The sequence below is a fragment of the Chelonoidis abingdonii genome, chromosome 19 (assembly GCF_003597395.2).
Source record: "Chelonoidis abingdonii isolate Lonesome George chromosome 19, CheloAbing_2.0, whole genome shotgun sequence".
In the NCBI taxonomy this organism is placed as follows: Eukaryota; Metazoa; Chordata; order Testudines; family Testudinidae; genus Chelonoidis; species Chelonoidis abingdonii.
In genome coordinates this window covers 29859880-30004058 of record NC_133787.1, presented here as the reverse complement: position 1 = coordinate 30004058, position 144179 = coordinate 29859880, and the positions used below count along the sequence as shown (strand labels likewise).

The 144179-nt window shown below is 40.2% G+C and overlaps 1 protein-coding gene and 1 long non-coding RNA gene across 2 annotated transcripts; one reads left to right on the top strand and one right to left on the bottom strand.

Annotated features, from left to right (window-relative positions):
- The first annotated feature begins 41002 nt into the window (after window positions 1-41002).
- On the top strand, window positions 41003-102956 carry ADAMTS18 (ADAM metallopeptidase with thrombospondin type 1 motif 18). The gene is made up of 20 exons (XM_032768121.1): window positions 41003-41143; window positions 46597-46796; window positions 47319-47402; window positions 48270-48429; window positions 49417-49522; window positions 54196-54333; window positions 56038-56191; window positions 57433-57528; window positions 58494-58642; window positions 64926-65098; window positions 69848-69978; window positions 70111-70234; window positions 72091-72335; window positions 85423-85564; window positions 86952-87078; window positions 90992-91196; window positions 95008-95199; window positions 95804-96016; window positions 97883-98030; window positions 102022-102956. Exons 1-20 carry the CDS (start codon window positions 41071-41073, stop codon window positions 102135-102137), a joined length of 2976 nt encoding a protein of 991 aa, XP_032624012.1. The 5' UTR covers window positions 41003-41070; the 3' UTR covers window positions 102138-102956.
- On the bottom strand, window positions 99127-129268 carry LOC142047925 (uncharacterized). Its single transcript, XR_012657242.1, has 3 exons — window positions 129065-129268; window positions 105008-105117; window positions 99127-99200 (listed from the first exon to the last, which is right to left on the bottom strand). It is a non-coding gene; the product is annotated as an uncharacterized LOC142047925 (long non-coding RNA).
- Between the last annotated feature and the right edge of the window lie 14911 nt (window positions 129269-144179).

Here is a 144179-nt window from a genome sequence, read left to right as displayed (position 1 = left end):
ACTTTGGGATCATCTGGGGATCATTTGAGCTTGTCTGGTGGAAGTCAGAGCAACTTTAGTGTTAATCTGACCTTGGCTAGAGGTGTCCAAAGCCTCTGGGGATATGTCTACACTGCAGTTAAAAATCTGTGGCTGGCCTGTGCCAGCTGACTCAGGCTCGTAGGGCTCTGGCTGCGGGGCTGTTTAATTGCAGTGTAGATGTCTGGGCTTGGGCTGGAGCCCAGGCTCTGGGACCTTGCGAGGTGGGGGGGTCCCAGGGCTTGGGTTGCAACCCGAGCCAAAACGTCTGCACCGCAATTAAACAGCCCCACAACCCAAGCCAGCTGACACAGGCCAGCGGCAGGCATCTAATTGCAGTGTAGACATACCCACTAAAGACTATGGCAGCCAAGATAGCCAAAATGCAGCATGCTCCAGCCACACCCCCTTCATATCTAGTGTGTGCCCTCTATGTCTGGGGCTGAGAGGTAGGCCAGCATCTTTGTCTCTCTGCTGGTGGGGGAACCCCCTTATTCTGGGGACATTCCCCAATGGAAGATGCCCTAGGCCAGATCCTCAGTGGGTATAAATCAGCACAACAATGGAGCTATACTGATTTATATCCATTGAGCATCTGGTCTCCTGCCTTTAAAGTGTAGTATGAAATGGCCTTAGGTAACACTGACTGTATTCCTGGCACTAGCGTTACATCACTGTGTAGCTTTCCTTTCACCTCTGTGCACCTCATCTTACTCATCTGTTGCTGGAGTCGAATAATATTTACCTGCCTTGCAGCAGTTTTGTGTGAATAAACTACATAAAGTTCACAATTTGCTTGAGATTCTTGGATGAAGGGTGCTACAGAAGGGCAAAGGATTGTGATTAGCTGTAGTGTGTGTGACTGTGACTGTGTCTCTTTGGAGTTTGTGACACGTCACTACAAGGACTCCGGAGGCAGCCCAGCAGAGGTTTATTGAGGGTGGTCATCCCTGTTGGTGCGGGGCGGGGTGGGAGGAAGAGCATCGACTGCAGTAATCCCATTCAGACCAGCAGCAGGTCTCAGGTAGAAAAAATACGCCAGGTCAAAAAAGGAACACAATAGTTTTAGATAACAGAATAAATACAATAATCTCATCTTCCCTCAGGGAGGCTCTGACATCTAGCACAGCGATTCTCAATCAAGGGTCCTGGGCTATCTGGAGGGCTGCGAACAGGTTTAATGGGATCTGCCAAGCAGGGATGACATTAGACTTTCTGGGGCCCAGGACAGAAAGCTAAAGCCCAACCACATGCGGCTGAAGCCCAGGGCCCCAAGGTCCACCAACTAGTGCCGAAGCCGAAGCCTGAGCAGTTTAGCTTCATGGGGCCCCCTGTGGCATGGGACCCAGGGCAACTGCTCTGCTTGCTACCCCGTAATGCTGGCCCTGGCTTTGATTTGCAGAAAGAATGAAAAAGGTTGAGACCCTTGATCTAGCAGTATTTGGTTGGGTCCTGGCCCCAGCCAGGCCTTCTTTCAGTGAGCTACAACAAGAAATCTGCTCTCCCTCACAGCCTCCTCTTGACTGAACTGGCTTTCTTCTTTTAATGACCCCTCCAAGCCTGATAGCTCTTGCAGAGGAATCAGGTTGGGGCTAATTGAGCCCAGAGCATCTCATTAACCCTTCTCTGGCCAGTGTGGGGTTTGTACACTCTATATCACATGCTTGTCCCCTCATAAAAGTTCCCAGGGTCAGGTCTCCTCCCCGCTCTCCTGGGTGAAATTCTCTGACCTGTGTTATGCTGGAGGTCAGACCAGATTATCAGAATGGTTCCTTCTGGCCTTAAAATCTATTAATCTATGAATTGATTATAAAGAGAATACTTTTCAAAGTCTTCACTTTCCAGGATGTCTAGGAGGGTCTTGAATAGCATGTTGCTCTGTGCAAAGGGCTTGATTCTGCAAAGTCTGGAGCCAAAGAGTGCTTAGCACTTCATGAAATACCCCAAGCCCTGAAGCATCAAGCTCAAAGAGCTCTTAGAGAAACAGCTGGGAGAGCACCTCAAAAAGTTCACCACTATATTGCCCTTTTGAATACAAAGCCCACTTGCTTTCTCATTGCTCATGCCCTGGTTGTGTTTGACTACAAGGAATATTCCAGCCAATCTTTTTCCTAGTAGGGAATTATCATGGAAACAGCTGATTGTAAGTAAAATTTGCAGAAAACAAATGCTGAATTAGCAAATGCCAGTCTTTGCTCTGATTCTAATAGTTACAGTCTTCCATTCAGGAAACAGAAACAATACTATGTGACTTATGTGTTCAATCATAAGTAGCCACCACTGCACCATTTTCAAATTTCATCACATCAAACTAATCACAGACAAGAAGAACAAAAATTAATGGTAAAAGTAATCCAGACAGATTCTGAACAACAAATACACATATGAAAAAAAAATCGAACTCCTAGATAAACTGCTGAAAGAGGAAGAGGCTAAGACTGTAAAATAATGTGGTGCTGTGAATTATCACTCAGCTCCACTCAGTGGCAACAAATGTGTTGTATGATAAAGATTTTGCTCTAACAAAGAAGCCAAAGCAAACACAATGGCACTTATAGTCAGGGCATATTTGTTCTTCATGCTTGTCAGTCCTGTTCCGGTTAATGTGAGTTCTGAATGTGTTTACAGCCCGTTATCATTACCCGACTACTAGCACTCATGGATTCTTAGGGGAAGTGTTAAAAAAGAAAAAAGTCAAGAAAAGGGAATATTTAAAAATGAGGAAAAAAGAACCAATCATTTAAAACAAACCAACCAACCAGTCCAATGGACTAGATGGTGACATGAACTGCCTTTGTACGCAAGAAAACATTTATGAGTAAGAACCCCCTTACGTCTCTGCATTTGCTACCCAAGGTATTGGGTGTGGGTGCGCAAGAGTAGACAGAAAAGCAAGTTGAAAAAATTTCATCAAAACAGTTTTCTGTGGGAAAATTCCATTTTGACAAAACCAACATTTTTCATGAAATTGCACTGATTCGGATGAAATTGCATTTAGAAAAAATGTACTTTTTGAATGTCAAAATAACCTGTTTTGACGTTTTCAGAATCAAAAGTTTTTAATTTTTTAAGTGACTTTTCATGGTAAAGTTTACTATATTTTATATTAGTGTGTACACACACACTATATATATATATATGTATATATATACACATATAAATTAAAAAGTAAAAAGGGTCAACATGAAACATTTCACATTTATTGAAATGAAATGTTTTGATTTACACAAAATTATTTCTTTTAACTTTTTCACACCTTTTTTTTTCATTCCAGCTTTTAATCTGGGACAACTGTTTTCCCCCAAATGTGATATTTTTTTTTTGTGGGATGGAAAATCCATTATCTGCCTACCTCTAGTACACGTAGGTAAGCACCTCTTGCACGTGCCCAAAGCAAACAGATGGAGAGCCCATGGGGCGTGGTGGAAGCTTGGCTTTACCTCCACAAGTTGTTGGCCAGAGCAGCTGACATGGGAGTGCAGTAGTCACTGACAGCTGGCATAGGCCATCAGTAAACTACTGCTCCCCAGAACCAGGAAGAATTGTGATCCCCTGAACCATGGTATGTTCCAACAACACTCTTCATTATGGGCTGTATCCTTGTGACAAAATATCCAGCTGAGGACTGCATTTCATTTGCAATGAAAGAGGTACAGGAGCTCAAGCAATTTTTTACATTCATAACTAATGCAGTAAGTCTAGACAGCCCTGGCACAAATTAAGCCCAAGGAGGATATTGTTATTTGTATTGTTGTAGTGTCTAGAGGTCATTGTACACACAGGCAACAAAAGATAGTTCAGGCCCCAAAAGCCCTTACAAACTAAATAAGAGACAAGAGACAACAGGTGAAGAGAACAAATAGTCAGGAAGAAAGCAAGGTAATAATGAGACAAAACCAGGCAGCATGAAAAGTAATGGTAACAGCACACCAGCTGCCTAAACAAGTTCAATAACTGATTGTATGAGAGTACACCGCACATAATTCAGGTATGGGGAGGATATGGGTTGACGATATGAGTTGAAAATTACTGAATAGTCAGTGCAAAAGTGTAGTGAAGTGATCATCAAAGGGTTAACTGAGTTACGAAGTGTATTACATGTTGGAGATATGCTCCACCCTTCCCTTATTTGAGCTTCCTGTTTAGTTAGTGGATGTTTGTAGTTCAATAAAGCAGCATGTTCTCAACCTGCAGTAGTGTGTGATTCCTGTGCATTGGGCAGTCCCTTTCAAAATGAAACTGATATGTGTCCTAAATTTCATGATCCCAGAAAGACGTAGGTTGAGCAAGGTGCATCATTTTGTTACCTTGAGTCACAGTGTGAAGTTTTTCTTTTCTACCTTATTATATGGTAATTCTATTTGCCCTAATTCCTACTATTTGGGAAAATTGTACATACAGTCACACAAGGATTGAATCAGTTCTCTTCTTCCATTACTATTACAAACGGAATGTGCTAAATCCCCAAGGTGAAATCTTGTCACCATATATATAAATGGCAAAACTTCAATGGGGCAAAGATCTTGCACCTAGCACTAGTGGTTATAGGTTTTTATCAATTCCCCTGCCTGCTGCAAGAATTGTATTTAACTCTTCAAATAAAATGAATGAAATTCACAGCAGCACAACCTACTGAAAACAACACAAACACACCTGTACAGCCAGAAGACACAGTAGGTAAATGGACAGTTGTACATAACTGGACAAATTATATCTTCTTTTATAGGCCTCAATTCTGCAAGGCACTTAAGCATGTTTTTTAAGTGAATTTCTGAACTGGGGCCATGGAAAACTTGCATCCAATGATTTCTTTTGAATGTTCCCAATGGGAATCACAGAAAGATCTTGAAGGTTCAGACAGAAGAAAAGACTATGTGGTAATATATTTAGCAAGGTGATAATGCAAACCATTGGGAAATATAGAGAGGTGAAGGGGAAATTACATTCCCTGGCTGGGGCATTATGTAATGTTTATAGACAGGAAAGCGTTAGGGATATCCCCCTGGTCTGTGTGTCCAACCTCCTGCCCTCAACCAATTACAAAGAATGCTCCAGGGAAGAGGTAGATAAAAGGCATGTCTTCCCAGATGTGAGTTTTTGCCTTACTATGTATTGGTGGTACTGCCAGCACTCACTTCAGATTCCATGTTGCTCCCTAGCCTGTGTGCCAACCTGAGCAGGTCCTCGTCTAGGTTTGGCACAAACTACCAACTGTTTATTCTCAGAATGTGATCTTTGACTAGGGCTTGAGTGAGATTTTGGATGTCCCAGTGAGATACACATTGGAAAACCATCCAGCACAAAAGGACGGTCATGAGATGAGAGATGCTTCTCAAAGTGCAGCCAAACACATCATAAACTAGTTTTGAATCAACTATGGAAGTCAGCTTCTTTATGGAAAGCAGCATTTAACATTACAGTCCTCTCTTTCAATACTCCTGTGGTGGCTATATTTCTCTTCCCCCCTGCCACATAATCGAATGAAAAATAAGGGTATTTGCTCTCCAAATGAATGAGACTCAGAAAGCTGGATTGTTATCACTGTGCTCTTTGTCCTAAACCAGCCAGGTTAACCCTGTGCTTGTGCACAATCCCACTCAGTGATTTCCCCCCCCTCTGGCTTTTTTTTAAATTTGGAAATAATTAGAAATATTTGTGCTAATGCTGATAAGGAATAGCCCAGTTACAAATCATAACTAACAATAAGAAGGAGAAAGTTGTGTTACCCTAGCCCCTCCTCGCCCAAGTCACATACCCACATTGTGCTAGGTGCTGTCCAAATACAGAACCAAAAGACAGTCTGGGATTTGCACTGGGTGTAAGAATAATCGTGGCTTGCACTTGTGTAGGCTGCTCTGCCTGAACCTCTCAGGGTGGGTTTGGTGGGGGTATAGTGGGGTAAGCTGGCATGGCACCGGTAAGGATCCAGGCGAGCTCCCACCTCCGGCCTCACTGAAAATCAATGGGGGGAGGGCGGCCCTGCTTATGCCAGAACTAAATTTTCCACCCCTCACTGAGTTGCCGAAAGGGTCACCCAGCATGTCAGCGCCAGACTCCAGCGGAACCCAGGTGTCCGGGGCATCGCCCTGCCCCCTCCCCCCCTTACCCCGGCAGCTCGGAGCACACGCGGCTCCCGCAGCCGGGGAGGGAGGCTCGCTCAGCCGCTGCTGCCTCCGGATTGGTCCGCACCCGCGCTCCCCCTCCCGCGCCCACCAGGCCCGGCGGGTGGGGGGCTGAGCGGAGCGGGGGAGCCGGAGCCGGGGCTGTCATTTCTCGGCAGCAATTTAAACCCTGCGCGCTGGCCGCGGCTACCTGCGCGCCTGTCCATGGGAGCCTCCGCGCCAGGGCACGCTGCGGGCGAGGCGGTGGCTCCGCGGTAAGCGATGCGGGGCTGAGAGCCCATGGGACCATGCGGGAGACCCGGCCGCTCCTGCTGGGTGTCTGTGGGAGCTGGTAACATGCGAGGTGCCCGGAGGATCATGGACTGGCTCCTGCTCTTCGTGTGGACGTTACCTGTGGCGGTTCTCAACAGCAGCTCCATGCAATTCCTGACCCTCCTGTGGCTTGGAGGCATTGCAAAGGCAGGTCGAGAGCCCTTTCTTTTGCAGTCGCCTGGAGTGCGTACATGCCATGTGTCTCCCTCCTTCTCCCTTGTCTAGTGACTCTCTCCCAATACCTCCTTTTCTCTTTTTTCTCTCTTGCAGACCCTTCAGTTGTGCTGTCTCTGTTGCGTGTCTTTTGCAGCAGCTTTAACCAGTGACAGCAGCAGCAGCAGCAGCAGCCTCAATGGACTGAATCATGGTTTGTGTATATATCTATATCTATACAGTATTTTAAAAGTGCATGCAAGCTTCTTTGTGAAACGGAACATCCAGCCTAACCCACCAATGCTGGTCCTTCTTTTCAATGAATATAAACTGAACCCATGCATGCTGTTGTGAGCCTACACGCAGATTTAGTATCTCTGGGCCATGGGCAAAATAAATAGGGCACACGCTGAAAAATTAACAGTAACAAAAGAGACTATTTTTAAATGCCAGGAAAATAAAAAAAATGGCAAAGAAACAAAATTGCCATTCAATTATGGAAAAAAAAATAGAAAACCAGGAGGAAATAAGCCATGCAACCCAAGATAAGGGATTGTAGCAATCCAGGAAGGAGAAAAAAAAAAACTTGTATAAACAGGATTATTTTGTTGTTGTTCCCAAGTGGCAAAAAATAGTGTTTTGATGTTACCTTTTGGAAGCTTGCAGTCTCTCTCTCTGTATATTTGCACTTGCTGAGAGTGATAAGTACAGTGCAATGCGCACAGGTTTCAGGAAGGGAAAATACTGCTGCAACCCATGTCTGCTGGGGGATTCCCTTCTTCTGCCAGCTGCTTGCATTTTTGGCCACCAGCCTGCTTAGTATCCTGAGCTTCTGCCATTGATTAATACCACTTAAGGAAAGTGAAAGCCCTTGATGTATTGTTTCCACTGTCTAGAGCAAAAAGAAACTTATCACTGGCTATCTTTTCAGTGTAATATGCACCCAATAAAATCAGTTCAAGGCAAGGAGATGAATAGCATGCAACATCAGCTACCATATAAGAACATAATATTGTTCTTTATAAGAATGTATTTCATTTTAAGAAAAAAATGTTTTATTATCAAAGATATGGATATCTTTAGGCATTCTGACCAAGATACACATCAAAAGGTAAGCAGTGCTAGGAAGTAGGCTACTTAATATAGTGTTTTAATGTAAACCATGCTGTCACTTGCAGGAGTACCTGCGGTCCTGATTCAGCAAAGAACTTAAGTATGTACCTCATTTCAAGGATGTAAGTAGTCATCACCCTGTGAGTAGATCAATGGGACTACTCGTGTGTTTAAAGTTAGGCACATGCTTAAACATCTTACTGAATCAGGCTCTATATTCTTCTCTTCTCCAGATATTTTGAGTTGATCGTATTTTTCTTTTCCCAAATATGCACAGAATTTCTTTCACATAATTTAGCCAAAACAACTGACAAACAAAGACACTGTGACATTCAGCTAGCAATGACTGAATAAACGTTATGAGGTAGCATGTAATCTCTTTCTGCTGAAGGTCAGTTACGATTTGAAACCTAGTCTAATCAAGACACTACAAAGAGATGAGGTCTGACTCTGTTAAGGAATTAATAAATTAATCCTTTAATCCATCTTAACAAATGAAACAATTCTACAACATCTGTTAAGCCAATACCAAGGCTATAATATTTGCTACACTCTTGGAAAAAAATAACAACTACATACAAAAACCCACTCTTCCCATGTGACAGCAATTAATATAGGGGGAGGAGGACAATCTGTAGACTTGCTGGTGATGACAAATGTCTTCACAAGAGTGACTGTGGGAAAGTTCACAGCTATGATAGTCTATCCTTCTCAGCGGGGCAGAAAGGAAACAAACACTGTATTAGAGTCTGTGTGACCTATACGGAACAGCTTGGAGTTGCTTTCGATGAATTTATGCATGTGTTAGATACATGTAGCCTTTGGATCCTTGGTGCCGTGCCCTAAATGAGGAAACTTCATGCTATAGTGAAAATCTGCTGCATAAATTAGCTCTGTGTTAAAAAATGACATACGCTTTATTCATTGAGCACAAATGCTGATGGTCAACATTTTGCCATTACAGATTACATATTTGTGACACCTGTCGAAGTGGATTCCAGTGGATCGTACATCTCACATGATGTTTTGCACAGCATTAGGAAAAAGAGATCAACTCAAAGTTCAAAGAGTTCCTTGCACTACAAATTTTCAGCATTTGGACAGGAACTGCACTTAGAACTTAAACCTTCTACCATATTTAGCAACAACTTTATTGTTCAGGTACTTGGGAAAGATGGAGTCACAGATTCTCAGGAACGTGAAGTTGAGCGGTGTTTCTATCAGGGATTTATAAGGAACGATAACACCTCTTCAGTAGCAATATCTACATGTGTAGGCTTGGTAAGTGTTTCGTTAAAGCAAATTTAACATTAGATTGTCATATGCAGAAGATACCTATTTTCATTAAGTTATCAGATTCCTGAAACATACAGGATATTTTTCATGCCATGGACCATTTTGCAGATTTTCCTAACATCATTAGCTGAATTAGCATCATCATGTTTAACAAGAGAGCTTTAATGATAGATGATAAACTCTGTCTTTGTCACACTACTGGAGTTTTTTTGGGGGTCACAGTTTTTAAGAAGAAAACAGTTTGATGGCAGATGTGTTTAATAAATCCAGGAGAATTTTCATCCATTCTCAGAGCATGCATGATAGCTACATATAGTGTCTAATTGCTTTGATAAGGTAAATGCCTTTCTTGAATTTGTGAGTAGTCCATATTCTTGCTTCTGTCTTTGGACTCCTTATGCAGTAAAATTTACAAGATCAGGTCATAAAATTATGAGAAAAAATAAACATTATGTCTAGGATTGTCAGGTGCTTGAGGGAAAAATCTGGCACCCAACTCTCATTGAAATCCAGTAGGAGTTTGGTCTTAGCTCCCTTATACTTCTTTTGAAAGTTTTAGCCTTCATTGATTAAACAGTCTTAATTGGTGAACCCTGTTCTTAGTGTAAGTATTTTGCTTTCAGTATTTGCTGGTTACCACTGTGTTTTCCAAAATGATGAAAAATAATCTTACTTTTTTTTAGACTACATTCTACATTGTTTTACCGCTAAGGAAGTCTTCACTGATTCCTTGATACAATGCAAAAGAACATCAACAGAGTTAAATAGCTCTTGTTATGTCCTAGGATAAAAGTCTTGCTTTCCATGCAATCCTCCTAGAAAAAATGACTGGTGTGCATCATGGTAAATATTTGGATTGAAGCAATAGGATTCATGGCATTAGAGTATATGAGGGGATACATGGCTTATGAGGTCAGTTAAGATCTGAAGTCCAGATGAGGTGTTGAGTGAATCTCCAATTCCTTCATTGTAAGGATACTTGGATATATGACAGTCATAACTGTATGACAAGACAGAAGAAAGATGCACTGAAAACATTCATTTACCTTGAAAATAAATACAGTTTCATTTTAAATAAATACTTTTTGCACTTTCATATTCAACTCCCTGGAAATGGTTGGTCCATAAGGAAGAGCGGTAGGACGTTGTTGAGTGCTGCTTGAAATAGGCTGGATTATACTTTGAATGCCATGTTGCTTTTTCTTTGTTAGTAACAGCTACTAAAAGAAGTTAGCATCCTCTATGTCATCCAAGCCGTTGGGACAGGGGCTTTTGCTGCAGGTGCTGGGAGTTGGAATGAAGTTTTCTTTGTTTTTTTGTTATGTTTGTAGTGCTGACGATATCAACAATGACTGAGGTGTTGGTTTTGTTCTATTAGAGTGACTTCATTTCTGTGATCACCAGCTTTCTTTGTATTTGTTTGCTGGGGCGGCTGCAGGCCCCAGCATACCAAGCGTGTGCTTGGGGCGGCGTGCCGTGGGGGGCACTCTGCCAGTTGCTGGGAGGGCAGCAGGCGGCTCCGGTGGACCTCCTGCAGGTGTGCCTGTGGAGGGTCCGCTGGTCCCGTGGCTCCAGTGGAACTTCCGCAGGCAATGTCTAGAGCCGAGATGTCTAGAGCCACCCCTGTTTGTTTAGTATCAGAGGGGTAGCCGTGTTAGACATGCATCCGACGAAGTGGGCATTCACCCACGAAAGCTCATGGTCCAAAACATCTGTTAGTCTATAAGGTGCCACAGGATTCTTCCCTGTTTGTTTGTAAACCATTTTCACGTCCCATCATGTTTGTGGTTCCTCTGAGGTAGATACCATATCGCTGACAGTTATTACTTTTGTTATTACATTGTTACATTGGGTAGGCTTTGTATTTAACAAATGCGTTATTAGAACTATGCGGAATAATGTTGCAATGTGTTGATTCTTGTCTGGAGACCCAGGGTTCAAGTCTGCCTTAAATCACAGTGAAACTGAATTTAGCAATCTTAACTTAGTTTGAAATAGACCTTTGGTCTTATATCACTGTCTCGCTGTACAAAGTATCATGACTGGCAGTCTTTGCTTAGGAGAGACCCAGAATTTGAACAGAAGGGAGTGAATATTGTGATTGAATTGACTTATTTTGGCAGAGCATGAGGTGCTTTCCAGTACCAGGCTGTCTCCAGTCCTGTCCATTATTTTTCTGAATTACAAGGTTCACTAGATTTGCCCTAATAATAGATGTTTTAAACTGACAATTGTAATTCATCTTCACTCATAACCTACTCCTAACGTTATAAAAACTGCAAGCATGCTTTTTTCCCTCAACCGTATAACAACTTCTACACAACAAATGAATAGTAAAAATAATCAACAAAATTCTCAGTTCCTGAGTTTACTGGGGTGCTTGGCTTAGACATATGCCATCATCTGTCTGTAACGAAAACACCAAAATCTTTGATTGTGATCCAAATTCAGTAATCATACGTTAAGTCTGGACGCTGTGCTGTGATCAAGGCTACCTCGTGAATAGCCTCTATATCCTCTTTGCACCAACTACTTTTGTCACTTGGTTGCCCTTCTTTCCTATTTGCTTTGTTCACTGCAATTAAACCGAAAATGGTGTTCCTTCTGTATGGTTGGTAGCACTAATCTTTCCATTGTTCCTTTCATTAGCTGTAGCTTCCCTACAATAAAACTGCAGTGACCCATTCTTTCAAGCCTGGAACACCACAATGTGATTTGGAAGCAATTGCATTTCAATAGACTACAGGGGCTCTTTGATCTAATTTTGTGGATGACCTACAATATTCAGTCATTCAGTTGTCTGTTATGTGCCATTGCCTGCGGAGTGGCAATGGACTGTTAGGATGAGTGACCCTAGTTGAACAGTGAAAAGGAGCAAGGATCTGTTGCTTTACTGTAGACATGCTAAGAGAAGTTTACATTGAACTATATGTACCTCAATGAAACCTTGGCATATAGCTTAGCAAGTAATAAAATAGTAGACCCACATATAGTTTTTCATGTTGTTTGTAGACTGTGACCAAATTTTGCCTGCTGTATTAAAGTCAACTCGGGTACGTGGATGTGACAGAGGGCAGAATTTGGCCGATCACTTTTATTTGAAAAGATGGAAACATCTATGTTCCTAACGTCTTCCTCTTTGACCTCCCTAATACCCACATTACTCCCATCAACCTTATGCGTGGGCTCGCATGCGCGCACACACACACACACACTCTCTCTCTCCTCTCTCTCTCTCTCTTCAGCTTTGCCAAGCACTCTGATGACATCACCCTATCTTTAATCCTCCCCCTTTGCTCCCCATTGTGTATGTACGAATTATGTGTACTTATTTGTAAGCTGGTTGGGACAGGGACTGCCTGCACTGTCTGAAGAACAGAGAGTGTAGGTGATTGACTGTGTGACCTCAGATGAATCAGTGAAGAGTAGAAGAGAATCCAAGTGTTGTAACTGCCAGTCATGTGGTCTTGTGTTGTTCTTAATAAGCCTCTATATTTGTCACACGTGGGTTTACACATTCGCCAACTACGCCAGTCCGCTTTTCCCCTATAAAGTCAAACCACCATAGAAAGTTTACGCTTTTGTCAAATACACGAGGCATCGAAAGTAGGGAAGGTTGTGAATGGATTACTCATTTGTAATCACTTGTCATTTATGTGGCTGTTTTCTCTTCTGGGAGATACAATGTAAGAAATGCAATGTAAATGCCTCTGGATGAGAAACCTGGAGACAGAGATGATTTTATATTGATATGACTAATAGGAGTTCTCCCACAATTGGTCATTTTGGCTGTATCCCACAGCCAGTTTAAGTCAGTGAAAAGACTGCCTTTGACTTCAGTGGGCTTTGGATCAGGATCCTATCCTTGGGCCAAATTCAGCACTAAGTAAGTGTGACGTCACTGAGGCCAGAGGAGTTGCACCTGCTTACGCCAGAGCTGAATGTATGCCTTTTTCTCCCTTTTATTTACATATGTCAATTAGGGCAGTGAAGAGCCAGCTTCATGCATTAGCCAGTGCCTTCCTTTGTTTTTGGTAAGATGTTTGAATCTTTCATTACGAGGGGCCTCTTTCTCTTGTCTCAAGTTCTGTTGTGTTTGCTGGTGTCTAGTCAAGGGAAGAGAACAAGGAGGAAAGGATGAATCATGTTACAATCACTGAGCTGTCAGAGGAGTCTGTGAATGAAAGGGTTGGTTGTAGCACTGAGAGATAAACAGGAGATGTATTAATTCAGTGGGAGTTGTGCGTGCATGTCTAAGGGCAGGACTTAGTTCACAGTATCAATGAAGCCACAAAATTAAAACTTCTCAGTGCAGTCTGGCCACCAAAGAGGTTCACAGGGAGAGTCATGCACTTGTTCTTCTCAGTCATTCTGTTGCATCCCATATTAGCATTATTGAAGTGACTCCAACAACACTTGTTACTGGTAAAGGTTCCATTTTACGTCCAATTAAATATACTGAGACAAATCTCATGGTACTTAGTCAAACTGCCAGTGAAATCAATGGGCCAAATTCTGCTCTCACTTACGCTGGTGTACATTGAAATTAACTGTTGATTGCATGAAGTTGCTTTAGGCTTATGCAAGTGCAAAAAGACAGAATTTGGTCCAGTAGGAGTTTTGGATGATTAGAAACTGAGCAAGGAACAAGGATTTGGCTCAATAGTATTATTAGTCTATCCATGAGTCAGTAGCAGATACTATAATTATTTCTTTGTTATACCAGAGCAACATGAACAATTTGAACTGCACTTGAAATGTACAATGTCCTCCTGAATTCATCCTATGCTATAATACCATGAAAGAGAAGGAAAGAAATTTTCATTTTTCAGGGAAATCTTCCTGACATTGAATAGAAGCCGCATCCTTGGAGACATTTAAAATTGCACTAGGCAGATCACTAGACAGTGCACTGCAGGGCCAAGGGGGCTCGATGTCTGGGCCAGTAACTGGCCTTTTCCATCTATGTGTGCTCGACCCTGCACCCACTGATTTCAACAGTCCAGGATAAGGCACTCTGATTCTTCTACTGCTTTCACGGTGCTTATAACAAAAGTAATTGAGACTTAGGGTTGGGGTAGTGATCTGCCCTCAGAGGGCAGGAGGGAAAAATGCATACTGTGCCTTCACGGTTGGGGGCACAATGGCTGGGTTACTGTTGTCATTGTACATGAATATGGCACAATTCCCCATGAAGTTCCAGTTGAGTAGGTGCAGACTCTACCTAGGGCTCTTCATGGACAGACTCTATATAGGGCTCACATGTATCCGACGAAGTGGGTATTCACCCACGAAAGCTCATGCTCCAAAATGTCTGATAGTCTATAAGGTGCCACAGGACTCTTTGCTGCTTTTACATGGACAGAGTGGTCCTTGAATGTGGCACAAGTCAGAGGACTCATGCTTATAGGAACAATTTAGCCCTCTGGGCCATATCCTTTCTCCACTACCTTTGTACTGCAGAAATGGCCCAGCGAATGGAAATCAGCTGCAGCTTCTCCTACATGGGTGTAGAGCCGGCATAAGTAACTTCTGTGCTAATTCCCCTTAAGCTCCCCGAATGTAGGAGGCATGTTGGGGCAGGGAGAGGCCACAGCTGGAGTGCACTGAGCTTCCAGCAATCCCTGATCCATTGGGGGTAACCAGTGTAATTTAGAGAAACCCTTAGGCTGTTCTGAGTTACACCAGGGACACATTATAACCAGTTTCAGGATCAGGAAGCAGCACTCCCTTCAAGAGTCTGGCCCTCAATCTTGATTTATCATTACTTCAGAATATGTGAAGGGGGTTTATATGGATCAGTTTCTCTGTCTAGCCACAAAACAACAGTGTTTGGCTAGCTGTATCAAAGACTTCCCATGCAACTTTGTTCCCACAGTTTTTCTAGCTAATTTCAAGGATGATTACACTAAAATATCATATTAAAGGTCAGGAAAGGATGATCTGTCTGGACTGAGACTTGATCTCCTATAGACGGGATATCTTTGATGTAAATAAGGATTCTTATTTTAAACTGATTTTTTTTTTGACTTGGACTATAGCACTTATTATCCATTGCTCCTGAGACTTGGGAGATGTTTTTATCTGCTCTTATTGTATTAGATTTTGAGAAAAAGTGAAACACTGTTGCTTTTTTTTTAAAGTGGCAATTTCTACCACTCACACCAATAATTGACCTATACAGTATTTCATTTTTCCCACTTTCAAACTGTGAATTTAGTGCTTGAGAAGGAGCCAGAGAATAAAGCTATTTCCTCAAAACACAATGACAGCCTGGGAAACGGTTGTTTAAGTTGCCCCTGTAACCCATTCCCACCCCGAGGGCTGTGTAAATGACACACTGTGGTGCATTTTCTGCAGCAGCGTATTGGAATCATGACAGAGCATTGGTTCTGCTCCGTGCTCTATGACACAGTCCACTTAATTAAACAGATTTAGTGGTGTCTCAGGCCTGGCCTTGGAGGTAGCCCTTCCCAAAGCATAAGAGGGCAATTGTTTTCCCAAAGGTATTAATTCCTTAACCTCTTTGTTAAGCCAGTTCATCAATTATGATGCTAGGTTTTTGTGATTTGGACACTTTAATTGAACTGAGAACATGACTTGGTTTGGTATAGCCACCCAAGGGAGGGCATGTCCACTCTGTGCTGTGATTGACAGTTCATTTCCAACCCTCTGAGTCATCCAGTCCTTTTGGGGATTTATTTCTTGTAGTCTTAGTCATAATTTATGTTTAAGAAATATTTATCATTGCTATAAAATCTTTGGATACATCATTCAAAGCTATACATTGTTGGTAAGTTCTTTTGGGACAAAAACTGTCTTGTTGTGTGACAGCACTAAACAGAGTGGGGCTCTGATTCATGAATGGGGCATCTAGACACTATCTAAATAGTGTTAAATGATTTATTATTAATTATTATTAATTATTATTATTATTCTTCATAAGATTTGTTTGAAATCTGCAATGTCTGGACATTGTCAGGATAAATCTTGGGACGGATGCCCAGCAGGTGTAAATCTGCATAGTCCCAAAGGTGCTGTAGATTTCCTTATCTGTGCTGCAAGTCACACATCTGGCAGAATTTGAAACACCTGATTGATTTGCCATGGTTTAGGCTCATTGTTTACCACTTCCACTGCATTCAGTAGCAAGAGTAAACAACGTACTAAGTCATTTCAACACTTTTATATTTAATTTCACTTTCTGATTCTCATGGGTAAACGCAATGTCGCTGGCGTTTCCATTCACAACTTCTCAGGGGATTGTTTAAATAAAAAAAATCTATTTTCAATACATTTGTTTTTCATAATTGCAAGACAACATTTCTTCTGTTGTTGGGCCACACCCTCAGCAGGTGCAAATTGATATCGCTCCACTGAAGTGGAGCTTGTGTTCGCTACAGAATTAACTTCAGTGGTGCCCCAACTTGAGTCCCATCCACACAAAGACCCTTAACTTGAGTGAAGTGGCACTTTTCACTTGCATTGGCTGGCCCATCGGGGGCATATGCCCAACAACTCGTCAGGTGCTAACACAACCACCCTGTGGAGCTCTGCCCATTGCCATCATATAAAGATCTGACCTGTTATATTTTGGATTGGGAGAGCTCCATCTACTAGAGCTCCCCTGGAATTGTGTTTGGGATGTTCTGTAGACTGCCGGGATCTGATCTGGATCTGGATAGAGACCTCTTTAATGGTTTTAATGAAGTAAATACTAATGGGAATTGTGTGATCATGGACAGGGGTGAAAGTAACTGAGGACACTTACTGGTATGGGGGGGTGGCTCTGGTCCCCGGAAGGGGCGGGGCCTTGTGTGGAAGGGGCAAGACTGGGGGTCAGCATCCACCAGCCAGCCCTTGGCCCACGCTGCCTGGGGCTCTCGTGTTGTTTTAAAGGGTCCAGAGTCCGGACACCACTGCTGGAGTAGCGGCATCTGGAGCCCAAGTCTCTCTTAAATCGCCAACCCTAGGCAGCTGCTCCCTTTGCCCCCCTGCCCGTCAGCAGCCGGGGGGGGGGGGGAGGGGGGAAGGGGCAGAGACATTAAAGCGCTGCAGGATTCTTTGCTGCAGCAGCACTTTAACGTTGCTGCACCCTTTCTCCCCCCATTGGCGGGCCCGCCAACAGGGGTGGGTGCAGCAACATTAAAATGCTGCTGCGGCAAAGGACCATCCTTAAAGCACTAATGTCCCTGCCCCTTTTGCCTCCCCTGTTGGTGCCTTTGCCAGTATGGACCCTATCAGCAGGGCCCCAGACAGGGGAGGAAAAAGGAGCAGGGACATTAAAGTGCTGCCACGGCAGTGCTTCAATGTGGGCTGGGTATGGGCCAGGTGGGTTCTTACCGGTACGGAGTACCGGCCCTTACCGGCTCACTTTCACCCCTGATCATGGGAGACTTTAACTTCCCAGATCTGATCCCTATTATTACTAGACCGGAGAACAAGTCCTAATAGTAATAATAGGGATCAGATTTCCTGGATGCAATAGCTGATGGATTCCTTCACCAAATAGTTGCTGAACCAACAAGAGGGGATGTTATTTTAGATTTGGTTTTGGTGAGTAGTAAGAACGTCATAGAAGAAATGGTTGTAAGGGGACACCTTTGGTTCGAGCAATCATGAGCTAATTCAATTCAAACTAAATGGAAGAAATCAAAAAGGAAACAAATGGAAGGAAACAAAAATAGATCTGTGACTAGGGTTTTTGATTTCAAAAGGGCTAACTTAATTTTTTAAAGGATGTTAGTTAGGGAAGTGGGTTGGACTGAAAACTTGTGGATCTAAAGGCGTAGGAGTCAAGGTTGCAGAAACTATCAGAAGCATGCATCCCAAGAAAGGGGAACAAACTCATAAGCAGGAGTCGTAGACCAAGCTGGATGAGCAAGCCTCTCAGAGAGGTGATTAAGAAAAAGCAGAAGGCCTACAAGGAGTGGAACATGGGAGGGATCAGCAAGGAAAGCTACCTTAATGAGGTCAGAACATGTAAGGATAAAGTGAGAAAGGCCAAAAGCCATGTAGAGTTGGACCTTGCAAAGGGAATGAAACCAATAGTCAAAGGTTCTAGAGCCATATAAATAAGAAGAAAACAAAGAAAGAAGAAGTGGAACCGCTGAACACTGAGGATGGAGTGGAGGTTAAGGATAATTTAGGCAAGGCTCAATATCTAAACAAATACTTTGCCCCAGTCTTTAATGAGGAGCTTAGGGATAATGGCAGGATGACAAATGGGAATGAGGATATGGAGGTAGATATTACCACACCTGAGGTAAAAGCCAAACTTGAATATCTTAATGGGGCTAAATCAGGGGGCCCAGATAATCTTTGTCCAAGACTATGAAAGGAACTGGCACATGAAATTGCAAGTCCATTAGTAAGAATTTTTAATGAATCTGTAAAATTAGGAGTTGTACTGTATGACTGGAGAATTGCTAACGTAGTTCCTATTTTTAAGACAGGGAAAAAAATGTGATCCAGGTAACTACAGGTCTATTAGTTTGACATCTGTAGTATGCAAGGTCTTGGAAAAAAATTGAAGGAGAAAGTAGTAAAGGACATTGAGGTCAATGGTAATTGGGACAAAATACAACATGGTTTTACAAAAGGTAGATCGTGCCAAACGAACCTGATCTCCTTGTTTGAGAAGGTAACAGATTTTTTAGACAAAGGAAACACAGTGGATCTAATTTACCTTGATTTCAGTAAGGCATTTGATACAGCTCCACGTGGGGAATTATTAGCTAAATTGGAAAAGATGGGGATCAATATGGAAATTGAAAGATGGATAAAGAACTTATTAAAGGGGAGACTACAACAGGTTGTACTGAAAGGTGAGCTGTCAGGCTGGAAGGAGGTTACTAGTGGAGTTTCTCATATCGGTTTTGGGACCAATCTTATTTCATCTTTTTATTACTGACCTTGGCAGAAAAAGTGGGAATGTGCTAATAAAGTTTGCGGATGACACGAAGCTGGGAGGTATTGCCAATACAGAGAGATATCCTACAGGAAGATCTGGATGACCTTGTAAACTGGAGTAATAGTAATAGGATGAAATTTAATAGTGAAAAGTGCAAGGTCATGCATTTAGGGATTAATAACAAGAATTTTTGTTATAAACTAGGGAAGCATCACTTGGAAGTAACAGAGGAGAAGGACCTCGGAGTATTGGTTGATCACAGGATGATTATGAGCCGCCAATGTGATATGGCTGTGAAAAAAGCTAATGTGGTCTTGGGATGCATCGGGTGAGGCATTTCCAGTAGAGAAAAGGAGGTGTGAGACCTCATCTGGAATATTGTGTGCAGTTCTGGTCTCCCATGGTTTAAGAAGGATGAATTAAAACTGGAACAGGTACGGAGAAGGGCTACTACGATGATCCGAGGAATGGAAAACCTGTCTTATGAAAGAAGACTCAAAAGAGCTTGGCCTGTTTCGCCTAACCAAAAGAAGGCTGAAGGAAGATATGATTGCCCTCTATAGATATAGGAGGGATAAATACCAGGGAGGGAGAGGGCTTATTTAAGCTCAGTACCAATGTGAACACAAGAACAAATGGATATAAACTGGCCATCAGGAAGTTTAGACTTTAAATTAGACGAAGGTTTCTAACCATCAGAGGGAGTGAAGTTCTGGAATAACCTTTCAAGGGGAGCAGTGAAGGCAAAATACATATCTGGCTTCAAGACTAAGCTTGATAAGTTTATGGAGGGGATGGTATGATGGGATAGCCTAATTTTGGCATTTAATTGATCTTTGACTATTAGTGGTAAATATGCCGAATGGCCTGTGATGGGACACTAGATAGAGTGGGATCTGAGTTACTACAGATAATTCTTTCCTGGGTGTCTGGCTGGCGAGTCTTGTCCACATGCTCAGGGTTTAGCTGGTCGCCATATTTGGGGTTCAAAAGGAATTTTCCTCCAGGGCAAATTGGCAGAGGCCCTGGGGTTTTTTCGCCTTCCTCTGCAGCATGGGGCACGGGTCACTTCCTGGAGGATTCTCTGCACCTTGAAGTCTTTAAACCACAAATTGAGGACTTCAGTAAATCAGACATAGATCAGAGTTTTGTTACAGGAGTGGGTGGTTGAGATTCTGTGGCCTGCGTTGTGCAGGAGGTCAGACTAGAAGATCATAATGGTCCCTTCTGACCTTAAAGTCTGAGTCTAGTTGACAGTGCCCCTTTAAATAAAACCCTGAATCTGACTTGAACTTTTTTGGATAAATACATTACAAGCAAGGTTTTCCTCTGTCTTTCTGATTATGTCACTGGGAGCAGGAGCTTTGGTTCTTTCTTGCCTTTTCTTATCCCATTTCAATCCAAATTCTGTTGCTGCAGGTCTAGCATAAATTACGATGTGCTAAAGGCATTTCCCATTGATTTGCACTGACAGTGATTTGACCGGCTATGTGATGGGCTGATGAAAGCAAAATTATTTTTGTTTCAAACAGTAGAGCCTTTTTGAAAATTTAGATGTAGAAATTTAAGGAAGCTTGAAATCATAATACTTTGCATTAATAGAGTGTTCGTTAAATGAGAATCTCACAGCAATTTATAAATAAATTAATTAAGCCTCAATACAAGCCTATGAATTAGATGTGTTATCTAAGAAGGTAATCCTGGCATATCGTTGTTTGGAAAAAGTCATGTAACATATTGTGAGCAGTATTGTAGCTGTGTTGGCCCCAGGATGTTAGAGAGACAAGGTGGATGAGGCCCCTCGTATAATAACTGTGTGACCCCCAGTTTGAGAACCCCTGGTTTAGCATAAGTAGTTGTAACATATATGTAACAAGTTAGTAACTTTTAATTTACCTCCTCAGAAGTTATTCATATTGAGAGCTGGAGAAATGCAAGCCAATCAGATCAAAGAAGGGAATCTTGAATGGCTGCTGCTGGAAACAATTATTGCCCTATCTTGTGATTCAGAGTTGTTTTTCCTCATCCTGTAAGTTATTTTTTCTTTTATAATGTTCATCTATAAGGTGGGGAAATCTTTCCAGCAGTTTATACAGTAAGATGTAAATTCTGCTCTACCTGTTTGAATGATTACAACACTGAATATATATATAACAATAATACTTCTTGCCCCTAAAGGGAAATATTGACCAAGGAGAATATCTGAGGCCAAGAAATATTAGTATTGACTTCTATAGAAGCCAGTATGTACTTATTATAAAACAAATGGAATGCTGCGAGTCAAGTGTAGCATTTGAAATAGACCACATCACACTCATTTTAATCAAAAAGTAGCCTGGCGACATGCCATTGGCTGCCCTTGCAGGGCTCTTGGCTATCCAAGCTGGCCCTTAGATGGTGGGATGTTGTTTTTTCTTTTATCCTGTTGTGGCATTGACGTTTTCTGATTCTCCATCTCTCTCTGTGTCGTATGCACACAATTTTAACACATGTGGCTTTATCCTTTGAGGTGTTGAGTCTCTTTGTTCACAATGGGACAACTTTAGTGCAGTGGTTCTCAAACTAGGGCCGCCGCTTGTGGAGGAACAGCCTCTGGTGGGCCGGGCCGGTTTGTTTACCTGCTGGCTCTGCAGGTTCGGCTGATCGCAGCTCCCACTAGCTGCGATTTGCCGCTCAAAGAGTGTAACAAAGAGATGGGTTCAGGGCAAAAATTGTTACACTCCTTGACTTCCTTCGCCTTTGGATCAAGCCACAAGTGTGCCAGGGCAAGGAAGGTTTTTAGGAGTTTTGCCTATGGACAGTTGTACTTACATGAGTACAAGGACTGTACAAGGCTATTATGCCTAGCCAGCCTAATGGGAAAATGGAGGCTGCAGGACACAGCCTCACCATCTTCCTCACTGGGCAGGAGAGCTGGATGATTGCAGAGGGAGGGATGTTACACCCTCTAAAGGAGTGCTGCAGCTCTGGCATTCTGTGCCAGGGAGCTCTGGGTGGCTATTTTATAATCTGATGCACAATAGCTCCTGCAGCTTTCTGTGTCCTGGGCTATTTCCTTAAGCACGGTGCCATTCACAAAGAGTGCAGAAGCATTCTTGGCCGCAGGGCCGGCGCAACCCATTAGGTGACTTACGTGGTCGCCTAGGGCACTAACATTTGGGGGTCGGTGACCGCGACGGCTGGATCTTTGGCCCCGCCAGTCGTCGTCGGTATTTCGGGGGCGGGACCTTCCACCGCCTGTGTCGGGGGCAGCATTTCAGGGGCGGGATCTTTCGCCGCCTAGGACGCCAAAAAAACTGGTGGTGCTCCTGCTTGGCTGAGTAGCACACATTCAGTGCAAGTGTCATTGAACATCATATTGCACCAATCAGATAGTGACAAAGGGCTGCTCTCTCCATAAACCCGTGTGACAGAATAAATACCACTGTAAGGACAGTCTGGACTGAGTCAGCGAGAGAAGCTGACAGACTACAATGGTGAGCTGAATCTGGGGGTCAGTCAGACTTGGGACATGATGAGCTTTACATTGCAACCCTTATATCAACACACTTGGGCCTTTGGGATGAGTCACCCTGACTATTGGTTTGGTTCTTTTTTTTTCTTTTGGTAAAGCCTTTTCTTGAAACTCTGTTTTGTGGTATCCAGAATAATAACTTGACAGTAAACAGGATGGCAGTGAATTTGGAGGAGTTAAATTTGGTTGTTGTGGCTGTTCAGGTGTATCACTGAATAATTGTAAAGATTACCAAGTGAAAAAGTAAACATGACACTTTAATAAGTGGAAAAGAAAAACAGAAGGAAAGAAAATATTAGTGCTGCCTTAATACTCAGTATATGAGTGCTCCAGAGAGAAGGACTCTGCTGTATAAACCAGTATATATTCATGATATAAATCAATAGACTGTATTTCCTTTGCCCTGTTTCCAAACTGGGTTAAATTTGGGCACATTTGTGTGCAGACAAGCACAGGGCATTTGGCTGTGGTGTTAGATTTCATAATCATCTCCATACACAAAAGCACCTAGAAGTCCTGCAAGATGCTACATCCTCTTAGTTAACCATGTGACCACTTTAGTGCCTCTGGATACCCTACATATATGCTGTAAAGATTTAAATGCTAGCCCCTCTATATGACCATGCATCTGGTATGCTAATTAATATGAATGGAGATATATATTTAAATGGCACCTAGTATACCAGATCAGTGCTAATCCTTTACTTTTGCTTTTGCAAACCACAGCACATTGTTGGTATCCAACCCCTTTAAGAGTATAACATGGTCTGTAGATAACTCCCATGCAATGCTTCTCAGCACTCAGTCAACATAATTGGTATATCACCAGAATAAAATGAATAATGTTTTTAAATTTTTTTTTCTCTACACACATAATTATATCTCTATTAAAACAATGATTTGCTGGGCATAAAGTTCTCCTTGTAGTAATTGAATTGATGCATAGCCAATCGTTAAGCATTTCAATAGCCTGTGTGCACGCATATATAGTACAACTGCTGTTACTACAAGAAATACTAAAAATGTATATTAAAGGAACCATAAAAAGTCCATTAATTAGTCTTATAACACAGTTAATGGAATTTATGAAGAATTAGACATATTTAGGAATGGCAGATTCATATGAATTCATAGTGATAGAATACATTTTTAAAAAGAATGTGATTCTGTGGCCCACCCTAATCCATTTGGTCAATTCGATGTATAAATACGAATAGGAGCACTGGAGACAGTCAAATGTGGTATCTCAGGGTGAAACTCTCAACAGGATGGGGAGTGTAGTTTAAACCCAGTCTTATCTCACTCTACTCTTACTGCATGATGGTTCTCAGTGAGGAAGTTTTTGATTGAATCATAGCAACTGAAGTGCAGTTTAAAATTACACTGCTTTTAATTTCCTTGTTCCTGACAGATAAGGAGGGTGGGCATTTCCTGATTATATGGTATACATTCAAAGCATTTCAGTTCCCCTGGGTGCTATTTGTGACTAATTTACTTCCACAGAACTTTTGCATTGCTGGTTTTATACTGTGGGAGGAGTGTATGCTGTGAAGAGAGGAAATGTTTCACAACAAGTGGTCCTTCTGGATTTTCCTCTGTTTATGTTACCACCTGGAAAGAAGAAAAGGAGGGATAAATGACTGATGCTCTAGATGGACTGTCTGAACAGTCACATCTTTAGTCATGACACATTAAGTTGAGCAAATTCATGCTGTGAAATGGCATGATGGAACAGAATTGCACTTTAACTTCTAGCAGCACGACTAAAGATCACAGAACAAAACACACAGGGGCAAACACTGCTTTGCCTCTCACATGTCAGCAGTCCCACTGAAGTAAATGAGCATGGAATTCACTTTAGCCAGATAAAGACTGAATAATTTGCCTTTGGGTGGATGATGTTTTGGGTATTAGAGTGAGGAGGTGAAATCCATCCAACCACCAACCTGGGACCTGGGCTGCAGGGCAGCTATCGTGTTGCTACTCCAGCCTATAGCTTGGAGTAGCAGTGGTAGCTTCCTTGTAGTGTGGGAGGGCCACCGAATATGTGCAAATATGGATACAATGGTCCCTTTCCCACCTTGCTCCCAACACACCTCCATTGATACCTATTAGGCCAGTGCAGAGACCAGCACTCTCCACATCCATTCTGCTGGCATATAGCTCCTTCCACATAGTGCCACCCCGGGGCTTAACTGGGGCCTTGAATTAACAGGACTGCCTATGTGAGTAAGGCAAACAGGATTTGTCCGCAATGATTCAAGTGCCATTGAGCTACAACAGAAGGCTTGACATTGTCTTGTTACCTCAGCAATGTTGTGCAGGCACCAAGGCTGGTAGTTTCAAGGGTGCCTGAGGGAGTTAGGCACTCTACGCCTAGACTATTACTATGAACACAATAGGTTAAATAGTTATCTGTTATAATCAGAATATGTATTTGAGGTTAATATTCAGTTTCTTCAACCAGAAATAGTATGGAAGTGTAGTATTTAGTACACCTCCAAAGAAGGATGCACAAACAAAAATGCTGGGGTAAATGTTCAGCTAGGTCTCTCCAAGGTCTCCACATTTGTAAAATTATGTGCACACATACTGGCACCCACATTTTGCAGGTGCATATACCCACTATAAAGCCAAACTCTTGTGTACTTTAAATATTCTAGCATTTGCACACATAGAAATGCTGGACTGACACCTGCAAAACACATGGATGGCAAAGGGTTTTGTGAGTAGAAATTCTAATGCTTGCATACACGTGGGTTATTAGTGGACTTAAAGTACACGTGAAAGTCTTAGACCCTGTCTATATAGAGTTTCTTGCACCACAGTTTGAAACCAGAGTGAGCCAACCAATGCAAGTCCTTTTTAACACTAGTATAGCACTCCCACCATGGGAGTTTGCATTGAAGCAGATGGTTATGCAGATGTGAGTACATCAGTGCACAAAGCCTATGTACGGACAGAGCCTTAGTCGATGCAGATATTGGAACCTGCTAAGGGTGGATGCAAATATGTTGTTCAAGTGATTTTTGCAGGTGAAAAGCTGAGCAGAGCCTTTTTCACCTTTAAACTTGGACGTGCAATGTTATGCATGCACATTTTTGACATTTTGTCTGTCATTCATAGGCCACTGGAGTGCTTTAGCACACTGACTTTTTTCCTTACTAGCACACCGAATACACCATGATTCACAGCCAGGTATTCCAGATTCTTCAGCAGTTAGGCCCTGCAGTGCTTCTCCAAGTGCCTTCAGCTCTCACAGTGCTCCAAAGCCTTCCAGACCTTGACCCCCATTCCCCAGCTGCATGGAACCTTATGCCTTCTCCTGACCTATGACTGTTCAGCAGATGGAAGGTTAGACACTTTGGAAATTTGGTCTCCAAAGTGTTTCTGCTGAAGATTTTTAATTCTCAAGTGTTCTTAAAAGATACATCTTAATACATTTTCAGGGATGAGGAAGATATTGCGTAAAGCAAAAAGTGGAATCTCTTCATAGACTGGCAGGACAGAGGTAAAGTTACATGAATTCATATTTTCCCTGTTCCCCTCCATATTAAAGAGTTAAATCAAGATACAGTGTTAAGATTTGTGATATTAAACAACAAATGAGGGCTTCAGAATTGGGCCCCAAATAATGACATGAGAGATGGGCCGAAACCCCCAGCCTCGGAATCCCACTGAATATTAAGGATGTTCAGTATCTGAACCTATGTCACAATTGTACTATTGGCAGAATACTGTAGGGAGTTTGAAATCGGGATCCTTCTCCAGGTTTGACTATTTTTGCCCTGAACCCATCTCTTTGTTACATTGGTCTGTTTTGCTCCACCCATAAATGAAATATTTTATTTTGATTTTGCGTATTTAACATTTTAAATAAAAAAAATAAAATTAAAGAAAATTTTGAAATAAAAAGTTGTTTTGAATAAAAAAACAAAATGTTTAATTTCAAAAGTGTCAACATGATTTTTCTCCCCTAAACAAACAATTTAGAGAAATTGACACACATTTGTGAAACTTTTCAGTTTCACCAAATCTGCATTAGTGTTGGCAGAAAAATGTTGCCCATCTCTACCTATTAGACAGAGAGATTCCTTGGAGAAAAATATTGTTTCCCAACTTTTTCCATATCATTCTCTCTCCTTGCACTGGGAGTCTCCTGCATCATTGCAGGTTCCACAGAGCACCCATGGTCCATGTTTTGGGAACCCAATATACCAGACAATACATTTAGAAACACTTTACTGTGTAAATGCTTTAACAAGAAATGCAGTTTACATGCTTGAACCAAACAATCTAACAAAGCTTTGCTAGATGCAATGGGAACTAAAGACTTCCCCTCTTGGACTGGGTTATGGACCTTTGTAGAAAAGGGGACTTTTATCTTCTCCACTCAGCTTCTTTTCCATCCTCTGTTCCTCCCATCTTCAAATCTCTGTAGGATTCAATGTGGCTGATCTCTTCAACTCTGTGAAAGGAAATACATAAATGCTCCCACACAGTTTATCACACTTTTCATAACAACAATTCCAGCCAAACAGCATGTTGTAAAAGTCACAGAATGTCACAGACATATACTCAGTACAATATGTTACACTGAACGTACCCTTCTATTACCTTTTTAGTCTTGTGGGGCATTTAAAAAAAGAGGCTATTATATGGGTCTGAATCACAACCACATGTCTGAAACCTGTAAACTTTTGAGTGTTAGGAATCCAGAGATGGCCTTAGATCTGAATGTTGTGGTTTTTAGCCTGTCTCTAGATACTCTGGACCAGATTCTCAGCAGGAATACACTGTGTGGTTTGGTTGATTTCAATGAGACTACCTTGATTTTCACCAGCTGCAAACCTGGGCCAACATTAAATCTAATAATATTGTTCCAAAAACGAAGAGAGTTGCAGTGCAGTACTAAGCAGATGTAAATTCTTGGACAGTCACCATGTGATCAAACTTCTGCCTACTATAGAAGTTGTTGCACTGGCACTTTATTGAAAATTATTTCTTACAGAGTTTTCTGGTACACTAATATTAATATTAAATACATCCTCAGAATAGGCCAAATTTACCTCAGTTGGTTACAGCAAAGTTCCACCAGGGATATATTTGGCCCATGTCATCCTGCATTTCAATTATTATAGGTCAGGTTTTGCAGAGGGTGACCTGAAGTAGCATCTATAATTTTGCACCTGTGTTTGAATTGTGGCAGCACATCTAATTACTTGCCAGTGGTAGCTACTCGATTCTGGGTAAAATAAGATCGAGGTGCAAGAATTCATCTTTGTGCCCACAATTTTTGCTCGCATAAAATTAGGAAGGCATATTTTAGGGGTGCAAATTATTCTCTCAGAAATGAGGCTTGTTCGTGACATAGAATCAAGATACAACATATCCAGTTTAGTTTAACAAATAACTTCCATATTCCAGTGCATGCTTTGTATTAAAATCTGGATGTTATAAGATGTTTATTTGGCTTACCATATATCTAAAAGATACAGCTATCATCATTTTACAGGTTTCTCAGTGTGAAAAGCCATGAGAAAGGGATGAAATCTTATTTTAAACTAGTGGATCTTCAGCAAAATAGTGGTGCTGTGCCCTGTAGATTTAGCACAACTTGAATTGCTGCCAGACAGAAAGTTTTACCACTCGATCAGAATTCAAAATCAAAATGGGATTCAGTTGCATCTAGAGTTGTATGCTATTTCACATTGGTGATTACACGAAAACAGAGGGAGTGAAAGTGAGGCTCCCTAAACAGATGCCAAGTAAGCTAGCTTTGTGTGGGGGATATGAAGTGGAATAACCTATCTTAGGTACATATATAGTTCCCATCATTGTAGTATCTGAGCTCCTCACAATACCCCTATGACGTAGGGAAGTGCCTTTTTACAGAGGGGAAACTGAGGCACAGATAGGCTAAGTGACTCGCCCAAATCACATAGACTTTCTATGGTAGAGCATGGAATTGAATGTGGTTCTCTTAAGACCCAGGCTAGTGCCCTAATTTTTGAACCATGCTTCCCTTCTGTGTGTCCTCTGTTCCGGGGGGGGCAGGGTGGTGGTAAACCAGGTGTGCTTGTTTTATGGGTGATACTCCAGCCTACCTGTTCTCCACAGAGTGGCTTGTGGCCATTGTCTGGTGTAACAAACTCCTCACAAGGGGTGTTTCAGCAACAACAAAAATTTTAAGGTTGGGAACTACTGATTTAACCTCTTAGTAAGTAATACCCCTCCCCCCCCCCACATATAACCTGAATCCATAGTTATCGGAGCTGGCTGAATTATTCCTAGAAAAATAAAATTAGGTGAGTTTAGTTGGATGTGTTTCATTGCAGACCCTGGCCCAGATTCTCTGCCAACAGGCAGCAGAGTACCACTCTGGCCCTACACTGCCCACATCTTGCAGCCTTCAGTAAAGAGGATGTAGCTGAGGAAAAGAACACGAGGCCAAAGCACCCTTGTGCTCTGGCAATCTCAGCTGCAGGAACAACTCCTTGGTGCCCTTGCAGCTGGCGCAATTTAAAGCAGCCCTGGACTGAGAGCCCCATTATCTTCACAGACAGTGCACTGCCAGAAGCCACCTTTACGTTATATCCAGGGAATTCTAGTATGAGCACTTTTCCTGGTCATATGTCATGGGAAGAGAGGCAGCCAAGTCACTTCCAGTTTTGCCATATCTCACAATCTGATCATGAGTCTCCTGACATTGGCTGTCTTTCTTAAACCTCGAGCTGCTGGAATCAGGTGGTTACTTGAGAATCTGAGCAGTGATTAAAAAAAAACAACAAACACTAACAATAATAATTAATAATAAACAAGTACATTTCTAGTCCCCCTGGTTGTAGAGAAAAACTTGAAAAATCCCCTAAAGCCTTGGGATCCAGAAAGGAAATATGAAGAACCACTATTTTTTTATTTTTAAAACATTTCATGATTTGTAAGCCATGATTCTGCAGAGCCTGACTCCTGATTTTCAATGTCTGGGATTGCATTTTTGATGCAGAAACACATTCCTATTTGAAAACATTAAAGCAAGCCTCTGATGAATGCTAAATAGGCATTATGTAAAAGTATTTGCAACTAAGGTCTTTAACATCTGCCAGCAATTCTCTAGCTTAACTTGTTCATTTTCTATTTTATTATTTTCAAATAGTTTTTGTTACTTTTATGTCTATAACAATTATAAGAGGATAAAATTCACAAAGAGAATATAACATTCATAGCACACATCACAAAAACCATTAGGACAGATGTATTCCATCCATTTAAGAACTGTCAGCCATACACACCAAAGAAATATAATCCTAATAATACATTTTTGTTGCACCTATTCACTGGGGTGGCCGGAATAATTCACAGCATATATTTTATTGTGGGTGAAATTCAGCCCTGTTCAGAGGTCCAGCACAAGACCTATGCCTCATTTAAGTCCTGTCTGGAGGGCTTGAGTGGGACTTAAATGGTGCGCCAGCTCAGTGCTGGAACAGGGGTGAATTTTAGTCTCTTGGAAGATGGTGTTTTAATCACCTTGTCAGCACCACCTAAAGGCCCTGATCCAGCAAACCCCTCAAGCATATCCATAGCCTTAAGCACATGAATAGTTCCGATGATTTACTAATGTACATCCTTAAATGGGCTTCTGGATCAGGGCTTTCGCTAACATGCATCCTTATGTCTAGTTTTCTTGATGCACCATAAGTAATTAATCAGCTGTAAGACAACACATGACAAATACTACACTGTCCCCTTTCAGATAAAGTAAGTGAAGCATTAGTACATTCATATAATAATCCCACTGCTTCCTGTTTGTTTTGTAATGGGTTTCAGAACTGTCATAACGAATAGAATATCTAGATTTTATCTTGTCGTCACTGAGACCTTGCTTAAACAGTCCATCCCCAACCATCTGTATAACTGACAAACCTAACTTGGATCTGTTGCTCATAGCTAATTGACTTCTGGATCCATTAGATTAGAACAAGCAAGAGAAACAGTTTTCAGTGGGCTAGTTAGCTTGTGTTCAGACTGCTGTGTTGGGCCAGCTGTGATAGAATCACTAATGATCCATATAATCTAGGATGCAATCTGGCAGACTTTTCACATTTATAGTACAATTTTTATGATATATATAATGTCATTTCTAATGTTTAGTCTGCTTGTAAGGAGTAAGAGTTGCAGATAGATATGCACAGGAATTCTAATTTGCATTTGCTGCAAAGCAATAATCTTAGTATTATTTCTAGAATGTGTTATCATTACCTCGCAATAAATGTCAGATTAATATATTTAAACACTGTTGAGGCAGTTGAATTACCTTAACCAGAACAGCAAATTAGACTATTTCAGTATTTGCTACATGTTGATAGATGCAGGATGGCACAAAGATATTTTAAACAAGTTCAGTCAACTGCAGAAATACAAAGGCACTATTCAAAGATAACTTTGCCTTTGTCCATATAGGAATAATTAAAGTCAAGCAATTTTGTTACCTTGGTTCAACAATTGCCAAACGTTCAGAATAATACTCGTTTTGTGCAGTTTAACTGAACAGAGTAGTCTTTCATGATGAACTCAGAATGGTTGCTTTAAGGTCCCACTCTCCAGGGACCATTGATTTGGGACAGTAAAATGCTATGTTGCTAAAATATCTTAACATTTTAAAGTTTAAAAATATAGGCAGTAAGTCAGCTATGTTATGCTTAAAGAGAGAGTTCAGTATTTTTATGATTCATCCGGATTTGAAAGAAAACGTGACTGCAGTCAACTCACAATCCGTTATCGGTGGCCAGTGGCTCTCATTTTTCTTTCATGTTAAAAATATTTTAATAATGCATGTTGGACATTAAGTTAACCTAAATATTCAGAAGAAGGGGGCAGATCCCCCAAACTACTGGAAATTAGCATAGCTCCATTGAGGTTATTTTCACTAGCTGAGGACCTGGCCCAAGAAAGTACCTTCTGGCCTTTTTAATTTCCTCATTCTGGTATCATCATCATCAACAAATGCTACCACAGTGCAAAAATCTCAACACTTTGTCTGAGGGATGGGTGAATTTGTTTGCATAACATAAAAACTCAGGCAAAGTTTAGTTAACTTACACTCTTTGTTTCTGTGTTTTTCAGTGCCCACATGCCTTAGCATTACCTGATTTGGCACAGGATCTAAATGAAAATGAAAATTCTGAGCATCACTCTTAGAATCTCTGACCCAAATAAGACAAGTGTATCTTGGAATCTCATGAGAGTTGACTCCTACAAAACCCCGGCCCAGATTTCTTGAATAAATTGGTTTGAATGCATTCTGAAAAATGACATAGGTGAAGAAGTCTGACTTTAGAGGGAGTTCCTGGGTGCTTGATACTTTTAAAAGTAGCTCACTCATTTAGGAGCCTAAATATGGGGTTGGGAGCCTCACTTTAGTCTGCTATTTTTGAAAATCATGAGTTATGTCCCTAAAATTTAAATTTGTAACCATGTTTCAAATCCTACTGAAGTTTATCCATCACTACCTTTTCATGTCACTTAATTGCAAAGTTCAGTAGCAATGACTGCTTGTTATCAGCTTTCATGAGCCACCGCTGCTACTTTGCTCAGGCTGCTTTGCACTGGCTAAAACATGCGTCACCTAACCTACGCTTTCAGCAGTTTAGGTTCCTACTTTCTGCTTTACCAGATACCCTGCTTTTCATTTTCTTCAAGCTAATTCCACACCCGAATCTGCTGATTTGATTATGCTATCTAAAATGTTCATCTGTGGGCCCAGACCCAACAGGTGCTTAGTACTCCAGCTCTCATAATGCCATGTAAGGATTCCAGATCAGCTTAATCTCTTTTTGTACTTTAATTTCTTGAATGATTACTCTTATGTGTGTAGTATTGTTTCAGTCATGTGTATTTTTCAGATTACCCATCTGGCCCAACACAAAGCATATAATGGGCGTGAGAGTCAGCTTGATCACATACTCTCTAAAGAAAGGAGAGTTTGCTACTGGATTGCACACATGGTGTTGGGCTGCTTTAAACACCCGTGTGTTAGGATGCAGTGGGCCACATGTCTGTGAGGGTCAAACCCAGAGAGAAATGCTGGGTGACTCAGGCCTGGTCTACACTATGCGTTTAAACCAAATTTAGCAGTGTTAAACCGATTTAACCCTGCACCCATCCACACAATGAGGCCCTTTATATCGATATAAAGGGCTCTTTAAACCGATTTCTGTACTTCTCCCCGATGAGAGGAGTAGCGCTGAAATCGATATTGCCATGTTGGATTAGGGTTAGTATGGCCACAAATCGACAGTACTGGCCTCCGGGCGGTATCCCACAGTGCACCATTGTGACCGCTCTGGAAAGCAATCTGAACTCAGATGCACTGGCCAGGTAGACAGGAGAAGCCCCGCAAACTTTTGATTTTCATTTCCTGTTTGCCCAGCGTGGAGCTCTGATCAGCACGGGTGGCAATGCGATCCCAAATCCAAAAAGAGCTCCAGCATGGACCGTAAGTAGCTCCAGCATGACCGTACGGACGGATGATACTGGATCTTGAATCGCTGATTAGGAGAGAACAAAATCTTTTATATCAGAGCTCTCGTTACAGAAGAGGAAAGACAAAAGCATTTGAAGAAAAATCTCCAGCTATTGATACAGATCCAGGGACTAGCCACAGTGCTGTGTGACAATAGCGTAACGGAAAGCCAAAGAATCAATGGACGCTCATGAGGGAGGGAGGGGGCACTGAGGACTCCAGCTATCCCACAGTTCCTTGCAGTCTCCGAAAAGCATTTTGCATTCTTGCTGAGCTCCCAATTCCTGTTAGGTCAAAAAAACATTGTCCGGGGTGGTTCAGGTATATCTCGCATTTACCCCATCCATCCGTCCCTGTTGAAAGAAAAAGGAAAAAAACATTTCTGGCCATTTTCAATGTCACCGCGTCGTGTATCTGCACACACATGCTTGCTGTCAGATTTCGGTGCTAGCCAAGCGCTGACAGTCAGCATCTCCCCCCTTTCCGTTTAAGTCCTGATGGTCAGAAAGTACATAAATGGTGTGAATAAACGCATCAATCATTATCGCTCGTGTAGTGGCCTCCTGCTTGAATAATCGTTCATCGCCAATTTCCATTGCAAATGGTACAAAATGATGATAACCGTCATCTCATCGCCAATGTACAGAATGGCAGACGATGCACGAGATAACATCGCGTGCCGTCCTTGGCAGAAGGCAGGCTGCTGCGTCATGCTTACTAGGCCTCTTGCTAGACAGCGCCAGTACCAATACGGGGGAAAAAGCAAAGACTCCATTGTCAGCAGCATCCAGTACGACACATACGGTGAAGTGGACCAAAAAGGCAAATACAACACACATGTTGCCAATCTATGGCGTCCTCTCAGGCTAATCGGCAGAGAAAGGCGTGAAATATGATTGTCTGCCGTTGCTTTCACGGAGGAAGGAATGAGTGACGACATTTACCCAGAATCACCCGCAACACTGTTTTTGCACCATCATGCATTGGAATCTCAACCCAGAATTCCAATGGGTGGGGAAGACTACGGGAACTATGGGATAGCTACCCACAGTGCAACGCTCCAGAAATCAACGCTAGCTTTGGTACATGGATGCCACACCACCGAATTAAGTGCTTACTGTGGCCGCGTGCACTCGACTTTATACAGTCTGTTTTACAAAACCGGTTTATGTAAAATTGGAATAATCCCGTAGTGTAGACATACCCTCAGTGGGACTTAGCACCTCCCTGGGGCGTTCTGGGAGAGTGCATGCTCTAGTCATGCCTTCATCCTTTAAGGGCTTGATTCAGAATCTGCTGAAATCAATGGGAGTCTTTCCACTGACTTCAATGAGCTTTTCAGGCCCCAAATGCATTCATAGTGCAGTGCCGTCTTTGCTGGCTTGGGTCCTTCCCCATCTCTGTGAGGGGGATACCACCATCAGTGGCTGTAGCTTGAAGCGATGGCTCTCCTCCTTTACACATTGTGGCTGAGCCCTGCATAGAGGTAAAAGTGTTATTTTGCAGAACTCTCCTTCTGTTTGCATACAGTCTAGCACAGTGGTTCTCAAACTGGGGGGTCGCGAGGTTATTCATTGGGGGACGTGAGCTGTCAGCTTCCTCCCCAAGCCACACTTTGCCTCCAGCATTTATAGTGGAGTTAAATATATAAACAAATGTTTTTAATTTATATGGGGTGGGGCTTGCATTCAGAGGCTTGCTATGTGAAAGGGGTCACCAGTACAATAGATTGAAAACTACTGGTCTAGCATATGGGGCAGGGGACAGTGTTGGCCATAAGGCTAGTAAAAGTTGCTGGCAGGTAGCTTTAATTTGTGCAACTGGCTTCGGGTCCTATGGAGCTCCACTATGCCCCATCCTGCCTCCCTCTTCCAGAGGGCAGACTCAGGATCCAGATCTGTCATATCTGAGCCAGCTGGGAGTTTGCCTCTGACAAGGGAATTCTCTGATAGGCAGTTGAGGCCCTTTGTGCCTTCTGCCAAAGGGCCAGAAACTGAGTAGAGAATCAGGCCTTAAAACTACAACTTGAGTGACACTAGGATGAAGTGCAACCAATAGCATTCCCTGAGCGTTCCCTCCAGTCTGAGTGAGAAAGCATGCAAGCATTCTGTGATGTTTCAGTGTCCAGATATTATTATGATGGGAATTCAAGGAATGCATGTACCTTCCCAGCTAGATTTCTGCTCATTTTGTATAAGAAAAACTATTTTTTTTAGATCATCTTTCCTCTCAGGAGGTTTCTATTGCAGGGAAGTTCTTCATTTATCTTTTCCTTTTGCTGTAAGCACAACAGAAAGTTGTACTTTTAAGTTCAGTCTCTTTCTGTTATGTGCTGTATCTCTTGTTATGGTTAATCTGTGTTTGACTCAATATTGTTTTGTAGGAACTGTACATTGTGGGAAATAGCACAATAAAAGGCACTGGACTTACGCCCACTGAAGTCAATCAAAGCCTTTAGACTGACTTCAGCTGGCTGTGGATCAAGACCCAAGTGAACTGCTTTTTGAAATAGCGTGTGCAACATTGGAGAACATTTAATGGGTTCAAAAGAGCTCACACTTAACACTCCCTTAAGAAAGGTTCTTCACGCTGATTGCATCCATCCCTATGCAATGTTCAGTTGTTTATTCACTAAGTGCAGTGTTGCTGTTAACATATCAGGATTTGCTAACAGTTAAAACAAAGTGGTTATAGGCATTTTAATAGCTTCAGATGTGCATGCATAATGTAACATCAAATGTTACATTACTGTTGCTTAGAAAGTTTTTGTACATATATTTTAGTACATATATTTATACTCTGGTACAGTCAAGGTGCTCCTGTTATGACACAAAGAGTAATTGTACTTGACATAAGTCTGTGCTAGGTAGTTTTATTTGTTTAGCAGATATTGCAGCTGAGATGTTTGATTGTCCTCTGTGTCCTTAGTTTTGAATTTCACATTGTTTCATTTTTTACCACATTATCTGTGTCTGGATGATGAATCTGATGTAACTCTTAATGCATATGGATGAGCTGTTGCCTGTAATTTAATTAACACATAATGAAGGTGGCTTTTTGGAAATATTGAATCCGTAGCCACAATGCTTTCCTGATGTGGGGAGGGGAACAGACTCCATCTCAAAATCTCAGTTTTTAAATATAGGCAAGAAAACAACAGTTCTGAGAAGTCCACTCTAGGATGATGAGTCTGTCAGCTGTCACTGCAGTGCATATCACTAAGGCCTGGCCTACACCTAAATATTAGATGACCTAACTATGTCGCTCACCACTGTGAAAAATTTTGCTCCTATGTCACATAGTTAGGATGACCTAACCTCTTCTGTGGATTCATTTCGGTCAGTGGAATAATTCTTCTGTCACTTAGGCCAACTTTCTGTCACTTAAGCCAACCTTCCCTCCTTACATATTCCGTCCTAAATCCTATAATCTACCTTTCCAAAGGTCTGGGAGAGAAGATAGGCCTTACAGTGTTTCCACAAGGATAGCAAATATAGATTCTGATGGACCAAGGTGGTAGCAAATTTCATTCAAAGACTTTTCCTGGGCCTTTCCTAGGTAAGCATTTTTCTTCAAACTTCTCAACCAGTGCCACTCCCCTCGTGACAGCAACAGTGAAAGTGTAGATCGTCTGCTAGGGACAATGGACTTTTAATCACTGTGTTGTTTGGACTTGGTGAAAATGTTGACACTTGTAACACTGCTTCCTCTGGTGGGGCTATGACAGTGGGAAATTTGAAGACAAACTGTAGTGTAGACATAAGCATGTAGAATGCCCTGTCCCTTCTTGTCTTAAAGGATTGGATCTAAAACATGCTTAAGTCAATGGAAAGACTTTCCATTCACTTCAGTGAGCTATGGTTAAGCTAAGATTGGGTATGCACTTATATTTATGCTGGTCCTGGCAATGCAAAGATCTAGCTTCCATTTATCCATGTTAATTTTTACTAGTTATACCCACACATCTGCTGAAGTTGCTAATGAGGAGAAACATACTGGATTTAATCATGACTTCACTTAAACTTCATAGTTCTTTTGAAAAAGTTCCAAGCTAAGAGAGGGATTGGGCTAGAGTCTCTCCCCTTATTTTGGTCTCCATTGCACTGCTCTGACAGTGCAGGGTGGCCAGACCCTGCTCTTAATTAGCCATCTGGAAATTATTCTGGCATAGGAGAGTCTCAGATGGCATAAAGGTAGCATAGCTGGCTCCCCACCTTAAACCTGGCATAGGGGATCATATCAACAGCGGGCACATCAGGGGAAGGCATCTGTGCTCATTTCTCAACTGGCATATACCCTTTGAGGACCATAACCTGCTAACACAAGATTGAGCAGCCCATATGCTGCTCTAATTTACATCAGGTCTGAAGTTAGAGTAATTGCTGCTTGAGAATCAAGGAGCTGTAACCACATACCTAACTGACCACCTGAAATCCAGTCCAGTTTGTGCATCTCCAAGCAGGAGAGATTGGGGCCAATATTTTGTGAATTATTAGAGATCAGTTAAATATGAATACTGGAAGCTTGCTCACAAACTGTAGAAATGAACCAGTGGCCTATCTTATAAAGACTAATCTGTGCCACAGGACTGCATGAAACTAGATGTTGTGTCAGAAAAAAGAAAAAGTAGACATTATTCATCTTTCCTAACACTTTCCAGTTGGAATAATCCTTTCTGATTTACTTTAAAACCCAAAGGGAGTACATCTCATTTGAGGATTCAGCCCTGGTCTCTGCTGGAGAAAAATTTGCACAGGCTGACTGAATGAGGTTTTTAGGTCACTCACCAACTGGTTTCAGCACATGAAAATCTTGCAGCAAAATGAATTCAGCACATGGGCCAGAATTCAATTCATCACACATTTCTGGAATTCTCAGTCCACCCTTGTGATTTTAAATATAGAAATTACATTTGGGACTAAAACTTGATGTACATCAGGGACAGTTTCTTACAAGGAAAATGAAGAAAATCCTCTATTCCATATGGTCTAAATCATTTATTAAATGAATCCTGTAGGGGTAATTTCAGATGTGGAAACCTTTAAAATGGAGAAATAAAAAACAGATTTACCATGTTTCTGTTTTCCAATACAAGGTTGTAAAATCAGTTAGCAGATGCCTAGTTATCAGTGCTGAATAACAGATGATTGCATGGAAGGTCTCTTCTTGCCCGAACTGCATTTGAATTGTGTCAGTTCTAAATATCTGACATAAATCATAAGGATTAAAATATCTGTTCTCTCCCTATGCGGAAGTGCTTTGCCTTGTCCTATTGTGAGCTGACGATTGAAGATTGCCAGTCCATTGAATTGGGCAAGCAAGCTAGCTACATTCTATATGAGAAGTTGCTCAGTCTTGATCTTTCATTGACAGACATGTTATTGCCTCTTCCTTATAATATGTTGAGCAAATATAGGATGAATGTTTGTTGGATGTATGTTGAATTAAGGAAGGAAGAAAAATGTCTACCACAATATGATCTCTGTTTATGTTCACAGCAACTTTTGAGAAGGAGAAGATTCTCACAATTAGTGTTATAGGGAAGAGTTATTGTTAAAATCCTGGTTGAGTTGTCCATCTATAATAATTGGCAATTGACCACAAAGGGGAAAGGACTTACGTTCCCTCTATTTGGAAAAAGACAGTAATGAATGTCAGTCGGAAGGCTGGTGTCTGATTGGTGAGCAGTAAGGACCTGTGTAACTAAAATTTCTGATAAATCTGTTTATTGTGGATATATTTGATATCAGTGATAACATTAACTTAGTAGCAAACACTACAGTTAAAGCAATGAGAATTTCATTTACAACTCCCTATTTTCTGAAAAATTCTCCTCCTGGAATGAATCTTGGAAGTGCAGAAAGGTCCACAAATCCCAAAGAAACACCCCAGTGAAATCAGGTATTGGTTGAAGTCCCTCTTCCTCTTTATCCTCAAGTCCTAGCCAGTCTCCACATAGGAGCTTGTGTAAGAAAAAAAATCTGTTTCAAGATGGGTTAGATGGCGCATATCCAAAATGTGCAATGCTAGGAGCGTAGCTCCATCATCTAACATCAGAAAGCAGTCTTTGCAAGGAGAGGTGGTATCATGGGCTGAGAGCGCTAATACAGGGTGGTTGCACTTGCTTCTCTGCACATACTTCGGGAAGCTGTTCATAGAGCTGAGTGGTTCTCAGGGGGATGCCACTTTTGGCAAAAATGCCTCAGTGACCTAAAATAAACTTTGTAAGTAATATTACATATGTACTTATCTAATCAAACTTTTTCTTGCCCCACTTGGCTACATATTAATATTTGCTGCCTCCATCTCTTGGGTTTTTACTTGGTAAAAAAGAGTGTTTATTACAACAGCTTTTACAAGACAAGGGAATGAACAGCACAACTGGTTTATGAGTTGAATGTTAATACTTCTCATTGCTACCCACATTTCTGATGCTGCCTCTGATCCTGGAAACACTTAAGCATATCTATAGCTTTATTCATAGTCAATGTATGAAAAATACAGGGTTTTTCTCCCTAACCTTAACTCTGCCCTCTAGTCACAATGAAAGGGGGAAAATGTGCTCAACACAAAATGTGTTGGTAAAAATCATTTTCATCTTCTCTGGGAGCACAGTACTAAAATGACCTAATCATAATCAAACTGTTATTGAGTAGCATTTTTTTCAGGGTAGTGTTAAAATTGTTTAGCTGCTTTGCCTTTCCATTTCCATACCTGAATGTGCTCAGATTTCTTTAAAACATTACTATACATTGGAATTTCCTGTCTTTGTAGTACTTTGGAATAATTACAAATCCCTCTAGAAGTGTTTACTCTTAATTTACTAATACGTACCCTCAGCCTGAACACCATTTTAAGATAGAGGTTTTTTTTTTTTGTCGCCTTGGAAAATACATATATACCGGTATTCATTTTTAATATAGATTGTGTAGCAATCCTGGTTAATATTTAATGTGATGATAGTAGTTTAGTGCTGGTGAAAGGTGATGCACTGACAGCTCTGCAGCCTGAAGTCTTCTATGTATTCCACAGAGTAAGAACTTTAGGGCTCAGGTTGCCCCAGTAACAGCTTTACAACACTGCCCCACTAATATGTCTACTTTGTCTTGAAGGAACAACCTTAAGGCTGGAGAGGGTATTCATTGACCATAGTCCTTCAATCCTGGGTTTCTGTGCTGAGGTTGAAAAAAAAGTGCCAATTAGTGGAAGAGACTTTTCATATTTTAGGACAAAATTCTCCTCTCTAATCCACCCTAGTGACTAAATTTCTGCTGTTAGAGATGAAGATTCTGAGATTCTTTGAGAGCAACTGCAGCATTGTCTTGGACTAGAGTCTTCTGGAACACAAGCAAATTGCTGGGGCATGGAGTTCCATGATTAGTCAGAATGCAGCACAGCAAGTGGAGTGGAAGATTAGCCGCTAAGGAAATCTGTTGCTGTCAATTAGAATAGGGGGTTCAAAGATTTAATTTCCCTGAATCTGATGTCAGAGAGTGTTGTTTCCTATGTGAATCTATTAATTGTATAGACCTCTTTTAAGAATCCAAATGGAATAATTTGCTTTGACAGTGTTCTAAGCTATGCTATTTTTTTTTTTAAAAGGAACACTGTGCTTCATAAAACCATCTTTGTTCCTTTCTTGTCTGTGCAGCACACTCTCATTCTTCCTGACCCTCTTCTACTGCTGCTGATGACTATATATCCAGAAAACCATCTTGCAAGTCTGAAAATGTGCTAAAAGGCTTCTTTTTGTATAAGTGACCCTTCAATTAAGAGAATAGGATCAGCTACTTAGAAGGAATCTAGTGCTGACAAGTGGACATAAATATATTGTTGTCAAACTGCAAAATATGATGTTCTTTTTTTTTTAATGTGCCTTTTTTTTTTTAGTCAGGTTTGATAAGAATGCAGGAGAACGAATTCCTTATATCTCCATTACCTCAGCACTTAGCACAGGAACACAACTACACATCACCTGTCGGACATCACCCTCATGTATTATACAAACGGACAGCAGAGGAGAAAGTGCACCGGTACAAAGTAGATTCCAATTCCTATCGCTTTTCCCCGGGTCATCACAGAAAGCACACACACCACAAGTATCATGATCAGGCGAATGATTACCACCATGGAAGGTTTCAAAAGCAGCATTTTTGTGGACGTCGAAAGAAATGTATGTAAGGAAACTTTCTCTCTTTGTTTGAGATAGTAGTTCTTAGAGACTTGTAGGTGTTTCTTTTAGTGTGGTTTGTAGCCACTGCTCTGATGGGGCCTGTGTATTTTAAATAGTATTGCTAACAGAGGAAATGGCCAAAATGGAGGGCAGATACAAGGAGCTGGATCATGCATTTAAGTTTATGGCACTGTCCATCACTATTATTACAACTCCACCACAAATCAATGAGTGACTTTCTTAGGAATGTGCTGCTCAACTTAGATGATCCCTCACTCTGGTTTTCTTGAGACTGATTTATTTTTTGATGGGCCATTCCTTTTTCTGCTGGTACTTTAACACCACATCTTCTGTACAATTACCAATACCAACTCCCTGCTCTATTTTCTCTTCATCTGAGATATGCGATTAGTCTGAAAGATGGAGGAAGAGCATTAGGAATCAATGATTTGGCAAAGGAGGGGGAATAGGTCTTTCACAATCCACCATTTGATAATGAAGTCATCAGCAACTGACATGATTCAACAAGAACCTCCCAAGTAAATTGTTTAAATAAAATTCTGGAGTCACCTCTTAAAAATGTATTGAAACTACATTATCCTACCAAGGTTCATTGTGAGGCCTTCATTAGGCCCTCAACTTGAAGAATATTTAGGAGCTCCTCAAGAATCCTATAGCTATACTTCTTATGTTCACTTGATTCTGTTTGGAAGCTGATCTGCCTCTCATTTGAGTTTCATGACTAGAGCCCCAGCAATTGAAAACAGTAACTGAAAAAGTTGCATCAGCCTACATATGTCCTCCCCAATTCCTACTTGAGTTTGGGGACAACAAGAGGGTTCCTTTTTGAATGGGAAAATAAAAAAGGTTCTTGAATGGAGGGGAGAGGAACACACAGAAGGGAAGAGAAGAAGAGAAAATGGGAAGAGAAAAGTGAAGGAGGGAGTGAAAGTCTCTGAGCATTCTGCAGGAAAATATTGATCTGGTTGAGAATTACCCTTTTAAAGATTGAGAAATCTTTATATTTTCAATCACTTCATGTTTTTCTTCAATATTGCAGGTCTCTCTGCTACTTTCTTTCCCCTTCCTGCTGAATCTCCCGTAGTCTAAGAAGCCCCAGAACATAATTCTTGTACAAATCCATGGTCATCCTGTTTCAATCCTTTTTTTTTTTTTGACTGCTATACAATGACTAATGTGAATGGCAGACAGCAGGGGCTACTTTAGAAAGTGATGTGAGGAATATTTCATTAGCTCATGGTCTTCTCATTTTCCATGACCATCAGGGCATTTTTTTAAAGGTCATTCACTGATTACAAAACCAGTATGATATTGATGGCTTTGACAGAGATAGTTCCAGGCTCTTCCACGTTGGCCATTTTATCTTATATGGTTCCTATTCCTGTAGTACCCTAGCACCTCACAATAGTCAATACATTTATCCTCACAGCACCCATTTGAGGTAGGAAAGCACTGTTCTCCTCATTTTACCAGATGTGCAGAGGTAGGTTATTTGTCTAAAGTCACAGAAGGCATCTATAGCAGAGTAGGGAACAGAACCCAAGTCTCCCAGCCCTTATGCTAAAGTCCTAATCAGTGGGCCTTTATCCTTTCACGTAAGGGATAGAAAGGACGCACAACTCCCTGTACTTTCAAGGGGACAACACAGCAGGAGTAATTTGGACTTGTGGTTAATGCTCGTGCAATTAAAGTTAACAGGATTTTGAAAGTAAAAATGGTACTTTACTGAATCTGTATCCAAACATGGTACTGAAAGAGGAAAGGCGGTGCTGTACGGGGGTTGGTTACACTTTGAAGGTACGTAGTTGCTTATATTACTGAATAAGTTTCACTGTTTGTTAAAGCAGTGGTTTCTTTACTTTTTCATGTAGCTTGGATATAGCTATGGCTCCCTCCTGTTTAGCAATATAGGAAGAGGAGGACGGCCATTGCTACTTGACATCTATTTGCGATCCCAGGTTGAGCACCCCTATGTTAAGTGCACAAAATTAAACTTTCAGTTATGTTGATGTTTGTACTAGTGATTGAATTAAATTTAAGACTTTACAAGCACAGTGACTTTAATGATGCTGCGTGCAGGAATAAGGCGGGTTACATGAATCAGGAACAAGACTTTTATATAAATAACGCCTGAAAACTATGTTGAAAGAAAGTTAAGGCTGCAAAGTCAAACACTCAGAAGTTAGGAAATGTTAGAATGATAGTTGCTCAGACAGCCAAAGTCCAGCCCCATTGTCCATACGCATTATGATGCAGTCTTTAATTATATGATCCCTTGCAGTTTTTTTCCATCAGACCCCTGCCTCATTCAGTGCACATGATGGACAGTGCTCACTTAATGAGAAACTATTCAATATTTTATTTTCGTCTCATTGTTCAATCGAGGGCCCCATGCCTTGTTCACTGTACACTGTTCAAACTCTGCTTTGAAGACAGAATTACTAACTTTCTCATGGGTTTTCTATGGTGTTCATTGCTATAGTGGCAGAGTGTTTCACAAATACTAATTAATCCTCACAAAGGTCTTGTGAAACTAGGTGGTATCACTGTCCTCATTTTGAAGATGGAGAGCTGAGGTTAAAAAATGTCCACTAATTTTGGTTACCCAAGCTGATGCACCCATGGCCTGATTTTTCAGAGTACTTGGCACTGCAGCTTCCATTGACTTCAATAGGTGCTCAGCTCCATGGCCTCAAGATAGGCCTATATAAAATGAGCAACACACAGTTAGTGGCCACCTGTGAAAAGTTTGATGTAAGTGACTTTCCCAGTATCACAAAAGAACTCTGTGGCAGAGCAGGGACAGTGGCCTTCAGAGCAGGGACTGAAAGTCCACAGTTCTCCAGGGCAGCATTCAACAGCCTTAAACACGAGACCTTCCTTTCTCCTCCTGCCATCCCCTGCCTCATTCAGTACAGATCTTTAAACTTCTGCAACAAATGAAGCAAAGGGTCCTACATACAACAGCCATCTTCATTATACATCCCCAAAACAAGTCCATCCAGGGCATTGAATGAGGCAGGGGTCCTGTGGAAAAAAAATAGGATGTGATGATACAATTAAAGCCTGTAGCATAATACATATGCACAAGGGGGCTGAATTAAGGTAGCACAGGCAAAAGGCATGTCATGGGCAGAAGGGCTCCAACCAATGGTGGTGGTGGCTCTAGAGTTTCTCAATGACATGGTTTTACAATATTTTTTTATTATAGGCAAAACAATGTATTTTTCCTTTACCACATTCTTGGAAACAGGTGAACCATTTTAGCTGAAACGCTCCAAAACATTTCAGTCTCATGTAGACACCTGACATGGATAATTTCAGCCCCAAAACAGGATCTTCTAATGGGATGCCCCAGGCAGCCTTAACTGTAGATGGCCTATACAACAGGGTTAATTAATCTCTGATCCAGAATCAATCCATTTTTGCAGTATAGGAAAAGAGATTATTAGTACGGTGCTGCCTGCAGAGATATATGCTTGAAGACTTAAAGCTTAACCCTTATAACTTTCTTTAGTAGCTGTGTTGAGCGTGCAGTTTGTAAGCATGAGAGGAGCCAGTCAGCCATCTTTCAGATATGTCATCACAGGCTAAATAGTTTGAAGCACAAGAGCTGAACAGATCATGTTCCATAAGTCATATTTGAGAAGAGCTGCTGCTGCTTAATAACTTTTAGTAGTAGTAAAGCAGGTGCAAAGTGGAGATGAGTCTTGGATGTGTTGCTGATGAGAGCCACCTACAGTAAAGGCAAATATAAAAGATACTTCTTGTGAATGAAGTGCAAGCCACTTGTACTGCCTCCTAATCACGGAATTGCTCTACATGGGAAATAAGCTATGCATTTCGCTGTTAGGTGATGCATGGTTTTACATGCTTTCAAAAGAGGAAACTTCTCTGCATTGTTAACAGGATAATAATTCTTGATTGATATTATAACTAAAATATCTTTCATTCATTCATTCATTCATTCATTCATGTTTTGAAATATAGTTCTGATTAAATGAATTCTCAGAAGTAAATCACTAGGGATATTGCATTGCTACAACTCATATTTGCTCAAAACCAGCATATTGCTGCCTACAGCTTGTTCACTTAGAATATTAAGGATAGTCAGCATTTATTACTATTATTTACTTTTCGTAATATCTGTAGTGCCTGGGAGCCCCAGTCATGGACTTGGACCCCACTGTGCTACTTGCTGTACAACCACAGACCACACTCCCTGCCCCCAAGAATTTACAGTCTGAGTAACAACTAAACAAGTATAACATTCCAACCACCACAAGCCCTGGGAGGCCGTAGATCAAAGCTCCATCTAAGCATAATTTATTCAGCTTTGAGATGGCCTGCCTTAGAAGATTCGTAAATGAAACTGATTTGGGGATAGACAACTGATGCAAATAAGCTTCCCTACTTACCGTCCTGTTTCCCTTGGATCCCTGGTGTCCTCGTGTGACCAAGAAGGAGGTAGATACCAACCTAATTTTGTTGTTGGAGCAACTGTCAGACACAGTCACAGGCAGGGCTTCTAGACAAAGGTGGTTGTTACATTTTTTAATTACCTGGGGCATCATTGCTCATTTCATGTTTCATCCCTTTTGCCTTAAAGATTTGCAAGGACAACTCCTGTTATCTAACTAGCATTTTCAAATAGTGACCAATGGGCTGAATTCTGGTTGCCAGGGGCACATAGGCTTATGCAAGAAAATCCATAAGCAGGAAAAGTATGGAACAAAGATTCTCTGCCCTAATTCTGGCTTCCTCAAAACCCAGAGAAAAGGTTGACTCTGCAGTCATTCCCTACACAAGTAGAAGGCATGCAAGCTTTATTTCTCAGGTAGTATAGACCACATGTTTATGCACATGGCTTCTGATCCAGCAATGGTCATTATTTTTCACTCTCTGAATATTATGCTCCAAGCAGGAGTAATCTATGTAGAGGTCTCCATGGGGGGCTGTTGCCAGTCAAAATATAGGCACACAGGAACTCTGCTTTTGCAGCATATCTAGTTTCTGTACCTATTTGGAAGCATTTATTAAGGGAGGCAGAATCTGGCCCGTACGCTGTGTTTGCAGTCAATGTACAATGTGCAAGAAGTTGACAAAATGGTCAAATAGAATATAGCTATTCAGGCAGAAATACTAAGTATTTTCCCCTGCAACATATGAAACTCATTTTGCTAGATTATTTCTTTCCTCTGAATTGCATATTGTATTCAGTTTTTTTTCTTAAAGAAGAATGAATCAGATCTTAATTAATAATGTATTAGAAGAACTCACCATCTTACAGGCCATATTAATCAATACCTGGCTCTTGCACAATATTGTAAATTCATTTAGGGCTCTATTCCCCAGGTACTTTACTATCTAACCGAACTGCTCATAAAAATGACCTGTTTTGAACCCTTTCCAAAACTGTGTTCTGTTTCTCTTTAGACACACCTAAGCCACCGACAGAGGATACATACATCCTATCGGACGAATATGGAAGTTCAGCAAGGTTCAAAAGATCAGCTGTTAAACCCCAGAAAAATGGAAGTCTGAATGTGGAAACGCTTGTTGTAGCGGATAAAAAAATGTTGGAGAAGCATGGCAAGGACAATGTAACCACATATATCTTAACAGTTATGAACATGGTAAGAGTTGGTGTAACTGAAGTGCCATTGGTTTTGTACTCATCTACAGCTGTGGATAACCTACAAGACAACCAGGAGCAGGGACTTTAAGAAAAACACCCAACTTGGTGAGACTTGTGATAAAATCACAAAAGTTGGCAATACTAAAAACTCGGCTTGTTAAATCGATTTCTGCAAGTCCACATGTTCCAGCCTAGAAATCCCTGCTCCGGGCCAACGGGAGTTGCTGGAAGTGGCGTAGGCCAAGGGACATACTGGCCGCCATTTCCAGCAGCTCTCATTGGCCCGGAGCAGCAAACCGCAGCCAGTGGGAGCCGCGATTGGATGGACCTGCGGACAAGGCAGGTAAACACACCGGCCCGGCCCACCAGGGGCTTTTCCTACAGAAGCAGCGACCCCTGTTTGAGTAACCCTGCTCTTGACTGTCATTGAAAGTTAGGTCATGATAACCCATTAATTATCTTTACTCTATTTTTATTACAGATGTATTTATTTATTACCCTTTCTTACATATTCATGCAGGTTTCTAGTCTTTTTAAAGATGGAACAATCGGAAGCGACATAAACATCATTGTTGTGAGCCTTCTTCTTTTGGAACAAGAGCCTGTAAGTGGTGTCATTATTCTTTTGTAGCAGAGTGTATCTGACAGTGTTCACAGGGAATATATGGACAAGCTCATGCTATGCAATGGAAATTCCACTGACGGCTTGTCATGACATTATAAACCACAAGGGTCAAGTGTGAGATTTTATGATGTCACCAGAACCCTTGATGTTACATTTTCCATATTTCACTGCTCCTAGTTTTTTTTTTTTTTAATAATAGAGCCAGGAGTTTAATTAATTCCCCCTTTACCTTCAGTGTTTCTGACTATTACTATGGAATCCCCAAATATTTTATAAGGGCTGTTGCCTTTAGTAGTTCTTCATCTAGGACATATTTTTATCAAGAAAACCAAATCAAGAGATCAAAGACACTTGTACCTCATGCATATTACCCAGTGAAAACCGAAATGGGCACAAATTCACAAGTGAAATGATTTCCAAAAGGGGAAGCCAAGCCCTGAAATCATTCACATTGCAATTAAAGTTTAAAAGAGTTTATGAATCACCTCTTGCTACTGAAACACTGTGGGGGATTTTCAAAGACACAGTTAGGTGTCCAACTCCTACTGAAAGTCTTTGGGAATTGGGCATCTAATCTCCATCTGTGCCTGAAAATATCACTGGGCCTGAGTTTCTTCAGCTTCATTTTATAATTATGATTGACTGATTGACTTGAAATAGTCATTTCAGGGAGGTGTGTCAAATACATAGTGACATAGGAAATGGAGGGATGACATTTCTTCACATTTGGTCATATAACTAACTAAAGTAATTCCCCTTCCCCCGATCCCAGTTCTTCTTCCTTCAATCACCTTCCTCAGCTGCCGGTAGAAGCATCTTATTTCTGTGTCTATGAAATATCTGTAGGGTGGATTAATGATCAACCATCACGCGGACCAGTCATTAAATAGCTTTTGTCAGTGGCAATCTGCTCTGGTTGGAAAGAACGGAAAGCGTCACGACCATGCCATCTTGCTTACAGGATTTGATATCTGCTCTTGGAAAAATGAACCCTGTGACACTTTAGGTATGGTAAGAAAATACGCTTTGCAAAACTGATGAATGTCAACTGACAGCATCTTGATTGTTAAAAAAAAAGGCAATCCCAGTATTGTGGCTAATGAGAATGTTTGAAGATGTGGTAAAGGAATAGTCAAGGTGGAAAGTAAGATGTTAATGAGAGGAAGGATGGTCCAGCCATTAGGGAACTAGCCTAGGACTTGGGAGAATCACGTTCAGATCCCTGCCCTGCCACAGACTTCTTGTGTGACCTTGAGCGTGTCTTTTAGTCTCACCATGCCCAAGTTCTCCACCTCTAAAATGGGGAGAATTCCCATTTTACATCTAGGAAACTTGGGCACAGAGAGGCTAAATGCACTTTCCTACTTCACAGAGGTGCTAGGAGAATAAACCCATTAAAGACTGTGAAATGCTTTGAGATCTTCTGAAAAGCTCTATATGAGTGTTTTAAAAACTTAAAATTAAAAAAAAAATCAAATTGCCAGTATTTTGGCCACAGAAGACATCTTTTAGGATCTCCACTGCATTCTGGGAATTTTCTCCATCACTGATCTCATTTTGCATTTCAAAAATACATCTGGGCCACATGAACCTTCTTTGTTCTCCCTTCAGAAAGGGAGTGACCTTCAGAAAGGAGCTGTCCCCTTTTAAATAGCTTTCTCAGCTGACTTGACTGACGTTGAGTCATCTGTGCTAAAAATGAGCCAGAGTTAAAACTTGTGTAGGCCAGCACTTGCAGAATGAATTCCTTCTGGATGGGGCCCAGTGTGTGCATATATACATGTGTGTATAGACACATATGTGCACTTCTCTATGGACAACTTCCTTTTTTTGTTAAATGTAGGTCTGCCTACAATTCCTGGTGCTCCATGAACGGAACTTTCCCCACACACCAAAATAAGCATGTACTCACGAAAGCATATCCATCACAATGAGATGTATGTATCTTACAGTATTTGAAATAACATCTCTTCTGCCTTTCCCCCTCCCCCAGGCTTTGCCCCTATTAGTGGCATGTGCAGTAAATACCGTAGCTGTACCATCAATGAAGATACAGGGCTTGGCTTGGCTTTTACTATTGCCCATGAATCCGGACACAAGTAAGCTATTTTTCTCGTGAGTCCTTCCCCCATATATATTATAGATAAATCTTTTCCTCCTGTATCTATATTATAGATAAACATATCAGTGAATGGAAATTGAATGTCTGCTGCGATTATGAAAAAGCTGATACCCCAATGAAAAATTTTCTAGATCATTTACAGAGAGGGGCCATGTGGCTAGAACAGGAGACTGTTAGAACTCCTGGATTCTATTCCCATTTTATATGTGTATCCTGTTAGAATACAATAGATGTGTCATGTTTTGTAATCACTGTAAGTCTAAATCATGATCATCCACTCAGCTGCCGTGAGTTGAGGAGACCCTTCTGTGGCATATCTTGCCTGCGGAATACAAAAAGGGGGATCAATGCCACTTCCATGTCACTATTCTTACCTCTGTAGGAGTCTATGGAATCTCCTCTACTGAGTAAGAATTAGGGCTCCCTGGGATGTGAGGGGAGTATCCTGGAGTGGTAAGTGGAGGAACAGATGCCCATGATGCTGTTCTTCCTTCTTGTTCTGGCTATTCTAGTTGATAGGTGTGCCGAAGTGAATCTTGCCTGAAGTAACTGTATGGCATGAGTATACTCTCCCAGGGAGGGAGATCTTGTCCTGGTGGAGGATTGACTGCTGGGTCTTGCCAGAGAAGAAAGGGACACAGCAGATAGCAATGTGGAGGAACAGCCCCTTTGTGTGTGATTGGATCGTCTCTGTCCCAGCAGATCCTGAGATTCATAGGTTTTAGACGCCATTTCCCTACCATCCTCCTTTGCCTCTTACTCCTCCACATTTAGGGGATGATTTGGTGGAAGGTAGTCTTTATAGAGGTTCCCAGGCCACTTGTCACCTTCTTGCAGGTATTTCCACTGGACTTTCATTTCTATAGTAGTAATTCTTCCCATTTTTCTAAGATCTGTTGATCTTCTGCCACTAACATTAGGTGCCTGCCATTCATCTTCTGTTCTCTTAGATGTTGACATAGAGCATCTATTCAGAACTTTTCCTTTGTCAATGACAGTGTTACTGGATTCGCTGTTCAGTTGTTACATGAATCCCTCTGATTCTGCATGAGTGAACTGGGGCCATTCAGTTTTCATTGTATAAATATACTCTACAGCATACACTATGACCTAATGTCTACATGAGTGGTCCTTTCACAGGTTTCTGTACATCTGAAGGGAAACAAGGAATTAGGGAATAATCCATCTCTTAATGAAGTCAGTGGGAGTTTTGCCAGTGATTTCAATGGGACCAAATAAGTAAAATATATAGGGGCTGATTCTTCTCACTTACATCAGCACAACTCTATTGCCTTCAGTAGAGTCACTTCTGATATTCACAAATGTGAGAGGAGAATTAGGCCCATGGCATGCTATTCTAGAATTATTCTTCTCCTATCTTAATTCTCTTTCCTTCTTGTTTGTTTTCTTCATTCTCTTTTAAATAATATATTTATAGCTGTTAAGTTTTGCTCGTCATCTCTACTGCTTTTCTAATCCTTATATTCTTTGGCTTCTCTTTGATTTACTTCTGTATTTCTGCATCCTGACAGGAAGGATGTCTTTCCAAACTAAATAAATCTAGCATCCTGGGAAGTGTGCCACCTTTATTCTGCAATAACAGGTAGAAAATTTCCCTGTTGTCATTCATCCAAGCTTGTGTTCCTGATAGAGCTTTGTATGGGAAAAAGAGAATTTGGCAGCAATGGTGCATGGAAGCAAACCATCCTTTGAAGTATTGCCTGATGATCTTATTAACAATCAGGTAGCAATACTAGGCGGGAAAGTGCATTTGAAACAAATACAAGATTTCATCATATAAATGCAATGGACTTTAATATTAGGCAATATTAAATTAAATATTAATATTACTTCCTTCTGAAAATCAATGTTACTACTAATGTAATCGCCGTTTAATTAACAGCTCCAAGTACACTCTAAAGATTTGCATTTGTGAAATGGTGATTCACAGGTAGGAAGAACATCTGTAAATGAAAAAGTGTATCTAGTTTAGTTTTGCTCATAGGCATGCATTGCGCATAACTTGCAAAGCTGTGCATTATAGGAATGAGTGGCCTATATCACTCTGTGAAATGAGGCTGAATGAAATTATGCAATGGAATTTCCCTACCCTGTACAGGGAGAATACTCCTGTAGCGGGATTCATCAACTTTAGGGCAGGTTTGTACTGCTGGAGAAGTGCAAAGCACAAATGCAGCTGAGAATCTGGCCCTCTAATCCCCAGTTTATAATAGTTTTAAGCAAGAATTTTCATTTATTTTAACATAGGTTTTATATGCAAATTTCCATTATTCAAGACTACTGAGAGCAAAAAAGCAAACAATACCCCGTGAGAACATCTGTAAATTCCGGTCATTTCAAAGTATTGCTCACATGACAGACCAGTACGCGTTCATAGGAGTCAGCGCAGTCCCTTGTGCATTCAGAGTCTTCAAGTCTCTTATCTGATCCAGCCTTCTCCCCTGATCTCGGTCCCATTGAAATTAGGGGAAAGTACTGACCCAGATCTAGGTCTGAACTTTGGTTTTGCTCCTCTCTCCACAGTGAACCTCCAGTCTTGGGGAAAGTTCAGACCTCTGTCCAAAACCTGCTGCTTTTCTAATCCCTAATGATCCTGACTATAAATACTGGATTCATTAAAGCACACAGTGTGTATCTGATAAACTGGTGTGATTGTTCTGAAGTTGTTGAGGTTTATTGTGAAAATACTAAAATAAGGATTTCTTACTATGTGTATTATATACTTGGTAGATCACACTGGCTCCTTGAGAATGGCTATTACTGTTATACATTTTTATGGTCTTCTTTTAATAGTTTACGTTTTTACCTGAGCATTTAATAGCTCTTTGGGGAGTCTATGGTCTATTGTGTCATTGAGCATTAAATCTGTGGATTCTTTGGCTGCAAAGCAAGTGAACTAAATTTTTATTCCACTATTAATAAAATATTTACTCAACTGGGATTTTTTGTCCATTTGCTGAGTGAATGGTATTTCTCAGCAGGGCCAGATCCTCAGCTGGTGGAAGCAGTATGGTGAGCCTACACTGATTTACAGCAGCTGAGCATCTAGTCCTCCCTCCCTCCACTGCACACACAAATTACATGCTCAAAACCACCAATGCACCAACTGAAGTAGGAGACCATGAGATTTCTATTCAAAACACACTGAAATTCTCAGATGTACAGTATATAAAATAAATAGAATGTAGAGAAATAAAAAGATCTGAAACTGTTAACTTTTGTGTAGCCATAAATTCCACATTTAGCATTTTAATGGTTGTTTTATTATTGTTTATATGGGGGTAGTACCTCCCCTGTGCAAATCAGGACACAATTGCCTAGACATCTGGCAAAACATCTAGTAAGAGAAACTCCCTTCACCAAAAAGGTACAGTCTAAACAGACAAGATGTACTATGGGAGGAATGGGAAAGCAGGACAATGAAAGGAGAAGTGAATCGCCCAAGGTCCCAGATCGGGTCAGTGGCAGAGGCACTCTAAGCCTGAGCTCTGACTCAGATTTGAGCCTAAGCCTCCCTTCCATCCATGCACAAATCAGTCTGACTCAGGTTAGCAAGCACTCAAGGCCTGGGTGCCAAGATCCTGCTGGGGGGATGAGTCAGAGCCCAAGTTCTGCTGTGACTCCGGTCCAAGTCCTGTCATTGTGCAGTATGGATGCATCAGCACAGCCATGAGACCTGAATCCAGCAGTTGTAAGCCCAAGTTTACAATGTAGTATGCACGTGCAAGCAAATTCCCAGACCCGAGTTTACAATGTTGTGTAGACGTACCTATATAGAACAGGCCTCCTGACCCCCAGTCCAGTGCTCTATCCACTAGACACACTGCTTCTGTTGCATGCTGGTTCGTATTTGACTGTAGTTGAATATGTTTGGTTACCTCCTCAAATTAAAGTGGCAGGATAAAGGTTCTCTACAAATAGACTGTTAAGATTCACAGTCTTATAAGCTGAAAAGAGACATATGGGGTGAAATTCTGGCCCCAGTTAGTGGAAGTTTTGCTATTGAATTCAGTGGAGCCAGTACTGAACCCATGGATTTGTGTTGCAGATTTAACATGCCCACTTGTGAATGAGAGTTCGATTCGCCACTACCATAACTCAGTCCACATCAATTGTGTTGCATTTGTTTAGCAATTGCAGTAGGTTCTTCAGTGTGAGGAAAAAAAAAATCCTCTGAGTAGAGGAATGAGCCCACCACCTTATTTCGCATGGGCCACCAAACAGCTGGTAGATGATAATTGTTTCATTAGCAAACTGATGTGCAGGAAAGATAACTTTATTAAGCAGGCTGAGACACTGATGTTACATGATGATGTTCTGGTATTTGTGTACGGCAGCCTGGGGGGTTGATTTATGTTCTTGAACACCTGATGCCTCGCCAAACTAGAATTCCCCTGAAACTCAACCTTCTTTGTCCAGTTCCATGTATTGTACTCCAAGAATAAATTTCAGTCTCTGTTAACCTGGGCTTGACTAGTGACCATTGTTGTGTTCATTTATTTCTGACTAGTGGACTTTGTTGATAGAATTACTGATATAAAATAACAGCGTTTCTTTCCCCCTAAAAGCTGTCTTTTGTTTTTGGCATTTTGTTTCGAGTGCCCCACTCATTTGTGGTTCTCTCTCTAGCTTTGGCATGATTCATGATGGAGAAGGAAATCCCTGTAGAAAAGCGGAAGGTAACATTATGTCTCCCACGCTTACAGGAAACAATGGGGTGTTTTCCTGGTCTGTATGCAGCAGGCAGTATCTCAATAAATTCCTCAGGTAGGTCAGATATAAGTCAGGATCTTCCAGAGGAGGGTGGCAACTCTTAGAATTGGCTTTCTGGTGCAAATACTCATGACTAGAAACTAAAATTTTACTTTGGTATGGATTTCATCTCTGTGGAAAAGACCAATACAAAATCAATGTACCAGATGAGCCCACAAACTTTGGTTTGTGTGGGACATAAGTGGTATTGTGGGCCTTTGTGCTGGCTCTCTTCATAGGAATGAATTTCATCCTCTGTGAATATGCTGCAATGTTCACTTCCATTTCGTTCTTACCCCAAACGTTTTTATCAAAACAGATTTACTAGAATATCAGTGAAAAGTGAATATAAAAGAGGTGCTGACATGAAATGAATGAATATTTGTGGATTTTTTCCTGACCTAGTCATAGTTGATGGTCGTGCCTTCAGTAAGCATGTTTTACAGAGCTGCTGAAAAAAATGGTATCCCATTATTTCCCTAGCACATTGGTACAAACCATGTATGCTGATAAAGGAGCAGCCTTTAGTTTTAGCATTTACGATCACTGGAATTGCAATCTCTGCAACATAAGTTCTTGCTTTTATTATATGAACCCACAATGGCATAATATGCACACATTGTCATTGAATATAGGAGTGGACATTTAGATACCAAACTGGTTTACCCAGGAGCGGCGCCAGGGTTTCTGGTGCCCTAGGCAGAATTTGTGGGGCGGCATTTTGTGCGCTCCCCACGGGGCACGCGGGAGCTTCCGGTTTCACTGCCATCATGCTGCCGAAGAAAGACCCTCTGCTGAAATGCTGCAGTCATAGCTGCAGTCATCGAACTGCTCAATTGCCTGCTGCTATTTTCCGTGGCACGTCGGCAGAGGGTCCTTCTTCGGCGGTGCGACGGGAACGGAACTAGAAGTTTCCGTGCGCTGCGTGGGGAGCGCACAAAATGCTGCCTCCCGAATCCTGGTGCCCTAGGTGACCGCCTAGGGTCACCTAATGGAAGCGCCGGCCCTGGGTTTACCTGACTAGGGGAAAGGAAAGATGACAGAATTTTGAGCGATTTTCTCTGCCACAGTAATATTGCTGTAGGAAAATTATTAATCCACTTTGGGGCATTCAAGCACTTATTATGGCCCAACAGATGCATAGTTGGAAGGCAAATTGTAGGTAGACTGAACTTCCATACTCATGGAACCACAAGCACTAAGGAAGAAGAATGATGGATAATAATATGCAATTTTGGCTTTAACGTGCGCCATCAGCCAAAAACACACAATGCTGATTGGTCTCTCAACTAAAACTCAGTGGCCTTTTTGTATGGCCTTTCACATGCAGAAAATGCAGAAATGAGACACTGCACATGTGGGTTCTGCATCAGATCCTGTGGTCCACTTCTGGAAATTGTAGTCTAGGGAGATCTTCTTGCTCTTGGTTACACTTACATAAGGAAGGGAGAATAGGAAATTGACACCATTTACATCTAATATTACCATAATCCTAGAGCCTGGGAATTCCTGCTTCTTAAAACTTTGCAGGTCAGGCTACCAACAAGAAGTCAACATCTCTTGGCTTCTGCAGCAAGTATTCTCATTCAGTTCATGCCTACAATGCTCGTGAAAGGTACTGTATGCAATAGCATGTTTTTTGCTGTTCTGTAGCAAATAAAAGTCTTTTTGATTAAAAAGCTCAACATCATGATTAATAAATATACGTTCTCATTATAGTACAGCTCAAGCTGCTTGCCTGATTGATGAACCTAAACAAACAGGACAATATAAATACCCTGATAAACTGCCAGGTCAGATCTATGATGCTGATACCCAGTGCAAATGGCAATTTGGAACGAAAGCAAAACTATGCAACCTCAGTTTTGTGAAGGTACCTGTTAATATCTTTTTGACAAAGTTAGAACTGACATTAGAAGACTGTAATGTTCTATAAATGAGTGCAAGGAGTACAATGAACAACAAAGTCTGGATTATTTCTAAACCTGAAATTGCTCGTCATGCTTGTCATATGCTCTGAAGGCTCTAGCCTGTTAGGGATTTTCATGACCCCAGAGGGAGCTTCAGGAGGGACTGTGCCTCTGAGATGCAAAATCTTTCCAGGATCCACAAAAAGCCCAGGCTGAACGCACAAGCTTCACCGTTCATTAGGATGCTACAGCATGGTCTTTTCTCCAGTGACTAGGGTGGTGTGGCTACAACTTAGGGGAAACTAAGTGCTCCAATTGTGTCACTTGTACAGAGGGTGCAAGGAAAGGAAGATTTTATATGCTCCTTCAGTCTTTATGCATTTGCAAAAAGGCCTGGCACAATATAGCTCCTCTTGAGAAGATTATTTCAGAGTAATAAAAATGCAGCTTTCTATCCTTAGCTTTTTGATGTAGGATGTAGCCATATTAACCCATTATTTATGTAGGTGGCTGTTCCGGCCCCTTTGATTTCTTTAAGAAAGGTTTTCTGTTAAAATCACAATATGGTCATTCTGACAATCATAGATTATTAGGGTTGGAAGAGACCTCAAGAAATCATCTAGTCCAACCCCCTGCTCAAAGCAGGACCAATATTCAAATGGCCCCCTCAAGGATTGAACTCACAACCCTGGATTTAGCATGCCAATGCTCAAACCACTGAGCTATGGTGTTGTTATTCATTATTATTATTCTTATGGTTATGCTGCAACATTTGGGATTATTTTATGTTAACCAGCATTTTGCCAAGTGACAACAATTTTTTTATACACAGTGTGTTTCAAGTGTGTTCAAGCACAAGTGTGTTTCAAGAAAATTGTTTCCCTCCACATTTTTTGAAGGTCTGTAGAGTTGTTCATGTTCTGCCCTTGGAGTTTTAATAGCTTTTTGGTTCTTTTATAGTCTTGCCTTGAAAAGACAAGAAGATAATCAGAGAACCAAAACTGAAAATGTTCTAGAAATGTGAAGTCAGTAGACCAGCATGCATCATTATGCTATAAAACGTAGAACTAGTTCTTTTTTGTTCAGAAATGGGTCTAATTCATAGGGCTTTTGTGATAGCAAAGGAATGCTTTGATGAAGTGTCACTCATGGAAAACTTCTAGACATCAGCATACAATGGGGGAATTCTCTCATTTTTTTCTAGGATATATGCAAATCACTCTGGTGTCATAAAGTAGGTCATAGATGTGAGACAAAGTTCATGCCAGCAGCGGAAGGGACAGCTTGTGGCATAAGTATGGTAAGTTACTTAATTAGTGGAGCTACAGTGTTGTAACTTGTATTAGAATACAGTGGACCAAGGGCCTGATCCAACTCTCATTTAAGTCGTTGAAAAAAACAGAATGCTTTTAATAGGAGTTAGAGCAAGGCTGCAAATTCAGGCATGGCAGAAGCAGCATATATTTTACTGTATCTGCTTATGCCAGGAATGAATTTGGCCCATAGTCTATAGATCTATTATCTTTATTGATCCGTCTATTGGAAGGAGCCTGAGGATATGTTCATTTGCTTTACCATGACACTGTAATTGCAAGTATAGGAGATAATAATAATTGTTGCTATTGGTGCGTGTGATTCGATAATTACTGATATTTTATTTTACTGTAACATGTAATTTGTATTAGATATTGTAATTCTCAAGAGCCTGATTTGTTTCCTTCCTATATTTGAATATTTTTCTTCATTTCCTCCTTTCTCTTATTGCAATAATAGTAAATTAATAGCTAGAGGCGAAAATGGCCTCTAATTTTTATATATCCGACTCTGAATGTCCAGGGCTGATTTAGAGGTGCTCAACACCAACAGCAACTGTTAACATCAGCTGGAATTTTTGGTACTCATCACTTCTGAAAATCAGACATAGAGTATCTGAAGTTGGCCATCCAAAATTGAAGCACCGAATATTAGAGACCACTTTTTAAAATGTGGTCCTCAATCATTTCAACGTAGGCAGAGACTCAACGCTAGACAAGTGCTAGAGTTTTTCTTTGTACATGTCATCTTATCTATCTTATTACTACCCAGGGTCCCAATTCTGCTAACACTTCTGTGAGCCATCCCATTGAATTCAATGGGACTGCTAATTTCTACAGAGTTAAATGAATGCATAAGTGATAGCAAGATTGGCACCTAGGTCTTTTCTTCTCAGAAGCCTACTAGGTATCACCAGCTGTGATGGGACATTTGTTGAAATTCTTTTGACAGTGGTGTCGAAGAGGTCAATGTGTCAGATATGGAGATCATGGACCCAAGCCTGTTAATGGCCAATGGGCTGCATGGTCCGAGTGGTCCAAGTGTTCTCGGACCTGTGGAGGTGGAGTCACCTATCAAGAGAGACACTGCAATAACCCAAAGTAAGACACTGATGTGGAAAGGTATTTCTAGAATAATTATTTCTGATGTAACAAAAAAGGGGAAAGGGTAGTCTCTCAGAAAGCTCCACAGCACACTGTGAGTAGTCAGTTACAAATCAGTAGGATAGAGAGCTCTGAAAGAGGGAGGATATTCCGATATCAGGAACAAAGGGCCTGTCTAAAGCCCACTGACGTAAGTGAATAGACACCCACTGACATCAACAGGTTTTTATCAGGCCTGACTAAGTTTTAAATAGAACTGGTTGAAACATAACAAAATGTTTAGAATAAAAAAGGGAAAACATTTTGGCAAAAAAAATCCAATTTTTTGACCAGCTGTATTTTTAAAGTAGCTCTAATGTCTATTTTAATCTATACATTTTACTGTAATATGTGTGTGTGTATATATATATTGCGTACACACTGCCTTCCCAGTTTTCACTAATGTGTACCTTAATTGGCATTTCTGTCCAAAAGGCAAAGATTACATTGGCCAATAGACTGAAAAAACCCTCTTATTGCTTAGAATTACCATTTCAGATGAGTGATAAAGAGTTATCGATCCAGCATCTTTTCCAAGTATTCAATTCAGTTTAGCTTGCAGGAAAAAAAAGGTTTACTGGTTTATTCTGGGCCACCTCTAGACAGACATAGACACACATGCTCTCCATCGTAGCCAATAAAATGATTATTTATGGCCAATAAAAATACAAAATATGACAGATTTTATATGAAATGGTAAAGTAGCATATACACCTACTATATAATGTTATAGTAGGAATAGTCACACTTCACATTTTATATTATGGGAACATGTGGGTTAGTTATAACAGTCTCTGTTGCCCTTCAATTAATGGAACTAATCTTTAAAAATCTATGGCAGGGCACTTGCTTAACGTTTTCTGTTGTGTCTCAGTGTTATTGGATAGACACAGGATTCATGGTATATATGAATTCACAGCTGTCTCTAGATGTGCACAGATGGGTTCTCAATGGAGAATCACATATGCATGTGAAATTTTTTTTAGATTGGTCTATTTGTGTCAAAATTTAAATGCAGGTAGATAGATTTTAGTTTTTATGCTGATGTTTCCATGGGATCTATGTATATACTATACTATCTATCTACTTAGTGCTCTTTTCTCAAGTTCTTATATGGCTATCTTGGCACAGCACAGAATACAGAAGGGGGACCTCTACTAATTGAAATGTTTCAACTAGCTTGAGTACTTTAACTTACATTTCAGCCAATGTTATAAGTGAACCATTCCAATAGGAACAGTGTTTGACTGCAATATATTGTATTTAAACCATCAGTAAGAAATGTGTGTTATGGATTCTGGTATGAATCATGTTATGTTCAATGCCAGTACTTGATCTTGTCTCTGCCTACTCTAATTACATTATACTAGTGATAATTCACTTAGAGCCAAGAGGAGTAACTATAAATCTCTATCAGAATTAGACTTATGAAACCCGCAACACTATAAAAAACACTGTCTACAGAACATCCTGTTCCAGGATGTATTTCACATCCCTGACCAATAGTGCTTTTAAAATAAAGGTGAATGCATTGTAACTAGCTAACGACTACTTTCCAATGTGGAAACACAGTAAAAAAAAAAATATGACACATTCACTGTATTCTGTGCATGTGTAGTGCACATGCACAAAATTCTAATGATTCAGACTTAAATCTTCAAAATTCCTGAAATTCATTTCTGTTTCCCAAATCCAAACTGCATGTGGAAAACTAAATTTGTTTCTCCCACTTTGATTTTTCAAAGGTTTTGGACAACACCAAGGCATTCAGCTAATTTAGCTGTAACTGTTGGTGAAATTCAGTCTTCAGAATCATGATTATGCCCCACTGAAGGTTCATTTCAGCCCTCAAAATAGGGCTTCTAAATACATGGCCTGATTTTCAAAAGCATTGAGTCTCCAGTGACTTCAGTAGGAACTACTGGATGTTCAGTGAGTTTAAAGATCAGATCACTTATTTGGAGCTTAAATGTGAAGTAAATTTAGATTCCTTGTTTTGAAAATCTTGTCCTGTTTGTGTGCGCACATCTGTATGTGAGTATGAGTCTCTTCCTGTAAATAATACCCAACCAATTCAATTTCCTTTTTGTTGACGCTTGTAACACAGTCACTGTGGTCCTGCCCTAGAGTCTTTTGAAACATAGTCTGAATGACTATCTGAATTCAGCATGAATTTACACTACCAAACACCTACTGAGGTCGGCTATAGTACACTGAGAGCTATGCAGATTTGCTAAACTCATTACGCTTTTATAAATTGCCACAGCATGATTTCAGGGATCTGGTTTTTATACATCACAACATTTTACAATTAAGATAGTTTCCCAAGAAATAAGTTACATCATTTAATAGTTCAGCTGGTAAAGAGTCTAAATAGTGCCCAAGAGATTTAAGTTAATACCTGAATCATATCGGTGGGATTGCGTCCTACCTGCTTCATAATTGTGTGCTGGTAACTAAAATATTAGAATACAGTGTTAGGCATGTGCATAATAAAGAGACTAAAATAATAATTATTTATTCACTAAAACAACTTTTTATTCTTTTATATTCAATTATTTTAAGAATGATCATTAGCACTGAAAATTTAAAGTAATGATGCAGTTTGAAAGAGTAATTAATCAAATTTTATAAGGACCTTGAAAGAAGTCTGTAGACCACTGACTTCATATAGGAAAAAAAGGCACTTTAATATTGTAATACTATGCTGAAGTGTGCACATCTAGATGTAAACTATTCCAAAGTCTGAAGGAGTTTGGAGCCAACACTTCATGGTCTAGTTACCATTATTAACTGTTCAGCATTGAATACCATCTCTGGCAAGAGCAGTGTACAGATCATTGCGGTGTATTGTTTGTATTCCATCGGTCAACTTCAAGTGAATAGTCATCCCAGATCTTTTAATTGTTGTCACATCTGCTCCAACAAGGTATTGACTACATGTCTATTTGGTTTTGGTTTTTGTGGGAGATCTGACTTCATAATCAATCATTTAGCTACTACTATAATGATGGAATGTGCATATGGTAATACATATATATACCAGCAGGGCTGCTTAAAATTATTTTGAAGTAGGGGCATTGGCTTTGCTATGGGTATCACAGATGGGCAAATTCATTTAAGCCACACTAATAGTATTTTAATACCTTAGGTCTTTTATTAAATGTGTTATTTATTAGTACATTTATTGGAGTCTTTGTGCTTGGACTCTGAGATTGTTTATAAATAAGTCTTTGGAGACTATTCTCTGCAGCCCCTACTTCAAAACTCCTTGGGTGTTTTGGTATCTCCTTCATTCTTCCATTGTCTGAATCCAGAAAACACTTAGACATGTGAGAAACTTTACTCCTATGTGTGAAGTTATGAATGTGTGTGTGTGGATCAGGGACTTCAATTGTAAGCTCTTCGAGACAGAGACTGTGCACTCCTGTTTGTATTGTGAGATGTGTACCACACTATTTAGTTCTGCTAAATAAACAAAAACCACAGCAATAACATTATTTGATCAGTACATTGAAATTTACATGGATATCTCTGTACTTAGCCTCTGCCCATCCCGAAGATCCATAGGACAACAAAGTTAGCCTTCTTTTTTATAAAGATTACCCCTTTCACATAGTAACAGCTCAGGGTTAGACTGTAGTGAGCCCTTACTTAGCACTCAAGTTCTCTTGGACAGCCCATGTAAGGGCTTCCCAGAGGTGAGGAGTCTTCTAATTAGTTTCTCTCCTCTCGGAGTGGCTCATTGATAAGGGGCAGAGACAGGTGAGGAGTAAGCAGAAACCTACCCATACCCTGCCTCCCACTTACTCGCTGACCAGCAGTTTGGCAGAGAGTGGAGTATACCCCCCCATTTAAAGGTCTGTAGCACAAATGGAAAACTAGACTGCTTCTCTCAGTGCTCCTCTAGGTTGGTGGAGCTTTTTAGCATTCTCAAATGCAGGGCTGGGGCTAAAAGCCACAATCTAACCCTAAATTATTCTGTTATTTCGCTCGTTCGGTGACTTTTACTTGGGCAGGGACTTGCTTCCTTTCCCTCGCTTACATATAGAGGGTCTTGTTCCCTAGGCCAGAGGAACTAAAAGAAATCATACATGCTGTAAAGAAAACGCATCTGAACAGAAATGAGTATGGGCCCAACAATTTTTCCTACTTTATTCAGGCAAAACTGCCATCTATTACACTCAGTCAACATATATGCTCTCTGAGCTGAGGAATAGTTTTGGCTGAACTGAATGGCTGCCAATCAGGATGGGAAGCATGCCTTAGTTCACTATAGGCCCAGTGTTAAGATGGCTAGTAATGATTCTAGTCCATCCCTGGGTGAGGTCAGTGCAAGATTGTTCCCTAGAGCACATTTCCCTAGTGCTCTGCCCAGTTTTAAATGGGCTAACAGATGGATTTCCACCATTTCCTTTGAGAGGCTGTTCTGTAGTCCAGTATTCACTAAAGACTTCTGAAAAAGCCAGCTATTGTATTGCCTTCAAAGCAGTAATGCTGATTCAAGACATGAAAACAGACTCCAGCTTGTTTTACAAATGTATGAGGATTAGAATGTTGGAATAAGCAAATAGTATAAAATATAATTGCAAAATGCACCTGGAAACTCTTATCCATATTTTACCTAGTTGTCCCCTCAGCATCCCTCCACAATGGATTCAACAGGAAAGTTTGTTAACGTAAGTTACAAGATATACTGGATGTTTATAATACACTGTGTAGGGATTTAAACAAACTACTCCCATTATCTTAGTTAGAAACTGTGCAAATACTGCACCAGGTACATTATTCTGAAAGTGTTTCCCTTGATGTTTGTCTAACATAGCCAAGCCATTCACTAAAAGACCATAACATGCATTCCAAGTGTATATTTTCCCTAATCTCTTAAACCATCATTAGACAAATGTATGCAGGTGCAGAATTGGAACAAAAGTTCTACTTACAACTGTTTCACTAGAAGCAAGGCTAAGTGGAATACTACAAAATACTTGACAATGGTTAGGCTGCTGGTTTGCTGAGAACACAGCTTATCATACGGACCAATATGATCAGATTGTTTCCTTGTATGCCCCTGTCCATCTGTCTATTACCATCTATTTCCTCTTGTATTCCATTTAGACTGTAAGCTCTTTAGGGTAGGGACTGTTTTTTTGTTCTGTGTTTGTACAGCACCTAGCACAATGGGGTTCTGGTCCATGCCTGGGGCTCCCAAGTACTATGAAAATATAAATAATGCTAACAACAATCATGTTATTTTGGGCACAGTGGTATATTGGAATACTGCAAAATTATACATTGAAACCATAACATCAGTAGATTTCTATGTAGATCTGCAAGGAACAGAGAGGAGAATGAATACTGTAATCAACTGCTCAGCTCTCGTAGGCATTCTGAAAAAAAGTAAGGCTAACATTTTTAATTTGTTTATTTTTATATACACCCAACTAGTAGTTAAAATCTGATTATATAATTAATATATGAATAGTAGCAAACTAATGATATCATTTATCTTCGTACTAGTCCAAATTTAGGAAAGCATCACTATTCAGAAGGGTATTCAAGTGCACAATTAAAGTCCACTGAAGTCAGTGTGCCTTAAACATGTGTGTAAAGTTAAACATGTACATAAGTGCTTTCCTACGTCAGAACAACTGTGCACAATTCCTTGTTCTCCTGTAAGAGTTGAGTTGCTGGGTAACTATTTAAAGGAACATTTCTACATATTGTAGTTTTAACAATATCACAATGCAATTGTTCATTCAGTGTATGTTTGATTAGTTTTATGTTATCTGTTAATTTTTCCTTTATTAAGAACTATTATGATAAATAATTATTGTTACATACATGAGAATTCTTGGATCACAGTAAACTGAAAACAGGTATTTAGCAAGTCAGTACATTGATACTGTTTAGTTCTGCAGGTCAGTAATTCTGAGATCTGTACTTGTGTTGACCGATCAGATCATACATGCAAATAAAAATACTCTGACTAGCAAGCGTTTAATTCAGTGATCCAAGCAGATAGAGTTTATTGACTACTTTGCTTGGTTTTGGTCATAATTAAAATTCATTGTATCTTGAGAGAAATCGTGACCTTTTGGGTCAATAAGTTGTGCTGTTTAGCTCAACAGAAGTCAATAGAATGGGGCTTCTTAATGAACTGTCACTGAATGTATTTAACAGGTGTCAATCACATCCACTTTTGGTTTTAAAAAATATTCTTTTCTTTCTTTCTTTGTAGGCCACAGTATGGTGGCAAGTTCTGTCAGGGCTCCAGTCGTATTTATCAGCTTTGCAATATTCAGCCATGTCCACCCAATAGTCTGGATTTCCGTGCCCATCAGTGTGCAGAATTTAACAGCAAGCCTTTCCGTGGATGGTACTACAGTTGGAAGCCCTATATTAAAGTTGAAGGTAATTTGGCCATGGTTCCGATTGACAAAATAATTTGCATGAGGCAGACTACCTTGTTATAATTCATTGATATTCTCTGGGCCAAATGCAGCCCCTCGGTGAGTGTGTGGAAATCCAGGTAGGCTTCTGTGAAGCTGCACATGCTTTCTAGCAGGGCTGAATTTGGTCTTCGGTGTAACATCACATGTGAAGTTGGCTTTGAAGCCTGTGAAGTTGGCTTTGATTGTGAATTTAGCTCTCTATCCTCTGTTTCCTGACCATGCTGTCCCTCATTTTTGTTTTATATTGCTTTTTTTTGTTAAAACAAAACAAAAATAAAAAAAACCAAAGAAAACCCAAACAACAAATCACCTTTTCCCATGAATTTCTCTATATGGGAACCACCAACTCCTACAATAACATGCCAGGATCTTCATTCATTTGGAATGTTCTCAGATTTCTAAATGTAACAGTAAATCACTCTTTCGAGTTTCCTACTGGTATATTCTCATGAGAATTGTTGCTGGGGCGTTATAAGACTCATGACTAAGAAACATTCCTTATCTGTTGCTCAAGTTTAAGTTTATTTTTCCTGCATACGCCTCAATTTTATAAACATCCAGTATCATTATTAGGATTTTATTGGGTAGTTAATAGCTAAAAATACTTCCCCATAGTTTCAAAGCACAGTGAATATTTGTGATTGCTATTTCTTAAATGAAAGTGGCGAGTATATGTCATATTGTGGCTGCTTTGTCTACAATTCACAGAAGTTACCTTCAAAAATCTCAAGAGGGCATACTTTTACATACGTACATATATATTTTTAAATATGCTTTTATTTGTGGTCTGTTTAAATATTCTGTAGAGGATAGTCAACATTAGCTGGGAATACAATGATTTAAGCCATCTTCATTTATACAGACATGTTATAAGTAGTTTGATTACTGGTTAGAAGCCTGCTTTCTGATATAACCATTGTGGGTGGGAGGAATGTGTAAAGCTAAAGAGGAGTGATCTAGTTGGCGTGGGTCTCAGAACTAGGTTGCAATGTCTATTGCATTAAATCATTCATATGATGTATCTTGTTTAATGTTTACTATCACGGTGACACATTTATGTTAAACAGATGGGCCAAGAGTTTCAAAAATCGGAGCCTACTTTTAGGCATAAAGGAAAAAATTTTCAAAAGCACCAGAGGGATTTGGGAGCACAAATACTGTTGAAAATAAATAGGACGTACACACCTAAAGCCCCATATGTGCTTTTCAATATCTCCCCCTAAGTCTGCATTTAGACTTAAGTAGGTGGACTGATTTTCAAAACTACTGAGCAGCTTTTACCTTCAATGGAAACTGCTGGGTATTGAAAATTAGAATACTTGGGGTATGTCTACACTGCAAAAAAACACCCACCTCAGCAAGTCTCAGAGTCTGAGTCTAGAGACTCGGATTTACATTACAGCACTAAAAATAGCAGTACAGATGTTCCGGCTTGGGCTGGAGTTTGAGCTCTGAGACATCCCACCCCGCTCTGGGTTTCAGAGCCAAGCAGGAATATCTAACACTCTATTTTTAACACTATAGCACGAGCCCTGTGATCCTGAGTCTTGAGACCAGGGATCTGAGACTCACTGATGCGAGTGTTTTTTTGCAGTGTAGACATACCCTTAGTTAGAAGCCTAAACATATATTTAGCAGTCTAATTTTAGGCTGCTGTTTTTTGAAATCTTGGCCATAGTGCTTAATTGATAGTAAGTGACTCAATAATACTGTCCAGTCTATGAAAAGCAATCATTAGAATATAATGATTGAATTTTCCAATATAGAACCAATCAATTTCCTTGTAGGCATAATCTGTGATCTGTGTATAAGAAGGACTTGATTGCCAGCTAACTGTGCATAGGGATGGCCCTATATCAAATGGCACTCCAAGCAAGGAGTGTCTTTGGCGTCCCTTCCGCCCATTTACTAAACTTTTGAATACCTTATTTTTTATTGCATTTGCAGCCCATTTCACAACTTTGATGCACAACTTGCATGCACAATTTATCCCTGTCATATAAGAGAATACATTTTCATGCTAGGATCTGTAAATCTGTATTTATTCATGCCATATATCAGCAACTAAAAAAAATGTTTCCTCTAACCTTATAGAAACTTTTTAATTTTAAGAATAGCTGAAATGTACTAACATCAAGAAATTGAACTATGCACCAGTGTTGGATGGACCAGTATTAAATACTGTTACAGTAGGTCACAGCTTTAAAATGTTAACCCTAGTCCTTTAGTTGAAAAGGTCTGTGTTATTCTGTTTCAGTTATTTTTCCATCAGATTTGCCCCTTGTTGCTAACTAGATTGCAACTGAACTTTTCACTTCCTATACTGAGCTCCTGAAGGCTTCTTTGTAGGCATCTTTTATTTTCTACAGGGGGAAACAGACAGCATTACGGAGAGCAAAAATCTATGTTCTTCAGTCTTAGAAAGTCATCACACATTACATGTTAAGCATGGCAAAAGTAGTAATGGCATTTCTTTTATTTTGTTTCATAGGTAGATGTTCAATAGATATCTCTGGTGTCTCATTAAATATCTCCTTTATGAGTTACTACTTGCACTCTTCAAGTTTTAAAACACAACTACACTTTCACAATTACACAGTAAAACAAGGTTCACAACATCGCATCTGGGCTCTCACTTCACTTCAGTTAGTAATTATATCTCACTGACTGACTGGCTATTCCCTTCCCCTTGTATACCTATGAGGGGATGGCTGACAACATTCTAGGAGGTTTACTCCTGGGGGAATTCTGCAGCACTGCACATGCACAGAATTCATGACCCTCAGAGATTTCCTTGCTTTCCCACAGAAAAATGACTTTCTGACAGGGAAGCAAAGGGAAACTGCAAAAGCAGTCGCACACCACTCCCTATCAGCACAGGTACAACATTTCAGGCACCCAGAGCAGCTGACAGAGAGTTAAATCACCATGGGGCTGGGAACACCCCAGTCAGGGGCTCCTACCCTGAGCCAGGATCAGCTGCTAGTCCCAGCTGGGCTGAAGCCTGGGAGGATGGGATTTCCTCTTCCCCTGCAAGGAGTGGCTGGGGCTATGTCTGACCTACCCCCAGAAACCTTCCCCAGCTGCAGGACACTCAGCATCCACCCCTGAAAGGTTCCATGAGATTCTACAAAGGTCCCAAAAATTCTAGGAGGTTAGTGAAAAATGAATCAAAATATGGAACACCTGAAACATGTTACTTTAAACATTCTACTTTCCCTTTTATAGCTAACATAGCCCATTGTCCCACCCTCAAGCCCAGCACCCAGGTGGTCACATGGGTCACCTGCCCCTAAATCTGGCGCTGGCTGGGTGGATTGCTTTGGGGGAAAAATGTCTTTTGAATTGAAATGCCAGCCCACAGTCTTAGCTTCCAAATAGGCTGATCATTTGTGCCAACTTGCATGCTCTCCATTTTTAATTGAAAAGTTAAATGAAAATATTACAAATCCCCAGCCAATCTTTTGTAATAAAAATTGAAGCTTGAACTGTGGACAAGTGGCTCTGAAATTTGAAGCCACATCAGCAACAGAGGTTGGAGAGACTGAAGTAGAGCTAATGGAATTTACATGTTGTCATAATGGTATTACATTTTAATTATATGTCTATGTGGATTGCCAAATCCATGCGTTAATTTAAAATAACAACATATAACCTATTGTATTTGTCTGTTTTACCCATTCTGGGGTCCTAAAGACATGATAAACCACTCAAGCATGATCCTTATGGTTTCAATTGTCACCAAGACTGCAGGGTGGAATTCAAGCAGTATAGGTGTATAATAAACATTCCATTAAACCCTAATATGAGTTGCATCAATACAGTCACACAGGAAATTCTAGTAACTCATCATAGCTATACAATAACATTTCCTGACTGACCACGTCACATGCAGAGTTCATAAAATTTATGCACAGCTGCACAGCAGCTCCATGTCTGTCACAATAGTACTTTGTACCTCATTGTCTAGAACATAAGAACATCCATACTAGGTCAGACCAATGGCCCATCTAGCCCAGTATCCTGTCTTATGACAGCAGCCAGTGCCAGGTGCTTCAAAGAGAATGAACAGAACAGGCAATCATCGAGTGATCCATCCCTGATTGTCCACTCCTAGCTTCTGGCAGTCAGAGGCTAGGCATACCCAGAGCATCGGATTGCATCCCTCACCATCTTGGCTAATAGCCATCCATGGCCCTATCCTCCATGAACTTATCTAACTATTTTTTGAACCTCATTATAGGTTTACCCTTCACAACATCCCCTGGAAATGAGTTCCACAGGTTGACTGTGCGTTATGTGAAGAAGTACTTTCTTTTGTTTGTGTTAAACCTTCTGCCTATTAATTTCATTGGGTGGCCCCTGGTTCATGTGTTATGTGAAGTATATAACACTTCCTTATTCTCTTTGTCCACACCGTTCATGATTCTGCCATATCCCCCCTTAGTCTCCTCTTTTCCAAGCTGAAAAGTCCCAGCCTTTTTAATCTCCCCTTAAATGGAGAAGCTGTTTCATACCCTTAATCATTTTTGTTCCTCTTCTCTGCATCTTTTTCAATTCTAATATAATCTTTTTTGAGATGGGGTGACCAGAACTGCATGCAATATTCAAGGTGTGGGTGTACCATTGATTTATATAGTGGCATTATGATATTTACTGTCTTATTATCTATCCCTTTCTTAATCTACTTGTCTCTTCATGTTTTCAGAGGAAGATAGATGTAAATTGTACTGCACAGCTGAAGACTTTGACTTTTTCTTTGCAATGTCCAGCAAAGTGAAAGATGGAACCTTATGCTCCCAGAACAAATATGATGTTTGCATTGATGGAATTTGTGAAGTAAGATAAACTGAAGTTTCTTTCAGTAACAATGTCATTTTGAAGTGAACAATAGACTCCTTAATAGAAAATGCAGCTGTTACTTGAAATTCCCTTGTGTTTGAGTCCTTCACTTCTGCCTTTTGCTTTCAGCAAGTAGGGTGTGATCGTGGACTTGGTTCAAAAGCTGCTTTGGATGCCTGTGGAGTTTGTAAAGGAGATAATTCAACGTGCAAGTTCTTTAAAGGCCAGTACTTGATCCAGCACAAAGCTAATGGTAAGGAAAGCTGTTCCACATGATCATCAGCACATTTCTCGGCTGGATCTCCATGTAGTATATATGACTCTTTGCTCATTAGGTCAGTGGCTCAAGGTCCAGATGTAAACTGAAACTCACAGGGAGAGTGAGAGGAGAGTTCATATCTCCGTTGTTCCTAGGCTACAAGAAAACTATGACCATAAGTCTTCCTTAGTCAAATTGCAAGTATTTTATTATCAGAGGGGTAGCCGTGTTAGTCTGGATCTGTAAAAGCAGCAGAGAATCCTGTGGCACCTTATAGACTAACAGACGTTTTGGAGCATGAGCTTTCGTGGGTGAATACCCACTTCGTCAGACGCAGATGCAGTATTTTATTGTTACTTTAGCACTTTCCATACACACCTGTTTTTTTAAAGCAGTGGCGGGCAACCTGCGGCCTGTCAGGGTAATCCACTGGTGGGCCGCAAGAGAGTGTTAACAATGACCGTCCGCAGGCATGGCTGCCCACAGCTCCCAGTGGTGCGGTTCGCCATTCCCAGCCAATGGGGTCTGCAGGAAGCAGCGGACAGCACGTTCCCATGGCCTGTGCCACTTCCTGCAGCTCCCGTTGGCCGAGAACAGTGAACTGCGGCCACTGGGAGCTGCAGGCGGCCGTGCCTGTGGACAGTTTATGTAAACAAACTGTCTTGTGGCCTGCCAGTGGATTACCCTGATGGGCTGTGTGTGGCCTGCAGCCCGCAGGTTGCCCACCACTGGTTTAAAAGGTAGAGGGTTTAAGGTCGCAGGCAAGTTAAAAATATCTGAATTATTTTGTCTTGAATGAAATTGTGGAAGATATAAAAAGTTGTTCATAGACTAATGACAAACAAGCAGGTGCTTCTTGTTCTATTAGGAACCAGACGGAATGTATGTATATTTTGTGATGTATCTTGATTGGAACCTTTCAACTGGGTTCTGTGGATGGGCCAATATTTAGTGTGCAAGTCTGAGACTCAGAAAAGTCATTTTCTGTTGAGAGAGGAAGGATGGACCAGTGGTTAAGATCCCAGTAGAGGGGTTGGGAAACCTAGGGTTGAATTCTTTGCTCCTCCACAGACTTCTTATGTGACTTTGGTCAGGTCACTTAGTCTCCCTTCTATTTGCCATGTGTGAAATGGGGATAATAGCACTTCCTTAGCTCACAAGCATGTTGTGAGGCTAAATACATTAAAATTGTGAGGTGGTTAGATGGGACCATGTCAGTAATCTAAGATGCAGAGATATCGCATTCAAATGGCCTGTGCGATTACAGAAGCAATAAATCACTGGGAATTTATAGTCCAAGTGATTTGTAGTGTGTGACCAGGTTGCAGAATGGGTGAAATTTTGGATGAGGGCCAGAATAAATCCTTACTGTATGCATAAGTAAAACACAAATTCATTCCAATGGAAATGGCCTGTATATAAGGCAGATCCCCAATAACTGAAAGATCTAGTTCTGTATAAGAGCTTGCACAAACTCTGCATTTTGTTGCATTTCACCCAAAAAGTGCGTTGGTCCTATTTTATTTATTATTATAGGTATTACAGAGAAAACATGGTAAAACAACTGAAACAAATTGATTGTTCCTGATATGTATTAAAAAGAATTTGATTTTTTTTGTCTTCGTCAAGAAGAAAAAAATAATAGAATTCCAGGGACTAATTCACCCACTGAGTTGCTCTAATTATAAGCTGGTGTAGAACATTTAAAATCAGTGTTGTTACACCATCATAAATCTAAAGCAATAATTTGATGGATCAGGACCGCTGTCTATATAGTCCCTGGTTTACTCAAAATAAGGAACTCAGTTTTATTACAATTGGGAAAATATTGCTTAATTCTTTCATTGTAGACTATTATCCAGTGGTCATCATTCCAGCAGGAGCACGTAGTATTGAAATCCAGGAATTGCACATCTCTACCAGCTATCTTGCAGTGCGCAACCTGAATAAGAAGTATTATCTAACAGGGGACTGGACAATTGACTGGCCAGGAAAGTTCTCCTTTGCTGGGACAATTTTTGATTATCAACGCTCTTTTAATCATCCAGAGAGTCTATATGCAGCAGGGCCAACTAATGAGACACTAGTCTTTGAAGTAAGCTTTCTTCTGTTTATTCTATCATTGATGTCTATTACAGAATTAACCACGACAGCTTTAGCTCACTGCTGTAGCTCTCAGACAGATTAAAGAATAGCATTGAGTCATGGTACTATTCAGACTTAATTGTATAGTCATGCTAGACTGAAAGGCCTTTCACCAGTTTGTCGAGGTCTGGGATTTAGTAAACTGTAACAAGCTAGTGAAAAGGAAAATGTGTAAAACACAGCGTTATTTCTCAGTTGCCACACAATTGTAATGGAGATTATAGCTTCATTCAATAAATGGTATACAATAAAATTCAGTGACTTGCAAACTAAATACCAAACAGCATGGTAAAGCGTAAGAGCCACATTTTCAAATATTTCCTCTGAAACTATATGCACATACAGGCTTTTATGCTTGTGGATTAGGTCATTGATTGTCTAAACACTACTCGTGGGTATCTACGCAATTTCCATTCATGCAGTTTTGTAGCTAACACCATGTGGTAGAGAGGGGGGAAAAAAAGATTTTTCACAATCAAGTCACTATCGCCTGGTCTGTCTGCCATGTGTCCTCAGATCAGTGCAGCAGAAAGTGAACTTACTGCTCATATCATTTTTGGGTTGGTTTCGTTTTAGAATTGCAGCACTTTTGCTCCGGGTAAGGAAAATCCTTTTCCTACTGAGTTGCTTTACCAGACTTTTCTGCAATGTGTCCCAGAACACTTGATGGCCAACTGCTAGTTGATGATAGTTACAGAGGCCCTAGCTACATTATTTTACCTCTTTCCCTGGAAATCTCTGACAAGTCTCTGGAACCTCCAGCTTGTCCATTCGGCATGTTTTGACTCATCCTTCACTGTCAGAGTAGGGAAGCAGGTCTTCCCCCAGGGAGTTCAACTCTTTCCCACTCCATGCACTAGTGCTCAGATTAGATCACTACCAAATGCATTGTTTTGCCTTCAGTGCACATGTGGAGGATGACGTTCAGTGTTGTACATCTTTCTCTGAGGCAGCCGTGTCTGGTCCTACACCCCATTACATTCAAAATACTTGTAATTTAAAAAAAAGTGGTATCCTGCTGAAACTTTGCAGCGATGATTAACAAGTCTAAAGCTTCACATCTCACCTCTCCTTCATTCCTCTGTGCAGTAAAACGAAGCCATAATAAGGTCTCTTTACACCACGGTGTGAAATTTCTGCTTTCTTGGCTGCTTTCAGAGTTAGCCAGACCTTTACATTTATTTAGTATAGTTTTTATCTGGAATATTTAATAGTTGAGTTAAATCTTACTTAGTCTTTAAGGCTCTAATTCAGGGAAATATTTAAGTCTATGCTTAATTTTGTCCTTAAATCCCATCGAAGCCAACGGGATTTAAGCCTGTGCCTGAGTGTTTTGGTTTGGGAGGGATTGCTTAAGGGGGTCAAAAGAATTTTCTTATGTTACAGTATATCTTGATATTTTGTACTTTTTAAAAGCTACTAATTTCTTTTATTCTCTGTATGTTTGTCTATTGACATGAACGTTTTAGCCTTAGGAGGGAAATGTTTCAGACGCGAAGCCCGGTTTGTGCAGTCATGTCCAAAATAGCCTAATACCAAAGCTACTCGTATATGTACAAATACTAAGAAATAGTACATTAAAATCCTGGGTATCTAATCCATGATAATGCAGTGTAATTTGAGCTATATTATTATAACCCTGAAGACTGAAGTATGAATAGTAAATTGACATAGAAAGTAATCTGTTTTGTTGCAGATTATGCAAATACTCTGCAAAAATATATTTTAAAAACCTGGTTTTAATGCCAGATAACTCATCTATTTTCATCCTATCAAATTATGCTGAAGAGCTTCACTTAGGTTTAACATTTAACTTCAGGCTATTGCTCCTCTGAGAGCTTATTTAAACGTCTCATGTATTTTTATTGAAATACCTACACTACTAGCATTGGCAACCAGGGACTTTAATGACTAGAAAAGTTAGAGTGTATGTAGGGCTATGTTTTCCAAAAATATATAATCTATGGAGTGTTGTTAATATATATACATATTTACCCTCTATAATTTAAGTGACATTCAATGGACTTTATTCTTAAGCAATGCGAAGCATGTTGCTTTCAAAAAGGTATACTATTTTGGCTCCATCAATTACTCTAAGCTATGGAAAAGCCAGTTCATAATATAAACAAGCACAAATGCATTATTAGAAACTGAGCGTGCTCCTAAAATGTAATATGACAATTTACTATTTCAGTACAAATGATGAAGCAGATCCTGCTTCAACTATAAATACCTAAGATAGGCAGACAGCATATTACAAGGGGTATTTGAGCATGCTGTTTTTTAAACTCTCATGCACCTTTTCAGAGAAGCATGCACAGCAAGCTTGGGGGCCCAATCCTGCCAACATTTTTCTCACAAGGGTTTTTATTTCCATGAAATAAGCATTTGTAGGATCAGGACCTAATATACTGACAACTTTCTATCTAAAAAATTGGATGTTCTTTTTAAAATGTATATGATACTTTATATACAATGTTGTTGTAGCCACATCAGTCCCAGGGTGTCAGCAAGACAAGGTGGGTAAGGTAATTTCTTTTATTGGACCGACTTTTGTTGGTGAGACAGACGAGCTTTCGAGGTACATGAAGCTCTTCCTCAGATCTGGGACAGGTACTCAGACCTTTCCCAGACCTGAAGAAGAGCTCTGGTCTCTCGCATCAGCAGAAGTTGGTCCAGTAAAAGAAATTACCTTACCCACCTTGTGTCTTTGATGCTTTATTATTGTCAGTATTCTTCCAAGGCCCAAGAGCAATTCAATTACTAGTTTCTGGAGAAGATTTCTGTAGGAGGGCACAATGGGTGCCCTTGTAAAAACCCACAGTGCATGTATTACTGGCGTTTGCATGTGTAAATTGAGTAAATAGATGCACCTATAAAGGAGTGAGGTTCCTACATCTGTGCATGCCAATGCAAGGTTTTGTGAGTGCACCAGTAGCATCTTCAGTATGATCCTTTGCATGGTAGCTCCACATTGCTTGAGCTTACTTATCTGTGCATTCCAGCACTCTCCAAAATGTCTCTGTGAGATCCAGTTTGTACAGCATGAACCATGTTTTAAGAAATGGGAAGGCGATTGAAGCAAGATGAATTCATATTACATTTTTGGTTTGCTGACAATTTTTAAGATCCCAGGATTGTTTTTCTGTCACATACATACATTGTTTCCTTTTTACTTTCAAGAGATAAAAGTATTAAAAATCACTGAAGGCCACATTAAGGAATTACCACATTCCCCCAGTAAGGGGCATCACACACTTACACAATTTGGTCCATAGTTCTCCTTCTTCCTCTAAATGGGAAGTATCTGGGATCAGCCCTTTATCCCATGACCTTAACCTGTGCCTGCCTGGATGTGCTGGCTGCAGCCCTGTGGAGCCAGATAAAGGTTCCATCCACTTGTTGCCCCGCCTCCTCACTCCCAGCTTATCTATTTAGATGAGGAGGAGCAGAAATGTGGATGCTTCTCTCCCCTTGCCTTGTGAGTGCACGGAAGCAACTGAGACCTTATGCCTCCCTTCTTCCCTGTCTGGATACATTAAACAATGACAATCTTGCCCTAAGATTCCACTAAATATTTCATGAAAAATGCATCTAAGGGATTTTGGTTTTCCACCCCATCAGACTTCAGCTGAGCACCTCATTTAATCTAAAACTTTACAGTATTCATTAAAATACTATTCAAAAATTGGTGTACAGCAAGAAAAGCATGATGCAGTGCTTTTCATATTTATATTGGAATATTGCAAATATATATATATAATTATGGGAACCAGTCATACCAAGGAAGACAAACAGGAGTGAATCTATAATTTAGCCGGGTTGCGGGGCAGAAATACGAACTTCCATGGCCAACTATTTTTTGGTGGAAGAGAATAAAATTATGATGAGAATGAGGAATGAAATGCATGAGGGCAATGGTGTTTCATTACACGCTTTGTTAAAATTGCAAAAGCTCAATGAGATTTCAAAATCCACCAGAACTTTTCCAGTGAGTAGAATCTCAGGTGGTAAAATGCAGCAGTTACTCTGTATGCCAGTGCTTCTTGGAATCAGTGCAAAGTCCTGAAGTTACAGTTAGTAATATTTATAGTTCTGATTGTGGGTTTACAGAAGCCAATGAAAACTGAAACAACAAAAGCCCAGATTCAGTGTGGATTCACAGCGTAGCTCCCCAAATGGCCAGATTTTGGCTGGATGAAAAAATAGACGAAGCTTTATGGTGGTAGAAATGCGATAGTTAAATGATAATCTGGGATCAGGAATTAATACTAGGCTTTTAACATATGGTTTTGGTAAGGCAATTGTGTCATCTTAAGTGGAGACATACTAGAATATTTTTAAATTACATTCAATGCTCAACACTATTACATTTGTCTGAGATTCAGACATAGGTAATTTAAGGTCACCTGGTTTCAATTTAAAGACATTGTCAGCGTTTTTCAAAGAATTTAGCAAGAGATTTAGCTCAAGAAAGAACTTATTGTGGGTTCAACACTCCATTTGCCTAACCTTAGAATTCAGGCCTGACAATAGTGGGAAATAAGCATTGAAAATATGTTCTCCATATTAGGTAAGCATCAGTAAGCAAAACAGCAAGGAGAACTTGGTCATTAAAAATTATGCAACTTTCCAAAGGAGCTTGCAATGGGTCACTGACTTCCAGTGGCTCAAAACACTCATTCACTCCCCACCATTGACTAGAATTGTGGGTAAGGGTTTAAACTAAATGCCACTATTTAGTGGGAAATTTATCATAGATGTGAGAGAATAAAGTAGCTTGACCATGGATAGATAAATTGATTGCAATTCAAGATAATGTGATAACGCATTTGCCTATTTATCAATGAAATGTGCTACATCACCTGCTGTATATCTATATGTGAAAGCACAGTGACTTTCTCAAGATGATATGACATAAAATCATTGGGAACATTAAAGTCTTCAGCAAACATACCTGAGATATTGAATCAAGGAAAAAATGAAAATTCTGTGAAAGATGATGGGTTTATCTCAACAGCAATAAGTAGCAGATGGATGGGATGTTTTACAAAGAGGCGAACATTCACAGGAAGAGAAGGTGCATGTAGCTTCAAAGCAGGAAAAAATGTCTAATTAAAACCAGTAAATCACTTCTTCTTTGTTGAATGGGGAAAAAGGAAAGGAAGCCAGATGGAATGACTTTACTGATTATCTAGCTGCCACTGTGAGACAGCCAGGTTGCAGTTATAAAGCGTTACATTTGTTATTAGCTACTAGATGATAAATTTGTATTGATTTCCCCTAAAGAGAAAGTGAGTTGAAGAGAGCAGGGATGTGCTTATAAGATACAGATGTAGATCCTACATAAGGGATAAAAAGATCTTGCTTTGGTGAAAAGAGATTAGCTGGACAGTATCCCTTAAAATCGTGCATTTAGCATGTGAACAGTAAAAAGAAGGAGACAGAATAACAAAAGAGGATAAATCTGAAACAGCTGCAAGTGGGAATGAAATCATACAGGACTTTCCAAGGATACCTCTTGTTAATTTTTAAATGACCTTAGAGGAATTGGCTGAAGAGTCCTGAATTCTCATAAGCTAATTGTAAGATATTATGATGCCATCTAGAAATTTTTAAAAGGATATAAACCCTTATGTTTCACAGCTTAAGCCAATTCTGGTCTCATTTACACCAGTGAAAACAGAGTAAATTCTGTAGAAATCAGTGGAATAACTCAGGATTTATATGATTAAGTGAAATCAGAATCTGGCTCAGTATATTGAAAATTAACAGGAAGTAAAGTTTTTTTGTATAACTAAGCTACCAAAGAAAGGTATTCGATTTGTAACCTACTAGGAATGCCAGTCCGGTAAATGTCAGATTGGTTCATAATAAGTGAAAACTGCAATGTTCTTTCCAAGAACACCACCAGTTCAACAAGATACAATTTTCCCCACACAGAAGCCTGCAAACTTATTGGTCTACCATCACTGGTGATACCTCACCTACAGAAATGACGAATCAGTCCCAGAGATGGAAGTGACCACAAAAATCTGGATCCATATTTAAAACTTCTCAAAACTTGGGTGAGGTAGGATTCAGTGTTTTGATTCAAGCCCATCTTTGAACATTACACAGATGCAGTATGAGAAAATAGCAAAAATATGTAGTGATGCTTGCTGGTTCTAAACAGTTGACAAAATGAACAATTATTTCCGTGAAGGGCAGGTAGGCAATAACTAGCATGATAGCTTTATGTGGTTCTTGTTTTAAAATATATTTATTTCTAATTACAACTTCTGTCTGCCTGCCTTTCCCAGAAATAATCATAGTTTTCTCGACTAGCTACAAGCCTCATTTGTAAGTTGGTTTGTATATCGTGCACTGTCAGGCTTTTATCTTAAGTCAATGAAATTAATATATTATCAGTGGCTTAATTTATGCTTGTTACATGAAAACCCAGTTTAAAACTAAAAAAGCCAGTCATAATAAGGATGTGTTGATAGGCATTTAAAAGGTTTGACTCACAAATTTAGGTATTACAAGGGAAACCTGGGATAGCAATGAAAAAAGTGCCTTAAACAGAGAAGCAGATGCACAGCTGGTTTAGAAAATGTATTGTTTTAGCTTTGAAATCAAAATTAGCAGCAAAAGAAAAGGTTTATTTACTCAAGAGAATTCAATTTATCCATTGTTTTAACATTTTATGTCCTAAGCAAAAGCTGCAGTTCTTTCTTCAGAATAGATTTGGCAGATTCCAGACCATAGAGCCTGTGGTTTTCAGACTCAAGAAGCTGTAAATTTTATAACTCTGCGCCCTGCGGTCCGAGCTGCTGAGTGTTGTGTCTGAAGTCAGGTGGTTGGTGTGTTAAAGGTAGACATTAAACAGTTCTCCAGAGGACCTGGAAATGTTTAAGAAGGTTGTTTGCCAACTGTAAATTTGGGAGCAAATGCCAGTTGACTGAAAAGTCTCTGGAATGTGTCCAGTTAAGTAGACTGAAGCTGGAGGTCTTTCCAAATTTGTAGGTCTAACAATTTGGCTATATATGTAGGCTTTAAATATTGGGTTATTAAGGAAGGGTTTTATAGTGAATGTTTGAAAATATGACAGAAGAGCTTGTTTCTTTGGCAAAGGGCAACTTTCCTTGATAATAACTTAGATGAACATTACACAATACATTTTACATGAATGCCATGGAATATAAATTATATTTATGCAATTTTCAGTTATACAATACTTGGTCTGCAATATTTTAATACAGCTATATTATGTTCCCTGTTACTAGGCTGAGCAGGGGTATTAGGTCCCTCTCTCCCCTTGCTCAGCATACCCAGCTCTTAGATCCAAATCTGATGCAGAATGCAGTCCCTGTTCTCCCAGTATCTCCTCCTGTGATCAAGTGGTTAAGAGGGTTCTAACTTATGCTTTTTACTGGCCAGAGTAGCCTGAGCAGGTATAAATAGGGAATTAATGTGTACCTTTTCACTGGCTGCAGTAATTTGTTCTCCTTTATTCACCTTCGTCAACAGCTTCTAACATTTATTTTTAAAACCATCAGCAGTAAAACCAAGGCTGCACGTAAAAAAAAAAGAAAAAAGAATAGATTCATTTGAGAAAGCAAACATTTGTAGAAATAAATAATATGTAATTAGTATTGGCAGTGCCACTTAGCATCAGGGTCCTATTGTGCTGGGCATTATATAATTACACAGTGGACATGATCTGGGACTCATGAATGTGTTACTGGCACCTTTCCTCTTGTGGGAAGGTCAGACAAGGTATGCTGTTGTTAAAAAAGCCTTTATGAATCAATTTACATGTCATACGGCAGCATTTGGTCACCTGAGCAGGGTCACTGAATGGGCTAATCAGAGCTATCTCTGGAGAGTGCAGTAAATATAAAATATCCTTATGTGTAAGGTCTTTGAGGCGGGGACTGTCTTCTTTGTTTGTAAAACATAGCACAGAGGAGTCCTGGTTCATGATTGGAATGCCTAAATGCTACTGCAATAAAATTAATAAATAATAATAATAATTATTATTATTATTGAACTGTTTTTGTATACCAACAAATCCTTCACGGTAGCCTTTCAGTTTCTTTTATAGGCCAAGCTGGTAGCACTCAGTGACCTGACGTGACCCATTGTAAGACCCTTACTCAGATGCTTATATCTTTGCCAAACTTTAATCATTTGGGCTGAGGTTTCTGCTTCAGGATTTGGGGGAGAGAGTAAGATTTGTTTTCTTTTTTGGAAAATTTCAGCCAAAAGAGTTTAGCCATTTCTGAGAGTGGGGATGGGAGGAGGTGGGAATAATGTTTTGACCATGTTAAAAATTTGTGGTGACCTTTACTTGGAAAGCTGTAGTGTTCCCCGGCTTTGGAGCAGGGATTTGAAATTTGGTATGGAGGTGGCCTTAATGTCAGAGATTTTCCCTTTGAAAATTTGCCCAAATTTGGCCAAGTTATAAACCTTTGAAAAAAAATCAGTTTGTGCATGTTCAGAAGAGACTTGCCAGAGCACTGTAGCTAAATTCCCCAAAGATTCTGTCTGCACTAAGCGTGCTTCAGCCAGGGCTGAATAGGACTTTCCCTGCAATTGTAGCTCTAGGATGCTGTGGGCAGGATATGAGCACCAGAACTGAGACTGGGATTCTCAGTGCCCCCTTCTGATGCCTAGGCAGCAGCATGTTCAGTCGCACATTCCCAGAACACCAGACATGGGGTGCTGGTTGATATGGCATTGGCTTGCCCCTACTGCCATGATCTCATATGCACAGTATATGCGAGGTCACACTGCATGGGGGATGCCATTTTAAAGACTGGGCATACCACTGGCATAGCCATGCACACATGCTGGGGATGAGAGGTCATGGTGGCAGGGATGCTGGAGTGACACATCATACATTATGGTGTCCCCCACTCTGGTTTTGTCTCAGTACCAGATGGAGGACAAATATTACAAAAGCAGGACTGTCTGGTTTAAGACCAGATGATTGGCCTGCCTACCAGGCAGTGAGAAGGAGGAAATTGCCTGATTCAAATGCAGATGGGATAAGAGCCAGACCTAGGACTGAGTCAGGGAGTCTGGGTGAACAGGAGGGAAACTGTGACTGGAGGTTGACGAGAGCGTGAAATTGGACATAGGAGTTGGGGGTGGGTCCACTAGAGCCAGGGCCAGCTCCAGGGTTTTTGCTGCTCCAAGCAGCGCAAAAAAAAAAAAAAAAGCCACGATCATGATCAGCTCTACTGCTGCCACTTCAGAATTCAGTGGCAATTCGGTGGCTGGTCCTTCGCTCCCAGAGGGACTGAGGGACCCGCTGCTGAATTGCTGCAGAAGACCCGGACGTGCCGCCCCTCACTGTTGGCTGTCCCAAGCAGCTGCTTGCTGGGCTGGTGCCTGGAGCCGGCCCTGACTAGAGCACACTCCCTTGCAGAGTCTGGAATGGAACCAAGATCCCTGCATCTCAATTCCTCTGCTGTCAGCAAATATTTTAGAAAACCACTGGAAAAGCTGTGTCTCTCATCCCTCTGTAGAGCTGGTCTACACAGCAATTCGCAACCTAGTATTGTTATCAGTTACTTTGCTAGCTGAGGTGACTGGGATCTTTGTGGTGGATCTAAAGGTTCCAGCCCTGCTTGTGGCTCGTGCAGGTAACAATATGATGCTTCATGATAGAATTTCTGTTTATTCAGTTTGCTTTTTTTAAAACCTAGCAAATTATACACATCAACACATTACAAGAGTGTTATTAAGGTTGCAAAACCAAGCATTTGAAAATTAGGAGATGCCAGAAATAAGGTTGCAACACTAATTTTTCCCTCCCGCGCCCACCCCGTGCTTGTGCATTATGATACAGTCTTTAATTATATGATCATATGCTATCTTTTGAAAGGACCCCTGCCTCATTCAGTGCACAGAATAGACCTGCTCTGGGGGCAGAATAGGGCTGTACAGTGAAGGAACTTGTTTGTCTGTAAGACTCCTGCTTTATTTGTTACAGAAGCTAGAAGGTGTGTAGTGAATGAAACAGGGCATTGTAGGAAGAAAAGGGATAGTCTTACATTAAAGGCAGTAGAATGTGTCCCTGGAGAACTGGATTCTGTCCCTGCCTGTGACACAGAGTTACTGTGTGATGCTGGGCAGGTCACTTAAACCAAACATTTCACAGGTGGCCACTAATGGTGTGTTTCTCATTTTGTGAAAGTCCAGCTTGAGACCATGGGGCGGATCTCTCTCTGCTGCAACTGAAATCAATTGGAATTGTGCTTTCAATATATAAAGTGCTCTATGGTACCTACAATGAAAAAATCAGGTCCTAGGTGTCTCAGATTGGGCACCAAAAATTAATGGACATTTTTGACTTAAATCTCTCTGTGCATCAGATTCCTATCAGTAAAATGGGGATGAAACGACCCTGAGATTTTACTGGGGTGTTGAGAACATTATTTAATGTTTGTGAAGCACTCACATGCTACAGCTATAGAAAAGTTGATGACAAAATGAATGGTTCTGCCTTCTGAGCATGGTTTGATGATTGTGCAGTAAATAAGGCATGGAGCCATACATTAAACAATGAGGATAAAACTAAATATAAAATAACGGCTCATAAAGCAAACATCATCCATTGTGTGCACCAAAAAAGGCAGGGTCCTGTGGACAAATGGTACGTGATCATGTAATTAAAGACTGTATCATAATATATATGCACAGAAAGGCCAAATTAAGGTTACACAGACAACCTTAATTCTAGTATTTCCTAACTTTTGCGTGTTTGACTTTGCAGCCTGAATAACATAGTTTTTCTGAGTAGTATTACTAGAAGTTGACACTTGATTCTATCTTCATATGTATACTATAAACATTAATATTGACTATTCTTTAAAATGCGACAATGGATAATTACTTTAAATTCTATTACACACATGCATACAAAACATATCTTAGTGTTGTCATGAATCAAACTCTGTGCACATAGCCATATGTTGTTTCCACCACTGGTTTCACATAATATACCCAAACGTAAACTCATCTGAGCATGAGGTGTTTTGTATCTGAATCTTGCAATAAACCAGAGTATGCTATTATTCTGCTGGATGAATATATTTTGCCTGTTACAGACCTGAACTTCTATATTCCCAGTTTGGATCAATATCAAGATTCACAGGCTGAAATAAAATGTCTGGCTAGTAGCAATGCAAAATATATCATCCATTATTTTTTCTGCAGATTTAAATAGCACTCTGTCCAGATCCTTCATATGTTCAACATTATTGCACTGGAGTTCATGTACATTTCTTCTAATTTTTTCACTGTCACTAGTCATTTCTTTTTTCCAATATATACATTTTCAGAATAGTTTAAATCCCTGGACTGCCTTTAAAAATGTATTATGTTGCTCTTGATCATAAAAAGATAAAATGAAAGTTTGCTGCTGGTTTTTGAAACCCTTCTGTTTAGCAGTGACTTCTACCTACATAGATCTACTTGTGCAGACATTTGGTGATACTGACTGCCCACTATATTTCACTAATGTCCCTGAAGTAAGTTATTAACATAGACTGGAATCCTATTTTAAACTGTAATGCTTATCAAAAACTGTGGTTAGAAAGTGAATGAACTGCACCTGCTCCATATCATTGTAATGGCCATATTGTTCAAGGAATAAAACTTAATAGAACACTGTAATTTTAGAAGTATTACATATGAGGCACAGTTTCTATTGAACATGGATATTAGTGTATTTTAGCTGCCAAAACTCCCCTATCTAAAAGAAATGTTATAAAATGGAAATTTCTGCTTCAATTCAAATTTGAGTTCAAATATGTGTCAGGCTTTTATGAAGCTTGTAATTTTTTGTTGTTGTTGTTGGAATGACTGCAGTAAATTTTAGGAAGTTGTTCCCATGAAAGGTGCAAAGTAATTCACCAGTAATATATTAAATATAGTGAAAACACACATCGAGGAGCACCACCAGCAGCCAGGCCACCTGAATGAAGTGGCCACTGAATTATTATAATCAAAGACATGTTTTCTATAAAATGTCTGCTGTGGGCCAGGTCTTCCCAGACCAAAAATAGGATGGGTGATATGCCAATGCACAAGGGAGCGATACAGACTTCCCCATCTTAGACATACTTAGGCAGATCCTTGGCGGGTGTAATTGTCATAGCTCCATTGACTTCAATCGTCCTCTGCCGCACAGACTTCTCACCAGCAACTGCATTTGCTGTGGATTTACTGTGTGACTATAAGCATGCAGGAGTACCTGTGCAGCAGCAAAATAGCTATTTTGTGTCCCCAGGATCCAGAAGCAAGAGAGACATCTTCAACCACATCGACTCCAACCTTCACTCACATTCCTCCGTCATTTACTCAGACTCTGTTTCAGCAAGGAATTTAGCACTGAAGCAATGGGACTTAAATACCTTGCTGAATTGGAGTTCAATGCTGGAAAGGATCAGCTAGCTTAACATCCTGCATAGCACAGGACATGGAGTTTCACCCGGCATCAGAGCCTGTGGCTTCAAGCAAGCAGCTGAATCACCACAAGAAGAGACCAGTACCCGTACAGAACCCCAGTGGATTCAGGGATCCATGTTTTAAAGAGGGATTTATTCTGAGTAGCCAAGGAACATGTGGGGCAAGACCATACTGAGAAAAATATTTGTCATGGTGCTCTTGGTGCCACCTCATACCAGCAGATGCTATTTCCACTTCCTGAACCTGATCTGACTTCCACTGAACTCAGTGGACTCTTTCCATTGACTTTCAAGGGTGCTGACTCATGCCCACATTTCGTGGACTATTCCACTGTGTTCCCTGTTACATGAAGTGCCATCCCCGCCAAGGTTTGGCCATATCACTATTGGAACCAGGACATTTCAGTGTTACAAAGGTGCATTGTATCTGCAGGAGTTAGTTCTGAATACTCTTTCAGATATGTAACGTATAAAAATACTCCATATAGACATCTTTAAACAGTCTCAGCTACCTTAGGAATTCCAGAATTTGCATATTTTTAATTCCCCTCTTTTTCCCCCTAAACTCTTTAGATCCTGTTACAAGGCAAAAATCCAGGTATTGCTTGGGAATACACATTCCCCAAGATCATCAATGAGAACAAGACATCTGCCAAAAGACATAGCTACTCCTGGGTGACAGTGCAGTCAGACTGCTCAGCTTCCTGTGGCGGGGGTAGGTAGCTCTCCTACATCCCATCCTTTCTTTCTTTCATTCCTTTTTAAAACACACTCCACTCCAAGTCTCTGTAGCTTTGTAAAGGTCTAAAACGTCATGTTCAGGAGGCAATATAGAGCATGTGTAAATTTAATCCCAAATAGCTGAATTCATCAGAGTCTAGCTCTGAAAGTCCATGTAGCTGAATGATAAACTTTTTCTCTTGTTTTCCAGGAAACATTTTATTATATTTATTTTTTCTAAATCCTGGAAATTCTGTCATTAAACCTAATTCTGGGACAAAGAGTGGAGACAGGCAATAGGCATGGGAGAACAGGTAGAAAAAAAATCTAAGCGAGGCTCATGTAAATATTTTGTAAGTTTCATTGACATATTTACCAACAAATCAGTGGAACTACTCATGGAGTAAGGTGCTATTCAGCATGAGTAAGGGTATCAGAATTTGCCCCTCTGAGAGTAGCATACGGGTAAAATCTCTATTTAATCTATTTAATCTCTATATGGCAGTAGCCAGAAATGTCTCTGTATTTCCCAGATTTCTCTTTGTTGTGCCCACAGACTGTATGTGAAGTATAGAAAAGTAAATCTATGGAATGCTCTTAAATCATTTGCAACCCCCAAATCAATGGACTATCTGTATATGGAATGATTCTAGCATATGTTCCACAGAAAGTTTCAATGGGGTTATTTATGTGAAGTAGGGTGAGAAGGCTTTGGCTCAGAATAAATTCACATGCAAACGGAGCATATAGCTATTTTGCACATTTACCAGAGTGTGTGTCAGAACTGCTTCATCAATTCAGAAGGCCCTGAAGTTCCAAGTGGTTTGGGTTCAGACAAATGCAGTTTTTCTATGATTAACTCTTAATATGTTGAACTCATAGGGAAAGTTCCCAATTGACTTTTCCAGCAAACATGGTTCAAAGTAGATATGCACCAGGAACAGCAGCCTCAAAGAATGTAAAGATAGCTATAAAGGTAGAAAAAAAAGTTTGATGGACCGTTTCTAAACACTCCAGAAAAGCTCTAAGAATTTTCTCTGCTCGTTTCTGCAGGTAGATGGAACTCAAAGAGTGGCTTTGTGGTTGAGTCTTACATTTTGCAGATATCTACCTGTGGTTATAAATTCTGCCAATACAGTGTTTGTCATAAAAATGTTATATCTGACTTCAGTGGCAGTCGTCACACCTATATTACAGAAAAATGAATTAACATTAATAGAAGTGGCCAAATTGGCCCCACCCATGTTACTCCATTGACATCCATGGAATTGTACTAGAGATGAGTCTGGTCTACGTTATTTAACCTTCTACACTAATACCCTAAATATAAGGAGAAAATGTAACAATTTATTTTATTGTATTTCTTTTTGATATTTCCTTAGGGCACATTACAGCAAAAGCCATTTGTTTACGAGATCATCATACACGAGTTAATTCCTCCTTTTGTGGCCCAAGGACAAAGCCTTTAACTGAAACAAAACTATGCAATGCTAATCCCTGCCCAGCATTGTAAGTGTTATTTATTCCTGTAGCGTTACTATGTGTTTGTGTTTGCCATACTTTCTGATGGGCATATAGAACTGTGTATTCCGCTAATTGGCTGAACCTTCCACAGCCATGATTGTTATATGAACTCAGCACATTTAGTGAAGTGAAATTTAATGGGATTTGTTTCCCTATCCAGGAATATGTTGGTGGGATATGTCAAAAAGATTTGCACTGTGGAATGGCCTTGTTTTAGTTAAAGTCTATAGTTTGTAATAAATTTAACACCCTTAAAAGTGGTCCAGTAATCGTTTGAAATTTCCTGCAAAAATTTAAAATTATAACACAGGACATTAAATCCAAATGGCAAATTATACAGTAGAGGCACAAAAAAATAGAGATAAGGTTTAAATAGCGGTAGAGTATCACGTGAGAGCCCCATATGCCTGCTTCAGCAGTTTCTTTGGGTTGCCTTTAGCCACACTATTGTCTGAATACTAATTTTAAGTAATCTTCCTAACCAAACAAAATCTGTTTGTATATGACTTATCTTCTGCCAAATGTATTTTTATCCAATGGGCTCAATTTTTTATAGACGGAAAAAATAATCTCTGATGTTTCCAACAGTCTTTTTTAGTTATTTATAAATGCCTTAATTTTGACTTGGCATTGTCTTCATATAATGTTTCTAAAATATAACATTTATTTTAATCATGCAACAAGGCCACGTATGCAACTGCCTTACTATTAATGGGAGCTTTCCATTTCCTTTCAAGCTAGTATGTCATACCTACTGCTAATAAGAATTAATGGTGAATAAAAAACATTTTTGACATACAGCATCATTCGATCATGCTGCATTAAATTGATATTCTCGGATTCAGTAGTTTAAGATGGAGAGTTGATGAATTTTAATAGATTGTTTTGTAGCATAACACAGAACACAAAGTTCAGAATATTTGGCATCCACTAAATGTATATTTGAGCTATGTATAGGGCCATATCTTCAGCTGGTGAAAATAGCTCCCTTGAGCTCAGTGGAGATTATATCATTTGAGGATGTAGGCCATAATGTTAGTGTGCAATAGCTTCCAATCCACTCATGCTGTAAATGCCCAGATATTTATTGAGAAATCAAAGAACAACAAGTGGTGAGCAGCAAATAAAACATATATAAATTTGGTAGGCAAAATAGGCAAGAGAGAAAGACAAATGTATCTTACTTATCATTTAAGTCAACATGATATTGACATGACATCATAAAAAAGAAGACAAAACTTTAAGGTTCAAGGACAAATCTTTACTGCACAATGAGAACAAAGACTCATTAATATGAGAAGGAATAAAATGACTACTCAGTTCATGCAGTAAGAATACACAGAGGCATCGGAATTGCATACTATTATGATTGGAGTAAAGGGCTGCCAAATCTAGTCATAATTATTGAGCTTATTTGAACTAATGGACGATGGTCTTGAAACATAGCCAAGATACTCTTGGAAAATGGCAGCTTACAAGAGGGCGTAAAACAGGTTTATTGCACTCTTCCGTATGAAAAGGTAAATTTTCTAGACACCTACTGTACGTAGGCTTTTAAAACTAACTATTTCTTTTTGGCTGGTTTACCTATCAAACTGATTAGTACCATTAGTATAACTAATTAAAACATATAGAATTGATTAGAACCAAGACTTTTCCAGAAGCATATGTTTCAAGGTAGGCTACCAAGGAGAAGACAGTTCTTGACTCCTAGTATTGACTAGATTTACTTGAAATAAGTGTTATATTATTTTCCCAATTTGAAAAAAAACCAAACATTTATTTCCTGACAATGCTATTGTCAAAAAGCAGAGAGAAATCCAGGCTGAGTGAAAGCAGGTTGTTAAGCAGGATGAAGGTCTCAGGTTTTTCAGATTCCCACTAGAGAGAGTTAAAAGGCAACCTCCATGTTTCTTTATTGCTTCCTTAGAAAAGCCTTCCAAGCTTTCCAGATCTATTTCCATATTTAGTCCAACAGCAGCAGACTACCACAGTCCTGAAATTGTATGGAATGCCTAAGGTGCATGATGTGTGTGTTAAAATTCCTTTGTCCTTTGATTTGGTAGCTTTAAAACTTCCCACAGCTTTTGGTACCTACAAATCTGGATTGTGACTCAAGAATTCTTCTTTTCCCAGAGGAAATCTTCCAAGGGAGGCGTCACACATTTTTAAACATGCAAATTAATTTTGATTTCACGCAGATCTGAAATACAGTCCAGTGAATGGTGCTCAGCTTCCACATAGTTACAAGAGTTCAAATACTTTCTGTTTGATATAAGCAGCTGCTCTGGTTGCCATAGGGCTTGTGCTGTGATAGTGCAGGGAGAGTTGGTGGCCCATGCAGTTGTGAATTAAAAGGGACAATCTCTATGGGTCATATAACAAAAAAGTGTGAGAATTCCTGTTTTAAAAGATTCAGTTTAATTTCAGTGCTTGACATTGGGAGAAGGTTTTGAAGACTCATTAATTTGATTGGATCAGTTCATGGATCTCCCATAGGCAGAGGATTTGTTTATATGTTTCCTTGTGTTCTTGCCATCTGTTTGTTGCACCCACCTGCTATCTATAGTCTTTGTGAGCTCTTTGGGACAGGGACTGTCTCTTTGCTATATGTTGTATGCCTAGCACAATGGGGCTCTGCACTCTAGTTGCCACTGTACTACAAAGAATATTACTCATTTTCCAAAGTGAACCCCGACTGTGCAGTTCAGCAATACATCTGAGGACGCTGTCTGATTTTTAATGACAATATGCATCAGTGAACCTTGTTGAGTGATTGGAGAATATATTTGCCCAGTAGTAGTCAGCTGGTTAATTTGATATTATTTTATTTAGATTTCAGATAATCTTGCTGGTTAAGCTGCCAAAAATATTTGTCTCAGGACATCATCTAAATCCTCTGAACTCTAATGACATGGTTGTTGAATTTAGCAAGCCATTTTTTTCTTGCTTTATTTTAAAGATCCACAGAACTTTGTAAACAGATTTATTATCCAAAGCAAAGACAAGATAACAATTGAGAGGAAGACTAGAATTGGCTAGCACAAAGAATACACGTAGGTCCATGTGCATTAGCCTCCATGTGTTTATACATTGGGGGTTGCATGCATGGAGGCTGAGCATCTGCAAAACGGTGCTTTTGAAAATTTGGTCCTTAGTGTTCTGCTTCTGCCATCCTGGCTTCTCTTTCAGAGTCTGTTTGGGTAGGCCCTTCTCTTTCTTTTCCTACACTTTTTTAGGGTTTCACAAGGTTTTGTCCTTGGTCTCCTCTTCTCTTTCCATTTGCTCACAAGCCTTCAACTAATATCTCTACCTGGTCACATCTGACCTGTTTTACTCTACCCTAATCTGTCCCTCTCTCTGGCTGCTCCTGCTGGAATTCTCACCATCAACTAAAACAGAACATGGCTTGAACGCACCAAGTTCCACAATATTCACCTGTGTAACAGCATGAGATTTTAGCGTGCCCTTTGTTCCTCTTCTCTCTCCTTCTGTTTGCTGCACTCACATGTTCTGTCTTGTTTCATATTAGATTAAACACTATTTGGGGCAGGGAATGTGTCTCTCCATGTGGTTGTACAGCGTCTAGCACAATAGGATCCTTAATCCTGATTGAACCTTAGAGCGTTGCCACACTGTAAATAAAAATAATAATTACTGGGAGTTTTTCCTGAGCAAGGGCTGCAAAATTTATTCTTGTTGCACTTCAAAATGTTCTTTGCAAATAGATTGCATGAGTCTTGCACAGGAATCTTGTCAAATTATCTAACGGCAACACCAGTCAAATGGATTGAATAGACTGGATTTTACATTTGAACTTAGTCCTCGCTATACTGATTATTCAGGGTGCATTATAAACCATGTGCTTGTAAGAAATAAATTCATTCTCTCCTGTAAGCTGGTCAACAGGTGAATGGAGTGTATGCAGCAAGTCTTGTGATGGAGGGCAACAAAGTCGCCCAATTCAATGTGTCCAGAAGAAGACTTTTCAAAAGGAAGAGGTGGTAGCACATTCTCTTTGTCCAGTCAGCACTCCAGCCCAAGTACAGACATGTAATACCCAAGACTGCCCACCCGAATGGAGCCCTGGACCGTGGTCTCAGGTAATTTAGAGAAATAATGAAAATGTTTTCTTTTGCCAAAGTAATAGCAATATTGGTACTGAGTCCAGTGACAGAGGTAGCTGGAGTGAACGTGTACAGAATAGTTTTCTTCACATAGTTGTATCCTGCCTACTTTGGAAGGTCTGTGTAGGAAAATAATAAGCACAATCTAATTTGTTTTTAGATAGCAACCTTACTAAAAGAATCAAAGCATGGCTAGTATAAGTGGACGCATGGACTTGCATCTGCCTACCCTAATTTGGGATTTGTCCCTCAATCTGTGGAGGGAGAAGGAGGAGCTTCCTAGTACCCATAAACAAAGCCACAGGATTCTCTGGTTTTCTGAAGGAAAATACTCTGGTTTCCTTAAAGTCATAAACCCCACCCTCCTCCCCTTTCTGACATTAGTTCATACAGCAATATTAACATTTCTCAGAGAAGAAATACACCTCTACCTCGATATAACGCTGTCCTCAGGAGCCAAAATATCTTACTGCGTTATACGTGAAACTGCGTTATATCGAACTTGATTTGATCCGCTGGAGCATGCAGCCCCTCCCCCCCCAGAGTGCTGCTTTACCGCGTTATATCCGACTTCATGTTATATCGGGTGGCATTATAACGAGATAGAGGTGTATCAACAGAGGTACCACTAATGGAAAAAGAATGAGGTTAGAATGGCACAAGTGCACATGCATTTTTGAAATGCGGGCAGATGAAGTTATGTTTTACTCGATACGTGTAGTAGTCACATATTTACTTTTGTTAGTGTAGCCCATTCCAAGTAAGTAATTTAGTAGTGCAGTAAATTACTATTAATGGCATAAGTCAGTAGCAGTGGGCCCCCAGGCACATTTCTGTGTGTACACACCCTTTTTCAGAAATGTATGAAAACCATGAACACTCTGAAGTTAAAACCTCATTTCTGCTATTTTTGCAGTGATGCTGGTGCTAGCACATAGTGAGTGTTAATTTAAGGATAAATGACCTGCTGTGGGAACTGACACTGTGGACCAATGTCAAAAGAAGCAAAGTCCATTTTAAGTTCTTCTGTCTTCATTTAATGAGCTACAAGAGTGATAGAAATCTGTTGTAAAAACTACTGTTTTTTAATTCTAGTACACTTTGTGAGAGTTAGAGAGGACTGGATTTAGGTGGTCACTGCCACAGAGGACATAATGCCTTTTAAAGAGACCAGAACTTCTCATTATCATATCACATTGCACAAGAAGAACAAAACTACTCAGTGGGCTGCAGTATTAAAACAGTCGAAAGGAATTACTATATGTTTTTCAGTGTATAGGCAAATCTCTGGGATTCACTGTTGCACGAGGTTATGAAATCAGATATGGCTAAAATTTTAAAGAATATGGACAATGTTTTCAACACTAACAAAGTTTGCAGTTACATAAACAAAAATAAAGGAAATAAAATATCATCCAACAGGACTTAAATTGAGTCCCTGCAATGAGTTCAGAAGGAAATTGGTCCACATGTACACGATTCCCCAATTGGCAAGATATATGATAGAGGTTTCTGAGACTTTAAGTATGGATATCACCTTTTCATGCTTTCCTCTGAAACCATGAGTCTAGGAACTTTCTTTATTAAAAAAATTAAAGCTGAGCTCCGCATATATTCATGCAGCTCCAGCAACCAGTTCTTTAAGAAAAATCACCAGTTATCATACAAGTTGGTGACACTGGATTGGAAACTGCCAAAAACTGCATTTATGCAAGATCAGATGAGCCAATGGTTAAATGTAGTGGCTCTTCTGAATGATACTGCAAAGTTAGATCCATTTGGCTTTTCAGATAGATATAAAGATATTGGGTCTGATTTACCCTGCAGTACTCTGGATTTATGCTGATGTAACTTCACTATGCTCAGTCCAATTACTCTATCTTTTTATCCTTTTCAGTCTCTTAACAAACAGGCATCCCAACTGGGAGACAGGACAAATATACTGTAAACTTGTAATTTATCTTAATTTTAAAAATAATAATGCTCTTCTCCCTTTGAATAATCTAAAAGCAATTAAATTTAAAACTTTATTTAGCTTTGGTCTTGAGATCGAAGGAAAATATTTATAAACACAAAGGTATCAAACATCAAAAGGTGTATTAAAAGGTTTTGTATTTGTAGAACTATTTTGTAAATGGCTTGTTTCTGCATCTTTTTCTTAGAAATAAAAGTGTCAATTCTAGTTCCCCACTACCACCACCAGCTGGGAATCTTACAGGATGTATCTCTGTTATCTTAATGAAGGCTTGGGGTGTTCAGTCCTTAACAAAGTCTTCCTTTGTCCACGGTATTCATTAGTTATTGACGCTAAACAGTTATCAACAAAGATTAAAAAATCGAAGAGTGGGACTATAGATACCTTTCCCTTCTCAGTTATTCATCTTTTACTTTTGGCTTTGATATTGTCATCTCATTGTCATGCATTCATCAAGGTTATTCAGGACCTGAATTTTTAATATTAAAAACAAATATGAAAATAGCTTTTCTTTGGGGCAAGAAGGAGGGGTGGGCAGGGCTTGAGAACCTTTCAGATTTTCTTTTACATCATACAGAAGCAAAAAGAAATACCCAATCTTTCCCCCTTTGCTATACATCTGTGAATTTGCTGTTTTGGTTTGGGATTTCCAAAGGCACTTTAAAAAATTAGGCAAAACTCCTATCAAAATATAATGGCAGTTGGGCACATAACTTCTTTAGGTCTCTCTGAAAAGCTCAGCCTCCATCTATCATGTTGCAAACTTTAAATAAATACATAAAAGTATATCCCGCCTAATGTCAAATCTCTTCACAGACAGACAGGGAGAACGCAACTCAGTTTATGGGAAGACCACAAATCCAAGCTTTTCAGCGAGCACAGGTTTCTGTGCACTGAGTTTGGATAGAATGTTTTAAAAATGTCCATAGCCTAATATGCACTTTGTTAGCACAGTACACAGGCTTTTACATGCATATTACTAACCTAATGAACTCTGGTAAAAAAATAACAAACAAAGCAAGTACAGGATGGTAGGAAATCTTCAGTTATCTCAAGGCTTTCACAATTCTGCAATTTCTGCTCTAGAATATATTCAGTTGGTGCATTTTGTTTCAGCCACAAAACGCATATTTTAGATTTTAAATCAACATAGTAACAAACAAAAAAAATAAGAATAACTCAATATTTATAATGTTTTCTAAGCACAGCCAAAATGTCCCAAGTGCCAGTCATGGCTTTGCCAAATAACTTGCTGTGTGGCTTTGACTAGCTCTGGCCCTAGCATAAATTGGAGTAGCTGGCTGCCGCCCTCAAGGGCCCAAACACTAATTGAGAATTGGAAGAGTACAGCTGCCATCTTCCTCCTCCCATCCTCTATGCCAGGGTGGGTTTGGGTAACATAGGAACCCGCTAGTGTAGCTTTACACTTGCTGAGAGCTCCTTGCACTGGGGGGATTCTCAGGTGGGTCGTTAGGGCCAGATTTCAGCCCCTCTGTGTTGCCAAGGGCTGAGAGAATCTCACTCTCTGCTTCAGTTCCCCATGTATAGAACAGAAAATGCTTATCTTCCTTACTAGAGGGCTGTGAGGGTTAGTTAAGGCTACACAATAAAATGTTTAACTCCAGGTCTGAAAAATGAAAAGTGCCACAGAAGTATGTTTTTTACATTACATTTTCCATAATAGAATTACAGGTTTAAGTTAGCAGCAGTGGCTACAGATAAGATTCATTATGGCTTCTGTGTTCTGCTGTAAATACAAAAATGTCAATTTTAAGTGCCCCAAACTCAAATGAATATTTCTTTCTGCCAAAGTGTTCAAAGACCTGTGGGAGAGGCATTAAGAAACGGGATGTCCACTGCAAAAGCACCAGCCCTTCCAAGCTGAAAATCTTACCAGAAAGTATGTGTAGCAGAGATCCCAAGCCAGAATCCCAACAGATCTGTGTACTAGGACGATGTCCCAAAAACGATCGGCTCCAGTGGGTGGTTTCTTCTTGGAGTGAGGTACCGTACCACAATCCGAATGACTGACTTGCTCTCTGCAGAGTTCATAAAAGAGTACTGAAACACTGGCACGCACGGAGCATATGAGAGAAAAAAAGTGCTATGGATTCAGTAAGGGTCATGATCTCTCATAAAATACAAACTCTGGATCAGACATTTATAAGGGCTTTGCCTGTAACTAATATAGTCTAATTTTTAAAAAATGACTAGTAGTTTCTAGGACCTTACTTTTTAGGTGCCCTACTTAAAACACCTGGAGAGGTCTGATTTTCAGAACGTGTTAGGGCACTTTCCCTCCCTTTAAGGTGTTTCAATTTGGGTGTCTAAAGATTAAGGCAAAGTCAATTTTGAAAATGTACGTCTTCAAGTCTCAAAACACTTGGCTGTATCCTGCTGTCAGTGTGTATGCCAGACTGCCCCTGACGTCACAGTGGTTTCCAAGATGGCAGAATTTATACTAGTATGGAAACATTTTCCCATGATCTTTATGTTTTTATTTTCCACGATGCATTCATATTCCACAAAAGTTTGTCCAGTCTTTAGTGGAACTGATATTAATTTACGGCAATGTATTATTTTAAAAGCATGCACTTCATTTTTTTAGTGCTCAGCCTCCTGTGGCCCAGGTATTAAAAAGCGGGAAATGAAGTGCAGCGAGAAAAGCCTCCATGGAAAATGGATCACTTTCCCTCAGCGAAGATGTCGGAACATAAAGAAATTAAATATAGAACTAGAAGAAGCATGTAACAGAGGGGCTTGTCCATTGCAGAGGCTATACCGCATGGTATCCGGATGGTACTCCTCACCCTGGCAGCAGGTATGAGAAAAAAAAGTCAGCCTGGGTTATTTGGAGTAGGTTACTCCTTTCTCTCCCACCTCAGTGCTTTCCATTCCCAATGCCACTTTCTCTTTTGGCATTTATGGAGTCAGTAAGGAGTGCACAGTCCTTTCTGTGTGGTAGAGCTAACACTGTTCTCCCACTATTGGTCACTGTGGAATGGAGAACCTCAGATTCACCACATGGGTGAATTTACCCTTAATGACCAGACCAATAACTGTCCCAGTTCAGTCCTCTTTGAACACAACCACACATTATAGTCAGCTAATGTCAAAGTTAGAAATATCAGGCCAAATTCTGTTCTCCATTACATCCATGCAGCCCCATTCGGCTAACGTGGTAATAGGGCATAATGTAACCAGTGGGTTGGAATGGCTGGTATGTAGGGCAGTCAGTCCCAAAAGTCCACTGGGGCCTGGTGAAGCCAGTTTGCAGACACCATGGGTGTTTGGTGAAACACCTTCTGAATCATGGGTAATGCCCAGGGAAACTGCACAAGCAAACCATGCAGAGTTGTGCAGCAATTCCAAAGAGAGGGCTAGAACATAGTATAATCAGCCATAATGGGACTGTTGCATCTTAATGTTGATAGCCCACAGGTGTCTTCCGCATATAGTCATAAGAACATAAGAATGGCCATGCTGGGTCAACTAATGGTCCATCTAGCCCAGTATCCTGTCTTTCAACAGTGGCTGGAGTCAGATGCTTCAGAGGGAATGAAAAGAACAGGGCAATTATTAAGTGATGAATCCTATTATCCAGTCTTAGCTTTTGGCAATATTCCATAGAAAATCTTGGACCATGCCGATATTTTGGTATGATGTAGCTGGTTCTATATTACTGCATTTTGATGTAGCTAGTTCCTTTATGCTAAAATTGAAGAATCTGATTTGTTACTTGTGGTGTCCCTAGCCTCTGCCAGAAGCTGGGAATGGGTTGTGGGGGATGGATCACTTGATGATTACCTATTCTGTTCGTTCCCTGTAAAGCATCTGGCGTTGGTCACTGTTGGTAGATGGCCATTCTTATGTTCTTACATGTGCTGCAGCTGCACTACATTCTATGCCATTTCCAAACTGCATCTTTCCACTCTTCTTGAAAGTGCACTATAGATGAACCATTACATATCTATATTCTCAAGTATTACAGCATCTGCACAGATTGTCTGGAATTCCTTAAATACTATCATTAATTACTGGATCACCTGTATTTGTCTCTACATTCTTGCAAACAAGCTTCTGTATTTCTGGAACTTATCTAGATTATGAGTCACATATCTATGAGACACATATTCGTTTAACATTGTATACTTGCAACAATGTATGCCTGACAGTTGTAATCAGATATACCCATCACATCTGTCTTAAGGACATACTTTTCATGAAGCACGTGCAAGTAAAAGACTCACTCACTTAATAATACTTCAGAGATCTTCTTGAAAATACTTGGTTTTCTTCCCCGATATTTCCACAATTATGGCTTCAATGGGAATTTTACCTGTGTTGGGACAGCACAACTGGGCCCAGAGAATCAAGTTTCAAAAGTCATCTCCCATTTAGGTCCCTAAATAAGTAACCAGGATTTTCAGAGGTGTTCAGCACAAGTTGGATACTGGGCTCTTTTGAAAATCTGGCACTTGCTTTAGTGGCTCAATGGAAGCTGAGCTCACTTGAAAATCTGGCTCTGACTGTGCGTGCTGAGCTTTTTTGAAAATTTGGCCTTTAGGTTCTTTACAATTTGTAGGCCTCATCCAAAGCCCTGGTCAGTCTTTCCATTGACTTTTCAAGGGCCTTGGAAGACCATCTGTGTTATAGAATGTGGCTTCTCATCTTTCCTTTTCTGCAGTGTACAGTAACATGTGGTGGGGGAGTGCAAATCCGGAGTGTGCAGTGCCTCCAGCAGGGGCAACCAGCAACTGGGTGTCTGCCACATCAGAAACCAGCAGTGTCTAGAGCCTGCAATACTAACTTCTGCCCAGCTCCAGAGAAAAAAGGTAAAACGCCAAACTCTGCGTTGTGAATTACATTCAGTGGTGGGTTTGATTGCTTGAAATTGTATAGCCTGGCAAACATCACCTTTGCCAGGTATGTTCTCAGAATAGATGTGTGGGGGTTGTATCTTCCTTTGTAAATCCCACATTTTTCAGTATCCCTATTGCACTCTGTAATATATTAAATTTGGAAGTGCATCACCTCTCTTTTCACAAGCAGACATAAGGGGCTAACTGCTAGGTCTGATATGTTCAAGATGGGCAGATATTTTTAAAAGCAGGAACATGTTGAATAATAAAGGATATGTACCTTTTTTTTTTTTTTTTTTTTTTTGCAGTTCAAGTTTGAGCTGTTTGTCTGTCTCTGGTTAAGTAAAGATTGGGTTGCACTGTGCATTACCTTAACTTCCACCATCTTAGAGTGAATTCTGTTGATGGGAGCATCCGATAGAGACATTGGCATAAAGTTAAAATAGTGACTTTTCTGTAGAGCAGTGGCAAACTGTTCTTGCTGCTGCTGAGCAGAGACCCCTCATAGCTTCAATTTTCTTCCATTTGTTTCTCTTTGGCTCCCAAGTCATGATGAATAATAACAAAAGTAAGACTCAATATGTACAACCCTGAAGTTTTTCCTGTAGCTGTCACTTATGACCTAGTTATGCCCTGTAGGCCCAGCTTACAGTGCTATTCATCCCAGCATCCCAAAATACTTTACAAACATTAATTCTCAAAAGACCCCTGGTAAGGAATTTTAGCGTTATTATACCCATTTTACAGATAGGAGCTGAAAATAGAGGTGGTGCCCTGATTAAAAAAACAAAAGCCAGAGCCAGGTCATAGTTGACTTTCTTCAGGTCCTAAAGTAAGGTCATAGCAGCACTTGCACAAGAACACAGGCATTCTTACTCCCTGTCTCCTGCTCTAACCATCAGACAATATTCTCTCTCATCCATTTTGACTCCTGGAGCTTCACTGTGTGTGGAAAATCTGTAAAACACATTGATATGTCAGGCACCAGGCCTTTGGGAAACATAATATTGCATGAGCCCAAGAAGCAAGACAGATACAGAAATAATATCAATACTGTTTTATTTGTGGGGTGTGCAAAGTACATCCTCAGGATTCATCAGTCAGCTGCAACCAGCCTGGGTTGGAGGAATGGATGAATCAGGCCTAAAAGGGATAAGTAAATAACTGAACGATTTTGAAAAGTGACTAAACAGTTCTAAAGACTCAGAAGTTAGTTCCAAATCTTCTGGGAAGTTCTACTGTGCTTCAGAATTTGTTTTGTGAATGTATTAAATTACTTTCTGTCATGGTATAGCAAACCCATCACCCCCCAACATGCCTCCCCCAGCCATATTTCATGTCTGGGCTGGTATCTGTTATTCATTTTGGTCTTGGCCAGTTTCTCTCCCTCCCCACAGCTGTAAGAAGCTCTTTCCCCTGTTTTGTAACCGGTTCTTCAGACTCTGGAGATCAATTATCTCTCCTCTGCTCTCTAACGCTCCATCCAAACCCATGCATGGAGAAGGGGCCAGCCATACTGCAATCACATGGAAGCAAATCACTCTCAATTAACAGCCACATAGCTCCAGCTCTGTGAGCCATTAGGGAGAGATCATGGAGAAGAAATAAACGTTTCAGGGAGCGTTATCATGCTCTCCTAGACAATTTGGGTCTCCCCTCTAGCAATTTTTTCTCATTTTCATCACTCCACCAGAGACAGCAACAGGTACTGTAGCATATAGCCAGTAAATCCAAGATACTTGGAGCATCTTAAAAGGAAAACTGCATTTTTTAAAGAAATTGACGTTCATGAAAATGAGGGACCATACTAACTGGAATCAATGGAAGTCTTTCCGTTGACTTCAGCAGTCTCTGGATTAGGTCCTAAAAGTAATTCTTTTCAAGTGCCTAAATCCCATCTTCAAAAGGGACTTACGTGCCATGGGTTCTGTTATGTTCCATTGACTGTGAATGCTCCCACACGCCTAAGTCACTTTTGAAAATGAGATTCAATCACTTTTTAAAATTTACCCTAAGTGACTTAGGAGCCTGACTGGGTTGGAGAATGTGCTGTGAGAACTTTCCACTCATCATTCTGCATATGCCTCTCAGTCATCACTTGCAATGCCCTTCCCCTTCAAGTCATAGTCCTCACTTGAGCATTCACCGTCAGACTTGATAAACTGTGTGGTGATTTTGTCTTGGTATGGTGGATAATGGGCCAAAATGTGCAAAGCTGGGACTATCTCCTTCATTGTGTATGGAAAATCTGTAAAACACATTGGAATTTGAAGGCTTGACTCGAGGGGGGAAATGCTGCAGCAAGGTATGTGCCCCTACTTCCCAGAGTGCAGTTTGTCCAGCACCAGTATGTTACTATGTGACATTGCTTGCAATGTGTTATTGGGGTGGGGAGAATGACATCTCGTGTCAGACTGTGTGCCTTATGCATAACATCTTTTGAGGGGGTTTCAAAACAAAACCCTTAACCCTTCTTTAAAAAGAAGCCAACACAGTGAAATGGCAGCTAATAAAACAGAGGGGTGTGTGGCTGTGTAACTCTGGTGTTACAGATATGAGGGAGTCTGTATGGTCTGAGAGTAAGCTCATTTTCTCTGTGCCACCCCTTTAGTAGCTGATCTGAGAACACAGGCAACAGTAGCTAGATTTTTTGAGTAAGAATCCTTGTAAATTCCCTTTACTGTCCATGTGTACAGTAGTTGTGAAGGCAGAATGGAATGTTTTCCCATGCTCATTGAAGAGTTCAATTTAGCTATAAATTTTTCTAAACCTCACTTAAAAGTCTTCATGCTTCTCAAGCGTTTTGAATTCGTTTATAAATCATCCATGTGAATCATCACTATGTACTTTAAAAGAAGCATAAAGCAGTGACTGCAAACGTGTAGAATGGGATGCCCATGAAATAGTTTTTAACCAACTGGGCTGTATGTGTGTGAATCATATACAGAAATAAATGAAGCAAAAAATTAATCTGCATTTTAGTGTTTGATTTTTTTTTTAATTAAAGGTGGAATTTTCAAACACACATAAAGTTGGCCTAACTCTGCTCCCATTAAAGTCAACGAGAATGTTACCACTGAAGTGGGAGCAGAGCAAGGCCAATGTTAAGCATTTTTGAAAAATCCCTCCCTAAATTACCATGTCATATAATCTGATCAAGAGCTTGATTATTACATTGGGGGCCCTGTTCAGATTTTAATGAGTGAAACATGCCTATAAATGACAGAATTTAGATGTCTCCATTTGAGGATGCAAACTTGGGGTCTCAAAAGTAGGGACCTTACAATAGATTTTGCTTTGTGGATGCAAATTTTAACCCTTCTGTGCACTTAGGCTTAGATAATTGAAACTGAACCCTCTTCCCCACACCCATAAAATGTGGGTAAATGTATGTACACAAGCAATTTTGCGCACACACATACAGAGCTTGTGGTCTGAACATTTAGATTTATTTCTGTAGCGTATGTACATACACACACTCTCAGAGCCTGAACTATTTTCTCTGCACATCAAAGAAAGGCTAGAGTAATATTCATTAGCATAGGGCTCTGTGGTGGACCCATTTGTGTAAATAGTTGGTTTTATTGCAGTGGTTCTAATATGTAAAATAATATAGTGATAAGGGATGAAATCTTGGCTTCAGTAAAGCCAGTGGTGAAACTCTCATTGACTACAGTGGGCCAAGGATGTCACCCTAGGTTATTTTTGAAGTGTTGTGTTATAAACTATTTCATTTGCCTCTCATAATTCCACAGTATATTACATCAAAAATAGAGCTAATAAATTAAAAAGAAATTGATATATAAAAAAAGAGTGTACAAGGCCTCCTTCTTCTTTAACTGGAATCATCCCTCATGTTTACATCCTCGGCAAGTGTGTAGAAATCAATAAGATGAAGTACTGCCTAATTTGCAGAATTGCTGAAATACACGCTAAACATATTGATTGGATTTCCCTTTTTCAGATGATCCCTCTTGTCTGGATTTCTTCCCTTGGTGTCATCTGGTTCCCCAGCATGGTGTCTGCAACCACAAATTTTATGGCAAGCAGTGCTGTAAATCATGCACAAGGAAGAACTGATTGCAATATTTTATTGCAATCCTGCAATGTCAAGATTCTCCTTTTTGGTTTACATTGAAATTCAATTGACTTTAAGGCAGGACCTGGTGCCACATAAGCCACTGATGGAAGAGAGATGTACGGCAGAGTACGTTTCTAGGGGATTATCTGAGGTACAGTAATTGTTAGATAAATGGTGATCCAGGACTGTTTTTTTTGGGGACCTCCCTAAAGTACAGAGTAGTATGGATCACTTGAACACTCCCAAACAAGGGTCATTTCTTCCCATCACTCTTTAAATATGTCATTTTGCACTGTCATATGTGATAAGGAAGAAAATAAGGTAAGCAATGCTCATCCGCATAATTTATTGGAATGTGAGCAAAAGAGATTGAGAATTCCGTGCTGGCGGTTACAGTGTGGCAGTATAGTATATCTCAGTCTATCACCATTGCTTCTTTTCAGTATTTGTTATGATAATGTCCATTCAAAGTAAGGAGGAGGTTTACTACCGTTCTCATGAGAGAGAGGTCCATATGGCTGTTGCTCGGAGCATGCAGTGTCACACATCACACGTGTTGTAACTACAATAAGTAAATAGTGCACTACTAAAGTAAATGGTGCTTCTGTATTACACTTGCTGCTGGAAAAGCAAGTTTGGCATCATGCTAATGTTTTTATTGTTTTGAAAACTTACACTTTCTGCTTAGCGTAGAAACTCAAAGGTGGTTAACTAGCAACTTGAAATGTATTCCTAGAAATATTCAGCCAGTAGAATATGTGGGACTTTTAGTATTGCTGTGTAATACAAGTAAAATAGAATTTCACATTTTGACTAAGTCAAGGAACTCAAAGATTTATTGAGCTCAATGGTTATATTGTTTTCAACATTCTAAGCATGTTAGGTAAGTTATTTTAAGGTTTAAACTTGACTTTTCAAAATAATAAAACTTCAAAATATGTTTTTTAGAAACTAAATTGTTTAAATGCCAATATGCTTAAGAATAACTTATTTTTAGCTCAACTTTCTCTGCAAATTTTGGTTCATCAGTTAGCAAAAGAGAAATAGCAGGAATAGGATAGTCTGTTAATTCACACACACTTCTCAGAATGGTTAACTCTTGATACATGAAAGATCATCAGTTGGAAAAAATAGTAATCTAATCAGAAAAATCAAATTCAATTATATTTTTAGACATTTTGATAATCCTCAAAACACACTTTTTAAGGTCAGGCTCCTTAAACATTTTATAGCACTTGCAATGATATGTGTAGTCATTCAGTATCCAGCAGTCAATAGATATATATCAAATGGTACCATTTAAAATGTTTCTGCATTGGAAAAAAAACACCCAACCCGTTTGCCAAAACCATTGTAACTGAAACAGGACTGTGTCCTACTGTAATTTTCTGGGGAGTGGCTATGAGGGACATATTTATCTAATTCCACCCAATCCCACAACTTCTTTTGATGAATGTAGCTCAATTTTCCTGCTTTTTAAAGTATCATTTCAAACTAGGATTAGCCATCTCAGCACTAATGCCAGACAGTGGTCAGTTAAAATTAGCAGTTCCTTTTGCAACAATTTAAATGAAAAACATGTATTCTCTGATACTTTAAGAAATGTTGATTGGAAACATATCTCAATCAGCTAGGCTCTGTCTTGATCTTGGACTTTGTATAATTATAACTTTTTTTTTTCTTGGAAAACTGCAAAGTTTTTTTTGTTTTGTTTTGTTTTTATAATTGTGTCCTTTTATTATTTGATGTAAAATAATTAATTTATTGATGCATAGCTTTTCCTTTATATTTCATCACTTACTTCCTTAAGTAAGTGACAACAGTTCAGAAGAGAAAATGATAGTGTCAGAAAGTATGGATTATGGTGTAAAAAAAGCAAAAATATAAGTGTAATATTTAATTATTTTATAAGTTTTATAATAAAGTACTCTAACTGTTTCACTATATTTGGAATTGTACAATTCTTGAATAAAATATGGAGGCTATACATTGATGAAGAGTAATGTAAATGGTGTATGTTTATCTATACTAATGCAAATAATCCCAGACTGTTCTAGATTAAGACAAATACAGTATCCTAGGCTGACAAGCCCCATGGCCCCTCCCTAACGCCATAGTCCCACCCCAGTGGTGTTGACCTGCCTCATGCTGTGGATTTACCCAAGCCTGCTGCGGTAGAAGGAAGGCCTGCCTTTACAAGAACTGTCAACTGGGTGGATGCAGGGGGAACGACCACTGCTGGCTGGGCCCTTCCCATTCCACACAGCATTACTCCCTATCTCCAGCCCCTCTTATCCAAGACTGGGTGCTTACATGGAACATTTATGTTAGGATGATATTAATGTGCTGTTACTATCTTTTAACATTGTTTAGGTCAGGAGGTGAAAATAAAGGAGAGTTAGAATAACATGACCAACCATCTCTTGAATAACCACCTCCATTGGTGCACAGTTTAGGAGCCACTGATTTCGGTTATTTATTTCCACAAAAATTAGGATGCTGAATTGTGCTGTACTCTGGGATTGCCATTTGGAATTAAAATAGACTGACAGCTGCCAATGAATAACAGTGCTGGAACCAAATATTGGAAAAAAGACAATATTGCATAAATGTGTTTGGTTATGCTGCTGGAGAAACCCCAGATTAATATATATCAATATCTAGAATTGCTGAACCCTCATGGTGATAGTTGGTTTGCAATGCTTGGCAATTTTCAATGAGTTAGTTGCTCCAAGGCTCACTTTACAAAGCAGAATGGCGGCTTTCGAAAGAGGAACACCGGCGTTTCCCATAGTCAGATTTCATCACACTGCAGAAACTGAACAGATAGTTAATCCATGGCTTGATTGTTTTAATTAAACTCAGCTACCTGAGGTGCCTGGAAGTCATGAACTGTTGCTGGAGGCAGATGAGCATTTTGCTGTACGTGGTTTTACAGCAACATGAGCCAAATTGCTGCTTTCCTTTTTAAAGTGAATCCTGTTCAAAAGCATCAACACAATAAATTATTGGCTTTATTATTTTTATTCTAATAGCCCATAGGTGCTACACAATCAGTGACTGTGGCCCCACTGCACACATACAATGAAAAGACCATCCCTAACCCAAAGAGTTACAATCAGTTACTTTATGAGAAATAAGGAGTGGATGCAGCAAGCAGACAGGAGGAGCATAAACTAAGTGAGATAATTATGACTGTGTAATAAAGCCTTGGTCATAATACACCAGCTGTCTGGCCACCACTGTGCATTTTGTGGGCCTCACAACGCAGGTGAACTTTAAGTGGGGATTTGAAAGAGCACAGTGCAGGAACCATTGAGTAACGTAGCTTTGTCTTTAATTTTAGAAAGCAATGCACAATACTGGCCAAGGTCTGAGAGGATAACTGAGGAGAGATGGAGAAACAAAGTGGGATAAGCAAAGGAGTGAGTCAAAACAAGAAGGGAGTTAGAGATGAGTGCAGGTTAGGTGCTGAGTCATAAATAGAAATAATGATTATCAGTCGTGGAAATTAATAAACGTAGAACTTTCAGGGAGTTATCCTGTCAGTAAACAGACTGCAAAGAGTCTTGGCATGACAGGATGTCTCAGTTTCATCAAAAGACATTTGAAAATAAGAAGTTATAACTGCCAGAAAGAATGCCCTGAATGCTTCACTAGGCAATCTCATGTGAATAAGAGCCAAATCAGTCTTGATTTCCCGTCCATTTCCTGCACAATGTATGACACTCTTCACAGAGGTTCTCAATCTGTTATTCTTCAAAACTGCTGAAGAATGTTAGTCAATGCTGAGATGTCATGCCTGGACCTTCACTTCTTTCAGAAGTTTTACTACTTGGGGTTACAAACATTACTTGACTCCCATCAGCATAGCCATTGACTGACAGAATATAGGGCAAATCTGTACTTTGGTCTTGCTTCATCTGACTGCTGAATTTCTGCAGAGTCGGATCCAGCAGGCCCTTTTAATATTTGGACTTGCTTTTGTTTAACCTCAAGCTACTTTAGCTCATGAGTCCATAAAAGTGAAACTAAAGCAGAAGGCTCAATTAATCAACTCAATAGCTAACCATTTGATTTAAATAATGCACCTGAAAGACTAACAGGGTAAAAATAAAAGTGGCAACATGAGATGGCAGAATAAACAGTTTAGACAATTTCACTCGCTAGTAATGGCCATCCACAACTCCCTGGCGGCTGCTTTCTTCCACCACTTATAGTTATGCGGTTAACTCTAACTAGTGAAAATACATTTTTGTCCCTCCAGACCATAGTGTACATTCATTTTAAATCTCTCTTTTTTTTTTTAAGAAAAGCCCAAACCCAAGCCTATATGTAAATTAAGTTAGAGTCTGAATTAAAAACACGGTGTCAAAAACATTCAGAATTCAGCTCGCAATTCAGTCTCTAAGTTTTCCTTTTGTATATAGGTATTGTAATCTGTAGGTGTGATACACTGTTGGTAGAGCAGGAACAGAGAATTAAAACGTTTTTGAGCCATTTCATGCAAAAATGGTAGATAGGACGAGAAGGCTTTGCATTATCTGGAAAAGTAAAGGTTTTTCCTTAAGAAGGATGGCTTATATACCAGACCTCAGCTACAGGTCTCAAATTCAAGCACAAGGGGAAAATACTTCAATAGTCTCTAATGGTTCATGCCAAATAATGTAAGTAAAATGGTGAGACATAGTTTAGAAAACCACCTCCCATAAAAGAACTAGACAACCTAATTGAAGTGATTTGAACAACCACAAAACAGCCTAGTGGTTTCGGCAAATGATGCATATGGGAAAAAGAACACATCTGTAAAAGTGTCACTCAGTACCTCTATCTGCTCCCTATCAGAAAGAGATGAAAAAGACTGTATGGGTTGCAGGGCTGGCTCCAGGCCCCAGTGCGCCAAGTGCGTGCTTGGGGCGGCATGCCGCGGGTGACGCTCTGCCGGTTGCCAGGAGGGCGGCAGGCGGCTCCGGTGAACCTCCTGCAGGCGTGCCTGCGGAGGGTCCGCTGGTCCCGCGGCTCCAGTGGAGCATTCGCAGGCACGCCTGCAGGAGGTCCACCAGAGCCACAGGAGCAGCGGACCCTCCACAGGGATGCCTGTGGAAGATCCACCAGAGCCGCGGGACCGGCGAGCAGCAGAACACTCCCCTCGAGATGTGCCACTTTGCTTGGGGCTGCAAAATGGCTAGAGCCAGCCCTGATGGGTTGCAATGGACAGATAAAGAAATAACTGTACAGGAAACAGTCTTCTGGACCTTTGTGGAAGAATATTTCAGATTGTGAATGAGACAAAATTCAGTTCGTATTGATATTTGTAATTATTCATTTATATTGCAGTGGCTCCTGGAACCCCCACCAAGACTACTTTCCCATTGTGCTAGACACAGTGTCTGTCTCGAACAGCTTACATTGTAAACAGACAAGACATGCAAAGGAAGTAATCAAATTTCCATTTTACAAATAGGAAACTGAGACACAGAGAGCATGAGTGACTTGTCCAAAGTCACACAGGAAGTACATGGCAAAGTACATGTTTGGATCCCATTTCTTCTGAGTCCCAGTCCAGAGCGTTAACCTTAAGACCATCCTTCCCCTTATACACCATGAAAAATAATACCTATCTTTTCTATAGTAGCTATGTAATATTTCATGCAATGAAATGATACATTACATGTTTTTATAGCTGAACATAGATAAAGTATTCAACCACAAAGTGACTCGGTTTTAATGCCTGAATTTTGCCCACAGAGGCAAAGACATTAAGATAAACCTCAACATTTAGACTGATCCTCCAGGATTAAGTCAAGCCACTGTCACCCAATATTTCAGCCTTAACATGGAATTTCTGTGCTTGTCAGAATTTAAAATGGTCTCTTAGCATCATTTAAATGATTTCAGGTGGCTGAGGATGAATTTAATTTTGTTTTGGTGTGACAATGTTCATTAATCCTCTCATAATGATGTATGAGAGCTGACACAATAGCTTCTTTGGAAAAGGTTTCTGGGGATTTTTATAATACAAGTATTAGCTCAAATCATTGCTTTCCATGGAGAAGCAATCAGGAGGGAGGGTGATAGGAGGAAGCTTCTAATAAGATTCCCTCCCTGAGATCTCCCCATGTCATCCTGTCTAACAGGAAAGGCCTCAGACCCCACCCCAATCAGGTATGCACTGCACAGGCATGCCTCCAGATTAGCTGTGGACCACAGGTGCTCTGTTGCAATCATGCTACCAGGGACTTGTCCAAATCACATATGAACCTAGGATTGCAGAAAGTCCCCAGGATTTTCTGACTAATTTTCAATGTGATTCAGCCAGCCTCCATCAGTGGTCTGCCCACTCCCTGCTCTCTACCAGTGTAGGAGACCATGTCAAGAGTTCTCTGCCGGGGCCACAGAGATGGGGGACAATGATATGGAAGCACAAAGTTCTCCTATGTGGAAGGGGGAGAGAAATCAACTCAAATCTGTCCTGTATGGCTGCAGATCTAGGGACATGACCCAAGTCCATTAAGAAAAACTACAGGACCCATTGAGAACTACAATTTGCCTATGCATATTGGAAATTTACTAGAGCAGATTGAAATCTTTTCTTTTCTTCGTCTTTTTTTTTATTATTATTATTTTTATTTTCAATAACCAGAATTGTTTTGGTTGTTTTTGGTTTTCCACAAGTGAAAAATGTTCACTTCATTTCTGTCAGAAAAGCCAGAAAAAGTGTCTAAAGAAATGAATTTTGATTAAAAATAGACCAATTTTCATTTTAAAAACCAATATATTTCATCATGCTTTACGCAAGGGAACAAGCCTGCCTGGATTAGTCACAGTATTAATGACTTGTTGTTCTTTTTCTAAAACAATGGAATCACAACAAGACATTTACCATAGATTTTTCCCACCTCCTCAAATAACTGAGCTCATTAAAGAGATTGAACTTTCAAAACAACAATTTTAACAGTATAATTTTCTGGGATGGGACCTCCAGATCATGTAGTCTGACCTCCCGTATATCACAGGCCACCAACACCCCCAGTCACCTACACACCAAACCCAACAACCATAATTAGACCAAAGTATTATATCCTTCACAAAACTAAACTACTGTATGCCACACACGGAGAACAGATGGAACTAAGTTGCACCAATGTCCAGTTAATAGGACTGTCTCAGCATCAGCAGTTGCAACTTTTCCAGCAGCTGACATCACCTGTAAGCAGAAGGACATCAGCTTAGATTCTTCTTAAAATTAATTGTCAAAGATTCAAATACTGTCTCACGTATTACTTGTAGAGATACTGACAGATCCTCAGCTGATATAAATGCTATACCGACATCAGCTGAAGATCTGGCCAATAATATTAAATATGCAGAAGAATATTAAGTGAAGTAGCATCAACAGCTTTCTAGCTGACACAACTGCACTTTGCTAGGGTTAAAATCAGAGCAGTTAGGGAAGATTGTTATTCTTGGGGCTGACTTTTAGACATTCCCTTTCCTAATTTTCTCATTAATTTTCTGCACCCATTGCTTGTTGGAGCCCAGCCAGCTCCCTTCAACCACCAAAAGGCTGCTCTGAAAGGCGAGTCTGCGCTTCCGTTTTCAGGACATCTTTGTTCTTTGTGTCATTGTAAGGCTCTAAATAGATGGACGAGACACAAACTGGAGGCTGTTTATTTTTGCATCTAGTGGTTTAAAACGTATTTGGCTGCAAAGAGATTTGTTAATAATCCATGTGTCGTCCAGTCCTTAAATCTTTGTGATTGTTTGGCGCAGAACTCTGCATATCTCTCTTTTAGTTCCATCCGTTTCTCAGTGCATTCCCTCCCTCCCTGACCCCCTTGAAACCTTTGGAGGGGGTGGGTTCAGTAGTGCAGTGTTTTGCAATAATCCTTTTTGACAGAAGAACTATGCTGATTTAAAGTCATGGCTTTGGAACAGTAAGGCCCCCACTGCCATTTATATTGGAATCTATGTACAAGACGCTGCTCTCCCTTTAAATCATAACAGTCACATCTAATCAAGAGAAAAGAAGAACATTTTTTTATGAATTCCCTGAGAAAAAATTCCCCTCAGGTGTAGCTTGTAAGGGTTGATTGGCTCCAGTATCATGTTTTAACTTTTCATAGTAATCCTGCAGGTTTTGAACCAAGAATGCTGGCTTTTCATATGTGTATGGTGGAGAGACGAAAAACAACCTTGTAACTTACCACTGCTCCACTTACACTTGCAACAGGCAAATTAGTACTCATGGCAACCAAAGGCCTAGATCATGAATTTATGTGGATGTGTAAGAGAGGAGTGCAAGTGGCTGTGTCATGCCAGGAAGTGAACTAGACCTGGTTAAAAATCAGCATTTCCTAAACTACTACTCTCATGCTGCACCACAGTCAGCTATGGCACATTGGCTCAACCAGAGCAGAGACCACAGTGCTTCACGGGAGAGGCTGTCCAGGTAGGTAGCCCAGTCCACAGGGGAGAGAAAAGGCATAAGATACCAAAATTACAACCCTATGAGGCACCATCACAGTTCAGATGAAGGTTAAAATGATACAAAATGAAACATTTAGATTCAGCTTGACAAACTGAAAGGCTTTGATCTGGGTAAACCCCCCTTCATAATGGAATATTTTGTTTAGAGGGAATATTGAAAATGTTTTGGCTAACTCATAATTTCCATTGGGAAATTTCAATTCTGCAGAAGCTTCATTTTCCTTAAAAAAAAAAAAAAAAAATCTCAAGCACTTTGGCAGAAAATTCATGACCAGCTCTAGAAAGAACCTTTCCTTTCTTCCATTTTGCTGCACACCACTAGCAGACTACTACTGCCTATCAATTACCAACCCCATGCTGGTTCAGCTGTGCCAGCCAGCAGTTCATGGGGAAGAGGCGAGACAGTGCACATCCCTGGCCCAAGTGCATGTGGAGATAGTGCAGGACATGAAGCTCTTATAACTCTCCTGTGCCTGCAACAAAGATGCAGGGAGGCTGCACAGGGTTGCATTTGCATGTGGCCATGTTTCTCTTTTATGCTCCTATGTCACTGGATTGAAGTCAATGTGACACTTCATGGTCTTACATTTAGGTGCATACAGAAGTTTCTTGATGCGCTAAGGCCTCCATTCAGAAAAGCTCTCAAAAGTGTGAATGTTTATCCAAAGTTTATCTGAACTCTCTTGAGCCTCTGGGGTCTGAGTCTCATCTCAGTTACATCTCTGTAAATCAGGAATGACACCACTGAAGCCAATGGAGTTATACCCATGTCAAATTAATGTGTTTAAGGTCAGAATCAAGTCCCTGGACACTGCCAAGTTAGATTTCCTCCAGGGTATTTGGGATTTCCTTGCTTCTGGAAGGGTTGGAAATAACCACCAGAACAGCTTTCTTTCAATACTTTGGTTTTTCTATTTACACATATGGATCGCTGTAGTGACTGTCCCTTCAGCTGCGAAGAATGGGGGCAGGAAAATGGTTCAAGAGATGGGCGATGATTCTCCCAATCCCCATTTCCTGATCTTGGCAAGAACCAGGGGCAATTACAGTCTCTGATCCTAGGGACTCACAGGGACTTCTCCCTCCATACATTTCCAGTGGTAGGAGGAGATAGGACAATAGTCCAGACTGTGCACCAATGAGCGATTGTGGCTCCTGCTCTCTCTCCTTAGGACCCGCATCCTCAATTCAGGGCTGTGTCTCAAAGGACTAGGTTAGCTGAAGGCTGGCACTCTGATCTATAGTTGGGGGAGCAAAAATGAAAAATTATGACCAGTGTTTAGTACTCAAGAAAGGCCCAGCCAAAAAACTTCATACTCAGTAATGATCAAACTCCGTCCTCACAGTAGGTCCTATTCCACCTGGGTGTCAGGCAAATGGCTGGATGAGTTCTGCTTTTTCCAGGGCCCGTCCCTACATGCAAGCCCACAGGTTGCAATCTTTGAAAGTTACTTGTTAACTTACTGTTGCTGGATATTATGAGTCAATGTGCCTTGTCCACAGTTTTCACTTTAATATGTCATCGAATCCTGGAAACTGGGAAGCCAGGGAAATCACAGCCAGGTCACCAAACACCAGCCTTCACAACATGGGAGGTGAAGGGTTCTTATCCTACGTAATCAACACGCCTATTCATTTTAATTCTGTCTTTTACATTTTTTCCCTGTCTTGATAACACGCAAGACTTCATTCAAAAGAATCTGATCTAAACTATTGATTTGGATCTATTACTAATGCTCAGCAAGAGACAGCCAGTGTCGCTGGCATAATCTGTACCTCTATATGATGCTTTTGATGGGAGACTACACTCTAGTGTATGATCAGAATATGACACAATGTTAAACCCTAACATATTTTGCCAGCCAAAACATATGTGTGTTCCTAGACGGCCACCTAGTGGACGTGATTAGAATTGACCTTGGTGAGGATATTTAATAAGAACTTTTTTGTGAGAAAGCTGGAACTGCTCTGTAAACAAAACAATATAACTAGAGATGATTTTCAGTGATTTTCTGCACCAACACAGCCGAAATTATTATGAATTCTTTGAAGTTTAGAGACAGGATTTCTAATTTCTTTATGACTAACTCAGATTGGTTTTTCAGAAATTTATTACTAATAGGCAAAACGTTTCTAGACTTTTAGCCTAACTGAGGGTTTAAAAGTAAAAAAATAAGCTAAATAGACACATCTATACTAGTTGCTGAAAGTAATTTTGTATCTAAGGTGCCTGTCCCAGAATCTAAGCCCTGATGTCAGTTAATTCCCACAGCAGATTATATAGCCAACATTTCAAAGGGGTCCTGCTCTGGCCTTCAAAATAGCCCTTGTGAATTTGCATGCACACTATGTTTACATTTGCATATTTTTCAGTCAACATTTTTGCAATCATAAACCTCAAATATGCATGTGAAAATTGTAATAGTTCCTGTCAATGTTCTCTTTAATTTTTCCCACCCATGTGCAGAATCAATTTTGTTATGTGCACCTATATGAAGGTGACACATCACCTCCATATTGGGGCGCATAACAAAATTCATGTGGTGGGGGTGTGGCTGAGGGGTTCAGAGTGTGGGAGGGGGCTCAGGGCTGGAAGTGCAGGCTCTGGGGTGGGGCCAGGGATGAGGGTTTTGGGGTGCAGGGTACCCAGGGGCTACGGAGGGGAGAGGTGGCAGGTCCGAGGCTGCGGGAGAAGCATCTCTCCCCACCACAGCCTGAGCACCTGTGTGGCTCTTAATAGGCTGCTGCTCGGCCACACAGCTTAGGGCAGGGGTCGGCAGCCTTTCAGAAGTGGTGTGTCGAGTCTTCATTTATTCACTCTAATTTAAGGTTCTGCATGCCAGTCATACATTTTAATGTTTTTAGAAGGTCTCTTTCTATAAGTCTATAATATATAAATAAACTATTGTTGTATGTAAAGTAAATAAGGTTTTTAAAATGTTTAAGCAGCTTCATTCAAAATTAAATTAAAATGCAGAGCCCCCTGGACCGGTGGCCAGGACCTGGGCAGTGTGAGTGCCAACGAAAATCAGCTCGCTTGCTGCCTTCTGCACGCATGCCATAGGTTGCCTACCCGTGGCTTAGAGGGAACTTAGGTTCCTGTAAATCATGTAGTGAGACTTCTTGCAATGGATACATCAGTTCTAGCCAACTATCCCTCCACCCTACCCCTCCGTGTCCAATAAGCATGCAACTTTATCCTCATATTATATGCACTCAGAGAATGCAGTATTAAGATGCAGCAGCCCCAGAGATTGCAGTTTGTTTCTCAAGCGGTTACAGTTTCTGAATCTGGGGCAGTAGATATCATTCTCTATTTGCTAAGTACTTTTGCTAAGAAACCTACTTGTTATTTGAAAATTAAAAATTGAAAGTCAGATAAGTTCTCAGGCACTCCCACTGTTCAGAAATGCTCAGTGAGCCAAAGATGTAGTTAAAATGAAATATAAAAGGAATGGAAAACAGCACATGCCTAAAATTCCTCAGAGTCTAAAAGAAAAACACAAAGATCCCCAATGTTTCACCCTCTATTAATAGCCCCTGACAAAATACTATTGATGGAAGTTTATGTTCACAACAACTAAAACATTAAACTTAGCTAATAATGTTATCATTATAAATAATCATTGAGATAATGTAGAAATTAAAATTTCAATACTTTGTGGCTTCAAAAAAGCAGGTATGGAGAAATGCTTCTTAAACTCCAAAGCTATTTTCAAAGCGCTGGAAGTACAGCTTCTTTTTTGTCTCTTTAGCCCTGAGGTTTTGAATGGCTAAGTCCCTGGATATCACTACTGTACTAAATATAGCTGGCAAATGCACTTTTAATTTTAATTCCACTGAGAACGATCAGCACTCTGCACCTAATTAAATGCATTCAGCACAAAGAAGTGCAAGGAGAATGTCATCTCTCATGTGGATCAGCTTATTTTAATTAGGGCTCACTCTTCAGACCTTCCTACCCTCCTATGGTGCAGAGTTACAAAGAATTCAACCACAATGAGAGTGAATAGTCACAGTCCTCCCCCCTGCCCCCACAAATCTTCCTGTCTTCACTTCTGTATCTCTCTCTCATTGGTTTCTGATCTCCTGTCCCATTTGCTGTGTCTTTGCTATTTAACAGTGTTTATTATGACCAGTTTCCAGAACTGGGACTCTTAGCAGAAATTTCCTCTGAAGTTCCAAATACACCAAAACTGCTGCTATTTGGCGATTTCTTTGCCATTACTGCTTTGGACTAAATTGGTCCCTGAACATGGTCCATTTCTCTGTTGGGAAAACTGAATTCATACATTTGGGGGAAGAGAGGAAGCAGGATTTGCCCACTCCACCTAAAAGGGGTTCAATCTTTATAACGTATAGCTCTCAGAATCTCCTGGAGGCCTTGTGCTTCCAGCACTGAGCTTGGATCGCACTATACCAACCAATATGGCAATACAGTTTATTTCTCACAGGTTACTGCCCCTAAAACATCTCTCCCACATGCAGGAAGTTTTCTCTGTGTGGTGGGGAAAGCATACAAGTCAGTACTGACTGCCAGTGTTAAATATTTCATGGGATCCCCACACTCAAGATTAACCTTCGTGCTTCCCCCACATCAGTCCCACTATTCTTCATCCTTCCTGGGCAGAGAAAGAGAACTTGTGCACAGGCCCAGGAAAGGGTGAAATAACCCTATAGTGGACTCACTCCCCTTCACAGTTCTCCATCCAAGTATGCATCCGTAGTAGTTTTTGTCTGTTCTTGCACAGGCAAGGGGATTGTTTGAGCTTTTGTTCCTGTGGTGCTAATATTAATAGATATCCACACTGAAAGAACATGTCTCTTGGGAATGCTCAGCCTGATTCGGATCGCACATCAATTTTACTTTGCCATGACTCCACAGATTTTACACATTAGTGTAAGCAACAATGGAATCAGACCCAGTGTATATTGGCTTGCATAAGAGAGTCATGCAGCTTCAAAGGTAAATTGGTAGAAATGGGAACACTCATGGCTTCTGAGCCAGAATATTGTGTATTGTCCTGAATTCTTACACCAGAGAATTGTGTTCATTCATTTCCAATATTGCTGTGCCAGCCTGAAGAGTGCCACTCACTCTGACATGAGGAAGATACTTGACTTTCTATGCTTAGGTCAAACCATGTATAAAATGGAATAACAACAACAACAAATTCCAGGCCCCTAAGTCTCACAATTTTCTTGATTTACTTAAAAGAAAATAAAGGTGGCTAAGCTGTAACTCTATTCCCAGGGAGAAGTATGAAAACCTCCTTGCCAAGCAGGGGATAGAAGCACTGCCAACGATGGTGAAGGATTGTTTATATCCTTCTAACACACTCAACAGTGGCAACAATTGGCTAAAGGGTCTTTCATCTAGTCCTCCATAGGTGGAAGGTGGATTGAGCCTGACTCTTGGGAGCATGGGCTCAGAGACCCCTCTCGCTTCAGGCTATAAGACAACCTCTAACTGATGGGAATTAGAAATAAATGTTTCCTGTAAACTGGTTATTCCATAACTGTCTGGAGCAGGTATTTTCTTTCACTTTCCTCTGAAGCCTTCTGGTACTGGCCACTGCTGGAGTCAGGGTATAGGACGAGATGGACCATGGGCCTGAATTTCTTTGTAATACAGACACCCTGGCAGACTTCTTCACCCCTCTCAAAGTATATCTGCTGCAGAAGTGTGTCTACTAAAACGTCTGAATCTTTTGTGGAATGGAAATTGGATTATTTGTGGATTATTGGGTTGATTCCTGCCCTAATTTATTAATTGGAGTTTGCTCTGCCAGGTTTTAAAGAGGGGCAGCAGCCTAGCACTACTGCATAAGTTGGTGAGGTCAGGTGTGGAACAACCACCATTTCACCTCCTGATGTTAGAACAAAGTCGTCATATGGCAGTAGCACTGTAGTTTAAAGCATAAACCTAACTGACCTGGGCATGTGGAATTAAACATGTGTGGTAAGTTCAAAGCTGACACGCTGGCAACCTGGAATATTGAAGAAGTGTGTGGTTGTATTACTAGTAGATTTGATGTCAGATTCTTATGTTATTCTGTGAAAATGAGAGATGAAAGATGATAGCACATTGTTTTTCCATGAATATTCATTTGAATTTCTTGACAAATCCACTTCAGCCAGACTCGGCCCTTTGTACGTTTGGTTTTCTCCAACTGTTTTGCATTTGAGATATTCTGGCATGTGGATCTTTGCGGAAAGCAAAAATTTGAAGTCATGTTGAAACGAGCACCTACATTCACTGGATAAATTACTTGCAATGAATGACTCACTCCGTTCTAATGAAAACAATGTACAGAAGATGAGGATGTCTGACATTTTGTGGAGTGTTAGAAATTGACCTGTCTGAGAAATTGAGAGACATACCTTCTAATTTAACAATGTCACAGACAACAACAGTATGTATGCGTGTATACATAACACCAGATACCATACAACGCTAACAAAACAGCTGATAGAAACACACTGTCAAGTGTGGAGATATCTATTTCTGTCTTCTACAGCATGTTTTCGAGCCTATCTTGATGTAGGAAAAAGTTCAGTAGTCTGAATTTAAAAGAAAAAAAACTCATCATTTTTTATAAATTTAGGGGATTTCAGTCAGGCAGACTGTGAACATTCATAGAAGTGAAAACATCCCACAGCTAATCCAGAACATAAAAGAGGTGTCTGCTCATTCTCTTTGATATTTTACACTCTTCATGTGAGACAGCTCTCTCCATTCATCTCCCCTAGTGGTCTTAATTTTGGAACAAAAGTGTTATATCACAGACTGCTTGGTGAGATGGTAGAGTAAGGACCGGAGATACACTTATGGCATATGGAAAAACTTTAAAGCACAGTAACAAATATTACATTACACAATAAATGGTTAATAAAAATCATTTTTCCTTTGGGAAATGAATATGAAATGTGTTAAAGCAACCGTTCTCAAACTATAGTCTGTGAAGCACTTGCTGGTTGTTAGCAGAAAGATGACAGGTCACGTGGTGTTGGTTCTCCAAGTTTCCCCAGCTGCTTGTGCAGATGTCCTTGGCCCTTCACTGCTAAAGGAAAGCCTTGCACTGCATCAGGAAATGAGGAGGATGAGCTAGATTAGCTGCCTCACTAGAGATCATTTCAACATAAGAAAAGGAGAGCAAACAGGAAGTATCCTCAGGAGCTGGTGCCACCTGTAGGAAGGGAACATCAAGGAGAACAGAGGAAATGTATGTCCGGAGGAGAGAAACAAGAAAATTCATGCTCAAAAATATCACTCCTCTGGAATAGTGAGCAAATGTGGCCTTGCCTTGACCCTAGCTTATCTGAAGCCATCTTTCACTTCAGTGGGGCCAGGATTTCATCTTTTGTCATGATTTCCAACTTGTCTTCTGTGAGCTGCCGAACCCTTCTGTCTAAACTTCCAAGAGCATCATACAGTACATGGCAGTCTTACTATTCCTTTAAGAGAAAGCTGGAGCCCCAATTCCCCTTAAGTGCTGCCCTACCCATTCCTGAATCCAACTGAAAATTTCCCACCAGGTGCTGAACATTCACCATGGAATCACTTCACCATACCGTTTTCATCCCATACCCTCCTACTGCTGAAGTCTTTCTTCAGAAGTGGTCCCCTCTCTGCTCGCTCCCCTTGAGTTTTCAAACTTCAAGAGGTCATTATTTTATTTATGCTGACCTGGCTTCTCTGAAATACAAGCTTCCCCTCCTCCAAAAGGGAGCTCCCCTGCAGCCTTTTCGTGTTATATGATTAAGTTATCCAACCCTCAGTAACAAGCCAGCTTCACTGAATCAAGATTCATGATGCACCATAGCCTTCTTTGGTAAATCAACTCTAACACCTCTTTAAAGTTGTCTTTATATATATATACCTACAATAAATCCTATATTCCAAAGAATCAGTCTGTCTAGTCAACACATAGACCAGCATGACAGCTTTATGAGGGGAGTAAGTAGGATTCCAAAGCAGGAATTGGCCTATAAATTGCCCTTATGAAAATATTTCAGTATATTTGTATGTGTTCTTGCAACTTAATCAACACTCAGCTAGAATTAAAAAAACAGCTTCTCACAGTGAGGTGACGGAGAAGTTTACTGCTGGTTTGTCTCTATTTATAATAAATATTCTACACTCCTATCATGAAAAAGATGCAGAACATATTTTCACCTCCAACCTCCCTTTTCACATACCATGCATCAGCTTGTCCAGGTAAATTCCATAGGACATTCTGTTCTATGAGTATCATGCCTCCTGGCTCAAAAGGGTCAATGACCTGCCATACAGTATGGCAGAACACACTACAAGAAGCTACAAGGGATGGGGGTGAAAGAGCTTCTTCAATGGCCACTGTGGACTCTCCACAGCTGGGAATTCTCAGAAAGGAAGACAGGGCTAAATTTCATCCTATTTACATTGTCACAATGGCACAAAAGGAGTGGTGCAAGCAAGGGAATCTGAGCCCTTTCCATGCTGGCATGGCTGGCCTGAATTACCCATGTGGCAGAAACATTGAGCTGACCAAAGCATTTGTTATAAAACAAAACAAAACAAAACAAACAAACCAAAAAGAAGAGGCTAAAAGTGAAACTGAGGAAGATGTTAGACATGGTGAAGTCAATTAACAATGTCATTAAGGCACCAGCTGCCTTGCAACTGGTGTCAAATAAGGATGAAAACAGTAAAGCCAAGATTTCGACTGCATGGTATTTCGCAGAGATTAGTGGAATGGAAATGCCTGAAAAGCAAAAAGTGATATTGATTTCCATAGCTTTGAGACTGCAAGACATTGGCATTTATCATGGAGCTAATTCACAGAAGAATTAAAAAGATTTAAATGGCTGCATTTGTGCTTATATTTGATGCAGATTATTCATCCAAGGAAAGAAAATGGGGCACAAATAACGACTTCTTTCTCTACAGAACATACAATAACCACAACTGTACATTTCTTCCCCCTCAGCTACTAAGCCAAAAATTCAACCATGCAACTCTGGTGAACTTTCAGTGTCTCTGACAAAAAAATAAGTGTTTGTAGGGAAAAATCAAGCTGCTACTAAGGAACAGCACTTAATCCTGTAATCCTTATTCATGAAAGTAGTTCTTAGTCATGTGACTTCCATTAAAGTCTACTGGCACGAGGAAAGGTTACTTGTCTGAGTAAAAAGTAGCAGAATTAAATCTATAGTTGGGATTTAAAATTGGTAACAAAATAGAGTTTCTCAAGCTTGAGAGATAAGACAATTCCATACAAAGGCTTTTCATATTAGAACATGAACTGGAGCAAAAGCTGCTGAGAGCACCATGGCTGAAATGATTACAAGGGATTAGAGGAAGTCAAAAGAAATAAATAAGAATTTAAGGCTATTGCACGAAGCAGGGCTGGCTATACAGGAGTATACGGGGGCCTATTTGTAGGAAGGGACAGTGATTCTGGAAGTATGGGACATGAGGAAAGGAAAAGGTTCCTTCTCTAAAGCAATACAAACCTTAGAAATAGCATGGACCTGATGCAGCAGTTGGCAAAAGTTTGGAGTGACTCCTGTTTTCTTATGAATCAATTCGCTTTTTGTTAAATAACCACTCTGAGGACTCAGTGAACAAGGTGCAGAACAGTAAATTGATGAGTAAAACACTGATAGAGAGAAAGACCACAAGAATGTCTCCAAGACAATGACTATTGTACCTCTGGGCCGTAGAAGAACCAAGAGTTTATCTGTACTCTTAAACCTTAGGAGTTAGTAACCTGAACTGATGACCCCAAGTATTCATACATTATAAGGCCAGAAGGGACTGTTGTGATAATTTATTCCGACCTCCTGTATAAAACCAGTCATAGGAGTTCCCTGAGTTAATTTCCTTCAGTTCCTAGCCTCCTCCTGAAAACACCCATCCCCTCAGCAACAGAGCTGACCCCCTTCCCAGCTCCAAAGCTCTCTTACAACTCCTCTAAAAACTCACCTCCTTGCCCACAGCTCTGTCCCGCTACTCTTGTTAGACACTCCAAAGTGAGCGTGCAGTACAGTCAGCTGAAAGAAAGGTAGTTTGTGCATGGAGCAGCACTCTGTGAAATGGGGACATGTTTTGGATGATTTTACTCCTGTAAAATGTAGCTTTTTCACAAAGTGCACTTTTCCCACCGAAACGTGAAGATATTCCCATTTTCATGTTGTGATGTGAAAGCTGCTGTTCATCTGAACACCATTTACTAATAAAATGTCATATTTTTGCAATAGATTGGCACTCGAATATAATCCACTCCCCCTCCAAACAAGAATGACCCTAGCAAGTTTATGGTGCTTTCCTTCTTCAAAAGTCCTCTATGACCATTATAAAATTAATTATCCTTCTCCACACATCTCGCAGTAGGGAAAGTTGTATCATCTCTACTTTCCAGCTAGGTAAACAAAGGGAGAAAGTTTAATCAACACATGTAGGATTGGAGTATTGGTATTAAAGGCAAAGTTCGGACTCAGGAATACCTTGCTCCTTAATCCTGAGTATAGTCCTCAGAACTATGCCATATCTTGTCTTAAGTATTTTAGCTTCTGGTGCTGGCAACACAGTAAAATCTTTCAATGAACATTTCTTTTTAAAAAAAATTAAAAGGGGCAATGGGAATCAAGCAAACTGAAGACTCAACATCAGGACTTAAAACATGCAAGAGAAATAAAGATATGTAGTATGGAAGACAAGAAAAACCCTCAAGCATATATGCTGCATTGTAGGTAAAACATCCTCTATATATTTATGGGCTACACCATGAAGCCCATCATAGAAGCACTTTACAAACACATGAATAAATAAATTAAAACCACCCAATATAATCAAATAGCATTTTCCCCATGTTGGAAAAGACTAAGATAGCACAGTGAGGCAGTACATTGAATCTCTGACATTTAACAACAGCACTTAAAGAATCACATGATGTAATAACTAAAGTCAGGAAAAGACATATGGAGACAAGTGATAAATGAATAGATGGCTAGACAGACAAAAAATCTCACCCAACATTTTATCTCCCATCTGCTTTTCCCTGTAATTGTCATTTAGCACAATCAATCCAAGCCTTCCTATGGGTGGAGGAGACGGGATAAATAGCATTTGTTAGTGTGCATGGTATTTAAAAACAAAAAATGAAAGAGTCTCTCCTCAATGGGAAGCATTTGCTTTTGGTTTGCCCTTTTTTTTTTTTTTTTTTTTTTTTTTTTAAAGTTCTTGATTTTTTTCCCTGTTTCCCCATATTGGTCTCTAATTTTGCACCTAGAATAAATCTGTAAACAACAGCAAGAGACAAACCAAGATGAGAGAGATGACAGAAGGTACAAGTGGACTTTGAAAAGAAGAGTTCTCTCTCTTTGTGTAGCTCTCTAGTATCATCTGCAGCAATATGAAAAGCAGTAGAAAGCCCGTGCTGTGGTAAAAGTTTTACCATGAGCATGTGTTGCAGACTGCACTATACTTGCAGTATATGGCAGGTAAGGTGTTCCTTTCTCTTCCCCATCAGGTCTAATCATGAGACTTGGCCTTTACAGAGTTCCTTCTACGAGAGATCTCAAAGCATCGTTCAAATATTCTTTCATTTAAATGTACATCTCTCTTGTGAGGCAGATATGGGAAAACCAGGAGGTTGAGGGTCAGTGTGTTATTGGGCAAGTTACTAAGCTCAATACAGAGTTAACTGGCTGAAATTCTCTGGCTTGTGTTATATACTGGAAGTCAAAGTAGACTGTGTAATGGTCCCTTCCGGCCTTAAAATCTGTATATCATGTCCTGTTCCTACCCAATTACATGGGGGAATGACAGTCCCCAAATACCTCATGTGGTTGTGTAGGACATTCCAGTATCTTGGGTGAGGGCAGAACAATATTCTCCCTAAGGAGCAGCTGAGCAGGGAAGGGGGCAGGGGGAGGGGGAGAGGTTCATGTCTCTGTCTCACCGATTGACTGATTAATGATTTGGGAAATAAGTTGTGCCCTGCAATAAGTTACTTTCCAGGAGGAAGAGGGGAGCAGAACTTACCCTGGAGCAACACAGTTAGACACTGCCAATTATCTCAGGGCTGAAGGTAAACTCATGATCTATCTACCCCTAACCAATTTGCCTAAGAACATTCACAGAGCTGGGAATAGACATTCTGACTCAGCACTAGCCACTAGATCACATATCGCCTCCCTTAGCTAGTTATCCTGTCACATTGAATCCCTCTTTAACAGACCCAGTGAAAAGCAAAGGAAATTCATTTCCCACCAGGTTAGCAAATCATGAATAAATTCCATGTTATTGTTGTAAAGGGAAGAACAATTGCTTCCTATTTTAGCAAAGAAAAACAGAAAAACCTGCATTTCAAATGATTGAACTGACTTAGATTTCTCACTTAAAACAACAAACATTTAGTTACATTTCTCATAGAGGGCACATGCACTTCCACTGAAGACAACAGGATGGCATGGAGGTGTGAACCAGTGTAGAATTTGGCACTTTTCTCTAACCACTCTAGTGCATTCTTTATGGCAAAAACATTACATGGTTATTTCAGGTCTCTCCCATACTCAGATACTATAGAGTGAGGCAAAGCCTTGGTTCTGAATTGTCTTGGTTTTGTCAGTATGAGTAAATGGGATTGCAGCTTTATAGCTGTCAGATACATAGTACTATATTACTGTTCTGTATCCCTGCCAGACTATATCACCTACCACTAGAAATGCACTGAGTGTGCTGTAAATAACAAGATGAATACTGCAGAGACTAGGATTTCAAGGTGCTAACGACTTGATAGTGCCTTTAAAATGTACAGCCTCATATTGGGTTGGTGCATAGTCATGTGGCCCATTGGGAGCACTGCAGGCATTCTATGCCCCCCATATTAAGTATTATTACTCTCATTTGAGATACTGAATAATGGTGGACTGAGAGCTGAAGTGATTTGCTGAAGGCCACCCAATGCCTGTGGCAGAGCCAGAAAGACACCACAGTCCTAACTCCCAGTCTTGAATTTTAACCAAAGACCGTTTGCTAAACCTCAGTAAAATAAGGTAATTTCATGAATGAATATAAAAATTAGAAAATACAGTCAGAAGTATAAAAACTAATTTTTTCAGAGCAGAAGAACGCCTTGTGGGATGGATAGCAGAGCATGGACTGTTTTACACAGACTGCTTTGGTGATGTATTAACTTGTAGTTCACATCACTACCTTCTAGTTTTGGGCTTCTTTGTAGAACTGCCTATGTGTGCAGTAGCAACGTTTCCTCTCGGTGACTCTGCTCATGGAAAATTTGCATTAGTTGACACAGTGGAGTGCTCCTCTGTGAGCTGGAGTTGCAACGTTTGCATCCCCGTGCTGAAACTGGCCTGATCCCACATCCACTGAAGTCAGTGGAAAGAGTCCCCTTGACTACAGGGTACCTTAGATCAGACACTTTGTGTACCTGGCTGTAATTGCAGTGTCTGGATATACAAAGTTCCTGGATCTTGTATATTGGGATATTTCATCTTACTGTTTTGGAAGGCACATGTGAGACAGAAGGGTGATTCCTTCCTAAGTAAACCTACTTCCTTCCCCAAAACAACATGGAACTAACATGCCATTTGCTGCCATCATATTGTGAAGTCTGCTTGTATGTTACACCTCTTACCCCACCCTGTAGTGCCTATTCAGACTGTAAGCTCTTCAGAACAAGGACCAACTATTCCTCTCTTTATATACCGTGCCTAGAACAATTGAGTCCCATTCTTGGTTGGTGCTTAAGCACTGCCATAATAAACATATTACAGGATAATTAAAAAAAAAGTTTGCTTTTTCCCCTTAGCACCCATCTGACAGTCACATGAATGGCAATTCTGAGCCATGCATGGCCTCATTTACATTATTGACAAGGGGATGATCTAAGCCTTTGATGTCAAAGTAATTGAGACAAAAATATCATCACCACCATTACCACTCTGATCAAATGGCCTTTCAGCAATACTTCCCTCCCACTCAAGGTACTGAAGTCCTGCTTTGTTTTCATTCTTTACCCTGCTTCTACCTCACAGATAAGGGCCAGGTTGTGACATTTAGCTATTGACTCCTTTGTGGATGGTGCATAGCTGCCCTACTCTGAGGGTGCCATCAGACCCTGAGCTCTCCAGAACTTAGCCAAGCAGGCATGTTACACGTTACCCCTGGGAAGGGGCAGCCTGGTCTCCTACTGTGCCCAGCCAGCTCCATAGGTTAGTGGATGGTGTGGAGATGAAGGCCAGGGTGATTTCTACCTCCCATGACACCAGATGGAATGACTACCTTTGAGGGGAGATGATGCCTGTCACCCTCCCCCCATCTAAGCTCCACACTTGCACTAGAGATAATCTAGCCATAAATACCTAATTCTATTATTTGTATTATCGCAGTGCTTACAAGCCCCAATCATGGCGCTCACTGTGCTAGGAGCTGTACAAACAGAGAACAAAAAGATTGTCTCTGCCCCCCAAATAGTGGTGCAATAAGCAAAGAACCAAACATAACTGAAACATCTGCCTCTCCCCCAGCAGACAAACTATTGATGGTATCTCTGATCTGCATGAGTGAGTACCTCATGGGAATCAAAGCCTTTCACCCTAACACTTCTAGTTAAGTAGTAACCAAAATGCATTGTCAACAACTGGCTGCTCTATGGCCCAGATGAAATGTCTCTTGGCTGGAATCCAGTGGATAGTGGCTTTATGTAAATAACCATCACAACTGGCACTTGTCAGACAGCTCAGTAGAGAGAGCTGAAGGTTCATTGGAATTAGATCTGAAACATTTTCCAGCCTCAAGTGATATTTTCCACAACAGCGATATTGGGTTCCATGCAGGTGTAACTGGCCTGTGATGTGCAGCAGGACAGATTGGTTTCTCTATGGGTTCTTTCTGGCTTTAAATTCTATGCCTCTATGTACTTTAATCACATCAGGAGGAGGATGTGAGGTAGTCTGCCACTGCCGTATGTGATCTATGGATCAGCATAGGATTTTCTCTTTCAGGGCTCTGAGCCCAGCATTTCTCACAAACATTAGCCTCACTACAAAAATTCTTAAAAACAGCTTCCCCAACCTGATTCCCGCCTCCCCCATTCTGGGGTCCAATGCATCACAGATTCTAAACTGGCTTTACATTCTATAATTTTAAGCACGCTTCCTTTCATAATTGTGTTACTCTTTACTTATTCTCCCCTACCATTGTAATGGCATTAAAGATTAAACACATTAGCACTTAGTAGAATTACACACTGGCAAATGAACAAAAATAGTCAGAAATGAAGGCCCTACTTAACAGAATGGATAATGCAACCTTAGAATTGTGGTTTCCTCCCTCTTATGTCATTTGCTCCATTGGTGTCTCAAGCAGTATCACTTATGTAGCTACTGGAATGTAAAACCACCCAGGAGGTCCTTAACATTCCTTGTCTACCACTGCCATTACATTTCATTCTCCCTCTTCTTTCTTATTCCCTGCTAGCAGCCATCCAGCCTCCCTTATTATTCAGAAGAACAACAGCCATGCTAACATGAATCAGAATCATAGAAGTGTAGGACTGAAAGGGACCTCGAAAGGTCTTCTCGTCCAGTCCCCTGCACTCAAGGCAGGACTAAGTATTATCTAGACCATCCCTGAGAGGTGTTTTTCCAACCTGCTCTTAAAAATCCCCAATGATGGAGATTCCACAACCTCCCTAGGCAATTTTATTCCAGTGCTTAACTACCCAGAGAGTTAGGAAGTTTTTCCTAATGTCCAACCTAAACCACCCTTGCTGCAATTTAAGCCCATTGCTTCTTGTCCTCTCCTCAGAGGTTAAAGAGATTTTTTTTCTCCCTCCTCCTTTTATGTACCCTTTATGTACTTGAAAATTGTTATCATGTCCCCCTTCAGTCTTCTTTTCTGTAGACTTAACATATCCAATTTTTTCAATTGTCCCTCATAGGTCATGTTTTCTAGACCTTTAATCATTTCTGTTGCTCTTCTCTGGACTTTCTCCAATTTGTCCACATCTTTCCTGAAATGTGGCACCCAGAACTGCACACGATATTCCACTTAAGGTCTAATCAGTGTAGAGTAGAGTAGAATGGAAGAATTACTCCTGCTAATACATTCCAGAATGATGTTTGCCTTTTTTTTACACTATTGACTCATATTACAAAACTATGGATGTTACCAAGTTGGGAAAGTGTAATCTCTTTGTCATTATCTAAATCATTGATGAAGAAATTGAACGGAACCAGACCCAGAAGTGATCTAGATATGTTCTTTCAACTTGATGAATGACTGATAAGTACTCTCTAGGAATGGTTTTCCAGCCACTTATGCACTCATCTTCCAGAAGTTCTAACTAGGTTGTATCTCCCTAGTTTGTTTATGAATTTACACAAGACAGTCTCAAAAGCCTTACTAAAGTCAAGATATACCACTTCCCCCTTATCCATAAGACTTGTTATCCCATTGAAGAAAGCTGTTAGGTTGGTTTGACATGATTTGTTCTTGACAAACCATGAACGAATGAATGAAACATACGTTAAACTCCATTTAAGTTAGAGTCCCTGTTCAGAACTGAGGTTGAAATGTATCAAGCACTTTAAAAATGTTATTTCTTTGGCTTAATAACATAAAACAGGATCATCATTACACCTGAAAGATGGTTTAAAATGAATGAGGATTATAAGGTATCTAGGAAAACAATATACTGTAGGCATTTCTACGGCACGTATCCTAATAGACAAACTTTCAGTGTGTGACGCAGATATGTATGGATTGCAGCTGAGCTGCAAATTAACTGTGTATGCTAAGGATTTAGTTACTGTTGTCAAGAAAACGTTCAGGTACACCAGAGATTTGAGATTCCTTGGGTCTTCTCCTTACCCCACCTAGCTTGTAATTACAGCTGTCATTTTCAGAACACCTACATATATGACAACCATATAATGTACAATCTATAGGACAATTGCAGGCCTATGGCAGGAGACAAGGCAACAAGTTGAAGGACACCTGGTGTGTGCCATGTAACATATGGAATTAGAGGTATGTAACAAAGAGAACCCCACAAAAATCGTTTTAATATTATTGGAGCCTTGGCAATAACAGACTTTGACTCCTATATTTTCTACTATCTAGATCTAGTGATGACTATACTTTAATAGATTTTACTGATCACTGTGTTCCACTGTACATCAAGCATATGAGGCATGGGAAAGCACAACTTCTTAGATTATTGCTGTGCCAGAAGATAGTGCTATATCCCTTTTCCCTCCCGCTTATTAACAAGTCTTTGTTTGATCCATATGTTAACCATTCCTTTGCACTCCGTTCTGGTTTCTGTGTGGATTTTGCACACCACTGATTCTCTCTGTGGTTTTAGCAGGGCTGTGCAAGCTGTGATAATTAACCAAATAATAAGTTATAGTATTCTTGGCCTTTAGCAGTTAAATAAGGACCAGCTGGTAAAGTTAAGGGCCTAGGGTAAAACTAAGTCTTTGTCTAATAATGGACTACTTGACTGGACTTCATTGTAATTATGAACTTGAATATTTTTACATAATTTCAAGCTTGGACGTTTGTTTCCCTCCTGTTTTTCCATATCACTTCCTACTGCAGAGGTGGACAATTATAGACAGGCAGTGCTGCTATTAAAGGAATCAATAGTCACACTGCTCAGCTCCTTTTTTGTTTACATCCTGTGCCCTTCTTCTGTGAGACACAGTAACCAACAAATATGATGACTCATCAGCTTTGTTATTACACCAGATCAGTTATATTGTTAAGAGGGTAGAGCAGAAGCAGCAAGTGGGGACATACAAGAGCAGGTAAGGTGTGGTATCCAGTCTTTTCAAAATCTGGTAAAGATAATAACATTTCCCACAGTCAGGGTTTTAAAGAGATTTTTTTTTTAAAAAAAGGTTCTTTCAGCCTGGCTTTTAAAGCAACTTAACTAAAAGGATAGTTATGTTTAGGCAAAGCATGAGAGAGTTTTGCTAAAGAGGTTTTGCAGTTAATATTCTCCTCTAAAGAACTACCTGAGTCTAATACCAGCTAACCAGAACACCACCCCTGACTTCCTTCTTATAGTGGGCTGAGGGAATGACTTAATTGTCCACAGCTGGCTCAGCTGTAGCCATGTACTTAAGACATGCAGCTGTGAGTTTCTATCCCCTTTATGAGTCAGTATTAATCCTCTTTCTCTACCAGTTCTTGGCTAGCTTCTATGGACCTGTGAGAGGGGTACAGAAAAGTGACAAATGTTTTGATTTTGGCATTAAACAGTGTAATCAGCAGAATGTTAGTTTAGACCATTTTAAACCTATAAGAACTTTATGAATGTGATCCACCAATATTACTGCAACTAGATGGGTTTCTATAGGTTAGCAAATTGCATCACATGCAGCTACTAGTTGGTTACAGCCTCCAACTTCATACCTTTGTACGCTCATCTTGGCTGGGAAAGGTGCCTCGAGGTCAAAGAATGGTGCTTTCTCATATTTCCACTATATTGTCTTCCTTCAAGATAAACAACTATGACAGTTCCATCCTTAGAGTGACTTTCAACTGATATTTTGAAAAGCAAACTTTTCCCTGGGATGGGAATTCTGATAATAAGAGACACATCCAAGCCCAGGATCTTACATTCTTTTGTTTACTAACTGGGTGAAACTGAAAGTGAATGTACTGCAGTGCTTGGGAAAGATGCCTGGACTCTGAGTACTCTGTTTATCTGCAGAACAGATACAGCATGAGCTACATGTGTTAGGATAATTTCCCTTCCTCCTATGCACCTCATCCCAATTTGGAAGAGACTGTGCTTGGGATAAAGATTAGCTCATCCTTCCTGTCCAGGTAATCTTTGTCCACTCTGTCTTGTCTTAAAAGAGTTAGTGTGATGATGGTTTTGGTGTTAGACAGTTGCCTGCTAGGAATGGGAGTTTTCAATGGGATTTATGCTCCTCAGTCTGAGACTTTTTTGAAAATCCCATCCTAGATTAAGATCAAGAGTTTTTCAGTAGTTAGTTCTCTCTGTTTGTTTTTTCCTGAAGAAGCTCTGTTTATCCCTAAGGAAATCTTCCATTATTCTGTAGTTGTAAGATAACAAATGTTTTTATAATATCAGAGGCTGAAATGCACTGTAAATATTCTTGGTGAGATGCACAGTGGGTGCAGTTTAAAAGTGTATCAATTATGGCAAGCCAGTAGGAGGGAATATGTGATCAGTAATTTATGTAGACCAAATTTCCCCATTCTGTTCACATTGTTGATATACTAACCACAATGCCTCCACATGCTTCAATCCCACATGCCTGCTGTTTCCACTGATCTTGGTAACACCAGTATAAAAATGGAACAACTCCATAGACTACAATGAAGTTACTCCAGATTTACAAAGATGCTGCAACTGATCAGATTCCAGTTCTGTTTCTTTTCTCTTCTAAAAGTGCAGATATCTAACGGATAGTCTTCTTTATAAATCTGTACCACTTTAAAATATAGATACTGGGACCAGAATTTATACCTATTCAGGAAGTGCCAAATGACATTCATGTTTCTGTGACTGCCAGAGGTATGTCACCAGCTGCAGAAGAACACCTGAACAGAAATGTAATTCCAGGCATGTTGTGCCTCTCTCTGTTGGTAATTCCAGTCATGGATATCCCAGCTGCTTGTCAGTTTCAAAACAAAATATCTCTGAACTAGCTAAGTCAGTAAGGAGATGCTCCTCTGTGTCTTGCTGCATAAAATTAGACACATGCAGGCAACTGTGAAGTGATTAAAGAAGCCTCTAGAGCTGAATAAAAGAGGACAGGTCTTGTTATAAACTTGGTTGCTGATTCGTCAAAGAGGTAAAAAGTGAGGGTAGATCAAGATGCTTATGAGCTTCTGGTGCACTAACATGAGAATTTTAAGGAGCTGTTGTACTCTGAAAAGTGATAAGGGGTATACTGGGGTTGAAGTTTATTGCTTTTGAATGACTTACAGATTAAATTTGCCCACTTTCCAAGTAAAAATATATTTTTTCTAGCTGGCAGCCCTGTGTTCTTCCTGGCTCATGCATTTCATTACCACTTCTCTGCAGTAGGGAGTTAGTTAAAATCTACTGTAGATGTGTGAGTCATTTTTTTGTCCTACCTACTCTCCCAGAGCTGTGTTGGTTCTGCAAGGCTAACAGGAGAACAAAAATAGTGTCATTAAAGTTAGCAGATGTAATTCAGAAGACAAAATGTGAGGAGTGCCAGCTGTTAACACCAGGGCTGGCTCCAGGCCCCAGCGCACCAAGCGCATGCTTGGGGCGGCATGCCGCGGGGGGCACTCTGCCAGTTGCCAGAAGGGCTGCAGGTGGCTCCGGTGGACCTCCCGCAGGCGTCCCTGTGGGAGGTTCCACCGGAGCCGCGGGACCGGCGAGTGGGAGAGCACCCCCTGCAACATGCCGCCGTGCTTGGGGCGGCGAAATGGCTAGAGCCGGTCCTGGTTAACACACAAGGAACCAAATTCTATTCTAGCTATTTTGTGCCATCACTTATGAGCTTTTTGAAGGCCATGGGTTGTTCTTGCACCATTTTGCAATCCCACTTCCGGTCCAGGCTAAGAGGAAGGCAAAGATGAAAAAAATAATGAAATGAAACAGTTAAGCAAACATTTTGAACCATAAAAAGGTTCCATTTGGGTTCAGTTCCAGTTCTGGGTGAATGTTTAGCAGGTTCTGACATTATCTCAATTTACTTATGCACACTTAGTGGGCACTAAGTGGCAGAAATCCACGCTGGGTCAAAGGCACATATGCTGAACCAGTGCCAGCAGATGAAAGATTCAGCTACCACTGTTATGTGCATGTCATGCTAACAGGTCCAGTTCCTTTGTTCACAGGGACAGAATGTGCAGTTCCACAAATACTGATAGGCACAGTTCTATTGCTCAGGAGAATAGAGAAAGTGCATAGCCCAAGCATGTGTCCTCAGCCTCCGCATCCCAGAGATCTGTGGGGTCTCCAGCCACGTTAACATGGCAGGGTTTGGGGATACAGAGGGATCTGCCCAGTAAATCCATGAATGTGCCTCTTCGCTGACCAACTCTTACCAGGGCAAGGGTTTGCAGCTGTGGTTGCTGCAGCCTATGGGCTATGCAGCAATTCTGCATACTGCACTTCTGCTGCTGTTCCCTGCCTTGGAGGAAAGTTCTCTTCCTCTGCTCTTGTGGAACTATACTATAATAATTGGAGATATACCTATCTTCTAAAACTGGAAGGGACCTTGAAAGATCATCAAGTCCAGCCCCCAGCCTTCACTAGCAGAACCACATACTCATTTTTGCTCTAGATCCTTAGGTGGCCCCCTCAAGGCTTGAACTTGCAATCCTGGGTTTAGCAGGTCAATGCTCAAACCACTGAGCTATCCCTCCCCCTATACAAAGCCTGTTCAGTCAGACTTTGTACAGGACAGCAAATTTTGGCCTCGGAAAATACTGAAGAGTTATATAATATGCACTACAGTCACCATCTGTAATTAAAGGATATAAATCCTATGACACTCCCAGCCTGTGTAGCCCAAGGTGCACACATCCTGAGATTCCTATAAAATAGTACCTATAGTCATGGGGGACACAAACCACTTTGATTTGATTTCCCTGTATCATAAAAATTCATAGTAAAATCCAGTTACGAGTATCATTAAAAATGGTCTTCAATTCATGAAATGTTAGACATTTAAAATCCTATGGAAAAATAATGTCCCTCTGAAGATCAAATTTTGAATCATCCTTGAAAGTCTAGAGGGAGACATGTCAGCCTTCAGCAGACAGGTCAAGGAGATGTGTAAAAATGTTGGCAAAGCATGTTCTGAGAGTGTCGTATAATGCAATTGGTGTTTGGATATCATTGTCTGTTCTTCTAGCTACACAGCACAATTATGAAGGACTTTGTGCCCTGCAGTGACTCTTTCACAGAAGAATAATCAGAATGGATCAAATCCTACCCAAGTGTGACTCAATTTAAAACAATGGATAAGTTAATCAAAATTACTTGATTCTGATCTCTTTAACACTAATATGAGTCAGTAGTAGTGTCTTTGAAATCAATGGGGTTATACTGGTGTAAAATCACAGGGAGTTCAAAAACATGCCTGATAATAAATAAAAGAGTAACATTTCTTGCGTTCAAAATACCTAGGGTTGTTTGTATCATGATTTTGCTTCTATTGAGGAATTGTGTACTTTCCGATTAGAAATGAGGATAGAGAACCTAGCTTGATCCTTTCAGAGTATTCCCAATAAACTGTTTACCCAGTAGTGCCTAGATTGATAGACCGCCACCTTTTAAATTTCTTCCCAGGAACATTAGCTCCTGAAAAAGGGAATGACATTGAGATCTGGGAAGAAACTGGCAATTTTGCTTTGCGGGTGCGTGTATATGCTTTTTCTTGTGATTGATATCTATGGATTTGTACCTTCTGAGGTTTGCTTTCAGTTTTGGCTTCAAACAAGCCCTCCAAACTGAGGCAAAAAGACAATATTAAAGAGTTTGATACATGTCAATAAATCTGTCCGGGTTGGCTCAACATTTTCATGAAGGTTAGTGAACATTTTCACATGCTCAGATTGAGTTTTAGCAGATTAACAAAACCTACTATTCCTATCCAGACTAGGTTGAGGGTTTGTCTACATGGGGAAACTGACCAGCAGAACTACAGCAGTATAATTACATTGCTATAGCTATGTCAGCGTAACTCCCCATATCCACTCTATACCAGAATAAATGTGATTAGTATTCCACAACTGACTGTACACATGGGGAGTATACTGCATAGCTATACAGGATAATTATCCCACTATTATTTATGTATTTCTCTTACTGAAGCACCTAAAAGCACTGGTCATGGACCAGGACTTCATTGTGCAATCCACTCAGCAAACAGAGAACAAAAAGGTGGTCCCTGTGTCAGTTAGTTGACCTGTGCAGACAAGCCCTTAGGCTGAGTTACAGAGTTCATGCTCAAGGCTGATTCAGGCCTAGAATTTGGGTTTAGACTGAATGGCAGTAAAATCTAACAAGCTGCTTTCAAGACAGTGGAAATCTTGTGAGATCAATAATTTCACGCAATTTATTGTCACCTTGAATGGTGGAAATGCTGTAGATTCAGCCATTCTTGTTAGACTGCAATTGCCTGTGACTTGGAAACAGAAATAGTTTGTGCAGATTGGGACTAAACTGCAGGAACAGTTTTGGATTAAAAGATTCTGGGCTAAAATCACAAATTCAAAGGGGCTTTGGTTTTACATCCTGATTTAGGCCCATGTCTACTTGTTATCAATCCACTTTCTGCATTCTGTGATGTCAGTTTCAGAAGTTTGTCTTTTTAGTTCAGACTGTTTTGGGCTGTTCATAGCTAAGACTCTGGCACTCAGACACTGATTGAAACATTGATTGAGAAGTCAAAATTTCAGATCTACTCACAAATCTTCATGTCCTCTGTGCTGTAAATATTCCCTTTGTTCCCAGATCTGTTCAGCCATTTCTCTAGGACTCCTGATTTGCAGAGTGGGGAAAAAGTCGGAATATTATTTAATAATAATATTTAGTTCTTAGCACTTTTTATCAGTAAATCTCACAGCACTTTACAAAAGAGGTCAGTATCAGTGTTTTGCAGATGGAGAAACTAAGGCACAGAGAAGGAACGTGACCCAGCAAACCTGTGACAGAGAATTGAACACAAATCTCCTGAGTCCAAAGCCAGCGCCTTTATCCACTAGGCAACACTGCCTCCCTTTAGCAACATACTTCATAGCCGAGGAGATAAACTGACAAGGAAGATGCATCTATGAAGTTCAGTATCTCTCTGGTAACAGTACTGAACATAATGGCTGAATTTTGAGTGGCCAGATTTTCTGAGAAAATCAGCACCCATTGGTCCAATTGATGTTGCGTGGTGTTGTAGGTGCTCAGCATCTCTTTACATCAGGGTTACTTAGTTGCCTAAATATAGATTTAGGTGCCTAATTTTAGGCACCAACATCTGAAAATTGAGACTAGTTTATTTACTAAAATCCTAGCCATTTTTTGCTATGTTATTCCCATTTTCAGGGAAAGGGCGGATCTGAACCTGGATGCAAACTTTTCCAAAGTCTAAGGTTGTATCCAGGGTTTGGGTCTAAAGTTTCTTGCTGCTTTGCAGCAAACTTGAATTTTTTAAACTTAGTTTTCTCTCCTAGAAAGTGAGATTTTTATTATTTTTAACATAAGTAATGAAGGACTGGAATGACTTTAATTTCTCAGAATCTGGAAGTATTTTCACAAATGGCACTAAGAAATGAGTGGTTGTCCACTGAAAGATTAATTAAAACATTACATACCTAAACATGACGGAGTGATAACTAGACATCAGCCGAGGGCAGTCTTCTGGCAACTGACCCAGTGCAGGGAAGATAAGGGTGAGGGGACTCCTTGATAAGGGTGAGGAGACCCCTGGTTCACAGCTGCAGTGACAACTCCTCAGCAATAGCTGAGGATTTGATCCTTTATGCACAGGTATTGAAACTAGAGGTGCTACCACACCCCCGGCTTGAAGTGGTTTCCATTATATACAGTGTTTACAGTTTGCTTCAGTGGCTCTCAGCACCTCCACTATACGTATTGTTCCAGTGCCCCTGCTTTTATGTGCAAAATGTGCTCTTTTCCAAAATCTTTTACATGCATTTAAAAACAACACTAGAGGGCAATAATGTATGTGATATACTCAGCTTGTGAGACAGAGAGAGCCCCAGATAGACGATCTCTACTTGTTAATAATATGTAAGCAAAATTCAGCAAAGCAGGGTAGATTGATTAATCAGTGCATGTGTTTCTATTCACCAAGGAATTGAGTGGAGAGGTGGTGGGGGTCGCTTTGCAGAAAGCTTTCCACACACAAAAAAGTTTGGTTCCTTTCACATTTCTCACTCTTTTTGGATGTCTGAAAATGACAAAGATGTGTTCTTCCAAAACCAAACAAAATTCAAGGACATTTTGAGAGGCCTCATATTCTTTTGTTGTGTGGGTGTAATACTGGCAAAGAAAGATGAAAAGAAAAGAAAACGACTACGAGGCTCATAACAGGAGCTGAAACGCATGCAGGCATCTTGCCTCTTTGTTAAAGGGATTGCCCCAGTGCAGCCCTAAGATTTTACTTATGTTTTATTGCGCAAACTCCATGTCAAAATGTAAGCTTTAAAGCTGGCTGATCAGTAAGTTGGGAGCATTGTTGTTTTGATTCTTTTTTTTCACTTAGCCCGATTTATTGCCCTTTCATATTGTGATTTTGCCTATACATTACTGCTAACAACTCTGCTTGCTCGGATTGCTATTAATAAAAGGGATTGTCTAAAGCCTGAATGTTGTTTAGTGCTGGAAAATAAAACAAAAAACCACATCCTGCTGCTTGCAGCTCTTCAATAAATTCAGGGTGCTGGGATAGCTGGTTGTCTTGGATTTATAGCAGCAGTGATTAACAGCATCGAACATGAAGAAAAGTGTTTTGCTTACAAAAGCTTCCCTTTGGAAATGTCAAGGGTCAAGTTAATGATTCAGAATTCAGTTAGGGGGTGGGAGGAGAAAGAGAAATGTAAGTGTGGAGCAAATCACAAATGGCATGGGCCAATGACAGACTCCTTTGGAGGATTTTTATAGTGATACATTCCATGCTGTTTCAGAGAAGTCTTTGTTTTGGTTTCTCATCCTATAAAGAAAAGATTAAGAAAAATGACTGAAAGAAGGGATGTGATAATGCTGAATCTATTTATTCTACTATGTATACATTTTTAGTAATGCAAGGGGCCAAGTTATGTCTTCTCTCCTGCAGCAGAGTGCAGAGAAAGCACAGGGGCCAGCAAACTCCGGCTTCCAGCCTCTGGGTTCTGGGGAGGTCAGTTTTGGGTGGGATGAGAATGGTGTCATGACCACTCATGTGTGCATATGGGGCTGCAAGAATAACTCCAGATAATGTGTGTTTGCCATGTTTAAATACATGTTCCCACCATGTCTGCTTTCAAATATATTACAGAGAATCAGACTGAGGTGTGGTTTATTGTGAATGATTGACACCATTTATATACTTAAAGCAGGATATTTAAAATCATAACATCGTATTCTTTGTAAAGAAAGGACTAACCGATACCTCCTAATATGTTTATCAGTCTGAGTTTAAGCCGCTTACTCGAGTTCATTTTTTCACTTCGAGAGCTGATAGAAAATTATCATGCCATATTAAATGAATTCAGACTATGATAGTGCAGCTGTAAATCTAAAGGACATGGAAGTTGTTTGGCATGTCCCTCAGTTTTCATGTTGTGTTTAATGAGTCCTTTGCCTGAAATGTTTAGTCTGATGTAGTTTTCTTCCAGTACAAGGGGAATATGGCTCATATGTGTTTAACCCTTTCAAAGAGAATTATTGAGAGCCAGTTGTTTCTACTGTATGTACCTATGTTCCATAGATTGTGTTCACTTTGTCATTGACAGAGTGAAATGACTAATAACTAAATTTGTACGGTACAGGTTGCCCTGAAGGGATCTTGCCTCATATATTGGTGTTCTCTCTGCTTATCCAAACCTAAAGATGAATGGTAACAATTCATTCCAGCTATATATTATTCATTTTTGAGCAATCTATTTTTTCTTTCAGTCACTTAATATTGCCCAGGTGTAATGACCTTTGTCCACATAAATCAACTGTGAAGATTTCATTAGCTCTCATATGAATACAGCATCATTATTGCCATCCTCTTTTTGCAAGGCTATGAACCTAACTGAACAGGTGTATGTTTGGATTTTCTTTTTCCGTTTTCTAGAAGATGTATTGGTTGCCTAAATCCTAGCCTAGGAGCTAGAAAATAAACTTGAGCTCCTAAATGCTTGAAAAATAGATGCATGACTTTTAAATACCTAACGCTCTAATTTTTAAATAGAGAAGAGAATACACTATTCCAGCTGATTTTTTGTAGGATACCTTTTAGCTAAATGAGATGACAATTACATATATGCAGTCTTTATTATGTGAAAGTGTTATTCAAAACTAACCAGTAAAGATCACAGAATAAACACATTGATATCTTGCTAAGAAAGGAGATTATTGTAAGACTTGACTTGGTGTTAGTTCAGATCCCAAGGTGCAAGACAGTTTTTATTCCCTCTCAATTCCTTTGTTGCTTTGGGATTCCTGTGTATTGCTTAGCTTTAATTTCTGTCAATGACATCTCATCAGCACTGTTGACTGCTTGGTAAAATTTCCTTCTATGCTTGGGTCAGCGTGTACTGAAGAAGGTTATCTGTGCTTATAAACCTTTGACTTATTGTCTTTTGAAGAGAACATTTTGCATTTTGTTATGTCAGGATTGTAATTAGATCTGTTAATTAAAGAAAGAATGAACTTTTTAAAAACTCTAAACCTTTTTGCATTTTTGATAAGTTTGCTTAGGTTGCTACTGACCTTTGTATGGGGTTTGCTACTGCTCATTAGTTGGTATATTTTAATTAGGCAAGTTGATGAATGTGCTAGCCTTTGCAATAAATAAAAAGTAGCTTCACTTGTAATCGGTTAGGTTCCAAACTATATGAAGTTATCTGCTTTCCCAGGTGATCATGCGTTTAGTTACCAAACACACACATACACTGCAGTGATGGGTGCTGTACAAAACCATAAAACTGGCAGTCAGGTAAATATATAATGACCACCTGCTTGGGTTGCCAGTGCAAATTGAGTCAGGACAACTGAACAGGCATCTAGCACTTGTACTAAAGCACTGTAACAGAGTTGCTGTGCTGACTGGGCATGCATATATGAGGCATACCTGCAGACTGCTCCTAAATGCTATGGCTCCAAAGGAACCTTGCCTCAGCCAGCAACCATGAGAGGAAGGTCAAGGTGGAGCGTGCACTTCCTGCCTAGGGAAAAGGACAATGATGTGAGAGTCAGCAGCACCAGCAGAAGAGGAGCTGTCTCTAACCTCTCTTCCTCTACTAAAATACACATTCTGTTGCTTTCAGAGATTGTACCTGCCTGCTTGTTCTAACCACTAAGCAGGAGACCATGAGACCACACAATAGGACAAAAGACTGGACCCACAAGGGTATTTAGGCTTCTATTGATTTAATTGGAAATTAGAATCCTAAATACTTTTGGACACCTGGACCTAATTCTTTCATCTGGTGGGACAAATAGCAAGCATCTATCTTGTGTGGCTCAGTCACAGAGGGGGACCCAGACCCACTGGCTGGCTTGTTAAGATACCAAAATGAGCAAAAGTGGTCTTCACTTTCTCAATAACACTGCAATACATTTGTCTTTCAAATACATCATTTCTATATATGTGGAAAAACAATCACAAAATCAGGTAATGATGTCCTCTGACATAAATCAGATTTTGCATATATCTGCAGCTAGTCTCTTCCAACATATGTCTGGTAGAGGTGTTGTTATTAAATGTCTTTTCTATTGTATTGGTCTGTTAGTTCTGCAATGCTCACATGCAGATACTTTATGTCTTTGCTGATGCCCAGCCACCACACTGACAAGTTGGACCATTCATGGCATTTTGTTAATCCTCGATGTCCTTCAGGGATGAGTTTAGGATTTCTTCTCTCATTTCATTTGGAATTATGATGCAATTGCCTTTAAGTATGAGTCCACTTGACTTCCTTTATTGTGCATGCGCTGCAAAGTAGTCTGGTGTCAATTCCTTTTGGGCCAGCTGTCCCTAATGTAATTTAGAACTTCCTGAAGTTGCATGTCTGTTGAGGTTGCTTTTTGCAGGTGGAGTAGTCTCTTTTCTGACATTGGTCTGAATGTGTCCACAGCATCCATGTACAACTTTACGTCAACGTACATCTCATGAATAGTTGAGTGTGAAGCTGGGTGTTTGTTACTGTCAGATTTTTCCCAGGAATATATTTGGCAAGTGGGTTAAATTGCATTAAGCTTATCAGTAGATGTTGGCATCTCAGTGGTGCTTGATCCAGATCTTTTCCATTGATGAGGGTTACAAGTTGTTTATGGTCTGTTTTCAATATAAATGATTCCAGTCCATACAAATTTGTGAAAGTTTTTATGTGCCCATATGGTTTCCCGGAACTGCTTTCCAATCTGTGCATATGTTTTTTCTGCTTCTCTGAGTACACAAGAACAAAATGCAATAGGCTTCCACTCGGAGCCGTGTTGTTGCAACAACACACCACCTAGGCAATAGATGCTTGCACCCACACAAACCATTGCAGTTTTGTTCATATCCTAGTACTTTAGAACTGGGGCTGCTGAGAGAATTTATTTTACCTTTTTGAAGGCAATTTCTTGATTGGGACCCCACAACCAATTGTGTTGGATTTTAACAGTTCATTCAATGATTTTGTCACTAGAAATGTCTTGTAGGTACCGACCAAGGTAATTTACCATCTCCAGTATGTCTCTGTTCTGGTACATGAGTTGGTGTGTTCAATTCTTCAATAGGCTTGATTCCATCTTTGTTTATTATCTGTCCTAAAAGCTCAATTGGGGTATACAGAAAATGCATATTTTCTTGTTTAGCTTTGGTGCAGACTGATTACGCTTAGGACTTTGTTGAGGGTTTTGGTGTGTTTTTCCATCAAAAATCCATATAGCAGAATATCGTTCATTAATGGCTCTGCCATCGTTCTTTGGAAAATTTCAGGTGCACTGGTAATCTCAAAAGCTAATCTTTGAAAGCAAAATCTCCAAAGGATGTGATACGTGTAGTCAGTTTCACACTTTTTTGGCTAAAGGGGTTTGCCAGAATCTACTTGAGGATTCTGTACAGGATACTGCAGCTCCATTCACTTTGGGGAAGAAGTCATGCAATGTTGGGAGGATATATTTTTCTCTCACAGGTGCTTCATTAAACATTGGTCTAAACTAGGAAATTAGGTTGGTATAACTACGTTGCTGTGAAAAATCCATACCCAAACAATGCAATTAAACTGGCCTAATGCCCATTGTAAACAGTGCAAGACTGATGGGAGAATTCTTCCGTTGACCTAGCTACCACCTGCTGGAGAAGTGGATTACCTACACTGACTGGAGAAGCCCTCCGGTCCACATAGGTAGTGTCTTCACTGAAGCACTACAGTCGCACCACTGATGCATTTTAAGTGTAGAAAATCCCTTATGTCTTTTAAGAGCCACACAGATGCACAATTTTCCTTTTTTTTTTTTTTTTTTTTACAACTGGTACTATTGGGGCACACTGTGCTGTTGCTTTAGGATTTTCTCAGTTATGCCAATCTGCTCTATTTCCTTCAACTCAGTTTTCACTTTATGAAGTAATGGGATAGGAATCCTGCCAAGCGTATGTACTCTTTATGGTTCAGCACTGTCTCTTAAGGTTATTTGTACTGGATCTCCTTTCAAAAGTCCACTATCACCAAATATTCCATTGAGTTTTTCCACCTTACTCACTAGGACCATCATGACTGCCAAGGTGTGGCTGAGACGGCTGTTGGTCTGAGGTCCTTTGATCACAAACACTCTGAATGCACAGCTTTTGTCTTTGTTAGTTATTTTTTGGTGAACTGGCCCATGGAGTTTAGAATGTCTCCAGAGCTAGTCAGAGCTGCACCAGATGACTTCAGCTCTGGGAGGGGTTGAAGGTGATTGTAAGTCCCTTCTGAAATGACTGTGACATCAGCTCCTGAGTCAATTTTAAACTCTATAATCTTGCCATGGATATTCAATTTCACTCTCCAAGAAGGTTCAGTGTTGTCACCAGTGGCAATGGCTCTTGATTTTCTGTAATATGGGTCAACTTCCTGACTGCTTTGGTGTGGCAAACGGCTGCAAAATATTCATAGCTCATGCATTTATTATACTGTGTGCCTCTGACTGGACATGCATCATCTCTTGGGATATGACTTCTGCCACACTCCATGCATGTTCACTGGAATTCGTCCGTCTTAGCCTGGGAGTTCTCTCTCCTTGCCTCAGGGGTTTTACAATAATGACTTAGCACTCAAGTGTCTGTTTATGGTTTCTGTGATAGTTTCAGGTTTTTCAAATTTGTCAAGTTGCTCTAGGTTTTGCTGTCTCACCAGCTCAGACTGCTTTTCTCTCTGTATAACTGTGACTAAGGTTGAATCTCTCTTCATTTGTACATGAGGTGAAAGGTTTTTATCTTTTAACTCAATAGGCTAGATTATCTTGCATATTTTTGTTTTTCATTCCCAAAATCACAATTTTCAGCCAATGCATGCAGAGCTCTGGTAAAACATTCAAAATCACCCCCCAGTCACACTGTTCTTGAATTCTCCAGTGAAAACATGGTCTTTCAAAACCACTTCTCTGAGGTACAAACAATGAGGTATGCATCAAACATAGCCAGAACCCTTTCATGGTCATCTTTGGGACTATCTTCAGTAAAGTCAAAGGATTTAAAGATATGTTCCCCATAGCATATATTAAAGAAGATACCTCTATAGCTCCAGTTTCTTTGTGGTGTTTGTTTTCAATCTGGAATCTTGCAAAATACTGCTTCCAGGTCTGTACACTGTGAAGGTTTGTCAAAGATGAAGGTCTCTGGGACACTGAAGAACAGCATGAAATCCTGGAACCTTTGTTACTTTGTTCCTTCTGTTGCTGATCTTACTTTATTCCTGACAGTGTGTCATGTTCCCCGTACCAGATATGGACGGTTGCTTATACATAACAGATGTGTTCACCGTAAGATTCTTGAACACTTTGCCTGATATTACTAAGGTTAGCTTTAAATAAGGTATTTTACACAGAGAGCCACCTACTGGATAAACAGTATAACCAGTAGGAGAACACTTCAACCTCCCTGGCAGGTTTAAAGGTAGCCATCCTGCAGCAAAAAAACTTCAGGACCAGACCTCAAAGAGAAACTGCTGAGCTTCAGTTCATTTGCAAATTTGACATCATCAGCTCAGGATTAAACAAGGACTGTGAATGGCTAGCCAACTACAAAAGCAGTTTCTCCTCCCTTGGTGTCCACATCTCCACTGCTAGAAGAGGGCCTCATCTTCCCTGATTGAACTAATATTGTTATATCTAGACTGATTCTTGCCTGCATATTTATACCTGCCTCTGGAAATTTCCACTACATGCGTCTGACGAAGTGGATATTCACTCACAAAAGCTTATTCTCCAATATGTTTGTTAGTCTATAAGGTGCCACAGGATTCTTTGTCACTTTTTACAGTATAATAGAGTTTAACATTCCATTATACACCTGGCGTCATTGTTCCCAAGCAAAACAGGAACCAATGTACGTCTTCCTGAGAAGTGAGCAGACACACCACACTATGCTTCTTTGACATTCAGAGGCCAACATTTTTTATATGTGGTACCAGCTGCAAAGCACAACTGCAGGATCCCAGAATGCAATATCTCAGTACTGTCTAGATTCTGATTTCTAGCCAGGAATGCCCTCAAAGCAGTAGTCTGTCAAAAGGGAACTTCTAGGTAGTCACTGTATTGCAGGGATATTTTGTTAATGGTATCACAGATGCTAACTGGGCTTATACTGAAGAAAGGTTTGAGAATTTGGAGACAGTAGGCAAATTCACTTTCTAGTTCTTAGTTAGTGTGTTTTCCCACCAAACAAGTTTTAGCAGACTCTTGAAATGAAATGGGAGTCACTAATATGTTTTGACTATCTCCTGCAACTGAAAAAGAGATCTCGACCAATCTTCAGGGAGCATTCAAGTAACCTTTCTTCTATTAACTGCTTTATCCACAGATGCTCTTGGCAAGGCTTCTGAGAACTCATTAGCTTTCTTTTGAAGTGGTCTGTGTTTGTATGACTGGCTTTTCTCTTCCTTGCAATGAAAAAGAGAGAGAGAATCTGAGAGCATGTCCCTTCCTGAAAGAAAAATGACAATGCATCTTCAGAGAAACAAGGTGAGTGAGGTAATATTTTTTACTGGACCAGCTTTGGTTGGTGAGAGACACAAACTTTTGAGGTCTTGACGAAGAAGAAGTCTGTGTAAGCTTGAAAGCTTGTCTCTCTCACCAACAGAGATTGGATATGACCTTGCCACCTTATCTCTCTAATATCCTGGGACCAACACAGCTACAATAACACTGCATAATACAGCTTCAGCACAGGGTAGGGCATGGTCCATCTGATACTTTAAGACACATGCTAATACATTCAGTACAGTGCTGCTGATTTAAGTGAAGACCAACACCCTAGAAATCCAATCTTCGCTGCAACAGAAGATGAGGCATGAAATAGAGACCACATATCAGTCTTTCTAATAATGATCTCCTCAGAGTCGTATTAACGATTTGGAAGCAAGAAATTATGGTTGAGCAGAATCTCTTTCCCTTGAACTTAGAATAGCAGCAGGACTTGAAGCAGCTGTAATAGAATGTTATTTTACAAGAAGTAAATAATGTAATAGAATCTATAAGGATGTCAGCAGGAGAGTTAGAACTGTCAGAGCATAATCCTGACTTGAGCAGCAATGTGTGAAAAAGTAGCCTGCAGCATTTTTTTCCCAGTACTTCAATAATTTCTACTTTTTCACTGATCTTTGCTTACTTTACTTACCT

Excerpts from the sequence above, each read along its gene's own strand:
- ADAMTS18 (XM_032768121.1), top strand. The coding sequence starts at position 41,071 with ATGATCAGGCGAATGATTACCACCATGGAAGGTTTCAAAAGCAGCATT. Across the intron at positions 56,192-57,432 it reads GCAACCTCAGTTTTGTGAAG|GATATATGCAAATCACTCTG; the intron begins GTACCTGTTAAT and ends ATTTTTTTCTAG. Across the intron at positions 65,099-69,847 it reads GCCCTATATTAAAGTTGAAG|AGGAAGATAGATGTAAATTG; the intron begins GTAATTTGGCCA and ends TCATGTTTTCAG.